General features: G+C 36.5%; 1 protein-coding gene across 5 annotated transcripts; it reads left to right on the forward strand.

Annotated features, from left to right (window-relative positions):
* The first annotated feature begins 19,896 nt into the window (after window positions 1-19,896).
* Window positions 19,897-94,601, forward strand: LOC123566557 (protein C1orf43 homolog). 5 transcript variants are annotated; one of them, XM_045360775.2, is made up of 8 exons: window positions 19,897-20,028; window positions 51,342-51,450; window positions 52,277-52,378; window positions 55,764-55,863; window positions 70,288-70,341; window positions 71,201-71,361; window positions 83,031-83,089; window positions 85,489-94,601. In XM_045360775.2, exons 2-8 carry the CDS (start codon window positions 51,385-51,387, stop codon window positions 85,823-85,825), a joined length of 879 nt encoding a protein of 292 aa, XP_045216710.2. In that variant the 5' UTR covers window positions 19,897-20,028; window positions 51,342-51,384; the 3' UTR covers window positions 85,826-94,601. The 5 variants fall into 5 exon arrangements, with proteins under 5 accessions (XP_045216710.2, XP_053405724.1, XP_053405725.1 ...); XM_053549749.1 differs by lacking the exon at window positions 19,897-20,028 and adding an exon at window positions 20,073-20,517; XM_053549750.1 differs by lacking the exon at window positions 19,897-20,028 and adding an exon at window positions 34,368-34,390.
* Window positions 94,602-120,861: the final 26,260 nt, after the last annotated feature.

Below are 120,861 nucleotides of genomic sequence, written 5' to 3' on the forward strand. Positions count from 1 at the left end.
TTACAAGGGATTTTGGTTCTCCTTCATTATAACCGCTGTTATATTCAAAAAGAAACACTTCACGTCTTACTTTTTCTATTTCTTTTTCCAATTCTTCTTTTATTTTTTTGTCTTTCTTTTTAAGTTTAAGAATTACTTCAGCTAAATCATCAACTAGTTTTGTTGTAGCAACTTCAAAAGCAGGTAGATTGTCAACAGTATTCTTTGTTTTAGCTAATTGTGTTTCTTGTTTTAGAAAAACACTTTTTACTTTTGTAATTTCTTCGGCATTAGTAGAAATTACTTGGGTATTAGCCGTGATTGATTCTCCTTGTTTAGCTGATATTTCAACTACAGAGTCCAGATAATTTATTTATTTTTTTAATTTTATCATTAAATTCGCTGATATCTTTTTCTAACATTTCTGTAAGTGTACTTAATTCCGCGTACTTTAAATTGTGATGTGTGTCAACAGTACTAATCAAGTTCCGAAGTTGTTTCTTAAAATTTTCTAGCTGATCATTAATTATGTTAATTGCTTTAGCATTAGCAGTAATTGATTCTCCTTGTTTAACTGATTTTTCAACTACAAAGTCCAGTTCATTTTTCTTTTTTTCAACTTTAGCATTAAGTTGCGTTGTATCTTTTTGTAACAGATTTGTAAGTTTACTTAAGTCTGCGTACTTTATATTGTGACGTGCATCAACATTACTAATCATGTCTACAAGATGTTTCTTCAAATTTTCTAAGTTAGAACTTAAGTTTTTTTTAAGGTTATCTAATGCTGTGTCATGGTCATCACCTCTTTGTGAAGCTGCCTTTTCCAATTCAGATTTATATTCTGCAAGTTTATTTGAAATTAATTCTAATAAATCTTGATTCTTCTTTTTCAGTTTCAGTATTTAGTTTATTCATTTCTGTTTTGATTTCTAACTGATACATATTTTGTAACTTTTTTCAGCTTCAATAATCTTGTCCTTTAGTTCTTCGTGTTTAATCATACTATCTTTTAATTCTTGAACTCGATTGTATAACTTTTCAAAATTGGTTCTAAATACTTCTTTTATGTTGTCATCTGTCAATTCAGATTTCTCTTCAAGTTCTTTAATAGAATCAACCATAGCTTTCATTTCTTCTTCAATTTTATCTTGTAATTCAACTATTAATAATGAATTCTTTTTAAAATCTTTTGTTAAATCTTCAATATTCTTTACTTGTGCTTCTAGTGTCTGTTTTATACTTTTAATATCTTCAAGATTATAGTCATCTATTACACTTTGAACTTTTTTAAACACAAATCGTCTTGAAACTGCATCGTTGGGTTTATCTGGATCTCCTAGGTTGATTATTTCATTACCTCCCATATCTAATGCTCTGTTCATTGTGTTATCAAGTTCCTTATTTTTGTGAAGATACGATTCCGTTTCCTTTTTAAGCTTTTTAAATTGTTTTTTATTAACATAATCACTTAAATCAATATCAAATTTAACTTTACTTATACTGTCAGGTTGATTAATTTGTTTTACATCATTAAAAACTCCCATCTATATAATTCCTGTAAAGTTTTTTCTTAAAAACTTCCTTGGTTTGTCAATATATAAGAAATCATATTTTTGATTTGTTGCATTAGCAAAAGAGTTAGGGTTAATATTTTGTTCATTACAAATCATATCATTTTCTCGTTTACCTGGACTTTCAAATAAAATATAATGTGAACAGTTAATTCGGATATCTTTTGGTGTTTTATAGTAAGACTGACTTGAATAAATAACACAACAGTTTTTGTGACGTCCTTGAATAAAGTATTTTGTTATTTCATTCTGAACCTTTTTATCTTCACATACAAAATCATCAAATATTACTACTTTTTGTTTTTCTGGTTCAAGGCTATCGCATGGTTCAATTTGGTTGGAATCAGCTGAATATACAGGTATTTCATTTGGATCTACTTTAATTCTTTTTGCAATTTCTTTTAAGTGATTTATTAAATCTTGATATTTAGATTGTTCTAGGTTTTTAGCATACAAGTATAATATATCATAATATATAAGAGGTTTTCGAAGTATATGCATTAATGTATTTGTTTTTCCAGATCCAGAAGATCCACATATTAACATTCTAAAACATGAATCTGGCATAAAAGGATAATGTTGTTTAAAGTTATTAGATTTATCACTTTTTGTATCATAATTTGGAATTTCCATTTATATATAATATTACATTATCTTACAATATCTTACATTATCTTACATTATTATATAAATGCAATCAAAACTTAATGAAATAAGAATAAGAAAAAACTTAGTCGGGCAAAAGATGAGGGCTCTTAGAGAAGAAATAACGAGAGAAAAAATTAAAAAGCTACAAATCGGGATATGTATAATGAAATTTATAAACCAATTACTGAAGGAATAGAAAGTCAAAAAGAACAATTATCAAGTCAGTTAAAAGCAGTACCTGGAATTAAGGAGAAATTAGCGTTATTAGGTGATGAAATGAAAGATATACAAACATATCAAGGTTTACCACAGCTATTTCAAGAACCGCAACCATTATTACCATCAAAACCGGCTCCCTATACACCAATAGATTGGGGAGATGAATTTCGGAAATTAGAAGATTACGGAAGAGAAAAGATGGAAATAACTGAAACAACTGATGATACAACTGAAGAATCAGAAGAAGAAGAATTGGGAGCAAGACCAAAAGAAAAGAAAATACCTACAGTAGATTTAGATGCTTTTCTGGATATTAATGTTTTAAAAGAATATAATTATTACAAACCGTCTAAAATGTTTGACTTTTTTACTGCAAATGAAATTGATCCTGATAAAATAAGTAAAGACAAACTTAAAAGTACAATAGATGACGTTACTGAAAATATTAAAAAGCTAAATGGTTCAATAGCAGGCAAATCAAGATCAAAAGATTTAAATAAGCAAAAAGAAGCAAAAGAATTAAAACGCGATCAAGATGAACTGTTAAAGTATAAAGGTCGGTTAATTCATATTCTTGGTATGGCTTCTACATATGGACAAGGAATAAAACATCATAATCCATATAAAGTTTCACCAAATGGACAATATGGTAATTTAATTGTTAACTTAAATAAACTTTATGGTCAAAACAAATTAATTGCTAAGGATAGAATAACTGGAAAAGAAGTAATTAACACTAAGGTAGGTAATGATTTGATTGATTTGATTAATAAAAGATATAACAATAATAAAAACATTCAATTCATTCTAGAAAAATATTTAAAGAATTAACAGAAAAGTCAGGATTACCTATCAATAAAAGATCTATGAAATATAAAAAAGTAATTAGGGGACAAGGTTATGAAGTTTGTCCGTGTAATCCAGAAGAATTGGTTAATGACTTGGAGTTAATTTGTGGTTCAATTAATGTTTCATGTTTTCATGTTTATTAGCAATCGGCAAAACATTTGCCTTTGGCCATGTACAATAGTGATAACTTATGGCAAAGACAACAAATATATACACAAGACAATTTACAAACAGCAAAAGAACATAAACGCACAAATACAATTAACGATCAGTAGACATATCAAAATCAGTTTTCAAGAGTATTTTTACGTAAGCATAGCGCTTCTTTCACAAATCTTGCAATATTTAGCAACCGTGTTCTACTTTGTGTTGACATTAATGCATTGAATTTTTGTATGCTAGGCCAGGAACATCGACCTAGATACTTTAATCTGACACAATGATACAGAGGGCAGCATAAGATAAAGTGGTATTCAGATTCTATCATATTTTGTGAACATAATTTGCACAATCTGTTTTGTCTGTCAACATTATTGTATCTACCTATATTAATTTCTAAAGAGTGTGAAGATAATCGTATACATGTTAATTGTTTTCTTAATTTATCGTTTGCTATAACATCGAGATATTTTTCGAAACAAAAATCATTCTTATATTTACAATAATAATCTAATTTTGGCATAGAATTAATACAGTCCCTCCAGTCTTGGACAAATTGATCTCTTATCCTTAATTTAAACAAGTTGTCATAGTTCATACTTCTATCAAAATTGAGTCTAACATTTGCAAAACCAAGGTGATCAACAATTGAATTTAATCTACTTGCCCAGCAAACAGTAGTAACATTATTACATAAATCATTATACATTGAATACACAGGTGTGTTATTATTTTTCATCATCTTTATCCAAAATTTAATAGCCCTTTCCTTACAAATAACAGACAAAGGAAATCTACCAAGTTCGCCTAACACAGCATAGTTTGGAGTTTGGTATTTTACACCAAGAATGTATTTACAAAAACGTATATGTAATTTATCAACATCTTTGTAATTATAAATACCCCATACTTCACAGCCATATGTTAAGATAGGAACGATCATTGAATCAAAAAGTGATAGCTTAGTTTTAATATCAAGTTGTAATTTATCAAATACACACACCAGTTTATTGTACGCCCTAAGGGCTTGATCGTGTAATGCTCTAACCGCATTTGCCATATTTCCAGTGTACATAAATTTAACACCAAGATATACAAAATTATCAACAATATCAACTTTTTCATTATTTATGTAAAATTCTGGATAAACATTTTGTTTTCGTTTTTCAAAAACACAAATCTTAGTTTTATTCACATTGATTTTAAGTCCCCATTTTTCAGAATAATGATGCACAGCATCTATCTGAGCTTGTAAACTACCAGGATCAGTGGTAAACAGAACTATATCGTCGGCAAATAAAATCATATACATGGATAACAGATCATAATCTTTGTCAGTTAAGGTATTAAAATCAATATTTTCAACAATGTCATTGATGAACAATATGAAAAGTAAGGGTGACAATGGTTCGCCTTGTTTTAATCCAATTGTTACATCAAAAAAGTTAGACATATTCATAGAACTAGACATTTTAACACATGCTTGTACATTTTTATATATGCATTTTATCATATTGGTCATTTTACAACTAATTCCTGTTTGTATAAGTTTTGTCCACAGTGCATCTCTATTAACGGTATCAAAAGCTCTTTGATAGTCAATAAAGATGCACCACAGTTTAGACTTTTTTGATAACACTTTTCGTATAACAGCATGTAATATGAAAATAGCATCTGCCGTAGACCGACCATCACGAAAGCCATATTGGCTATCATTAAATATATGTTCACTTTCGCACCATTTATTGATACGGTTTCTTAATATCAACGAGAAAAATTTTCCAATAACATTTACTAAGGTAATTCCTCTGTAATTTGAGGGGATATTTTTATCACCCTTTTTATAGATTGGACAGATGACACCCTTAGACCATGCCTCAGGATATATACAATTATCATAAATGTAGTTGAACATTGTACATAAAAATGGCGATATTACACTATTTGCATCTATAAAGAAATCAGAAACATTTTTATCCAAGTCATAGCTTTTATAACGATTCAGAAGACGTATAGTTTTTTCTACTTCTTCGATAGAAATAGTTCTATCAAGACATTCAATATTTACAGGCTCATCACGTACATTGTTTATCACATCATCATTCACATGGCCCTGGTTTTTATTGGATATATTTTCGAAATGATTTTTAAACTCCTCTAGACTAACACTGGAATCAAGACTATTAGTTGATTTATACTTTTAACATACTTCCAGAATTTACGTGGTGCTTTTTTACTCAAATTAGCCATATTTGCTTTTTCTTTATTATAGAATTTATATTTAGCATCTCGTTTAACCTTTGAATATTCATTTCTACACTCAAGCATATATAATCTGTTTTCATCAGATTTTACAGTAGACAGTCGACGTTTAGCGTCATAAAATTTATTCTTAGCAATTTTACAATCATAGTTAAACCATAGCGACTTCCGCTTCTTTGGTTTTGGACTATTACTGAAAGTTTTACCATAGCACGTATAAGAAATATCAAATACAGTATCTGAAAAACATTTCATACATTGATCGATATTATATTCTCCACTCAACAATTTATCGTTGATTTCTTGAAAAGTACCACATTTATTTTGTACGCTATTAATAAACTCATCTGGGACGTGTCCCATATAATTCTATCAAATTCAACGTATTCATTATAAATGACATTCATACAACAACACAAAGAAAACGTCAAAGGACAATGATCAGAAAATTCATTTATATCAAATACACACATATTATTTACATTTTTATAACAATCAGGACTTGAAAGTACATAATCCACTAAGCTAGATACCGGTTTATTCCGGTATATAGTATTGTAAGTACACCTGCCCTCCTCTTTACGACCATTTAATATGATAAGTTTATTCTCTTTACAAAGAGTCAAAAGTTTTGACCCGTAATTATTAAAACCATTATCAAGATTTTCACGGTCGGGTAAATCATACGCAGACACGGTTTCGGGAATATCAACGAATCGGTCTAAATTTAGGTCATCTATATAATCAGGGTCAGTGCGGGTACGACTATTTAGGTCACCAAGAACGTAAAGGTCACCTTTATCAGAATAGAGTCGTATATCCGAATTCAAAAGTTCAAAAAAGTCAACTTCATATAGCACTGAATTAACATTTCTATAGACCGCAGAATCCTCTGGTGGAATGTAGCAAATACAAAAATATTAATCTTTGCTGGATTCTAAAAACCCTTTATCTAATTTGAGCCAAATAATACCCCTATGGTCAATTTTATCAACACTGAAATTACTTTTATAACATGTTTTGTAATAAACAATTACGCCACCACTATAACGTCTAGCATTTTTATTAGATTTGGGGCGTGGACAATTTATACATTCATACCCATCAATATTAACATCTTTAAAAGAAGCGTTCCAAGTTTCAGTAAAAAGCAATACATCATAGTCACAAACAAATTTTAAAAAATCATTATCGTGTAATTTCGCAGAAATACCCTGCACATTCCACAATAAGAAAGTTAAATGTCCCTGATCTACTTCCTAAATTTCACTGAAGCCAGAGGATGACACAGTTTCTACAGTATACATTTTATTCTCTATATAGAGTTTGTCATGTGCCAGATATGCTGATTTTCCGGCCTTTTTGGCTTTTATCATTGCCGGAAGAAGTAATTTTCTGCGATCCTGCACTGATTTTGTGAATTGGTCAGAAACGCTGATCTTCGGTTTCGTAGGTTTGGCTGGCGGTTCATCTCCGCTCACAGTACTGGTCTCCCCGGTAGTCGCGTCGGTCCTGGAAGAGGGTGGTGCCGGCGAAGCACCGGAAGTGAGTGGCGCACCAGACGAGGACTTAGCAGCCTCGTGGTACGCCTTCCATAGTTCCTGCGATCTTTGTTTCACCAAAAGTTTATCAGGGTAGTGGTTAAACATAACCACCACAGGGCGAGTTTTATCCTTGTTATACTTTGGGGAGAGTCTACAATTTTCAGTTTTTCTCAATTCATAAGTTTTTTGTTCAGGAAAACCATGAAACAGGAGATTGCATCGCATCGAAAGTGATCTTAGATCATCGATATCATCAGACACCGATTTCAAAGATTGAAACTCTGCAGAAATAGAATTTATTTTTTCGCGTTCAGTTTGTAATGTTTTATCAAGTACCGATTGTCTAATTTTGATTTCGTCACTAGTTTGTGTGTCAAAAGCCCGGCTTGCCTCGATATCCGTCAATCTCGATTTTATATCAGTATTTGTCGATTCAAGGGAAGTAACTCGAACATCAATATTTGCGATTTTATTTGACAGTGTCAATAATTTGTTTTCAATAGAGTCTAATTTATTCAATCGAGTGTCGAAAGAATTCAGCCTTTCAACAACAAACTGTTGAAATTTCTCTGTTGAATTTTGAATTACAGACTGCTGGGACATCTGGGGGGAATATTGCGGCTGCTGCTGCGATTGATACTGCTGCATTGGTTGCTGCTGGAGTGGGGGTGGGGGAGGGTTGAATGATCCTGGGGGTGGATTGTAGAAAGTGTCAGCTGGGGTCTGGTATGAGTTTAAGTTGCTCACATTTGCCATGTTCATTGGTTGTATATAGCCTTGAGATGACATGTTATTGCTATTTGTAGCAGTATCTACCAATGGCGATACTTTATCATTCGTGCGTTTCACGGGGGTGTCAGCTGAATTGTCAGGAGATGGTAACGCTCTCTTTTTTCTATTTTTATTATTTTTATTTGTAGAAGGCATTGATTATCAATTTAACTACTAGTATTATGTATATGTATACACTGATCACACTGGTATAGTTCGTAAATCCTAAAATTACTCCCATTCATCGAATACAGGGAAAGAAAATCCGCCTCAGGTCCTTAGGACAAAAGATATCTAAATTTATCACAAAAAGCACAGCTAAAAATAAATCCTTTGTTCACGTTTCGATAAATTTTGACAAATTTTCCATCAAATTCCTTCAATATCCTTCTATATCTCCATTAATTTCCAAATTCCAACCACAAATATACACTGTAAATATATTTACGTCCATTTTGGTATAACTTTTATAATAGACAACTCCTTAGAACTCAAGAAAAGTCAAGTTTTTTACGAGCCATTTGAAACACAACTTTCTTGCCATAAGCATACATTACATAGTCATTAATTAATGCTGGAGATGATAATGAAGAACTAAAAAATGAAGGTATTAGTATAATTGATGAATTATTAAAAATGAATGAATTGTTACCAAAAGAACATGAAATGTTATATAAAAAATATTTTTCTTGAATATAAATGGAACAAAAAATAGTATTAAGTTCTGAAACAGTTAAAGATGATAACAAAAACACTCCGAGTGATTTTACAATCAGATTTAGTCGTTCTTTAATTTAAGATAAAAATAAAACTTATGTTGTTGATTTGGATAGTATTAACACTATGACCTATTCTTGGCATAATATTAGTGACGAATATGACAATAAAAGAATTCGTTATAATAATGGTAAGGATTGGAAAGATATTATATTTACAAATGGTTCTTACAGTTATACAGACATCAATAATTATATTAGGGAAACATTAATAAGTAATGGTGATTTTGATGATAAATCAGACATTGCTCCAATAAGTTTGGAATTTGATTTAAGTAGTTTTAAGATTTTGATTTCAATTCATGATAAATTTATGTTGAATTTAAGAATGTCAAATTTTCATACATTGCTTGGATTTGAAAAAAAAGCTTTAAACAAATCTGAATGGGGAACTACAACACCAAATATAACTAACTCTGTGGATACAATTTACATTCATTGTGATCTTATTGATAATTCACTTGTTGATGGTAATTTTAGTGATATTATCTATGCTTTAAGTACTGCAGATTTAACAAGAGCTTATCCATTTACAAAAGAACCACAAGGAGTTGGATATTCTGAAATTAATAAAAATATTATACATTCAATTAGAATATATATTACAGACGTATTTGGTAGAATAATTAATTTTAATGAGGTTGAAACAAGTTTTACACTAATTTTAAAAGAAATGTAAATTTTAGTTTTAAATAAAGTACAAAAAAGTTCATGACAAAAATAAAGGAATATTTATTTATGTTAATGCTCACACAGGAGAAGAAATTATACGCGGCACAGGTATTTTTGACACTTTAACGAAATTGTTTTCAAGTGGAGTTGCATCTTCAATTAGCACAGCTGGAAAAAAAAGCTCTGGAAACTGCAGAAAAGCCGCCCTAGAAAGTGGAACAAAAAAGGTTGAAAAGGAAGATGGAAATTTAGCTGCTAATAAAATTGTTGAAAAACTTAAAAAGAAACCTGCTCCGGCAGTTGGTAATTTAATTGCTAAGGAATTACAAGAAAAGAATAACAGTAAAAATAAAGAGGAGGATATTAATTTGAGAATAAATAGAATATTGTCAAGATCTGGAACTTCAGCTCAGCGTAAACATATTAATATATTACTTTATAAAAAATAAAATAATATATAATATATACATGTTTAGAACAAAACAATATTGTGAAAGATACGAACTAACTCCTATTCAATTAGATACAGCTTTAATATCTGTCTTGGGAAATAATGTTAAGCAACAAAAAAAACGGATATCCCTTTACAATTAATGATAGAAGCTCATATTTTGATTGGTTTAATGGTTGTTTTGAAGAAAGTTTTAAAGTAAATAAGCTTGCTAATGGTAATAATTATGCTGATGGAGATCAAATTGCTCTAATTAATAATGCAGCTTCAATAATTGATCAGTTAGTGGTTAAACAAAATGGAAAAATTGTATATGATTGTAATAATTTATACAAGGTAATAAATGTAAAAAATTTAGTTGAACTAGCTAATGCAAAAACAACTGGAACAAATGAATTTATTTATTTAGATACTACTGATGTTGCTGAAAGTAGAAAAGATAATGCCGATTATAATTCGGGGTTTGCTATTAGAAAGGCATTAATCCAAGGTGGTAATGAGATAAATGCTAAGATTCCGTTAAATAATTATTCATTTTTTCAGGGTTTAGAAACTAATATTATACCTCCAAGTCAAATTCAAATAACACTGCAGCTGACGGATGATGATGAATTAATTTTTAGAGCTAATGCTGCTGATGTTGGTAGAGTAATTGTAACAAAATTAATTCTATGGGTTCCACGTTTGATTTTTAATGAATTTGGACTTAATCTAATTTCTGAAAGATTTACAAAAGCAAGGTGGTCATACCTTCGGGAAATGGTGACACAGTCAACAGATACACAACAAAATAATATAACCTTTAGAATAACAGCTGGTATAACAAAACCACAACATGTATTTGTTTACAACGACCTGATAAAAGTAATTCACCAGAACATAACCCACATTTTAAGATACATTTAAAATTAATGCAGCAAATAAAAATTGCACTTTGAGCTCCTGTCGTCTTGAAGTTGGTAATGGTGTTTTTTATCCAGAAACAGAATACACAAGTATATCAAGAATATATGATGATGTAATTAATTATTATTATAAACAAAATAATAAGACTACTGGAAGTCTGCTAAATAGATCAAACTTTTATGATTTATTTAGATTTGTTCATTTTAACTTGGAATATAAAAAGGGAGTAATAACAGAAGATCCTAAGCATATTACATTAACAGCTAAATTAGATATTCCACCGGCAGCTAATATTGGTGTTTACGCAATTGTATTGTATGAAGAAACAGTTGAAATAAATACTATTGGAAATGAACTTGTTATTGTTTAAATGAAATAAATTTTAAATATATAATGGTATCAAATTATATTGAATATAAAGTTAACCTTACAGATGGACAAAAGAAAAATTTAGCACAAGCTTATAATAATAAAGTTTCACATACTTTTAGATTAAAACATGAACAATTACGTGGAAACTTTCCTTTACTTTTAACAAAAACACAAATTAATCAAATTAAAAAAGCTGTTGCAAATAAGAAGGGATTAGAAATTACAATTTCAAAAAAAAAAAAAAACAAATGTCCAGTCAAGGTCAAACTGGTGGATTTTTAGGAGCTTTGGCTGGTTTGTTAGGAAAAACAATTCTTCCAATGGCAGCAAAAATAGCTCCAAAAATATTAGCTCCTCTAGGCATCGGTGCCCTTTCTGGTCTTGCTAGTACTGGTGTTAGTAAAATACTTGGAAATGGTATGATTTCGGTAGCTAATGATAAGAAAAATATTATATCACCTTATCTTACACCTAATCAAAGAAAGCAACTAGTAGGATCTGGAGTGATTAAATTAACACAAAAACAAAAACAAGACGGCGGGTTCCTGGGTATGCTGGCTGCTAGTCTAGGGATACCTTTGATTACATCTTTGTTAAGTGGGAAAGGACATGGTCAGGGTATACAGATTGATTCTCAACGGAGACCGTACAGACGAATTCCTATAGTAAAAAAAAATAAAATTTATAAACAAACCAATTTCTAACTTTGAAATTGAACAATGGGTAAAACAATTAAAAATTTAAAACTTTAGGGGTGTATTTAGTAGAAATAATTTACCAAGAGTGAAACTCTCGGAGACCACAGGTTTACCAAAATCAAAAGGATTAAAAACCGAATGTGGAGTAATCAATTTAGATGACTCTGTTGGACGTGGAACACATTGGGTTTGTTACTTGAATACTTTGTACTTTGATCCATTTGGACTTCCTCCACCAAAAGAAGTAATGAATTACATCCCAAATGTAAAATACAACAATGTTCAATATCAAGACAAAACACTCTGTGGATATTATTGTTTATTTTTCATTAAAACGTTACAAGACAAAGTACCGTTGTATGATTTACTGTATAAAATACTAAAAGTTAACAATCAAAGAGTAAATGAACAAACAATTATAAATTATTTTAATTAATAAGGACAAAACTATTGTAAATTGTTTTTAGTGTGGAGTTTAAATATAGAATCTCTGATTCTCTTAAAGTTTTCTTCTGGTTTTTTCATTTTTTAAATATATGTTTTCTTCATTTGGTTAAACCGGAGGTTTTCGTTTGGTTTAACCAAAGATTTTGAGGGTACAGGTGTACCGAGTTAGTATTATAAGTTCAGGGTAAGGCTAAGGTGCACTTATAAAAATAGGGTCAAGGGGTCAAGCGAGGTCAAAACGCCAAAACCCTTATAATATATACTACTTTCAACCCGGCCTGATGTAATTCTAAGGTCTGGCAAGTCGGAATAATTCATCTTTGGAAGAGACGGAATGTTACGATCGTGACACTTTGTAAAAACTGAACTGAACTGTTCTAGGAGGATTTCAGCTTTTGCTTTACTATCGTTCAAAAGTTGACCCTTCTTCTTTAGTGGTTCTACTCCTATATTATCTTGACGTTTAGATTTGATGTACCTCCAGAATGGTTTGTTGTTATTTTTCTCCAGACCTTCAAGTATAGTTTTATTTACATAAGAAATTTCAGATTTTTGAACTCTTGTTTACATAGTTTCTGAAATTGTTTGTAATTAGACCAACCGTTCGTCCTCTTTGCATACTTATATATAAGAGCCTTCTTCCGAGACATTCTTTTCAGGCTTCTGTTAAACCAAGTGTTACATTTGTTTATGTTAAATGCGCATGTGTGAATGACCCTACATATTCTGAGAGCGCTTCCCGCGCTAGTCAGTCGTTACAGTAAATAGTATAGAGTAGAATCACGTGTTGTGTTCTGATCCCTCTCCCACGAACTGTGGACATATCCTAATAACGAAACATGGTGTAAGAAACGGGATTTAAAATCAGTTACTTAAAAGTGTAAACGACTCAAAGTGATAAATTGGATATAAAACAAAAATACTATAACTGCAAGGCTTGTAAAGTGAACACTGACAATGGCAACAGGAAGCTATGGTCTACAACACCCATCTATGGACTGGGAGTCAGCCAATCTCCCAGACAGTTGGAGTAAGTTTAAAGACACAGCAAGTTGATGTTCGATGGACCCCTTAAAGGGAAAAATCCAAAAGAACAATGTGCTTACATATTATTATGGGTGGGCGATAGAGGCCGCACGGTACACGAGTCTTGGGACTTAACGGAGGCTCAAAATAAAGACCCGGCGTTTCTTCTTACCAAATTCAAGGAATTTGTTGAGCCCCAAGCAAATCCAGTTTTCGCAAGATATAAATTTTATCATGAAATTCAGAACGAGGACACCATCGACGAATTTATCGCAAGACTATCAATTAAGGCAAAGGATTGTGATTTTGGAGATAAATTAGACGAAATGCTAAGAGACAGAATAGTATTTGGTTGCAAATCAGAACGGGTGCGTGAAAAATTGATAGAAAAAGGAAAGGACTTAACATTACAAACGGCAAAGGAAATTGCACAATCATACGAATATAACAGAAAACAAATAGAGGCTATGAAAGCTCACGACAAAGAGATAGATTCGATCACGTCCCGGAAAGCAGGATCTTGGGTCGCAAAGTCAAATGCCCACAGAGGACGAAATCTAAATAAACAAAGGAAAGAGTCATACCAGAAGCGTGACCAGCCCGAACGGATACCCATGAGAGGCAGCCGACCTGACATGCAGAAGACACACAGGAACATTTGCTCACGATGCGGAAATAAAAAACACAAACAAACAGACTGCCCAGCATTTGGCTTAAAATGCAACAAGTGTTCGAAATTTAATCACTTCGCTAAAATGTGTAGAACAGAAACAGATAAAAATGTGCATTCAGTCTGTGAAAATTTGGATTTTACTGACTCGAGTGAGGATGAATTTTTCGTTCACTCGGTAAGTGATGTTCACATTCTAGACCAGATCAGGCCATTGTCCATATCCAGATTCATAACTCAAGCCTTGATGCAAAAATTGATACAGGAAGCCAGGTCAACATACTCCCACTAGAAAAATTCCGAAAATTAAACATTAATGGCCCTTTGCTACCCTCCGAATCAAAATTAACATCCTATTGTGGAAATCAGCTGACTGTTATCGGTAAAATACACCTCCGCTGTGTTTACAAAGATAGGTCATCTCAGGCAGAGTTTTATGTTGTAAACCCGAAAAACGCCCCTGCATTGATAAATCTACAAACAGCATGCAACCTCGGTTTAATTCAGTTAACATATGCCATTGACCAACAAAATACTACGGTTCATCAACTAATGACCGGGTTTAGAGACGTTTTCGAAGGAATTGGACATTTTGAAGGCACTTGTTCAATTAAGCTTTAAGATAATTCTGTACCTGTCGTGTGCGCCACAAGAAAAGTACCGCATGCCTTACGGGATAAGTTAAAGACAGAGCTCGATTTAATGGAGTCAAAAGGCATTGTTGCTAAAGTAACAGAGCCCACGGAATGGGTCAATGCTATAGCATGTGTCGAAAAACGTCTTAGAGGTCTTAGAGTTTGCATAGATCCAAAAGCCTTGAATGAATGCATTCAGAGACCGTACTATCCTATGCGCACGATCGATGACGTCACTGCAAAACAAGCGGGCGCGAAATATTTTAGCGTTTTGGACGCAACGAAAGGGTACTATTCGTGTGAGCTAACTGACGCGTCGTCACGTCTCACCACATTTGCAACACCCTTCGATCGATACCGTTATCTAAGACTTCCCATGGGTCTAAAGTCGTCTCAAGATATCTATAACCGGAAAATGGACGAAATTCTGGAGCTGCTCGAAGGCGTGGCCTGTATAGTGGACGACTTGATCATATTTGGCAAGTCAAAGTCCGAGCACGATAAAAACCTCAGAAGCGTGTTAATGCGAGCGCGAGAAAAAGGACTCAAATTTAACCCTGACAAGGCAGTCCTTTGTCAAAAGCAGGTTAATTATTTCGGGCACGTGATCACGGATCAAGGCCTGTCTGTAGACAAGGACAAAGTTTCTGCTATCGTAAACATGAACACGTCCACAAACAGACAAGAACTAGAATCTTTGCTTGGCGCCCTTACTTATCTCTCTAAATTCGCGCCAAACCTCTCGGAACTGACAAGTTCTATGCGCGCGGATCTAAAAAAGGACGCGGAGTTAATCTGGAACCCAGAACATGACGCGGCATTCGCAAAGGTCAAAGAGGTTTTCACACAGGCACCAGTCTTAAAATACATTGACCCAGCAAAACCGGTTACGCTGCAAGCTGATGCTTTATCAAAGGGCATTGGCATGGTATGTCTGCAAGACAACAAACCAGTAGCGTACAGCAGTAAATCATTAAACAGTACATATATGGCAAACACATGATAGTGGAGAGCGACTGCGCTCCAGTTGTCGCCATAATGAAAAAACCCCTTTGTGCAGCACCTCCCAGACTGCAAAGAATACTATTACAACTACAACCGTACGATATAGAAGTAGTACAAAAAAAAGGTTTTGAACATACCTCTCGGAGACGCGTTAAGTCGCAACTTTGTACCGGAAACACATCCGGACTTACTTGAAGACCTGGACGCACATGTACTACTGTACTCAAGCAGTTACCAGTCAGTGACCAAAAGCTCGAAAAAAATCGAATTGCATCCCAAAATGAAGATCAGGTTCAGACTCTCATACAGGTTATAAGGAACGGTTGGCCACGTATGCGCCAAAACTGTCCCAAATCTGTAGTTGAGTACTGGAACCACAGAGATGAGCTATCGTTTGAAAATGGCCTTATATTTAAGGGACAAAAGATAATCATTCCAAGGTCAGAACGCTTTGACATGATAAAAGCCGTTCACGATAACAGCCACCAGGGCTGCAACCAAGCAACGCGGCGTGCTAGTGATATCATGTTCTGGCCAGGTATGAGTAATCAAATACTAGAATACGTGCAAGCATGCTCGTTATGCGAGAAATACCGCCCTGCGAACGCAAAAGAACCACTCTTTCTCCATGAGGTGCCCCAGAGGCCGTGGCAAAACGTATCATGTGACATTTTCGCATTCGATAACAAACAGTACCTAATTACTGTATGCGCGTTCAGCAGATTTTTCGAAATAGATTTACTACCAAACACCAAAAGTAACACGGTGATTCGCAAATTAAAGGAACATTTTAGTCGGTTTGGCATACCTGAACAACTTAAATCGGACAACGGACAACAATTCACATCCGAGCCATTTAGCAATTTTGCTAGAGACTGGCATTTTAAGCACGTCACGTCAAGCCCACATCATCAAAGTTCAAACGGACTCAGTGAGATATACGTAAAGCTTGCAACACGCATACTACAAAAGCAAAAGACGCTAACTGTGACCCCTACTTGCCTCTTCTCGAACACAGAAATTCCCCATTACCTGCAACTGGTTATAGCCCTAGCCAACTCCTACAAGGACGTAGGCTAAGATCAATTCTCCCAGCAACTCATGAACAGTTATCTCCAAAGCCTGTCAATGCAAAGAAAGCCCGGGAAAATATGCAGAAACAAGAAACAATGTCAAAATTTTATTGTGACAGATCCACACGATCACTCCCTTCTCTGCAATCAGGGGAAAATATCACATTTCAGAAAACCCCAGGAGAAAAATGGGAACCAGGGAAAGTGCTTGAGCAGCACAATGAAAGGTCATACAAAATCCAGGCATCCGATGGCCCGAGATACAGGCGCAATCGCATGTTCATTAGAAAGTCCCAATCAAATCATGCAAATTCGCGCCAAAACAAAACCAACAACAATTCCCCACTGAGAACCCCTGATACCGCTCTGCCCAGCATCAAGGACAAATCCAAAAATACTTACAGTTATGTAACACGATCTGGTCGGAGTGTGAGAAAATCGCTCTGAGCTTTCCCAAGCAGCGATTGGCTAGTTTAATGTCAAACAAACAGTTAAACAATTAGCTATGGAATTCCATTGATGATAAACTTTTAATTCTCTGTGTCATGAAACTATTTTGGATGATAATAGTTTACTCACAAAAACCAAAGAAGTATAAAATACACAGAATTTATTTTTATAACTCTTTGCAAAAACGGTTCAAAATTTATCTCTCTTACAATTTACTCTAATTACTATGTTAGGAACATTATCATTGCTTTATAACAATTTCTTGATATTACACATGTATTAATTAATACAATGTACTAATTTTTATTTTTCTGTTTAATCTGATTTTCTGTTATATTTGTTATACTTTGTTAATGTTGTTTTTCTTCAAAACAAAGGGGATGTTACATTTATTTATGTTAAATGCGCATGCGTGGATGACCCTACATATTCTGAGAGCGCTTCCCGCACTACGTTTTGGTTCTTTTCCGGGTTTAACCAGGATTCTGTACCACATATTATGTCTGGTTAAATATAGTCTAAAGCAGCTAAAATTTATTGTTTCACACTACTTATTCTCTCACACTACAGCAATTCACTGTTAACAATCTAAGATTACACTTTTTGGAAGTTTAAATTATGGTCACTACTTTGAAGTCTACTTTTTGTAGATGATGATGAAAAACGTCTAGAGGTAGAATTCACATTGTTTCTATTTCTCGGGCTACTTGTGTGTAGTGGACTGAAAACATTTGACGAATGAAAGGAGTCGGTAGAGATACCGGACCCGGATAGCGGGTAGAACATATTCATTGTACTTAATTCAAAACTATCGAATGTAAAACTATCGATATTTATACTGTCGCAGATACAGCAGTTCCAGACGACGTTTGAACCTTCAAGGTAGGACATATCCTTAGTGTCAATATTTTCACAGGATTTATGAAACCATACACCGCATTCATCACAACACACACCTATTTGCGACCAGGTTACTGGATATTCACAGTGTCCGCAGGGGTAAACCGATGCATTTCTTGGGCCTGGATTTGCCTCAATATCACCTGCTATTACTAGCAAAAGTACTTTTAATGAACTTCTATTTACTGTATTCAATGCTTGATTAAATAAAATAGTGTGGCTAGTCAACTTTTGTTTATTCACACTTAAGTTGTATAATAAATTTTTATTTGAACACGTGATGGAAACTGACAAGTTCACACAAGAGGTATTACTCTGGTCAAGTGGTCTTTTGCATGTAAAATTCAACAACATGACAAATAACAGCAAGAATAATGTGGTAATCACAAAGTTGTTGGCATTTGGAGAACTCATGGGCGCGGCCATCTTGGAATCTTGACTTCCGGTGCTAACTCGTGGCTGAGGGAAAGGAAATCCAGCACTACTGTGTCTTACAGGCACATTACTTAACCAAATCACTGAGCAATATTATAGACAAAACACTAATGAATATTTTGAAACTGGTATGGGTTTTAAAAACACTCTAAACAGATAGTTTTCATCGAATTAATCTTCTCTAGCTAAAACGCGACTTCCATCTTCCGCGCATGCCTGCCTTCTCAAACTGTACTCCAGCCTGACCTTGAGGGGTTCAAACGATGTCTTGACCCCTCGGTCCTCTCTTACCGCCCCTGGACTCACAAAGCGGATGTTTTTAACCCCTTTTAACTTGTGAATATTTCATCTTACTTAACACTTTTACACTTTTATCTTCTTTCTCACTATCTTCATTTTTGAAGCCTTCCTTTCACTGCTTTTAAACCAACTTTTATCTGGTTGTGACGCGCAACCCGGCTATTATACCCGTGAGGGGAGTCCAGCCGTATACAAAGATAGATAGATAGATAGATAGATAGATAGACGTTAACATGTCCCTTTGTATGTTCTAAAACAATAATTTATAGTTGATTTAAAAGCTCATAAGAACTTAGCTTTATTTGTTGTGGTCTTGCTGACTCAAAATAAATCTTGCCTTGCCCTGTCTTGCTTTCCTTTCCCTTCTTTTCCTTTCCTTTCCTTGCCTTACTGTGGCTCGTGAGTGGTGTTTCACTAACTATTATCGGTAATGAGCAGACTCAATCAGACCGATTTTGCTATTATTTTGCTTAGTTGCATGCTATACTTCCAAATATTTTAACATTTATGATTCTGTACTGTTTAAGTAGAGTGTAAAATTTCAGTTAAATTCCTATAACTTGGCATCACGTTTCTATCGTACAACTAGCAATTTCAAATTAATTGTTTCATGAATAAATTATTCCACAAATCCACTAGTTAGATCATTTTAGCCTCGCTCTTCTTATTCTCGAAGGACTCGAACCTGCGACGTTCTGCTTGTAAGTCAGATGCTCTACCAACTGAGCTAAGTTGAAAATAACAGCGATTTAGCGGCTATATCCAGCCATAATATTCACGGATTTCAAATTTGAAAAAAAATACACATACGGTAAAAACGGTAGAAGTTTTTATCAGAGTGTTAGATACCATCAACGCCGAGCGTTGTGGAACGAGCCGTTTGCTGATGTTGATATAACTCGTGGCCCAATCCATTTGTATATGTTACTTTTGTGTTCATGCTATTGTACATATGCCTAATAACAAATACAATAAAATATTATTAAACTAAACTAAACTAGCCTGGCAAAGACGCGGCGTCGTCAAGCGTAATCTAATGTTTGACATTCCGGATGTACGGTACGGGTGTGTACGGGGATTAGGAAAAACCGCCGCTTACACCCTGACAAATATTAAATACTTCTCACTGTCGCACTTGGATTTCGTATGTTAGGATACACTGGAGCAGTGTTCACGAAAGACCCTGAAAATTCACAGGACAGTCGGTCTGGTAAACATGATTTTTTTACAGGACCGGATATCGACATGTTGGTGTATTGTTTTTGTGTATTGCTAAATATCGGATTATCCGTTACTACGTCCATGAGAAAGATCAGATGAGATCAATAATTACCTTGTTGGCGCCAGTGAAATTCGCCAATTGAAGATTTTTAGCACAAGAATTTACATTTTGTCGCATTTTGCGCCATTGGCGACCGACAGTGGGAACCCTGTTAAAATGGCTCTTCTATATTATAGCTTACCAGACCAAGTTCTTTTTAATAAATTTGATATCTGATCTTTAAGGACTATGCTATATCGACAATGCAAAATTCGTATGTAAAACTGAGATTGTCGTAACAAGTGAGAAATGCACGGGGATCAAAAAGAAACTAATAATTATAAGAAAATATATCTCCGAATAAATTATAAAGTATCAATGACACTCAAAAACATGTCCCAACAGTGCACTAGAAGAAAATGCATAGAAATTTTCGGGGTAAGTATTTGGTACCGTAAGTCTCTCATATATATACAATATATATTCTTCAATGAAGGATATGTCAGTGTAAATGAGCTGAGCGTTAGCTTTCTAAGAAAACTCTGTTAAACTATGTTACACGAATCACACGTGCACCGCTCTTTTACAAAAATGTGCCCGCCATGTTTTCTTCAGTGAACGAAATAAAAGGATTATTTTACCTTATATTTCCTTATTGTAGAGTACGATTGACTTTCTAATCTAAATAAATCATCACTTTTTTATAACATCCCACTGTCCGATCTTTCTGATCACTTAACGATCACTCACAATTACAAAATAAAACCAACGTGTCATCAAAATTATCACTTTACACAGCTTCATGGACATCACGGCCTACTAACATTAAATTTGTAATCATGCGCCAACTAAACAAATGATGAAAGATCGGTACTTTTTCAAAGACATGTTTTATTTCCTGTAATTTTCTGATATTCTAACCTTCAAACAACCGAATTGTATGCACAGAAATAACGAAACATTTATGCAATATAGCTTTTAGTATAAATTTTGGATCTATCTTTTTCCAGCCCAACAACAGACATGTATATGTCACAAACCCTGTCTGTCCTCGAAATCAGTGTCAAAGGTTACTAGAACATAAATACAATAAATAAACAACCGCTTACTATGTTCTTGTAAGTCTTGTAAGATGAAACGGCTCGTGTTTATACATTCATATATCTTCCGTATCGGGAACATTGACAATCACAAGTCGATCCTTACCATGAACATGAAAACAGTTACTTTTATGCCTTTGTTTACATTTCAAAAGTAACTATTCACATATACGTTCAAGAACGTAAATTTCGTGCTTTCCGACCCACATGGTGTGTAAACTTCAGTATTTAAAAGTATGGTGTATTCGGCAAACCATTTGTAACTTCCGACGTGGTAAATGTCTTTGTCAGTTATGTTTACGAAATTTAATTGAATATTTATGTTTTATACTTGCAAAAGAAAAACTTGATGATCATGGCCGCTGGCTTCGAATTCCTCGCCCATCACCGACGTGGGATCAAAAACCCACTTGAGGTGTGAAACTTTTCACGTAAGGAAGCCATCCAACTGAGGTTAGTGTCTCGATCTAGGTACTAGTCTGAGCCTCAAAAAATGTCTGGAGGGACCCCTGGAGCCTTTCACCACCAACAAAACCTGGGAAAAGTTCATTGTGTGGTTTCGGTGTTACTCACAATCAAACAAAATAAACATTGTTCCTGTTTTTGTTTGTTTGTTTTATATAAATGAATATGCAAAAAGGGTTTGTTTGTTTCAGTGTAACGTCAAAATATAATATTACAATTATATATCAACAGGGAACGCCACATGCATTATTTGTTCACGGGGGGTTATGCTTTAATCTTACAGGTAAAACAAATATATTCCTTTATTGTATAAACGGTAAAGGTAAATATATATGTATATGTGTGTGTACTCGTGGAATTAAATGTTAAGTGTAAAAAGTATATATTCACAGTTCAAATCATCCATGCTAAATAATACGTACGATATGTTTGCTTTCTCACTGTCTAACATGTTCGAAATGATTTATTCGATTTTTATCATAGAGTTCTAGTTTATTTTTCACCTTAAAGCAAACGTGTTCAATATAATTTTAAACAAACTCTGAAGTTTAGTAGGTTGTAGTATTCTCTAGGTCAATGGTATTTTTATTACCTTCTGTAGTCAGTCATTATCTATTGTAAAAAAAACTCTTTTTAACCAAAGTGGAAAAATTCAGGTACTTGAAAATGCAGCTTTCTAAAGTTAGAATTCTCGATGTCTTTTGTCAGACATACCTTGTAAATAAATAATATTATTACAAAATTAATACTGCTATTTCTTTTGTTGCACTTTGCGGACTTATGATAAAGTTATTTATGTGCATCTGTTCACAACGAAGCACTGACCCTGAGGACTATGTATGGGAACATATAAGAGTGAACTAAGTGTAGACTGAAAAAGGGCAATATTTATTTTGCCGAACAATACCTTAACAAATATATATTTTCACATATCTGGGCGAAAAATACCGCTTAACAAATATATATTTTCACATATCTGGGCGAAAAATACCGCCATTGCAAAACAATACATTAAAAAAATATATTTTTTTTCACTTGTCTGGGCAGAAAATACCGCTGAAAAATACCTTAACAAATTTATATTTTCACATATCTGGGTGAAACATACCGTCCTTAACAAATAGGTATGTTCTCATATCTGAATGGAGTTACAGTCCAATACCATAACAAATATATATATTCACATATTAGGGCGGATATAACCGCCGAAAGCATATCAAGAAATGTAGATGAATTTGCATATTAAGAGAAATCTTTCAAAATTAGAAAATTGTCACTTGAAAGAGGAGGCGGAATGGCATGTGGTGGTAAGATAAAACCAGAAATTAGCCAACATAAAATTAAAGAAAGAAGCGTGCTATTCACTCTTGAATGGTGACGAAGAAGGAAGATGCTGTTTCACGATTGGTTCAACGGTATAAAAGGAATTCATTGATTGGCTTTTACCGTAGTATATAAATTAACATATTTCAGAATAGGACCGATTTGCTCCAAATGTACAACAATGACATAAATAATTTTATCTACCTATAAAATTCATATATATATGAGCAGTACAATTCCTGTAAATGCGCACTACGTAAGCGCTCAGGCCCCTCTCGCACACCATACCTATAGTTTGGACTTCTTTAATGTGTAAAGGCATGTGCACAAAAATGACAAATTTTGCAAACACCTGGTAAATTGTAATGTGTTTTTTAGAAAAGTAATAAACGGAAATAGAAAAATAGCTCTCAGCTCATTTACACGGATAGTTTAGCTTCATTATGTATGTTATAGTTTTTCGCAGTTATGCACGATAACATAGAATACTTACCCCGAAAATTGTGACACGAACATACTGATAACTTTTCCCACTTTACTTTATAAATTAAAGTAAGAGTTCACCACTTCATGGTTTTGATGTATTGTCACATTGGAATAACGTTTGTTTTACAGTAACTTCGAAATTAATCAGAAATAATATCATGTACCCCACCCACCTAATTCATAATTTCAAAATAGCATAGGCCTTAAAACTGGTATTTATATACATAGTCTATATGGACAGGGAATCATTACACAAATTACATCCCTTAAGTTTATTTCCACATATTATAATTGAAACAGATTTCAGACATTAAGTTTTCATGCTGTAAAATGTCTCCCTGTACTTGGATTCAGTGTTGTTGTATTTTCTGGTCCTTTGGGACCATGGAGTCCATTCAACATATGTGTAATAGAGTCCCGCTTAAGCCGTTGCTAGGTGGCGTGAGAACTGTTTCACATTTCATTACCTCTCGTGAACAGACTCAGTCAAAACGAGTCTGCTGTTATTCTTTTTGGTTGCATTCTTTGCTTCCAAAGGATCTTTTTACCGATTTTATTCATATTCGTTAGCTATATCATCGCTGTCTTTTCTCCCACAAGTCTATTGTTTGCACCGAGTCACGTTGATGTTGACATATAAAGAGAAAGATGACCTCGGAATTTCTGGAATTTCCCGTCTGGTTCCCGCGTACATAAATCGAGTACCATCCACGATTTGTACGCATCCAATGATAGCGCGCGTTCTTAGAATTGTCGTGACATCGTGAGGGGTTTCCACTGTTTCTATTTTAAGTACCAATGAAACAAGCGCTTACTAAAATATAGTTTGACATCAATTTCTCGGGATTCCATGACAATTTAATGATGATATTCAAACTTTCACGGAAACGTGGAGGACTTTCTTCTTATTTTATCATATTGACCTGCAATTTTTATCGGACACTCGGTCCTGTGAACTTGATATATCACGGCGGACCGGATCAAAATTTACCGGATATGTCCGACAGTCCGACGGCTTTCGCGACCTCTGCTGGAGCATAGTCACATATGAAAACTATGTACAAGGTCGTTCTCATGAGCAAACAGTGAAAGATAAAAGCGATAAAAGATGATGAAAACCCTGTATGGCTCTATTTGCGATGGGCGACAAGCCCGACCTTGAAGGCGTCCAAGGTTTGGGCTGTGACGACTTGCTCTGGCAGCTGGTTCCACAGGCGAATGCTAGCTGGGAAGAAGGAGTGTTGATATCCTGCTGTCCGGCAGAATGGTAGCATATATTTCATTGTTCGGCCACGGATTGTATTTTTTGTAAGTGCCGATTGGTGAAGGTACTGTCCACCAGGGATGTCTATGAGGCCATGGATGATCCTGTACATCATCACCAGTCTGTTACTGGTTCTTCTCTGCTGTAGAGAGTCCCAGCCTTGACTACCTATCATCTGGCTGATGCTGCTGGTGGTTTTGTAGTCACCCATCACGAATCTGTCTGCTCTTTGCTGGACTGCCTCCAGTTGCTGGATGTTCCTGCTTGTGTGGGGGTCCCATGCGGTTGAGGTGTATTCAATGATGGGTCTGACCAGACTGGTGTAGCATTGGGCCTTTGTTTCCCTTTGGCATCTGGATACGTTCCGTTGGAGAAAACCGAGTGTGTTGTTGGCCTTCTAGGTGATTATGACTCCAAGGTATTTGCCGGATGTCACTTCAGCTAGGTCGTGGCCATGGATGGAGTATTTGGCTCTGATTGGGTTATGTTTCCTAGTAATCCTGACAACTTCACACTTGGAGGGGTTAAATGACATTTGCCAGTCCTTCTCCCACTGTTGCAGACGTTCAAGGTCATCCTGTAGTGCAGAAGCATCCTGCTCTGTGATTATCTTGTATAGGAGACTGTTGTCTGCAAAAAGGCGGGACGTTGACGACACTTTCTGTGGTAGGTCGTTGATGTATAGAAGGGATAGCAAAGGACCAAGGACAGTACCTTGTGGGACACCGGAAGTCACAGGTGCGGAAGATGATGAATGTCCCTTGACAATGACCTTTTGGCTGTGGTTTGAGAGAAAACTCAAAATCCACTTGTAGGTGTTCCTGTTGATACCGTAGTGGTCGAGTTTCAATAGGAGTCACTTGTGGGGTACCTTGTCGAAGGCCTTGGAGAAGTCCAGGAGGATCGCATCTAATTTTTTTGGCAGTGGCTAGGATTACGGTATGGTAATTCTAGCCTCCGATTCTAGGATTATGGAAGTTCCATATTCCTAGACAACCCTATGAAGATAGGCTAGGGTTACGGAAGTATTTATAAGGCATCACAGGCCTCGACCTTAACTTTTTTCAGCAGTTGCCAGCAGGTCCACCAACTGCTAAGATCTAGTAGACCTGCTCAGACTTTAGTGGACCTCGAATTCTGTCACATAAATTGTGACGTTGTAGACGTCATAACTTCATATGACTCAAAGAAACAGGACTTATTTCTTAAATAATTAAAAATGGAAAAACTGTAGCAATCTGATATCCCGAAAAATAATTATTTTGAAAAGTGTCCCAAAATATGGACACAATAATCATCATCCATCCGACCCGTGTTGAAAGCGGAAAAAAACAACATTATTAACAATTATCGGTTGATAAACTAAGTAATTGGCCTTGTTTTCATCATCAATTAACACCCCCTCAAAGAGCTTAAAGAAGTGTGTCGGTTATTATGGCATCTGAAGTGGAGATCAAAGCGGTATAGTTGCACGAGATTGTCATGGTTTCGCGCCATATGACACATCACTATCTGATTGTACTTTCTCGGTTCCTTAAATTGTGGAGAAGAAATCAATAAAAAAGTTTTTCTTTAAGTTTTCAAAAGCAAATGTGCAATATCCCGAATAAACTGACATGTAAATGTGTCAAACCGTAAACGAATCGATGATAGTGGATATCCTTACTCTGTGACCTATTTGCCCTCAAGGAATTTATTATTGTTTGAGAAGAATATCTAACAAAGTGTTGTGTCAAAAAATACATGTACAAAGATTCATTTAAAACTTATTAAAAACCGCAATGACATCATACTGCTTTATTTTAAAACCACATTTCTATTTACGTTCACGAGGTCACGTAACCTATTGTGCCGCACTAACAGAAATCTGTTTGCCAAAAATCGTTTTACTCCATGTATTTAAATGGCTGCCGCTTTTTCATTATTTAAGATTTTTATGTCTCCCACCACACAGTGGTGTGGGAGACATATTGATTTACTCCAGTCTGTGTGTAGTGTCTGACCAAAGCTGTCCGCACTCTAGCGAACATTTCTCATCCGATTTTCACAAACTTGAACAAAATGTGTTTGACCATAAGACCTCGGCCAAGTTCGATAACTACCAAATCGGTCCAGGCGTCTTGGAGTTATGGCCCTTGAATTACCAAAAATCGGTCTTTTTACTCTTGTCCACACTCTAATTAGAATATTTCTCATCCAATCTTCACCAAACTTAAACAAAAGGTGTTTGACCATGAGACCTCGGCCAAGTTTGATAACTAGCCAAATCGGTCCAGGCATTTTGGAGTTGCGGCCCTTGAATTATCGAAAAATTTGCCTTTTTACTCATGTCCGCACTCTTAATCAAACATTTCTCATCCGATCTTCACCAAACTTGAACAAAATGTGTTTGACCATGAGGCCTCGGCCAAGTTCGATAACTAGCCAAATCAGTCCAGGCATTTTTGAGTTACGGCCCTTGAATTATCGAAAAATCGACCCTTTTACTCTTGTCCGCACTCTAAGTCGAACATTTCTCATCCGATCTTCACCAAACTTGAACAAAATGTGTTTGGCCATAAGACCTTACCCAAGTTCGATAACTAGCCAAATCCGTCCAGGCACTTTTGATTTATGGCCTTTGAATTACTGATTGGATCCACTCATCCAGACCAACTAATTGGATCCACTCGTCTAAAACATCTAGAGAAACTAACATCTTTCATAGGGGCAGTTGTGGGAGACATGCGCTTTTCTCAAAAGCATCTCTAGTTTAATTGTGTTTTTAGCTCATCTGATTTTTTGAAAAAAAAATGATGAGTTATTGTCATCACTTGATTGGCATCAGCGTCGGCGTTGCCTGGTTAAGTTTTATGTTTAGGTCAGCTTTTCTCCTAAACTATCAAAGCTATTGCTTTGAAACTTGCAACACTTGTTCACCATCATAAGCTGACCCTGTACAGCAAGAAACATAACTCAGTCCTACTTTTTGCAAGATTTATGGCCCCTTTTGTACTTAGAATATATCAGATTTCTTGGTTAAGTTTTATGTTTAGGTCAACTTTTCTCCAAAACTATCAAAGCTATTGCTTTGAAACTTGCAACACGTGTTCACCATCATAAGCTGACCCTGTACATCAAGAAATATAACACCATCCTGCTTTTTGCAAGAATTATTGCCCTTTTTGAACTTAGAAAATCAGTTTTCTTGGTTAAGTTTCATGTTTAGGTCAGCTTTTCTCCTAAACCATCAAAGCTATTGCTTTAAAACTTGCAACACTTGTTCACCATCATAAGCTGACCATGTAAAGCAAGAAACATAACTCCATCCTGCTTTTTGCAAGATTTATGGCCCCTTTTGGACTTAGAAAATATCAGATTTTTTGGTTAAGTTTTATGTTTAGGTCAACGTTTTCTCTTAAACTATCAAAGCTATTGCTTTGAAACTTACAACACTTGTTCACCATCATAAGCTGACCCTGTACATAAAGAAACATAACTCCATCCTGCTTTTTGCAATAATTATTGCCCCTTTTGGACTTAGAAAATCAGTTTTCTTGGTTGAGTATTATGTTTAAGTCAGCTTTTCTCATAAACTATCAAAGCTATTGCTTTAAAACTTGCAACAATTTTTCACCATTATAAGCGGACGCTGTACATCAAGAAACATATCTCTATCCTGCTTTTTGCAAGAATGATGGACCTTTTTAGACTTAGAAAATCATAGGTAGGACAATATTTCTATTATACCAAAAAATCAGATGAGCGTTGGCACCAGCAAGGGGGTGCTCTTGTTTGTACTTTCTGGTCAAAAGTCTGAATTTTATTACAATAGTATGTATCGTTTATTTACTTTAAGAAAGAAATAAATAATCAAGATCACGCTGTTCGAAATTTTACAAATCATTATATGAAAATTTGATCGTTTTTAAAGAATTTTGCCTACATTTCTGTCGATATCTTATTAAAATTGTTATAGAATTCAAACTGTATTAGTTCTCAAGCGGTGTTGAATATTTAAAGCGATTATATTAAAAAATGAATGCACTTCGCGTTTTTAGCTCGACTATTCATAGAATAGTGAGCTATTGCACTCGCCCATGCGTCGGCGTCCGCGTCCCGATTTTGGTTAAGGTTTTGTATGTAAGCTGGTATCTCAGTAACCACTTGTGGGAATGGATTGAAACTTCACACACTTATTCACTGTGACAAACTGACTTACATTGCACAGGTTCCATAACTCTATTTTGCTTTTTTACAAAATTATGCCCCTTTTTCGACTTAGAAATTTTTGGTTAAGGTTTTGTATGCAAGCTGGTATCTCAGTACTTACTAATGGGAATGGATTGAAACTTCACATACTTGTTCACTATCATGATCTGACATGCACTAAGCAAGTCCCATAACTCTACTCTCTTTTTTTTTCAAAATTATGCCCCTTTTTCGACTTAGCAGTTTGTGGTTAAATTTTTGTATGTAATCTGATATCTCAGTATCCACTAATTGGAATGAATTGAAACTTCACACACTTGTTCACTGTCATGATCTAACATGCACTGTGAAGGTCCCATAACTCTACTTGGCATTTTTACAAAATTATGCCCCTTTGACTTAGCAGTTTTTTGTTAAGTTTTTGTATGTAAGCTGGTATCTCAGTATCCACAAATTGGAAAGGATTGAAACTTCACACACTTGTTCACTGTCATGATATGACATGCAGTACAGAGGTTCAATACCTCTACTTTGCATTTTACAAAATTATGCCCCTTTTTCAACTTTTGTATTCATTCAATTGACAAGGCTGTTGAATAGTCGAGCGTTGCTGTCCTCCGACAGCTCTTGTTAGCTCACCTGTCACATAGTGACAAGGTGAGCTTTTGTGATCACCCTTCGTTCGTCGTCAGTCCATCCATCAGTCCGTCCGTCAACAATTTCTTGTCTGCACGATAGTGGTTTCATTTATGATTTTATTTTAACCAAACTTGCACACAACTTGTATCACCATAAGATCTCGATTCCTTTCTTGAACTGGCCAGATCCCATTATGGGTTCCAGAGTTATGGCCCCTGAAAGGGCCAAAATTAGCTATTTTGACCTTGTCTGCACAGTAGCAGCTTTATTTATGATTTGATTTTTACCAAACTTACACACAACTTGTATCACTGTAAGATCTTGGTTTTTTAGCTCACCTGTCACATAGTGACAAGGTGAGTTTTTGTGATCATGCAGCGTCCGTCGTCCATCTGTCCGTCCATCCGTAAACTTTTGCTTGTGACCACTCTAGAGGTCACATTTTTTGTGGGATCTTTATGAAAGTTGGTCAGAATGTTCATCTTGATGATATCTAGGTCAAGTTCGAAACTGGGTCACGTGCCTTCGAAAACTCGGTCAGTAGGTCTAAAAATAGAAAAACCTTGTGACCTCTCTAGAGGCCATATATTTCACAAGATCTTCATGAAAATTGGTCAGAATGTTCACCTTGATGATATCTAGGTCAAGTTCAAAACTGGGTCACGTGCCTTCAAAAACTAGGTCAGTAGGTCTAAAAATAGAAAAACCTTGTGACCTCTCTAGAGGCCATATATTTCACAAGATCTTCATGAAAATTGGTCAGGACCTTCACCTTGATGATATCTAGGTCAAGTTTGAAACTGGATCAGGTGCCTTCAAAAACTAAGTCAGTAGGTCAAATAATAGAAAAACCTTGTGACCTCTCTAAAGGCCATATTTTTCATGGGATCTGTATGGAAATTGGTCAGAATGTTCACCTTGATGATATCTAGGTCAAGTTGAAAGTGGGTCATGTGCCGTCAAAAACTAGGTCAGTAGGTCAGATAATAGAAAAACTTTGCGACCTCTTTAAAGGCCATATTTTTCATGGGATCTGTAGGAAAGTTGGTCTGAATGTTCATCTTGATGATATCTAGGTCAAGTTCGAAACACGGTCATGTGCGGTCAAAAACTAGGTCAGTAGATCTAAAAATAGAAAAACCTTGTGACCTCTCTAGAGGCCATACTTGTGAATGGATCTCCATAAAAATTGGTCAGAATGTTCATCTTGATGATGTCTAGGTCAAGTTCGAAAGTGGGTTACGTGCCATCAAAAAGTAGGTCAGTAGGTCAAATAATGAAAAAACGTTGTGACCTTTCTAGAGGCCATATTTTTCATGGGATCTGTATGAAAGTTGGTCTGAATGTTTATCTTGATGATATATAGGTCAAGTTTGAAACTGGGTCAAATGCGATCAAAACCTAGGTCAGTAGGTCTTGAAATAGAAAAACCTTGTGACCTCTCTAGAGGCCATACCCTTGAATGGATCTTCATGAAAATTGGTCAGAATGTTCACCTTGATGATATCTAGGTCAAGTTTGAAACTGGGTCACATGCCTTAAAAAACTAGGTCAGTAGGTCAAATAATAAAAAAACCTTGTGACCTCTCTAGAGGCCATACTTTTCACGGGATCTGTATGAAAGTTGGTCTGAATGTTCATCTTGATGATATCTAGATCAAGTTTGAAACTGGGTCAACTGCGGTCAAAAACTAGGTCAGTATGTCTAAAATTATTAAAATCTTTTGACCTCTCTAGAGGCCATATTTTTCCATGGATCTTTATGAAAATTGATCTGATTGTTCACCTTGATGATATCTAGGTCAGTTTTGAAACTGGGTCACGTGCGGTCAAAAACTAGGCCAGTAGGTATAAAAATAGAAAAACCTTGTGATCTCTCTAGAGGCCATATTTTTCATGAGATCTTCATGAAAATTAGTGAGAATGTTCACCTTGATGATATCTAGATAAAATTCAAAACAGGGTCACGTACCTTCGAAAACTAGGTCAATAGGTCAAATAATAGAAAAACCTTGTGACCTCTCTAGAGACCATATTTTTCAATGGATCTTCATATAAATTGGTCAGAATTTTTATCTTGATAATATCTAGGTCAGGTTCAAAACTGGGTCACATGAGCTCAAAAACTAGGTCACTATGTCAAATGATAGAAAAAAACGACGTCATACTCAAAACTGGGTCATGTGGGAAGAGGTGAGCGATTCAGGACCATCATGGTCCTCTTGTTTCTTGAACTAGCCAGATCCCATTATGGGTTCCAGAGTTATGGCCCCTGAAAGGCCCAAAATTAGCTATTTTGACCTTCTCTGCACAATAGCAGCTTTATTTATGATTTGATTTTTACCAAACTTGCACACAACTTGTATCACCATAAGATCTTGGTTCCTTTCTTGAACTGGCCAGATTCCATTATGGGTTCCAGAGTTATGGCCCCTGAAAGGGCCAAAATTAGCTATTTTGACCTTGTCTGCACAATAGCAGCTTCATTTATGATTTGAATTTAATCAAACTTGCACAAAACTTGTGTCACCATAAGATCTCGGTTCCTTTCTTTAACCTACCAGATCCCTAAATTTGTTCCTGAGTTATGGCCCCTGAAATGGCCAAAATTAGCTATTTTGACCTTGTCTGCACAATAGCAGCTTCATTTATGATTTGATTTTAACCAGACTTGCACCCAACTTGTATCACCATAAGATCTCGATTCCTTTTTATACGCTTGAAGGGACGTATTATGTGTTGCCTCGGTGTCCGTCTCTGTCTGTCTGTTGGTTAGCAAAATCCCTTCTGCTCTGTAACTCTTGAAACCCTTGAAGGATTTCAAAGAAACCTGACACAAATGTTCACCTCATCGAAACGACATGCAGAGCGCATGTTTCGGATGGCTCACTTCAAGGTCAATGTCACACTTAGGGGTCAAAGGTCATATGACTTTGTTTTGTGTGAACGCACCAGTCAGCATGTGCAGTTGTGTACCTGGGATTTCGCGTCCAGATTCATTCAGTCTTGTAGGAGTTATGGCCCCAGACTTAGTTAAAAATTGGTCATTTGAATGTTGTGTCATGCGTAGCTCCAAAAGTATTTGTCCTAGAGTCACCAAAGTTTAAAGGAATGTTGGTCAGCATGTGCAGTTGTGCACCTGGGGTTTTGCCTTCGGATTCATTCAGTATTGTAGGAGTTATGTTCCCTGACCTAGGAAAAAATTTGTGTCCTTTGTCATGTAGTGGGGGCATCTGTGTCCCATGGACACATTTCTAGTTTCTTTTTGTTTTTAGCTCGACTATTCGAAGAATAGTCTAGCTATTCTACTCACCCTTGCGTCGGCGGCGGCATCACGCCTTGGTTAAGTTTTTGCATGCAAGTACTTACAGCTATCATTTAAAGGCATATAGCTTTGAAACTTATTTTTTCTTTTTCTAGGTCAATTACCAACCTCTCTGGGTCAAGTCCCATAACTCTGACATGTATTTTGAGCAAATTATGCCCACTGTTGGACTTAGAAAATTCTGGTTAAAGTTTTACATGCAAGTTACTATCTCCAAAACTAATGCAGATATTGAATAGAAACTTCACATGTGTCTTCGGGGTTATAAAACTAGTTGATAGCAGCAAGTCCCATAACTCTGACCTTCATTTTGGCCAAATTATGCCCCCTTTTGGACTTAGAAAATTCTGGTTAAAGTTTTACATGCAAGTTACTATCTCCAAAACTAATGCAGATATTGAATTGAAACTTCACATGTGCCTTCGGGATTATAAAACTAGTTGATAGCTGCAAGTCCCATAACTCTGATATGCATTTTGGTCAAATTATGTCTCCTTTTGAACTTAAAACTCTTTTGATATTTAACCTTTTTGGGTAATACTTTCCTGCTTCTGGGACAATATTTCGAATAGTCGAGCTTGGCTGTCTTACGGACAGCTCTTGTTGGTTAAAGCAATGGTACTCAGGTGAGCGATATAGGGCCATCATGGCACTCTTGTTTGTATAGTGCCGATAAACAAAAGTAACGGCGATGTAAATTAGGTATTACGATAGGGCGCACATGCTTGTGGAATGGAAAATTACCAGCATGACGTTTTGATATCTTTACGATTTGCGGGTAAATTCCAGTCAATTCAGGTAATTTTGCCTGATGTAATTTCTGAATTTGGTAAAGTTACGGCGTAAAAACCACTTGCCCGATCGGTCGAGTAGTCCATTCGTCCTATCCTGACTTTAACTTGGCAGTGCTAATAACTTTAGAATGCCATACTTAAGGCAAAATCAACTTTCATTTTGTGAATTCGCCGATTTGGGTATGAGTTTTTCCCTTGAGTTTTATTTTATTTGCAGACCGTGAAAATTAGTTGACCGTCGGACTACCCAACTTTTGATAGTTAGTGGACCTGCCGATATTTTGGTTGTGTCGGTCCAACGGTCCACCGCTAAGGTCGAAGCCTGCATCAAACACTTACGAAATGGTCAAAAAGCTGCGAACATGCCGCGAACATACCTATTCGCAGGAAGTATTCGCGGGATAATCACTGCTACCGCGATCATGCCGCGATTGGTCAGATACTAGTTTGCGGGATATTCGCAGGAAGACCAATGATCGCGGCATGTTCGCGAGAAGAACTTAGAAGATTATAATCTTTTGGTAAACTGTTAATGAAGAGCTTTTATAAGAGCAGGTAATTGTAGATCAATTAATTTGTAACATTATCTGTAAGGTCACAGTATGAGTCTGATAAGTTAATTACAACCAGATATTCTGGACATGTTTAGAAGGAAATCTGTGTGCATTACAGACAGTTTTCATGAGTGATTCTTAGAGGCTGATAGGAATATATACTTTTTGTGGTAAGTCAGAAAATTTATGTTTAATATCTATACTCATATATCTCAGTAAACATAGGAATTTTGAAAATGAAATAGATATGCTTAATCTTTTGCAGAGCTGTAACAGATTGTCTAAAAGTCAAATATAAAACTAGCTTATTTTGACAATTTCTAAGCTTCATAAGTCTGATAATTAACAATCGTCATGTAAAACTATGACAGATGTTGTAGGATACATGTAACTTTAAGCAGTGGGAAGAAAACTTGGATGAATGAATACATGCACTCAGACTGTTATTGAATGACAAGTAACAGTTAAAATTCAAACTATTTTATCATTAAAACTTTGTTTAAAATGCTCCAAAATGATATCAAAAAGTTCAGACATTGACAATTGGAATTTGTTACAACCTCAGTGTTCAAGTTTATTCAATAAATATTTATATCCCTGATTCTACTAATTTATTTGTTTTTGCACTTTTTCTGTACATGCTTTTTTGTACACAATTTCTGTAGAGATGGTTTTCAGTTAGTTCGCGGCATGTTCGCAGCAACTAGTTCGCGGGATGATTGCAGCAACTTGTTCATGGGAAGTTCACAGCTACTTGTTCACAGGAAGTTCGCGGCAAAACTAATTTGCATGTGAGAAGTGAACAACAAACTAACATCCCGCGAACAACTGACCAAACGCCGGCTGTCAATCAAACCAATAAATCGATAGGCGATCAACCAGTCAATGTGCTTGATTCGACGCACACCTCTAGACGGTGTTAATGTAAATATTACCCTCGACATTGCGATCTCGACACCGTTAAAAATGACTGATAAATTCCTTTTGAAAATGATTATATATACAGTAAAATTTATTAAAAATGGTAAAAAGGTGTCAGTGGGGACTTTGCAAGTCCGATAAGCGCTTCCCAGAACGCCTAGATTATGCCTTTTCCAAAACCTAAGTAAAGTTTTGAGAAGTGTCTTTGCTGGATTAAGACTTTGGACGTCCTCACAGACAATTGAAAGTGATAAAATCGACGGAAACTACCACATATTTATAAATACAATGGTATTAATATATTTAGCTTTCACTTAATTCACATTTGACCAGGGCGCCGTGCGATAAATTTAGTCTAAATTTGGCATCGTAGGTGGCTACGGGGTATGTGTTCACATTAAATACGAGCATCGTGCCATATTTTTTTTTTTTTTTTTTTTTTTGTACATGCCGGGAGAAATTCTTACACATACTGCGCGGAGATTATACGAAAATCGTGCAATTTCAGTGCAGTTGCCTTGCAGTCACCGCAAGCTTCCAACGGAAATCTTATGTGCTGAAGATGACCAATATATATAACCATCTGAAAAATGTTATGCCATATAAAGGCCGCTGCACGGAAATTATGTGGCCGCTGTAGAGTTCCCGCGTGATGATTGCTCAATATCCATGCGATTTCATTCGGTACTGCAGCAAGCAGGAACTTTGTGGCCCAGTGAGTGCCGTGCGAAGGTCTCGTGTCTACAATCTCCGTACGATTTCTTTTAGGCACTTTGTCCCCGTGCGGAGATTGTGCAATGTGACTTACGACATGTCTACGGTCTACAGCCTACCGGCTTTCGATTAGTTCAAATATGTATAACTTTTCACTAAACAAAGTCGTAGAGGCTGCGGAGCCCGTACGAAATCGCACGGAGAAGGGCTATTTATACCTAAAATGTAAATGTATCATTATCCTTCAATACACTTTTTCCAGCTTTACACACAGGGCATAAGTACTGATAGAGTACAAGTCAAAACAAGAGCTGTCGGAGGACAGCAACGCTTGACTATTTAACAGCCTTGTCGCTTGAATGAATAAGAAAGTCGAAAAAGGGGCATAATTTAGTAAAAAAGTAAAATAGGGTTATGGAACCTGCAAAGTGCTTATCAGCTCATGACAGTGGACAAGTGTATGAAGTTTCAATCCATTCCCATTAGTGGGTACTGAGATACCAGCTTACATATAAGAATTTAACCCAAAAACTCCTAAGTTGAAAAAGGGGCATAATTTTGTAAAATGCAAAGTTGAGTTATTGATCCTTTGCACTGCATGTCATATCATGACAGTGAACTAGTGTGTGAAGTTTCAATCCTTTCCCATTAGTGGATACTGAGATACCAGCTTACATACAAAAACTTAACCAAAAATTTCTATGTTGAAAAAGGGGCATAATTTTGTAAAAAAGCAAAATAAAGTTATGGGACCTGCTTTGTGCATGTCAGATCATGACAGTGAACAAGTGTGTGAAGTTTCAATCCATTCCCATTAGTGAGTACTGAGATACCAGCTTACATACAAAACCTTAACCAAAAAATTCTAAGTCGAAAAAGGGGCATAATTTTGTAAAAAAGCAAAATAGAGTTATGGAACCTGTGCATTGTAAGTCAGTTTATCACAGTAAATAAGTGTGTGAAGTTTCAATCCATTCCCACAAGTGGTTACTGAGATACCAGCTTACATACAAAACCTTAACCAAAAATTTCTAAATCAAAAAAGGGGCATAATTTTGTAAAAAAGCAAAACAGAGTTATGGAACCTGTGCAATGTAAGTCAGTTTATCACAGTGAATAAGTGTGTGAAGTTTCAATCCATTCCCACAAGTGGTTGCTGAGATACCTGAGCTTACATACAAAAACTTAACCAAATCGGGACGCGGACACCGACGCGGACGCCGACGCATGGGCGAGTCCAGTAGCTCTACTATTCTATGAATAGTCGAGCTAAAAAATACTAAGAAAATATCAAACTGAATGATAAACAAATATTTTTATAATAATAAAAACACGCATAAACTCAGTGATTTATTTAAGAAGCAACACATAATTTTCAACAATAAATATCATCAGTAATTGTCGTCGTGTAGCCTTCTTCTGTCCTCTTTTGTCTTCTGAATATACATGCTTTCTCAACTGATTCCGTCCCCGAATGTCGGAAAATCCCAAAACTATCAATGTAAGACTCCTAACAGTACTTTCTCAAAATTCATCTAAATGTTTTAAGACACATAATAAGACAGAAATTTCTTGCCAATCTCTCAGAAATATTGCGTAAAGTAGCAGCAGCAGCCATTATCGATCTAAATGTCGGAGGTCTAGTATTTTGTGGTACCACATGACCTGTAGGCGGAGCCTGGTGTCTGGTCAATAAAACCAATTGTATCAAAAGTGTTCGCCGGATATTCGCGGCATGATCGCAGCAAGTGTTCGCGGCAAACTATAATATTTCCGTAAGGGTAACATATGTTGATACATGCATAAATAATGTTGTAAACTTACGTATTTTACTTAAAATAGTGATTTTACAGGGCTTTTGCAGATTTCGTAGTATTAGCAACCACCATGCCACCGCAAATCAGGGGAGATAATTTCTCACTTTTTTCCGGAAATCTGACCTCACTGTAGGGCCAATAGAAACGCGCTTATTCTGGAAAATTACGGCATTTCCCAAACTGAACAGGTGCCCGATTCTTTAGTCTAAAGATAGAACATTATGTATATAATGTGTTTTGCATAGAATGTTTGGGAAATCCTAGAAAAAAAGCTGAAGAAAAAATTAATTCCCAGATTTTTAGATCAAAAATGCCATATACGCTGATCAAACTGGTATTTTTATGTAGGAAAATGATCCTTTTACTAATGAGTGCGCTTAATACTGTTATAATTAAGCGTACATATACGTATTTTATCATTTTTCAGACCGAGTAATTTTTGCTACGGGAGGTAATCCACCATTCCGCGATGATAACTTGTAAGGTGCCCGTTATATTTTGGCCTAATTTTTTTGGTAATTATCCCTGCAGATGTACATTTATGTTACCAGTTTAATGCATTCTATCTGTCTGAGTGTGCAAATGGATTCTGTTGGTGATATTCGAGAACAGAACCACCAGAAATCTTGTTCATTTTTCACGGGCGTTTTGCACCCTAATTTACTCGAACCTAACTGTATACGCCAGTTCGGTAGGTTCATTGATATGACGAATTACAGTTTTCATAGTGTTTGATGTATTTCTAATATTATGATATTGATAGTTTGAAATACAGGTGTATATTAAATATCTTAAAATTGAAATAGACAATGTTCTTTAAATTAACAAAGATAACAAACAATATGAATACAAATGTAATATGTTTTTAAGAAAACAGTCACTGAATTTTAGCGATAGTCTGAATTGAAAATAGTAGATCTATAAAAAAAAAATTTTAAAGTGTGTGTGTGTTAACTTTGTGACCACTTCTTATTAAAATGATGCTTATTTTTATGCCCCCGAAGGGAAGCATATAGTTTTTGAACCGTCTGTCTGTCTGTCGGTCTGTCCGCAATTTTCGTGTCCGGTCCATATCTTTGTCATCGATGGATGGATTTTCGAATAACTTGGCATGAATGTGTACCACAGTAAGACGACCTGCAGTTCGCAAGACCCAGGTCCGTAGCTCAAAGGTCAAGGTCACACTTAGACGTTAAAGGATAGTGCATTGATGGGCGTGTCCGGTCCATATCTTTGTCATCGATGGATGGATTTTCAAAAAACTTGGCATGAATGTGTACCACAGTAAGACGACGTGCAGTGCGCAAGACCCAGGTCCGTAGCTCAAAGGTCAAGTTCACACTTAGACGTTAAAGGATAGTGCATTGATGGGCGTGTCCGGTCCATATCTTTGTCATCGATGGATGGATTTTCAAATAACTTGGCATGAATGTGTACCACAGTAAGATGACGTGCAATGCACAAGACCCAGGTCCGTAGCTCAAAGGTCAAGTTCACACTTAGACGTTAAAGATCATTTTTCATGATAGTGCATTGATGGGCATGTCCGGTCCATATCTTTGTCATTCATGCATGGATTTTAAAATAACTATGCATGAATGTGTGACACAGTAAGACGATGTGTCGCGCGCAAGACCCAGGTCCGTAGGTCAAAGGTCCTAAACTCTAACATCGGCCATAACTATTCATTCAAAGTGCCATCGGGGGCATGTGTCATCCTACGGAGACAGCTCTTGTTAACAAAAACATTCCTAACTATTTCAATTGATAAGTTTTGTAGTAATTTGTACACATTAGAAAACATAGCCTAGTTTTTTTCAATGTCAGTTCAAAGAAATCCTGTTCCAGAAAAAATTAATTCCCAGATTTTTAGATCAAAAATGCCATATACGCTGATCAAACTGGTATTTTTATGTAGGAAAATGATCCTTTTACTAATGAGTGTGCTTAATACTGTTATAATTGAGCGTACATATACGTATTTTATCATTTTTCAGACCGAGTAATTTTTGCTACGGGAGGTAATCCACCATTCCGCGATGATAACTTGTCAGGTGCCCGTTATATTTTGGCCTAATTTTTTTGGTAATTATCCCTGCAGATGTACATTTATGTTACCAGTTTAATGCATTCCATCTGTCTGAGTGTGCAAATGGTTTCTGTTGGTGATATTCGAGGGCAGAACCACCAGAAATCTTGTTCATTTTTCACGGGCGTTTTGCACCCTAATTTACTCGAACCTAACTGTATACGCCAGTTCGGTAGGTTCATTGATATGACGAAATACAGTTTTCATAGTGTTTGATGTATTTCTAATATTATGATATTGATAGTTTGAAATACAAGTGTATATTAAATATCTTAAAATTGAAATAGACAATGTTATTTAAATCAACAAAGATAACAAACAATATGAATAATAATATGTTTTTAAGAAAACAGTCACTGAATTTTAGCGATAGTCTGAATTGAAAATAGTAGATCTATAAAAAAAATTTTTTAAGGTGTGTGTGTGTTAACTTTGTGACCACTTCTTATTAAAATGATGCTTATTTTTAACAAAAACATTCCTAACTATTTCAATTGATAAGTTTTGTAGTAATTTGTACACATTAGAAAACATAGGCTAGTTTTTTTCAATGTCAGTTCAAAGAAATCCTGTTCCTTTAAACTTTCACTTACTGGAATGATTTTAACTTTCTTTCCAAAATGTCATAAAGTGTTATAAGTTTTGGCTGTTGAATTTATTGTTATATATAAATGTGAAATACCAAAATGGCATGCAATAGAATGGACTTTACAGAATGCTTTGAATTTAAGTTGGAAAGGGTAAAGATATAGATCTGTATGGCACACTGGATACAAATATGGTTTTGTTCATTTGCCAGTTTTGTGATACTAGACTTAGAAAATTCCTAACATCACAGATAATACAGGATAATCCAATGAATAATGTGCTAATGTACCCTACCTCTGCAGTAAGTGGGTGGGGTAATTATATACCTTCCAAAATAAGTTTTTGGCAATATTCTGGGTAACTATCACCAATATTATGATCAAATAACATATCTTCAAGTACACCTATACATAACTGATATATATATAGTATCATATGAGCAAACTTAAAGCAGTGAAACAAGCTTAATTAAGTTTTTCTTGCCTATTTTGGGTATTTTTGTTTTGAGTCGGCTTGTTAAGAGTCTCTATTATGAGGAAACAACCAACTGGAAGTTCAACATCTAGGTACAGAATAGGTCAGTGGTGTTTGTAGTACCAGTCTAAAGTGACTTATGGGCTGAAAACATTTACATTATGGAAAAATAAAATGAGGTCAACTTTTCTTGATAATGAAAAATCAAAACTAATTTATGGCTTTATTTTTTGACGTTTGTATGCTGTTCAACTGTTAATGTTTTGACATAACATATTAAAAGTATACATTTTTGTACCCCCCCCCCCCCCCCCCCCCCCCGACAACAAAGTTGTAAGGGGGGCTATACTGGTTTCAGGTTGTCTGTCTGTCTGTCTGTCTGTAGACGCAATCTTGTGTGCACCATCTCTCTTTATCCCCTTGACACAATTTAATGAAACTTCACCCAAGTGATCAGTAACAACAGTAGTTGTGCATGGGGGCATGTTAGGTTCTTTCAGAAAAAAATTTGCAGAGTTATGGGACTTTGTTTTTTTGTTACTATACTATATACATAGACACAATCTTGTGCGCACCATCTCTTCTCATCCCCTTGACACAATTTAATGAAACTTCACACAAGTGATCAGTAACAACAGTAGTTGTGCATGGGGCATATTAGGTTCTTTCAGCGACAAAAATTGCAGAGTTATGGGACTTTGTTTCTTGTTAACATACTATGTACATACAGTCTGCATATGCAATCTTGTGCGTGCCTAATCTACCAAACCCTTGCACACAATTTAATGAAACTTCACACAAGTGATCAGTACCAACCCTAGTTGTGCATGGTGCATGTTACATTCTTTTAGATAAATATTCTGCATAATTATGGGACTTCGTTTTTTGTTACTATACTGTATACATACAGTCTATATACATGCAGTCCACATAATTTTGCAGTCTTGTTTGCGTCAAATTGCAATGTACTGTGTCAGTGCATGCGGGGGGTACATTCATCACCTTTAGTGATAACTCTAGTTGTGAATGTCTTGATCATATCTACCAGGCAGAAAATGTAAGGTTTTAGGTAGATCATAGCATCTTTAAAAATGAGTGGTTGTTGCTAGTAGTATCGATCGACCGTTCTGGGTTAGACTAATCTTACGGGGAAATATCATTGTCGTCCTGCTTGATAAAACAGTTGTACGTGAGCGTCATTCTATTCACAGATGTTTCAACAATTAATTGACCACAGTTTGGAACACTGACTTCAGGTGTATAAACAGAGTAATAACTAATAATAAAAGAAAGCAAAGAAAGATTATCAAAGAAAGAAAAAGAAGGAAGAGAAAAGAAAGAAAAAAATAGAGAAGAGAACATTGAAATAAAAGAAAAGAAAAAGATACATTCAAAAATTACAACAGACTCTCTCAAAAAAAAAACAACAACAAATATATATTTCAAAAACGATTCTTTTTATGTTGAAACATTTGTACATAGAATAAATGACGCTAACGTATAATACCAAGTATGATGACATTTATAATTCCCCGTATTAGTCTAAACCAAAATGGCGGATTGATACTACGAAATCTGCAACAGGCCTGTAAAATCGCTATTTTAAGTAAAATACGCAAGTTTGCAACACCATTTAAGCATGCATCAACATATATTTGATGCCTTATAAATACTTCCATAACTTTAGCCTATCCTCATAGGGTTGTCTAGGAATAAGGAACTTCCGTAATCCTAGAATCGGAGACTAGGATTATGGTACCGTAATCCTAGCCACTGTCTTTTTTTTTTTTGATGACAAAAATGAAAATAAAGCATGTCAGTTACCATTAGTAATACATATGTGACAGATATCAACTGTTTATTTTAATTATGTCTCCCACCACACAGTGGTGTGGGAGACATATTGATTTACTCCAGTCTGTGTGTGTGTGTCTGTCACAAAGCTTGTCCGCACTCTAAGTCTAACATTTCTCATCCGATTTTCACCAAACTTGAGCAAAATGTGTTTGACCATGAGACCTAAGCAAAGTCCAATAACTAGCCAAATCGGTCCAGGCGTCTTGGAGTTATGGCCCTTGAATTAGCAAAAATCGGCCTTTTTACTATTGTCCGCACTCTAATTCAAACATTTCTCATCCAATCCTCACCAAACTTGAACAAAATGTGTTTGACCATGAGACCTCAGCCAAGTTCGATAACTAGCCAAATCGGTCCAGGCATTTTGGAGTTACAGCCCTTGAATTATTGAAAAATCTGCCTTTTTACTCTTCTCCGCACTCTTAAGTCGAACATTTCTCATCCGATCTTCACCAGACTTAAACAAAATGTGTTTGACCATGAGACCTCGGCCAAGTTCAATGACTAGCCAAATTGGTCCAGGCATTTTGGAGTTACGGCCCTTGAATTACTGAATAATCTGCATTTTTACTCTTGTCCGCTCTCTAAGTCGAACATTTCTCATCCAAACTTGAACAAAATGTGTTTGGCCATAAGACCTTAGCCAAGTTCGATAACTAGCCAAATCCGCCCAGGCTTTTTTAGCTCACCTGTCACATAGTGACAAGGTGAGCTTTTGTGATTTCCCTTCGTCCGTCGTCCGTCGTGTGTGCGTCCGTGCGTCAACAATTTCTTGTCTGCACAATAGTGGTTTCACTTATGATTTTATTTTAACCAAACTTACACACAACTTGTATCACCATAAGATCACGGTTCCTTTCTTGAACTGGCCAGATCCCATTATGGGTTCCAGAGTTATGGCCCCTGAAAGGGCCAAAATCAGCTATTTTGACCTTGTCTGCACAATAGATGCTTTATTTATGATTTGATTTTTACCAAACTGGCACACAACTTGTATCACCATAAGATCTTGGTTCCTTTCTTTAACTGGCCAGATTCCTTTATGGGTTCCAGAGTTATGGCCCCTGAAAGGACCAGAATTAGCTATTTTGCCCTTGTCTGCACAATAGCATTTTCATTTATGATTTGAATTTAATCAAACTTGCAAAAAACTTGTGTTGCCATAAGATCTCAGTTCCTTTGTTGAACCGGCCAGATCCCCTAATGGGTTCCAGAGTTATGAACCCTGAAAGGGCCAGAATTAGCTATTTTGACCTTGTCTGCACAATAGCAACTTCATTTATGATTTGATTTTAACCAAACTTGCACACAACTTGTATCACCACAAGATCTTGGTTCCTTTTTTAAACTAGACAGATTCCATCATGGGTTCCAGAGTTATGGCCCCTTAAATGTCCAAAATTGGCTATTTTGGCTTTTGCAGCCATATAGAGACTTCATTTATGGTTTTATTTGATACAAACTTCCAAAATATCTTCAACAACAATAAATCTTTGATTCCATGACAAATTAGATCCATTCGTAGTTTCTAGAGTTATTTTATATCTGATTACCTCCCCTGATTGTAGTCAAAATGGATTTATATCAGTAAGTACTTACAGGACTTATTTGAAATTTCATTATTGTCATTAGTTGGACTGAGCCAATCAGGGTAGATAACTATGGACTGATTTTATGTCAGATTACCTCCCTTTATTTTTGAAATTAAAATGGGTATATCTCCGTAACTAATGAAGATACTGATCTGAAATTTCATTTATAAATGTTAACAGATTTATTTGGCAGATCCTTCTTTTGTTAACTTACAATAATTTTCTTTTGAATTACTTCCCTTTTACGTTACTATAAATAGCCTATTTTTAGTAACTTTTTCATTATTGGCCGTAGGGAAAAACCGAGACTACTTTTCTGTGGTACAACATGGATGGTACCTCCAATTTTTAGGTGTATTTTGACATATCTGTACCTTGTAAGAATTTTGTTTTTTCTTTTTGGTTAAATTTCTTTCCTTTGTTGTTCCTGTCCTTTGGACTTAGATATTTTTTCTTAGGACCTTCTTGTCCTCAAGTGCAATGATAACAGGTGAGCGATATAGGGCCATCATGGCCCTCTTGTTAATTTATGGCCCTTGAATTACTGATTGGATCCACTCGTCCAGACCATCTAATTGGATCCACTCATCTAAGCCAACTAGAGACACTAGACATTTTTCATAGGGGCAGTTGTGGGAGACATGTGCTTTTCTCAAAAGCATCTCTAGTTTTTAGCTCATCTGATTTTTTGAAAAAAAAATGATGAGTTATTGTCATCACTTGAGCGGTTGTCGGTGTCGGCGTTGGTGTCGGCGTTGCCTGGTTAAGTTTTATGTTTAGGTCAGCTTTTCTCCTAAACTATCAAAGCTATTGCTTTGAAACTTTGAATACTTGTTCACCATCATAAGCTGACCCTGTATAGCAAGAAACATAACTCCATCTTGCTTTTTGCAAGATTTATGGCCCCTTTTGTACTTAGAAAACATCAGATTTCTTGGTTAAGTTTTATGTTTAGGTCAGCTTTTATCCTAAACTATCAAAGCTATTGCTTTAAAACTTGCAACACTTGTTCACCATCATAAGTTGACCCTGTACAGCAAGAACCATAACTTCGTCCTGCTTTTTGCAAGATTTATGGCCCCTTTTGGACTTAGAAAATATCAGATTTCTTGGTTAAGTTTTATGTTTAGGTCAACTTTTTCTGTTAAACTGTCAAAGCTATTGCTTTGAAACTTGCAACACTTGTTCACCATCATAAGCTGACCCTGTAAAGCAAGCAACATAACTCTATCCTGCTTTTTGCAATAATTATTGCCCCTTTTGGACTTAGAAAATCATTTTCTTGGTTGAGTATTATGTTTAAGTCAACTTTTCTCATAAACTATCAAAGCTATTGCTTTAAAACTTGCAACAGTTTTTCACCATCATAAGTGGACACTGTACATCAAGAAACATAACTCTATCCTGCTTTTTGCAAGAATGATGGCCCTTTTTAGACTTAGAAAATCATGGGTAGGACAATATTTCTATTACACAAAAAAAATCAGATGAGCGTCAGCACCCGCAAGGCGGTGCTCTTGTTTTAGCTCACCTGTCACGTAGTGACAGGGTGAGCTTTTGTGATCGCCCTTCGTCCGTCCACAATTTCTTGTCTGCACAATAGTGGTTTCATTTATGATTTTATTTTAACCAGACTTGCACACAACTTGTATCACCATAAGATCTTGGTTCCTTTCTTGAACTGGCCAGATCCCATCATGGGTTCAAGAGTTATGGCCCCTGAAAAGGCCAGAATTAGCTATTTTGACCTTGTCTGCACAATAGCAACTTTATTATGTCTCCCCCAGGAGACATATTGTTTTTGCCCTGTCCGTACGTCACACTTCATTTCCGAGCAATAACTGGAGAACCATTTGACCTAGAACCTTCAAACTTCATAGGGTTGTAGGGCTGCTGGAGTAGACGACCCCTATTGTTTTTGGGGTCACTCCGTCAAAGGTCAAGGTCACAGGGGCTTGAACATTGAAAACCATTTCCGATCAATAACTAGAGAACCACTTGACCCAGAATGTTGAAACTTCATAGGATGATTGGCCATGAAGAGTAGATGACCCCTATTATTTTTGGGGTCACTCCGTCAAAGGTCAAGGTCACAGGGGCCTGAACATTGAAAACCATTTCCGTTCAATAACTAGAGAACCACTTGACCCAGAATGTTGAAACTTCATAGGATGATTGGTCATGAAGAGTAGATGACCCCTATTGATTTTGGGGTCACTCTGTCAAAGGTCAAGGTCACGGGCCTGAACATTGAAAACCATTTCCGATCAATAACTAGAGAACCACTTGACCCAGAATGTTGAAACTTCATAGGATGATTGATCATGAAGAGTAGATGACCCCTATTGATTTTGGTGTCACTCCATCAAAGGTCAAGGTCACAGGGGCCTGAACATTGAAAACCATTTCCGATCAATAACTAGAGAACCACTTGACCCAGAATGTTGAAACTTCATAGGATGATTGGCCATGAAGAGTAGATGACCCCTATTATTTTTGGGGTCACTCCGTTAAAGGTCAAGGTCACAGGGGCCTGGACATTGATAACCAGTTCCGATCAATAACTTGAGAACCACTTGACCCAGAATGTTGAAACTTCATAGGATGATTGAACATGCAGAGTTCATGACCCCTATTGATTTTGGGGTCAGTCTATTAAAGGTCAAGGTCACAGTGGCCTGTTCATGTAAAATCATTTTTTGGAAATAACTTGAGAACCACTTGACCTACAATGTTGAAACTTAATAGGATGATTGGACATGCAGAGTAGATGACCCCTATTTATTTTGAGGTCACTTGATCGAAGGTCAAGGTCACAGGAGCCTGAACAGTGACTTGAGAACCACTAGGCCACTAGTGTTGAAATTTAGCGGGATGACTGGACATGCCAAGTAGATGATCCCTATTGCAGCCAACCATCAGTGTCTCTTTGACTTTCGCTCCTGACCCCTATTGACTTCTTGCCTATAAGACTGTGCATTGGGGGAGACATGCGCTTTTTTACAAAAGCATTTTCTAGTTTATGATTTGATTTTTACCAAACTTGCACAAAACTTGTATCACTATAAGATCTTGGTTCCTTTCTTGAACTGGCCAGATTCCCATATGGGTTCCAGAGTTATGGCCCCTGAAAGGGCCAAAATTAGCTATTTTGACCACGGCAATAAAGACATTTTCCCATCGTAACCAATAGCGCTATAGCTGAAGTAGTGAATAATGACTTCAAAATACAGATATTTATAATGGAGACAGTTTACCTGGAGTAAAAGCGTAACAAACGCTTCTTGATTTTCATCGCAAAAAGTAGTAAAAACAGCAAATTCTCATGTGTTTCCATAACATAAAGTTTGTCAGTAATAAAGTTTTAAAGCCTTCTTAAGAAATATAGCATTTATTTCAAGATATCTAAAAATAAATTGTTTTTTGTTGTCGAACAATCTGGAGGCATGCTGCTTTAAGTTATGGTAGCCAGAACTTAAAAAAGAACCAATATATTTCTTTCTCTCTATCTTACTCCCATACAAAAACATGAAACGAACAAAATGGTTAGACATGTACAATACAATAGACTGTCAAGTATTCACGAACTATACTGCTTCAGTCAACTGCAAATCGGCTGGATATTAAAGAAACTTGTAAATTTATCTTATCGATGGAGCTTTCATAGAAGTAGGCAAGGCTAAATTTGGTGAATCAGATTGATCGATAATCGTTCTTGCGTGGAGGAACACTCTGTGACTCGGCAAAGTTTTGAATTATGCCCCGAGGTGTAATTCGATATCGACACGTTGGTGTATCACACCCGTTAACCGGTTCCGAGCAAAACAGTTCGTGGCAGACAAAACAGTTCACCGATATTTTTGCCGGTATCTGCATTGGGGTAAGTATTCTGTATCCAAGAATCGGTTGGTGCAAAATATGTTAAAGATTTTTATTTCTGTAAAAAGTAGCATAAACGAAAAACATGTCATGTGCTTCCCGTTTAAAAATAACCTATATTTAATAAGTTATGACGAGTTAAAAGTGTGATTTTGTTGAAAAAATGTGAAAACGAAAGTTTATCACAGTATATTTAATTCACTTTTCAACTTCGGTCTATAATATTAATGTCAACCTTTATAATAATGTTTGCCCTGAATATTGTCCAATTTTTAAGCGACAAAACGCAATATTCAACGAGTTATAGACATTCAAACATGATATGGTCGAAAAAAAAGTGTGGCAGCATTGCACAGCTTAAGGTTATTTGTGTTGCGAGCAAGAGCAGTCCTGAGTCTTTTTTATTTTACTTTAATAAATGGTCTAAACAGTGATATCCAGCAAAAAAAACGTCTGTAATCAGACAACAGCAATTTACACTAATTTTTATTAACAAACAGATGTAAATCAAAGTATATATTAGTCATACAACCGTCTAACAATGTAATATATCATCAACACTTCTTCATACATTTTTAAATTATGTTTACAGTGGTACGGTAGTTTGGTGTGATGCCTTCCCATTTAGGAACGTTCCAATTACTGTATTATATCATTTGTAATATTTCTTTCAGGATCACAATGCATATGTACCTGTGCTACTACTGCAATACAACAGCTGACGTTTATAGGCACTTCATTCAGCACCTCTGTAATAGCCATAGGTTTGACACGTTAAAGTACAAACAACTTGAGCTTGACTGTCGTGCAGGAAAAACTAGATATCGAACAAAAATATTTGAATGTATTAAACCTGTGTCACATATATTATCCGTTGATGAAAACAATCAGTTACACATATCTCTTCTTGAAGAAAACAACACTGAAAATTCTTTTTTATCTGAAGTAGCAGAAGACAATCTTTCACTAGACGTTAACGAAAACAAGGAATTAGGAAACACTTCAACATTCAAATCAGAATCCTCTCCGTTTTTTTTTTCAGAAGAAACGGACCCACCTGAAATAAATTTAACTGATATTTATGACAATATACCTGAGGTAATAGAAACATGACATGAACATGGTCAGTTAGAATTATATAAAAAAAAATGGCTATCCCTAGTCGCTAGTAAACAGTTCCCAATGGAAATCATATGTTATTTGTTGTTCCTCGATTTTGTAGAATGGTCTTCGAAATCCTCTTCATCCCGGATGAGATATATGCACGATTTGTTTTTAAAAAAAAAAATGGAAAGTTGGTTACAAACTGTTCCATGGGAAATTGTTGCGTTTCAGGGCTGGTCCCCGAAATACAGGTCGAGTTGTAAGTTGGCAGCAAGTATTTGGTGATTGTTCTACACAAAACTCAAGTATAAACTTTGCAGTGCCTTCTAAACCAATCATAGCCCAGGACACATTGGAACCAATACTACTAGGTGTTTTTGTAGACACTATGAAGATGTTTGCAAACTATGTAGGGGAAAATCCTATCAAAACTGGCATAGACGGAAAAGGGGAAAAGGCAAAACAATGGGAGATATAGACTGCTGGTGGTTCGAGCCTGATCCAACACTGACTGACAGAAAAGTCCGATTAAAATATGTTCTTTTGACAAAATACATGTGCTGGTTTAATAGTGCCAACAATGGACTGGTGATGTGTATAATCATCACTATATGCATACGAATTGCATCATGTCATCCCCGCTGTATTTTCTGAACATTGCTGAACTAGTACCACTTGTTTTTGTCAGATTATAATGAGTAACACGCTTGATATCATCATTCAGACCATTTATTAAAGTAAAATAAAAAAAAGACACAGGACAGCTCTTGCTCGCCACACAAATAATTTTGAGCTGTGCAATGCCGCCACACTTTTTTTTGACCATATCATGTTTGAATGTCTATAACTCGATGAATATTGCGTTTTGTCGCTTAAAAATTGGACAATATTCAAGGCAAACATTATTATAAAGGTTGATGTAAATACCATAGGCCGAAGTTGAAAAGTGAATTAAATATACCGCGATAAACTTTCGTTTTCACATTTTTTCAACAAAATCACACTTTTAACTCGTCATAATTTATTAAATATAGGTTAGTTTTGAACAGGAAGCACATGGCATGTTCTTCGTTCATGCTACTTTTTACAGAAATAAAAATCTTTAACATATTTTGCACCAGCCGATTCTTGGATGGAGAATACTTACCCCAATGCAGATACCGGCAAAAATATAGGTGAACTGTTTTGTCCGCCACGAACTGTTTTGCTCGGAACCGGTTAACGGGTGTGTGTATTGTTTTCGTGTATTGCTAAATATCGGATTATCCGTTACTACGTCCATGAGAAAGATCAGAAGATGAGATCAATAATTACCTTGTTGGCGCCAGTGAAATTCGCCAATTGAAGATTTTTAGCACAAGAATTTACATTTTGTCGCATTTTGCGCCATTGGCGACCGACAGTGGGAACCCTGTTAAAATGGCTCTTCTATATTATAGCTTACAACTCATAAATTAAAACAATAAAATATATTGTTACCTTACTGTCGTTTTGTCTATCAAAATCACGTAAGAATTCCTATTGTTTCAGTCATTTGTCACTAATTAGAGCAACTCACAGTGTTGCAGTCACACACAACACATCCCTTCTTTTCACATACGGTAGATATTGAGGATTTATCTAATGAGCACATGTATTGGAAACACAGTTTTAATACCAATTGTGTATTGCAATAATGCTAAAATACCTCACCTGTGACATGTCCTTAAAAAGTGCTTTAAAAAGTTTGCCACTCAAAGTCTGTATGAACCCTGATTTAGCTCAGGTAACAGATTATTGTAGTATATTTATTATGCATGTAGAATTGTGTGTGGAAAGAATGTTTATTCCATGTGACATGGATAATTTTACACATGGTGAAGTGTTATTCCATGTCCCAATCCATATACCACTTATCAGGATGAAAGATTGCAAGACTGTTGGTTAAAAGGGGAGCATTTTAGTATTATAGTCTATAATATTCTTCAGTGAGGCATGTTCTTGAGGAAAAATGGGTAAAAATACATATATTCACCATGACATAATTGTCAGAGTCGGTGACAAAATCAAGGTAATTCATGTAGTTATCCAAGTTTTTTTCTTTCAGGTATTATATAGAATTGAGTAGAAGGCTAGCCAAAGACTGAGACATGGATAGCATATTAAACACACTGTCAGTGATCAGTGTTATATGGATTATAGCTGCAGGCTTCCTGGTAAGCTTTCAAACTATAAAATCTGAAAGTTGATTACTCAAACTTTTGCTGGGAATGTTGAGTCTCTAACGGTACCTTTTAAATTGAATACCGCCTCGGTAGCTTATTGGTAGTACGTCCGCTTCGAGTGCAGGAGGTCGTGGGTCCGATCCCCGGCCGCTTCATACCAGAGACGTAAAAAATGGTACTAGCAGCTTCCTCGCTTGGCGCTCAGCATTAAGAGGGTAGTGCTAGGACTGGTCAGCCCGGTGTCCGTATAATGTGACTGGGTGGGGTATCATGTCACGTGTCTATGGTATGATATTCCAGTGAGGCAGCACTATAAAGTTGGGCATTGTGCTCACTGCTACAAGTAGACACCGTCGTTTATATGACTGAAAAATTGTTGAAAAAGACATTAAACCCGAACACACACACACGCACCTTTTAAATTGGCATGTCTCTAGATTATAATTTAACATTTAATGAAATTGAGAAATCTATATAGTGAAACAGTAACAATTGAAACAGTGGCTCAAGCACAAGGGCTGGCTTAGAAATCCATGTGAACTTTGGCAGCCTGGATACTTTGAACATTTTGCTCATCTTGCAACTTTGCACAAGCAGTGTTTTACTACATTTTAATTTGTGTATCTAAATGTTTTTTCCAATTCTTGTGAATGGGAACAATAGTGATCAGTAAAAAAGTAGGATTTTTGTTGTACTTTGGTTTTAGCACTGACAACTAAACAAAAAAAAGATTAATCTAGGTAAGTTACAAGTAAAATTGAGGATGCTGTAGAGACAGACTGAATGTTGTGTAGTTTCAAACAGTTTTTCTCTTCAGATTTTTGCACTGCTTTTCCTGTTTGCAAAGAGACAAATCATGCGCTTTACACTGAAATCACGAAGGGGACCATATGTTTCTATTGGTTCAAATGCACCAAAGGTAGGTGGGAGTGTTTCACACTAAAATCAAAATGAGGACCCAATATATCTATTTGGTTCCAATGTAGCATGATTGCCATGGGAGTTTGTGCCAAGTACCCTATGTTTCTATTGGTTCAAATGCACCAAAGGTATTGTTTATATGAACAGGGCAATGATATTTCAGTGAAGAATGTTGAACAGTATATCAGTACTATGAGAATAAAAGAAATTACAAATTTAAATAGAGGTGATAATTTTGAGAAGGGAATGGAGATAACTTGAACATTAAACTGGTCTATATTATTATAGGCCCATGACTTACTATGGAATGCTGTTGTCCGCTCATCCACCAACATTTTTTTTTCTAGACTAATTCACAAAGTATAACAGCAACGGTTTTCAAAACTTTACAGGATGACTAAGCATCACTAGAGGAAGCCTGTAGTTGTCATACTTCATTAGGTACTACCTGTTATATGCTAAAGTTACTGCCCTTACTGGCAACTCCAGCCAAACAGTTCCCTATCAAGCTGGTCTTAGGATCAGTAACATAAGGTCTATAAGTGTGACTTACTGCTCAAGCATTATCATGGAGGTCTCATTGCTTTACAAAGTCTGTCTTGTAGGACATCTGTAAAGATGTACCACTACATGTTTTGTCTGATTTGTGTTAATCCCAGTATCAGTAGTATTTCAGTCCTAGATTCTATATATTTGTTGACTTGTTCTCTGTAGGAACACATGAATCAGAGGTAGAGGACAAACAACTTTGGTGACACTGAGCTCTGTCAGATCAAGTAGAAATCAAGTAGAATATTTGCTTCACCAGTGGGATCAAACTCGCAACCTCTTGGTTCATAGTCTTCAACTTTACCTATCTTCATAACCATGTCGATCATAGATCATGCAGTCAAAATATAGATAACTGTAACCAAGGCCTTTTACATCAGATACCCTGTTTTCTTGCATACCAGACGGGGATTTCTGGAGATTTCACCGGTGCTGGAAAACTCCATCTTACACCCCGGGGTGTAAGATGACTCTCGTGCAGTAAATGACGTATAACGAACTACATATGTACAGAATATGTGTGTAGTAATAATAATGTTTTTCGTAAAACGGGATAAAAATTAAATACCTTGATAGTTCCTCTTTGTTCCTTATAACATATTTCTCGATTCAAAAAACGTTATTTTAAGGAAATAACATAACGTTTCATTGCAGATGATAAAACAAAACCGGAACTCTTACGTTGTTTTCGTCTCTGTAACGTCATGACGTACTTCCTGTATACGGACGTAAAGTTCCCGCACTTTGTTAATACGCTACTATAAGAAAAAAGTGCTATAAGAAAATCATTTGTTTGAATTTATTTTTATGCCCCCGAAGGGAGGCATATAGTTTTTAGCTCATCTGATTTTTTGAAAAAAAATGATGAGTTATTGTCATCACTTGAGCGGTTGTCGGCGTCGGCGTTGCCTGGTTAAGTTTTATGTTTAGGTCAGCTTTTCTCTTAAACTATCAAAGCTATTGCTTTGAAACTTGGAATACTTGTTCACCATCATAAGCTGACCCTGTATACCAAGAAACATAACTCCATCTTGCTTTTTGCAAGATTTATGGCCCCTTTTGTACTTAGAAAATATCAGATTTCTTGGTTAAGTTTTATGTTTAGGTCAACTTTTCTCCTAAACTATCAAAGCTATTGCTTTGAAACTTGGAATACTTGTTCACCATCATAAGCAGACCCTGTACATCAAGAAACGTAACTCCATCTTGCTTTTTGCAAGAATTATTGCCCCTTTTTGACTTAGAAAATCATTTTTCTTGGTTAAGTTTTATGTTTAGGTCAGCTTTTACCCTAAACTATCAAAGCTATTCCTTTAAAACTTGCAACACTTGTTCACCATCATAAGCTGACCCTGTACAGCAAGAAACATAACTCCATCCTGCTTTTTGCAAGATTTATGGCCCCTTTTGGACTTAGAAAATATCAGATTTCTTGGTTAAGTTTTATGTTTAGGTCAACTTTTTCTCTTAAACTATCAAAGCTATTGCTTTAAAACTTGCAGCTCTTGTTCACCATCATAAGCTGACCCTGTACAGCAAGCAACATAACTCCATCCCGCTTTTTGCAATAATTATTGCCCCTTTTGGACTTAGAAAAATCATTTTCTGGGTTTAATATTATGTTTAAGTCAACTTTTCTCATAAACTATCAAAGCTATTGCTTTAAAACTTGCAACAGTTTTTCACCATCATAAGTGGACACTGTACATCAAGAAACATAACTCTATCCTGCTTTTTGCAAGAGTGATGGCCCTTTTTAGACTTAGAAAATCATGGGTAGGACAATATTTCTATTATACAAAAAAAATCAGATGAGCGTCAGCACCCGCAAGGCGGTGCTCTTGTTGAACCGTCTGTCAGTCTGTCGGTCTGTCAGTCTGTCCCCAATTTTCGTGTCCGGTCCATATCTTTGTCATCGATGGATGGATTTTCAAATAACTTGGCATGAATGTGTACCACAGTAAGATGACGTGTCGTGTGCAAGACCCAGGTCCGTAGCTCAAAGGTCAAGGTCACACTTAGACATTATAGGATAGTGCATTGATGGGCGTGTCCTGTCCATATCTTTGTCATCGATGGATGGATTTTCAAATAACTTGGCTTGAATGTGTACCACAGTAAGACGACGTGTCGCGCGCAAGACCCAGGTCCGTAGCTCAAAGGTCAAGGTCACACTTAGACTTTAAAGGATAGTGCATTGATGGGCGTGTCCGGTCCATATCTTTGTCATCCATGGATGGATTTTCAAATAACTTGGCATGAATGTGTACCACAGTAAGACGACGTGTCATGCGCAAGACCCAGGTCCGTAGCTCAAAGGTCAAGGTCACACTGAGACGTTAAAGGTCATTTTTCATGATAGTGCATTGATGGGCATGTCCGGTCCATATCTTTGTCATTCATGCATGGATTTTAAAATAACTACGCATGAATGTATGACACAGTAAGACGACGTGGCGTGCGCAAGACCCAGCTCCGTAGGTCAAAGGTCCTAAACTCTAACATCGGCCATAACTATTCATTCAAAGTGCCATCGGGGCATGTGTCATCCTATGGAGACAGCTCTTGTTTTACTCTTCTTTGTTGAATATGGTATGCAAGAAAAAGATTCTATCACTTGCTGTAGGTGCAGATGGGAATATCCGGCTCTCGGGTAACAGTTTACGCGGTCACTCGGCTGGAGCCTCGTAACTGCCTAAACAGTTATCCTCGAGACCGGAAATTCCCATCTGCACCTACATCCAGTGAAAGAATCTTATAATCTGCCTCTACATAACAATTTATAGTTTTAATCAACTCTTGCTGTAGAATCATGCCATGTTTTCTTGTTTAAGGTATTGAGACAGGAGATATTTAGACGTCTAGATCGAGTACCAGAAATCAAACATGAACCAAAGTTGTTGAACCCTACTATGGAACAGGATGCCAAATCAGGTACTTTGCATTGTTCATAATTTTGTAATGCAATGGATTTATATACATATTATGTAATTAATTTATCCCTTTATAATTTGATAGATCAGATGGAATTTTATTCCAGCAGTAAGACACAGGTCTAGGAACCTATGGTCACAAGTTCGAGTGTCTACTGCTCAAACTTGTTTTGATGAGGCTTTAAGTTAAGGTCTAATGAGGATACACATTGCACTTAAGACTAGAATTGTGTTCATAGGACATGGATACCCCCACATACTGTGACATCTTCTATATAGCAAAAACTATTAAAAGGCCATCACTGCTGTAAAAATATTCACAGAAAAAAATCCTTCTTTTATGATCATCTTCACATCAAGCTTGTTCATCTGTGAAAGTTTAAGGTATGACCCCTCTGATGGTGAATATTTCAAATGTTCAGAATAATGTTACAGCAATATACTGTATCCAGTGAGAGACTCAGGGCTAGCACTGGGTTGAAAAAAGTTTGAGCCAAATTTTTACGCCGCGGATCGAAGAGGCTCGCACGCCCATTCGTGTGTCCACGACAGGGCTTTGGCGGGGAACTTTTAGGCTTTAAGGTATTTCAGATGCTTAGATTGCAGCACAAAACACCATTTTCCACAAATGTTAAATCATACTAAATGCTTCTTAAGGTGAAGAAGGTGTAATGAGCGGGATTTTCAAAAACAAGTTACATCCTAGATAACATATGTAGATAACAGCAAAAGGTGATCTTTATCTGATGTACAATTATTGAAAAGATCAGATGCACACTTTTTACGCAAATGACGTCGAAATTTCACCTTTAAGCCTAATCGGAAATAGTTGTGACGTTGCCGTTTTCATGGCGATTAATTTAGTCTCGGGGCATTCATTTTATTTAAAAAGTTTTTTTTGATGTAATTTTCAAATACATACTCCCGCTATTCGCTGAAGGAATGCTTATTTTATGCAAAAATCATGCCAAAATCTTTCTATGAAATTATTGTTTTTCATGCGGAATGACTAAGTAGTGTACAAAAACTGGTCCATAGAATTTTTTAAAAAACTAATATTATCTTATAAATTTATTTTACTGTAAAATGAGCAAATAAAAATCATGGGTCACCGACTTCGTTTTCGCAGTATTGTCATAAATTCTACCCTACCCCCATTTTCTGGTGAATGTTTCAAACATAAAAAATCATAAGAAAATCATTTGATAAATCAATGAAATACACTTCTACCAGATAAATGTTAGCCCACAGCTACACTGACTGCACGCGAGTTTGTTAAGTGGTAAGTTTGAGGCTGACTCTTTCTGATTAATTAAGTTGTAGCCATAAATCTTAGCATGTGTTGTTCCAAAATCTGACCTCTCCGGAAATGACGTTTCTTGTATAAATTGGGAGCATGCATTTACTGGTCCATAGAATTTTTTTGAAAATTTACACAATTATTTTTAAGGCATTTCTCAGCAAAATAACGAAAAAAAAGTCCTTGACTACCGACTTCGTTTTCGAGCTTAGTCATTCTGTTTTAAAAAATCTAATATTTCTAAAACATACTTTCATTCTTGTATTTCCAAATCATTATATTTCATAGTTGTCTTTATCACGTGAATATATGTGGTAATTTTCAAGTTACCTTCTTAGATCGTATAATTGCGAGACAAAACACAATTAAGCAAGTGCATATACATGTACATATACAAATATTCGGTCGAAAATAATCTGAATTTTCAATGTATTCCGTGGTGAAAAGAAAGCCGTACATTTTTTCTTTCGCATGAATTGTTAGGACATATTTCAAGAGGATATGTTTTTAAGTATAATATACGGTGCAACTGGTGGTAAATGATTTCTTTGCATAGAGAATGTAACAATATGAAATATATCTTTTTATGTGCCCTATCCAAGTTATGTTTGGTCGGGGCAATTAGTGTTTCCCTCGCCCGTCCGTCCGTCGGTCCGAAATAGTGTCCGACATATCTAAGAAAGTATTGACCCAGAGTAATCAAACCTCACAGGATCAGTATTTCCATTTGAGTATATAATGATTTAATTTGATCTCACACAGTCAAATGGCCCTTGACGTAGTCGAAAATATACATAAAATTGTGTCGCATGTGTCTCATTAAGTGCTTCAAGATTTTTGTTACATTTATCTTAAAAAATGATAGAGACATGAAACCATGTAGGAATAATATGCAGCATGTAAAGTATTAACATATTCGGGACTGAGCAACCGCCAAATACTTGCTTTTGCTATAATTTATCTTTTGGAACTGCTGCATCTAAACAAACCTGCTACAGAGATGTTGTCAGTAATAAATGTTGAGCAAGTTTATACCGTTAGGGAGTTCGGAAACAATAACAGTTAAATTGCCGGTAAATCATTACTACCTACAATACAAAACAAAACACAAACCTCAAAAGTTTTTCATAATTTTTCATTTTTATTATGACAATACGTTTGATAACTGCTATGGTTGTATGTTATACAGCAATGATATTAAATGTCTGATTGATTAATAAAATTTATACACATCAGCAGTCTTCAAAATATATATAAATTTTGACATGCCTTTCATAATTCTCAAGTGTACCCATTATCACATAGAACATGAAGTTTTTGTGAGTTACAAAAATGTTGAATTCCCTATGTTTGTAAACATTATCGTTGGTGTTTGCATCTATTCATAAATTATAGCCTCGTTTCAGAGCATTCTTCTGAGGAAAAAAACGAAGATGCGCGACGGATTCGCAAGCAGTCATTCTTATAATACAGGTAATAAACAGCTATACTACAAGTTTTCTGGGGGGACAATTTAGGCCCTTCCAAAATAAATGTGTTTTCAAAACTTCATACGCAAAGGTATTCAGTCTATCTTTTTTCAGCATAGTTCTAAGAATATAGACTTTATATATGACACTGTCAATTTGAAACTAAAAATCTTGTATATCTCATATTTTTCATGCAAATCGGGTATAATTACCATCAAGGAAATACAAAAAATACAGTTATTTTGTGCAAGTGGTGCATCTTTAAACGGGATATTCGTTTGGATGAATTTTAAAAACACGTGATCCCCGATTAAAAGCGATAAACACGAAAGTAGAACAAAATAACCACCCATGTCAGCCAAAGAAAATACCAAAAAAAAACAACAAAAACATCATTCGTTTTTCTGCACATGTTTTGACTTCAAACGAATTTTGCACGGCTATTGTAATGTTTAGTAGTATGTTTCAAAATATGTAGTCTTTTTTAAAGATTTATTCTTTTTTATTCGTCTTTATTTGGCACCTATAACCACCAAGATTATCCAGCCGAGAATAATGAAAAAAAAAAAAAAAAAATAACGTCCGGTGTATCGCCCGCCCGCATCGTTCGGCACCATTTTGTTTCTTAAAAGAACGTAATGACGCGACGTTGCGAAGCGTAGCGTTTGGCGTTCCGCCAGACGTCGCTGAATTACACCTTCTTCACCTTAACTGAATGGTCTGTCCTTGTGTAATAATAAGCAAAACATTGCATCAAGGATAAATATATTTTTAACCATAATTTATATCATTTCTCAATAAATTAACAATATATTATATACATGTAACTACTGAGACAACTCTTAAGCAATGTTTTTATTTATTAGTTTTGAAATAAATCACACAAACTTACAAGTAATGGCTATAATGTGTCACAAAAATAAACAGTCCTGCATTCAAATACAACAAAATGTTTTTTGCAAAATGATACATGTTGACTAGTTCCACGATACAGAAGCACAACACAAATATTTAACTATTTCATGTACAGTACAATAATGTTCCTTTACTGTCTCTATGTTTAGTATCACATCATATCCTAGTATTTATTACTGTAGCACATGCTAGTTAAGCTATTTTTTCCCAGTGCAGAGACATATCTGCTAAAAAAGATCCACAAGCGCCGAGACAAACTACACCAAATCGCAATGCCCAATAGGAAATTCAGACCCAAAACTAAGCATGAAAGAAACAAACTCCTGCGAAATTTTAATAAATGGGTTATAAATTTGTCAAATACCAACCTAAACCTAGATGAACAAGAGCACCGCCTTGCGGGTGCTGACGCTCATCTGATTTCTTTTTGTGTAATAGAAATATGTCCTAGCCCATGATTTCTTAATCTAAAAAGGGCCATCATTCTTGCAAAAAGCAGGATAGAGTTATGTTTCTTGATGTACAGTGTCCACTTATGATGGTGAAAAACTGTTGCAAGTTTTAAAGCAATAGCTTTGATAGTTTATAAGAAAAGTTGACTTAAACATAATACTCAACCAAGAAAATGATTTCTAAGTCCAAAAGGGGCAATAATTTATTGCAAAAGCAGGATGAGTTATGTTGCTTGCTGTACAGGGTCAGCTTATGATGGTGAACAAGTGTTGCAAGTTTCAAAGCAATAGCTTTGATAGTTTAAGAGAAAAAGTTGACCTAAACATAAACTTAACCAAGAAATCTGATATTTTTCTAAGTCCAAAAGGGGGCCCTAAATCTTTCAAAAAGCGGACGGAGTTTATGTTTCTTGCTATACAGGGTCAACTTATGATGGTGAACAAGTGTTGCAAGTTTTAAAGCAATGCTTTGATAGTTTAGGATAAAAGCTGACCTAAACATAAACTTTTAAACCCAAAAAAACTGATTTTCCCAAGTCCAAAGGGCAATGAATCTTGCAAAAAGCAAGATGGAGTTATGTTTCTTGATGTACAGGGTCTGCTTATGAGGTGAACAAGTATTCCAAGTTTCAAAGCAATAGCTTTTATAGTTTAGGAGAAAAGTTGACCCAAACATAAAACTTAACCAAGAAATCTGATATTTTCTAAGTACAAAAGGGGCCATAAATCTTGCAAAAAGCAAGATGGAGTTATGTTTCTTGCTATACGGGGCAGCTTATGATGGGGAACAAGTATTCCAAGTTTCAAAACAATAGCTTTGATAGTTTAGGAGAAAAGCTGACCTAAACATAAAACTTAACCAGGCAACGCCGACGCAGACGCCGACGCCGACGCCGACAACCGCTCAAGTGATGACAATAACTCATCATTTTTTTTCAAAAAATCAGATGAGCTAAAAAGCAATTTTATGTAGAGGTCTGTCATTTTGCCCAACTCCAGTAAAGTCGGACAGTATTGAATTTCATAAGAGATACACTGCTATTTAATAGACGTATAAGACTAGCACAGTTTTTAGCTCATCTGATTTTTTGAAAAAAAATGATGAGTTATTGTCATCACTTGAGCGGTTGTCGGCGTCGGCGTCGGCGTCTGCGTCGGCGTTGCCTGGTTAAGTTTTATGTTTAGGTCAGCTTTTCTCCTAAACTATCAAAGCTATTGCTTTGAAACTTGGAATACTTGTTCACCATCATAAGCTGACCCTGTATAGCAAGAAACATAACTCCATCTTGCTTTTTGCAAGATTTATGGCCCCTTTTGTACTTAGAAAATATCAGATTTCTTGGTTAAGTTTTATGTTTAGGTCAACTTTTCTCCTAAACTATCAAAGCTATTGCTTTGAAACTTGGAATACTTGTTCACCATCATAAGCAGACCCTGTATATCAAAACATAACTCCATCTTGCTTTTTGCAAGATTTATTGCCCCTTTTGGACTTAGAAAATCAGTTTTCTTGGTTAAGTTTTATGTTTAGGTCAGCTTTTATCCTAAACTATCAAAGCTATTGCTTTAAAACTTGCAACACTTGTTCACCATCATAAGTTGACCCTGTATAGCAAGAAACATAACTCCGTCCTGCTTTTTGCAAGATTTATGGCCCCTTTTGGACTTAGAAAATATCAGATTTCTTGGTTAAGTTTTATGTTTAGGTCAACTTTTTCTCTTAAACTATCAAAGCTATTGCTTTGAAACTTGCAACACTTGTTCACCATCATAAGCTGACCCTGTACAGCAAGCAACATAACTCCATCCTGCTTTTTGCAATAATTATTGCCCCTTTTGGACTTAGAAAATCATTTTCTTGGTTGAGTATTATGTTTAAGTCAACTTTTCTCATAAACTGTCAAAGCTATTGCTTTAAAACTTGCAACAGTTTTTCACCATCATAAGTGGACACTGTACATCAAGAAACATAACTCTATCCTGCTTTTTGCAAGAATGATGGCCCTTTTTAGACTTAGAAAATCATGGGTAGGACAATATTTCTATTAAACAAAAAAATCAGATGAGCGTCAGCACCCGCAAGGCGGTGCTCTTGTTTCAAGATTCCATAACTGATCAACATGGGGATAAGTTCAAAATTAGCTCTGAATGGACACCTAAAGCAGGAAAGTGCACAGATCTAGAAGCGTACGTTCTACATATAAACAACATTTTACTAAATTGGCATAAGAAAAATATCAATTCTAACATATCTGAAAATGAAAGAATAGTGATCACATCTCTAGCTAATAATCTAGACATCGTCATCAAACCTGCAGACAAGGGAGGAGCAGTTGTAATTTTTAACAAAGAGGACTATATACGTGAAGGTCTAGGACAACTGAATGACCCTATGTCAACTAATTTCTTAAACTATCTTAAGAAATATGATCTTTTCCCGCTTAAACACATACATAACCTGCAACCTGAATATTGCCGTACACCTATTTTCTACATGCTCCCAAAAATACACAAGAAAAACAATCCTGGTTGACCCATCGTCTCCGCCTGTAATGGACCTACAGCAAAACTTTCTAAGTTTGTGGACTTCAATATAAAACCGTTAGCACAAAATGTACCCTCTTACATCAAATATACCAATGATTTCTTACTGAAGCTGAAGAAGTTAGGTCGCATACCACCACATTCCTTATTAGTTACAATTGACTTAAGCGCACTATACACATCAATACCACACACAGAAGGCATCAAAGCACTAAAACATGCTTTAGACACAAGAACCACCGACAACCCCAAATCTTGGATCATACTCTGTTCATGATTTTTATCTTAAAGAAAACATGCTTCCAATTCAACAAGAAATATTACAAACATTGGGAACCACAATGGGAATGAAATGCGCCTCTAGTTATGCAGTACCCTTCATAGCACACCTAGAATCAAGATTCATGGAAACACAGAAGCTAAAACCCATGACATGGTGGAGATATATCGATGACATATTCATGGTCTGGCCACACTCCCGCAAGGATTTGATCCTTCATGATGGCCCTAAACACTTTCCACGAAACAATCAAGCAACGAGAATCAAGCAAATTCCTTTGACGTCATGGTCCTAAAAGACGAATATGGTAACCTGAACACAAAATTGTACACAAAACCTACCAATGCACATATGTATCTACATTATACTTCGTTCCATCCACAACAGAAGAGCAGCATACCATATAACCAGGCAATCCAGCTTAGAAGAATATGTAGTACGGATCAATTTTGTAACGAATGCACGCTCCAGCTACAGAGAAATCTATCTGAAAGAGGATATCCAACAAGAATAATAAAAAAAGCCATTAAGAAGGCAGTGCAAATTGACAGACAGGCTCTCCTGGAAGAGATTAAGGAAACAACACAAGATAAGAAAACAGTACCATTCATATACATGTACAATCCAAATAACCCGCCCGTCTGCAAAAGTTTCAGTACCTCCTGCATGAAAATGAAACAAAAAAATTCATAAGGAACACTTTGATCATAGCTTTGATATATCGGTAAATCAGAGACAGAGGAAAGGTACGCCCTACTTTAAATTATGTGAAATTTGTGGACTTGCATTCAACAATTCAAGTACATTCTATAGACATTCAAAAATACATAGGGACCAGCCCAAAGAAGAAGCAAATATAAGGTATGAATGCTCGTGATGTCACAAAACTTACAAAAAGCTTGAATACCTGAGGAAACACTCATGCAAAACTTTTCACATCAAGATAGCAAACATCAAAACTATACAAGAACTGCCCAAAATCAAACCAGGAAAAACACCAACTGACACTGCAACAGAGACGATCCCGCTGAAGAACCTGAAATTCAGAGTAGTTCCAGGGAAGAAAAAATGACTTACTGATGTACCAATCGGTACACCCGTGGAGAAATGTACATTTGACACTCTGCCACCAATTTCACCTCTACCACTATCTCCGATCCCGGACACCAACATCACAGAACCTATGGACCTGGATTTAAGAGCACAACACCCTGACACTGACCCAAGAAACTGTATAAACATAGACTTACCTCACAAATCATATAGCACAGAAACAGTTTGTTTGGACGAAACTGGGACATTCTTGGAACTTAATGAACAGATCATTAGTGTCCACTACATAAATGGAATATTGAAGAACACAGACTGACTTTCATTATCTTTTATTATTATTTACATTTTGGCAATATTCCAAATTTAGTCTATAAATAGTAACAAATGTTTCTAATTTTAGTAACAAATGTCATGAATATGATGGTATAAAATTGTACTTTAGTTAACATTTTTCTAATATGTACATCCTGATGAAGGTTCATAGAGAACCGAAACTAGTTATCTATAAATAAGTATGGTTAAAACCTTTCTGGTGTTCAGGGGTGTTGTACCTCAATTTTATTAATTCTTAGTTGTTATTTGAAGAATAAGTAGAGCTATCCTATTCACACCTTGGTTAAGTTTTTCGTACCAATCCACATTTTGACAAAACCTTTAGATAAAGCTTTGAAACTTCCAACACTTGTGTACCATCACCATGTCCAGTTCTAGGCAGGTATACATAACTCCATCAAGGATTTTGTCTGAATTATGGCCCCTTTTTATTTAGAAATCTTGGTTAAGTTTTTCGTACCAGTTCATATTTTGTGTAAACTGTTTGTCATATGGCTTTGAAACTTTGACCACTTGTTTACAGTCATAGTCTACATATGTAGGCAAGACTACATAACTAGAATATGGATTTTAGTTCAGTTATGGCCCTTTTTAGCTCCACTATTCGGAGAATAGGGTGCTATTCTACTCGCCCCAGCGTCGGCGTGTCACTTTCTTGGTTAAAGTTTTTCGGCAACCTTTGTTTTTCTGTCATGTCTTTGTTACTATTGCTTATAAATATCTTACTGTAATTTCACATAAAGATTGCCCAGCATTCAAACAAACAATATGCAATGGCTGGGCCCAAAATACCCAAGGTCAAGGTCACCAAGTTGTTAATCCCCCGCCACAAGTGGTGGGGGGTTATAGGAATGGTCTCCCTCCGTCCTTCTGTCTGTCCTTCCGTCTGTCCGTAACACTCGTGTCCGCTCCATATCTCCTAAACCCCATGAAGGATTTTCATGAAACTTGGGTCAAATGATCACCTAATCAAGACGATGTGCAGAACCCATGAGTCAGCCATGCCAGCTCAAGGTCAAGGTCACAACTCAAGGTCAAAGGTTTGAGCCTTCCATTTTGTGTCCTCTCTATTTCTCCTAAACCCCATGAAGGAATTTTATAAAACTTGGGTCAAATGATCACCTCATCATGACAATATGCAGAACCCATGAGTCAGCCATGCCCACTCAAGGTCAAGGTCACAACTGAAGGTCAAAGGTTTGAGCCTTCCTAAACCCCTTGAAGGATTTTCATCAAACTTTGGTCAAATGATCACCTCATCAAGGATATATGCAGAACCCATGAGTCAGCCATGCCGGCCCAAGGTCAAGGTCACAACTGAGGGTCAAAGGTTTGAGCCTACCATTTTGTGTCCGCTCTATATCTCCTAAACCCCTTGAAGGATTTTCATCAAACTTGGGTCAAATGATCACCTCATGAAGGCGATGTGCAAAACTCATGAGCCAGTCATACCAGCTCAAGGTCAAGGTCACAACTCAAGGTCAAAGGTTTTAGCCTTCCATTTCATGTCCGCTCTATATCTCCTAAACCCCTTCAAGAAATTTTATAAAACTTTGGTCAAATGATCACCTTATCAAAATGATGCGCAGAACTTATGAGTCAGCCATGCTGGCTCAAGGTCAAGGTCACAGCTTTGGGTCAAAGGTTTGAGCCTTCCATTTTATGTCCACTCTGTATCTCCTAAACCCCTTCAAGGATTTTCATCAAACTTGGGTCAAATGATCACCTCATCAAGAGCTCATGAGTCAGCCATGTCAACTCAAGGTCAAAGGTTTTAGCTCTGTATCTCCTAAACCCCTTTAAGGATTTTCATGAAACTTGGGTCAAATGATCACCTCATCAAGACGTTGTGCAGAATTCATGAGTCGGCCATATCAGTTCAAGGTCAAGGTCACAGCTAAAGGTCAAAGGTTTACCCTTTCACTATCCATAACAGACTGCCTTGTTATACTTGGTTTGTGTCCGGGCCATAACTTTGATATGCATGGTCTGATTTCAGAATAATTTCACACAAATGATAAGCATGGATAGATGATGTGTCACGCGCAAAAACCAGGTCCCTAGGTCTAAGATCAAGGTCACAGTCCTTGGTTGAACTTAGCCAATTTTCACTACATATATACTGATAATGTGGTCCTTGTGTCCGGTCCATAACTTTGACATGCATGGTCCGATTTCAAAATAATTTGACACAAATAATAAGCATGGATAGAAGATGTGTCGTGCGCAAAACCAGGTCCCTAGGTATAAGGTCAAGGTCACACTTAGAGGCCAAAAGTCACATACAAGATTGACTTTGTCCTGAGCATTTTCTTCTTCATGCATGGAGGGATTTTGATGTAAGTTCGCTCAGTTGTACACCAATCTGAGACAGAATGTCATGCGCAAGAACCAGGTCCCTAGTTTAGAATTACTTCCCTTAGTTGTTACTATAAATAGCTTACTGTGAAATCATTTTTATTCGCGTAGAACGAATTTTCACGTATTTCGCGCTAGGACCGATGCGCGAATTTAAGACCGCGCTATTATTATTTATTATTATTTTTTTCATTTCTAAAATTGAAAATGCGCGAATTAAAGCCCACGCGAAACAGTCCTTTTTCGCGTTTGCACGAAATTTCATGCCAGCGAATTTAAATGATTTCACAGTATATTGTAACTTTTTTATTACTTGTCGTAGGGAAAAATCAAGACCACTTTCTGTAGTACAACATGCATGTTACATCCAATTTTAGGATGTATTTTGACCTATCGCCACCTGGTAAGGATTTTTGTGTTGACTTAGAATTATTGTTATGCCCCTGAAGGGAGGCATATAATTTTTGAACCGTCTGTCAGTCTGTCGGTCTGTCCGCAGTTTTCGTGTCAGGTCCATATCTTTGTCATCCATGGATGGATTTTCAAATAACTTGGCATGAATGTGTACCACAGTAAGACGACATGTTGCGCGCAAGACCCAGGTCCGTAGCTCAAAGGTCAAGGTCACACTTAGACGTTAAAGGTCATTTTTCATGATAGTGCATGCGTGTCCGGTCCATATCTTTGTCATCCATGGATGGATTTTCAAATAACTTGGCATGAATGTGTACCACAGTAAGACAACTTGTCGCGCGCAAGACCCAGGTCTGTAGCTCAAAGGTCAAGGTCACACTTGGACGTTAAAGGTCATTTTTCATGATAGTGCATTCGTGTCCGGTCCATATCTTTGTCATCCATGAATGGATTTTCAAATAACTTGGCATGAATGTGTACCACAGTAAGACGACGTGTCCCGCGCAAGACCCACCTTGACGATATCTAGATCAAGTTCGAAACTGGGTTACGTGGGGTCAAAAACTAGGTCAGTATATCTAAAAATAGAAAAACGTTGTGACCTCTCTAGAGGCCATATTTCTCAATGGACCTTCATGAAAATTGGTCAGAATGTTCACCTTGATGATATCTAAGTCAAGTTTGAAACTGGGTCACGTGCAGTCAAAAACTAGGTCAGTAGGTCTAAAAATAGAAAAACTTTGTGACCTCTCTAGAGGCCATATTTTTCAAGAGATCTTCATGAATATTGGTCAGAATGTTCACCTTGATGATATCTAGGTCAGGTTCGAAACTGGGTCACGTGGGGTCAAAAACTAGGTCAGTAGATTTAAAAATAGAAAAACCTTGTGACCACTCTAGAGGCCATATTTTTCATGAGATCTTCATGAATATTGGTCAGAATGTTCACCTTGATGATATCTAGGTCAAGTTCGAAACTGGGTGACGTGGGGTCAAAAACTAGGTCAGTAGGTCTAAAAATAGAAAAACCTTGTGACCTCTCTAGAGGCCATATTTCTCAATGGATCTTCATGAAAATTGGTCAGAATGTTCACCTTGATGATATCTAGGTCAAGTTCGAAACAGGGTCACGTGCGGTCAATAACTAGGTCAGTAGATCTAAAAATAGAAAAACTTTGTGACCTCTTTAGAGGCCATATTTTTCAAGAGATCTTCATGAATATTGGTCAGAATGTTCACCTTGATGATATCTAGGTCAGGTTCGAAACTGGGTCATGTGGCGTCAAAAACTAGGTCAGTAGATCTAAAAATAGAAAAACCTTGTGACCACTCTAGAGGCCATATTTTTCATGAGATCTTCATGAATATTGGTCAGAATGTTCACCTTGATGATATCTAGGTCAAGTTCGAAACTGGGTGACGTGGGGTCAAAAACTAGGTCAGTAGGTCTAAAAATAGAAAAACCTTGTGACCTCTCTAGAGGCCATATTTCTCAATGGATCTTCATGAAAATTGGTCAGAATGTTCACCTTGATGATATCTAGGTCAAGTTTGAAACTGGGTCACGTGTGGTCAAAAACTAGGTCAGTAGGTCTGAAAATAGAAAAACTTTATGACCTCTCTAGAGGCCATATTTTTCATGGGATCTTTATGAAAATTGGTCAGAATTTTTTATCTTGATGATATCTAGGTCACATATGCTCAAAAACTAGGTCACTATGTCAAATAATAGAAATAACGACGTCATACTCAGTTCAACACTGGGTCATGTGGGGATAGGTGAGCGATTCAGGACCATCATGGTCCTCTTGTTATGATCAACTTCCCTTGGCCAAGGGTCCTTCTTTTTGTTTGTTAGCAGTACCATGCCTGTGACCTTTCTCATGTTGCGGGGGCATCCGTGTCTGTCACACATTTCTAGTCTGTTTTGGCCCTTTCAGCCATATAGAGGTTTCATATATGATTTGATTTGATACAAACTTGCTTGATGATCTCTAGGCCAGGTTCGAAACTGGGTCATGTGGAGTCAAAAACTAGCTCACCAGGTCAGATCAAAGGAAAAGCTTGTTAACACCCAAGTGGCCACATTTATGACTCTATTTTTTATGAAACTTGTTCATAGTGTTTATTTTGGTGGTTCCTATGCCAAGTTCGAAACAGGATCATGTGGATCAAAAATTAGGTCACCCGTTCAAATCAAAGGAAAAGCTTGTTTACACTTTAGAGGCCACATTTAGTTTGGAAACCAGTTTAGGAAATACAACCTTGCCATTTGTCAGTTTCAAAAGTGAGCTCAGAACCAGCCAGTCAGATGCAGGAGATTTGAGACTGGTCTTCAAACTCAGTTTTATAAACTTGAGTCTGTGTCTTAAACACACAGATAACCTTGAGCTCAGGTCTTAAACACACAGATAACCTTAAGCTCAGGTCTTATTCACACAGATAACCTTGAGCTCTAGTCTTATACATGCAGATAGCATTGGGCTTTGGTCTTACACACACAGATAAACTTGAGCTCTTGTCTTATACACACAGATGACCTTGAGCTCTGGCCTTATAGGGAAAGGCAATGTTTTTCTAAAGTTTCATCAGCTGGGATTTCTTAAATCATTTAAAGAAGTGAAAGAATTTTCAGAATTGGAGTAAAAATGAGAATGTTATGAGCATTTAAATATTTGGTCAAATTGGTGGCCATTTTGTTTCCATGACAACAGAAAACAAAATGGTGGATTTATTAAATTTTTATATACACATTTGAACTGTATTTACTTATTTCTGTAAAATAATTTCTCAACTTTTTCCAGCTATAATGAAAGAAGTTATCAGTTTTACACCTTACACTCAAGAAACATACGAAAATAATCCATTTAAAAGGTTTTTTGCTAAATAAAGAATTCAGCAGTGTGCAAATGACGAACTGCCATATCTTTTTCAATAATGGTCCGATTTAAAAAAAATTTCAGCATTATGAAAGTCTTTATGATGGCTTTCATGTAGAATTACTTATTTTCAGGCTTTCCTTACCCTTTTAACACACAGATGATCTTGAGGTCAGGTTTTAAACACACAGATGATCTTGAGATCAGATTATAAACACACAGATAATCTTGCGCTCCGGTCTTAAACACACAGATGATCTTGAGATCAGGTTTTAAACACACACGTAATATTGAGCTCAGGTCTTTTACACACAGATAATATTGAGCTCAGGTCTTTTACACACAGATAATATTGAGCTCAGGTCTTTTACACACAGATAATCTTACATCTCCTCTAGTTTTATAGGACAACCATTTATTTATTTCAGGGCCAAATCATTTCTACTATAGAATGAAAGCAGTGGATGCATTTTCCAGGTTTGGTAAGTCTCTATTATGTTGTGTAAATGGAAGGATGGAGGAATTATTAATATGTAAAAATGCTTTTGTCTTCTAAGTATCCATGTTATGTATGGAAAGATTAAGAAGTCTTGTTTTTACCCAAAAATATAAATGAGTGGCTTTAACAAATTAGTTGTATTCCCTGTGAGTTCTCCTGACACATTCAATATAATCAGGACATTTATGAATTGACAATATGTTTGTCAGTTTGTATTGATAAAGAAAAAATGTAAAATGAGGCAAAAAAAGCAAAGATAAATAAAAAATGTTTACATTAAATATTCCAAAGAAACAAATATGACTTGACTTTAATATTAATATAACTTTACTATTCTTAGATTACAACAGAAAAAAAGTGTTATCTAATCTTGAATTTAACTGGTGTGGAACTGTTTCTTTCTGCCTTTAGTTTCTTTGTAGTTTATCAATATTTGTCAGTAGATACATTGATATATCGATGTGTTATCAGTATTTGTCAATAGATATATTGATATGTCTATGTATTTTCAGTATTTGTCAGTAGATATATTGATATATCGATGTATTATCAGTATTTGTCAGTAGATATATTGATAGATATATTGATATATCTATGCATTATCAGTATTTGTCAGTAGATATATTGATATATCGATGCATTATCAGTATTTGTCAGTAGATATATTGATATATCGATGCATTATCAGTATTTGTCAGTAGATATATTGATATATCGATGCATTATCAGTATTTGTCAGTAGATATATTGATATATCTATGCATTATCAGTATGTCAGTAGATATATATTATATTGATAGAAAATGTTTCAGTGAATGACAGCCATGATATTTTTACTATAGATGATGCATTAAGACGAGAGGTACCGGCAGCATGTAGGCATCCTAACCAGACTATGAGAGATTACCTGACTACAATATACCCTGAGTATTTATCTATAGCACCTACAGAACTTGTCACACAATTCATAGATTTATATGAACATGCAAGACATAAACCTGAGGTAAAGTACATCCTTCGGTACTGTAGAATAAATAATGGTATGTCATTCATCGGTATATAACGTTAAAGAATTTCCAGAGAATATTGAATTTATAGTCAACATAATTATTGTCTTAGAAGGAGATCAACAAGAGGGCCATGATGGCCCTATATCGCTCACTAGAGTTGATCTGGCCTATTGACCAAGTTTTTTAACCCAAATGACCCACTTTCGAATTTGACCTAGAGATCATCAAAACAAACATTCTGACAAAGTTTCATAAAGATTGAGTAACAACTGTGGCCTCTAGAGTGTTCACAAGCTTTTCCTTTGATTTGACCAGGTGATCTAGTTTTTGATCCCACATGACCCAGATTCGAACTTGAACTATAGATCATCAAGACAAACATTCTAATTCTCATGAGTTTCAAACTTAAATTGCGGTCTCTAGAGTGTTAACAAGGTTTCCTTTGATCTGGCCTAGTGACGTAGTTTTTAACCCTACATGACCCAGTTTCAAATTAGACCTAGAAATCATCTAGACAAACATTCTGACTCAGTTTCATAAAGATTGATTCAAAACTATTGCCTCTGGAGTGTTCACAAGCTTCTCCTTTGATTTGACCATGTGACCTAGTTTTAGACCCCATCTGACCCAGATTCGAACTTGACCTAGAGATCATCAGGAAAAACATTCAGTTTCATAAAGATTGAGTCACAACTGTGGCCTCTAAAGTGTTCACAAGCTTTTCCTTTGATCTGGCCTACTGACCTAGTTTTTGATCCAACATGACTCAGTTTCAAAGTTGGCCTAGACATCATCAAGACAAACATTCTGACCAAGTTTCATAAAGACTGGGTCACAACTGCGGCCTCTAGAGTGTTCACCAGCTTTTCCTATGATCTGGCCTATTGACCTAGTTTTTGACCCCACATGACCCAGTTTAGAACTTGACCTAGAGATCATCAAGGCAAGCATTCTGACCAAGTTTCATAAAGACTGAGTCACAACTGTGGCCTCTAGAGTGTTCACAAGCTTTTCCTTTGATTTGACCAGGTGACCTAGTTTTTGACCCCACCTGACCCAGTTTCGAACTTGACCTAGAAATCATCAAGATAAACATTCTGACCAAGTTTCATAAAGATTGGGTCATAACTGTGGCCTCTAGTGTTCACAAGCTTTTCCTTTGATCTGGCCTGCTGACCTAGTTTTTTTTAACCCACATGACCCAGTTTCGAACTTGACCTAGAGATCATCAAGACTAACATTCTGACCAAGTTTCATAAAGATTGGATCACAACTGTGGCCTCTAGAATGTTCACAAGGCAAATGTTGACTGACGACGGATGACACACCCCGAACAATGACCAGTCACAATAGCTCACCTTGAGTTCTTTGTGCTCTGGTGAGCTAAAAATTGGTTCCAGTTTTTCTGCTACTGCTTGATCCACCCTTTAAAAAACTGAATTTCCTCAATTTTGTCCTGTGATAACTTTAGAAGTACAAGATATTTTTTCATGAAACCTGGTACATGGATAATGAGAATATGCACATTCTTTTAATTTTTTGCTGTAGCAAATGTGGTTTCTATGGCAAAAAATAGTCCAAAGGTATTACTAAAAGGTGCATTCTTTGATAACTTTAAAAGTGCAAATTAAAGATTTTTTATGAACTTTGGTTAACAAGTAGAAGGCAGTGTGAAGAACATGCACATTATTTTCTCCAATTGCCCGTCATTCTGTTCATCTGTCTGTCACTTACTGTGCATTCTGTCATAACTTAAGAAAGCACAAGATATTTTTTATGAAACATGATAGATGGATTGATGGCAAAAATGTGGTCCTTTACCAAAATCTGTTTTCTTCAATATATTCGATACTAAAGTGGCACCAGAGCTTTTATGTGGTGCAGAACTATGGGGTACAAAAGAACGCAATTCTTTAGAACTTGTTCACAACTATGCATGTGAGAGATATATGTGCGTTAAACAAAACACTTCAAATGCAGCAGTATTAGGAGACTGTGGCCGTTATCCACTGTTTATAGCAGTAGCCAAACGCTGTATTAAATATTGGTTGAAAATACTGAAAATGCAGAATTATAGACTTGTAAAAATATGGTATAATATGTTGTTAGTATTTGACGAGATGGGTAAAACAGCATGGGCTACTGGTATTAAGGATCTATTAAATGTTAATGGATTTGGATATCTTTGGAACCAACAGTCAGTTACCAATGAAACAATGTTTATCAAGTCATTTGTTAATCGGTTGTGTGGCCAGTACAGACAAAATTGGAATAGTCATATAAATAACAGCCCTAAGTTATCAACCTATTGTTTGTTTAAGTATGACTTTAAACATGAAGAGTACTTATCTGTAATTACAATACGTAAATTAGCAAAAATACGTACATCCTCGCATGGCTTAGAAATAAAACGAGGGAGGTATAATAATACAGCAAGGGAGGATCGTATATGTAAGATATGCCAGATGGCATTTGAGACAGAATACCATGATATAAGACGACAGTATTTGCCGGCAAAATATTACATAAATCCAAATATACATAAATTCAATATTCTTATGAGCACAAGGTCCGAGATATTGTTAAATAATTTGGCAATATTCATATACCATGCTTTCACAAAGCGAAAAGCAAATTTGTAATAGATAAAAAAAAATTTTGCTGATGCTATTTTTAGCTCACCTGTCACAAAGTGACAAGGTGAGCTTTTGTGATCGTGCGGTGTCCGTCCGTGCGTCAGTGCGTGCGTCCGTCCGTAAACTTTTGCTTGTGACCACTCTAGGGGTCACATTTTTCATGGGATCTTTATGAAAGTTGGTCAGAATGTTCATCTTGATGATATCTAGGTCAAAATCGAAACTGGGTCACGTGCCTTTAAAAACTAGGTCAGTAGGTCTAAAAATAGAAAAACCTTGTGACCTCTCTAGAGGCCATATATTTCACAAGATCTTCATGAAAATTGGTCAGATTGTTCACCTTGATGATATCTAGGTCAAGTTTGAAACTGGGTCACGTGCCTTCAAAAACTAGGTCAGTAGGTCAAATAATAGAAAAACCTTGTGACCTCTCTAAAGGCCATATTTTTCATTGGATCTGTATGAAAATTGGTCTGAATGTTCATCTTGATGATATCTAGGTCAAGTTTGAAACAAGGTCATGTGCGGTCAAAAACTAGGTCAGTAGGTCTAAAAATAGAAAAACCTTGTGACCTCTCTAGAGACCATACTTGTGAATGGATCTCCATAAAAATTGGTCAGAATGTTCACCTTGATGATATCTAGGTCGAATTTGAAACTGGGTCACGTGCCTTCAAAAACTAGGTCAGTAGGTCAAATAATAAAAAAACCTTGTGACCTCTCTAGAGGCCATACTTTTCATGGGATCTGTATGAAAGTTGGTCTGAATGTTCATCTTGATGATATCTAGGTCAAGTTTGAAACTGGGTCAACTGCGGTCAAATACTAGGTCAGTAGGTCTAAAATTATTAAAATCTTTTGACTTCTCTAGAGGCCATATTTTTCAATGGATCTTCATGAAAATTGATCTAAATGTTCACCTTGATGATATCTAGGTCAGTTTCGAAACTGGGTCATGTGCGGTCAAAAACTAGGCCAGTAGGTATAAAAACAGAAAAACCTTGTGACCTCTCTAGAGGCCATATTTTTCATGAGATCTTCATGGAAATTAGTGAGAATGTTCACCTTGATGATATCTAGGTTAAATTCAGAACAGGGTCACGTATCTTCGAAAACTAGGTCAGTAGGTCAAATAATAGAAAAACCTTGTGACCTCTCTAGAGACCATATTTTTCGATGGATCTTCATGAAAATTGGTCAGAATTTTTATCTTAATAATATCTAGGTCAAGTTCAAAACTGGGTCACATGAGCTCAAAAACTAGGTCACTATGTCAAATAATAGAAAAAACGACGTCATACTCAAAACTGGGTCATGTGGGAAGAGGTGAGCGATTCAGGACCATCATGGTCCTCTTGTTGTTAATAGTGCTTAAGGGGACGCATAATTTGAAATTAGAAAAAAGTGGGTGGGGTATGATAAAATTTACCTGCAAAAAAGTACAAGGTTTTGGTACATATAGTTAATACATTATTATTCCTTGTGTATAAGTATAACGACGTCACGTCCGTTGTTTTTATTGTTATTCTTCCCTGAGGAAGGCTTAACGCCGAAATGTTGGAAGTTAATAATTATCTATGAACAAACGCTACACGTGTTGTTGTTGATTTTTCTTATTTGTGTATAAGTAAAAATATTCAAATACTACTTCTTACATTTAAACACATAACAAAGAAATAGGCTTATATTTGAATGCCATACGTTTATACCTAATGTTTTGGAAAGATACATTCTTGTTAGTTTTTGTAGATATTACACATGTGTATAAGTAATAATTATGTCTCCCCCAGGAGACATATTGTTTTTGCCCTGTCCGTCCGTCCGTCCGTCTGTCCGTCCATCCTTCCATCCGTCCGTACGTCACACTTCATTTCTGAGCAATAACTGGAGAACCATTTGACCTAGAACCTTCAAACTTCATAGGGTTGTAGGGCTGCTGGAGTAGACGACCCCTATTGTTTTTGGGGTCACTCCGTCAAAGGTCAAGGTCACAGGGGCCTGAACATTGAAAACCATTTCCGATCAATAACTAGAGAACCACTTGACCCAGAATGTTGAAACTTCATAGGATGATTGTTCATGCAGAGTAGATGACACCTATTGTTTTTGGGGTCACTCCGTCAAAGGTCAAGGTCACAGGGGCCTGAACATTGAAAACCATTTCCGATCAATAACTAGAGAACCACTTGACCCAGAATGTTGAAACTTCATAGGATGATTGGTCAGGAAGAGTAGATGACCCCTATTGATTTTGGGGTCACTCCGTCAAAGGTCAAGGTCACAGTGGCCTGTTCATGTAAAATCATTTTTTGGAAATAACTTGAGAACCACTTGACCTACAATGTTGAAACTTAATAGGATGATTGGACATGCAGAGTAGATGACCCCTATTTATTTTGAGGTCACTTGATCAAAGGTCAAGGTCACAGGAGCCTGAACAGTGACTTGAGAACCACTAGGCCAAGAGTGTTGAAATTTAGCGGGATGACTGGACATGCCAAGTAGATGATCCCTATTGCAGCCAACCATCAGTGTCTCTTCGACTTTCGCTCCTGACCCCTATTGACTTCTTGCCTCTAGGACTTTGCATTGGGGGAGACATGGGCTTTTTTACAAAAGCATTTTCTAGTTTTAACCAAACTTGCACACAACTTGTATCACCATAAGATCTTGGTTCCTTTTTTGAACTGGCCAGATTCCTGTATGGATTCCAGAGTTATGGCCCCTGAAAGGGCCAAAATTAGCTATTTTGACATTGTCTGCACAATAGCAGCATTATTTATGATTTGATTTTTACCAAACTTGCACACAACTTGTATCACCATAAGATCTTGGTTCCTTCCTTGAACTGGCCAGATCCCATTATGTGTTCCAGAGTTATGGCCCTTGAAAGGGCCAGAATTAGCTATTTTGACCTTGTCTGCACAATAGCAGCTTCATTTATGATTTTATTTTAACCAAACTTGCACACAACTTGTATCACCATAAGATCTCGGTTCTTTTCTTGAACTGGCCAGATTCCATTATGGGTGCCAGAGTTATGGCCCCTGAAAGGGCCAGAATTAGCTATTTTGACCTTGTCATCACAATAGCAGCTTCATTTATGATTTGAATTTAATCAAACTTGCAAAAAACTTGTGTCACCATAAGATCTCCATTCCTTTCGTGAACTGGCCAGATCCCGTAATGGGTTCCAGAGTTATGACCTCTGAAAGGGCCAAAATTAGCTATTTTGACCTTGTCTGCACAATAGCAGCTTCATTTAAGATTTGATTTTAACCAAACTTGCACACAACTTGTATCACTACAAGATCTTGATTCCTTTCTTGAACTGGCCAGCTTCCATCATGGGTTCCAAAGTTATGGCCCCTTAAAGGTCCAAAATTTGCTATTCTGGCTTTCGCAGCCATATAGAGACTTCATTTATGGTTTGATTTGATACAAACTTCCAAAATATCTTCAACAACAATAAATCTTGGGTTCAATGACGAATCTGTCAGATCCAGTCATAGGTTCCAGAGTTATTTTATATCTGATTACCTCCCCTGATTGTAATCAAAATTAAATCATATCAGTGAGTATTTATAGGACTTATTTGAAATTTCATTATTGTCATTAGTTGGACTGAGACAATCAGGGTAGATAACTGTGGACTGATTTTATGACAGATTACCTCCTTAAATAGTTATTTACTATCGAAGTCTCAAAGGAGACACAATTCTCATAATTCTGATTAGAATTATGTCTCCCATCACACAGTGGTGTGGGAGACATATTGATTTACTCCAGTCTGTGTGTGTGTCTGTGTGTCTGTCACAAAGCTTGTCCGCAGTCCAAGTCGAACATTTCTCATCCGATCTTCACCAAGCTTCAACAAAATGTGTCTACCAATGAGTACTCGGCCAAGTTCGATAACTAGCTAAATCGGCCTAGGCACTTTGGAATTATGGCCCTTGAATTACCAAAAACACTCAGATTTCTTGCGCAGTTTTACTCCCAAACCGACGCCTATACTACTAGTAGTATAGGCGTCCTTTTGGTGTCAAGAAAGCGCATGCACATGTGGATTAAGTAAACAGTATATAAAGACTGACTTACTATTTAGATGATTAGGCAGTTGTGGGAGACATGCGCTTTTCTCAAAAGCATCTCTAGTTTTGACAGAGTTATGTCCCTTTTTAACTTGGAATTTTTTTACTGGCAAAGCTCTAATTCAGAGTCAAGCACTGAGAAAATTTGAGCGCGCTGTCTTGCTCTTGTTATCTAAATGAATACACCTTAGCAGCTTCTAATGAGATTGGTTTGAAATGATCATATCATTTTGAGCAATGGTACTAAGGTGAGCGATACAGGGCAATCATGGCCCTCTTGTATGAAATACACATGGATATAACAAAATTGGATATAGTGAAAACTCAGCTGTAAGGAACACATTCCTATGTTCCATTATGGCATTACACCCCTTTATAACAAACTGGGTTAGTATTTTCAAGATTTAATACTGCAATTGGTAACACACTAAAATATGCAAATTGAAAAATTCACAGTTAAGTGCATGATTACATTATTTTATTATCACTTCATTTATATTTAGAATAATCACAATCTTTTATTAAAACACCTTTATCTCTAACATCCTAAAATAGGTCCATAACTCTGGTACCAATATTTCATGAATTATGTTCCCTTTTACTTAGAATTTCAGGTTAAAGTTTTCATGCACTTTCACTCTTACCTCATCTATTATACGCCGGTTTGAAAAACAGGACGTATTATAGGAACGCCCCTGGCGGATGGGAGGGCGGGCGGCGTCCACAGACTTTGTCCGGAGCATATCTTCTCCATGCATGGAGGGATTTTAATGAAACTTGGCACAATTGTTCACCATCATGAGACGGAGTGTCATGCGCAAGAACCAGGTCCCTAGGTCTAAGGTCATGGTCACACTTAGAGGTCAAAAGATACAAGAATGAAAACTTTGTCCGGAGCATTTCTTCTTCATGCATGGAGGGATTTTGATAACTTGGCACAAATGTTCACCACCACGAGGCGCAGTGTCATGCGCAAGAACCAGGTCCCTAGGTCTAAGGTCAAGGTCACACTTAGAGGCCAAAGGTCAGATACAAGAATGACTTTGTCCGGAGCATTTCTTGTTCATGCATGGAGGGATTTTGATGTAACTTGGGACAATTGTACACCATCATGAGACGGAATGTCATGCGCAGGTCACTTCTTTAGAATTACTTCCCTTTGTTGTTACTATAAATAGCTTATATTGTAACTTTTTCATTACTAGTCGTAGGGAAAAATCGAGACTACTTTTCTGTAGTACAACATGCATGTTACATCCAATTTTAAAGTGTATTTTGACCTATCTCTACCTGGTAAGGATTTTTGTGTGGACTTTATTTTTTTTTTTTTTTTTTAAGATTAACTTCCCTTAGTTGTTACTATAAATAACTTTATATTGTAACTTTTTATAATTGACCGTAGGGAAAAACCAAGACCACTTATCTGTGGTACAACATAGATGTTACTTTCAAATTTTAGGTGTATTTTAAGGTATCTCTACCTGGTAAGAGTTTTTTTTGGACTTAAAAAAACAGAAGAATTACAATAATTACTAAACAAATACAGGTGCTAGTGTAAAGAAATTTGCTGTGACGGGCGTATATTGTGACATTCTGGCACTCCTGTTACTAAATGGATTTGATTCTAACTTAAAACAGTTATTCAACATCATCACTCACATCATATGACTCAAGGTGCATAACTCTTGCACCAATATTTCATAAATTATCTCCCTTTTTTACTTAGAATTTCAGGTTAAAGTTTTGATGCACTTTCACTCTATCTCAGTTATTACTAAATGGATTTGATTCAAACTTAAAATAGTTGTTCCACCTTATCACCCACAAAAGGTCCACAACTCTGGTACCAATATTTCACGAATTATGCCCCCCTTTTACTTAGACTTTCAGGTTAATTTTGATGCATTTTCACTATATCTCACTTATTACAAAATGGATTTGATTCAAACTTAAAGTTGTTATTCCACATCTACACCCACATCATGACATAAGATGCAAAAATCACTCTTGCACCAATATTTCATGAATTATCCCTCTTTTTGCTTAGAATTATACTTATTTTATGTTCTTTATCTCTCTTATTAATACTTTTGACACAGACTCAAGCTATTGTCCAGTATCTTCATTCTTATTGGAGTCATTAAACACTCTAGTGACAGCTCCAGCTTCCTCAGGTGTGCCCAGTTTCACTATCCAGCATCGAAATAGTCGAGCGTGCTGTCTCCTGTGACAGCTCTTGTTTAGCTAGAGTTGGGGGTCCCAAAACTCGAGGGTTTTTTATCGACATCAATTAAGCACTCAAAGGTACAATTTAGAGACAAAATAAAATTTTGGCTCAACTATTTGAAGGATAAGTAGAGCTATCCTACTCCCCACAGTGTCAGTGTCACACATTGGTAAAGTTTTTCGTACCATTCCACATTTTACAAAACTTTTCGAGATAAGCTTTGAAACTTTCAACACTTTTGTACCATCACTATGTCCAGTTTTAGGCAAGAGTACATAACTCAAGGATTTTGGCTGAATTATGGCCCCTAACTTACAAATATTGGTTCAGTTTTTTGTATCAGTTCATTTTTTGTGTAAACTGTTTGACATATGGCTTTGAAACTTTTATCATTTTGTTTATTATAACAATTTCTATCTGTAGGCAAGAGTACATAACTCTGTCAACTATTTTGGCTGTGTAATGCCCTTTTTGGACTTGGAAATTGGTACAATTTTTGTACAAGTCCACGTTTTGTCAAAACTATTTGACATGTGGCTTTGAAACTTTGAGCACTTGTTTATCATCATGATTTCCATCTGTAAGCAAGAGTAAATAACTCTGCAAACTATTTTGGCTGCATTATGGCCCTTTTTGGACTTGGAAATTGGTTCAGTTTTCGTACAAGTCAAAGTTTTGTCAAAACTATTTGACATGTGGCTTTGAAACTGTGAACACTTGTTTATCTTCATGATCTCCATCTGTAGGCAAGAGTACATAGCTCTGTCAACCATTTCGGCTGAATTATGGCCCTTTTTGGACTTGGAAATAAAAATTTTCATACCAGTCCATATTTTGCCAAACCTGTTTGTCATATGGCTTTGAAACTTTGAACACTTGTTTACCATCATAGTCTACATATGTAGACAAGACTGCAACTAGGACAAGGACGTTAACTCAATTATGGCCCTTTTTCAATATTCACACATCAGTATCAATATTCACACATCAGTATCAATATTCACACATCAATATTCACATATCATATTCACACATCAATATTCACATATCAATATTCACACATCAATATTCACATATCAATATTCACACATCAGTATTCACATATCATATTCAATTCACATCAATATTCACATATCAATATTCACATATCAATATTCACACATCAATATTCACATATCAATATTCACACACATCAATATTTACACACATCAGTATTCACAACATTAATATTCACTCATCAGTATCACTTTTCTTGTTTCATGTAAGTTAATAACTGATGTCTCTTTTCCACATAACACAATATCCATATTCATTACCCTTGCAACTGACATCTAACCACTTAAGATCCCTTTTCCATTCGTTGTTGAACTTTCTCATATACTTAGGTGTCTTGGGTTTAGGATCCGATGGAGAGCATGGACGCTTGGGCATTTTGAAAGCAATGATTTTCAAGATATTTTTTCTCTATCTTTATCCAAAAGTTGAAAATAATTGCTACGAGTTGCTGTTCCATCTTTTTCAGAACTTGGCAAATCTGGAAAAAGACCCGACGTTACTGGATTGATTTAAACAGTCAATTACCCGATAATATCACAACCTTCCTTTTCTGTCATTAATCCTTGGTCTAATCCCTTATCAAAACAAACAATCATGCTATCAAAAGTCACCTGTGAAAAACACTATTTCCTCAAGCTACACACATGTCACACATGTATGATACACAATATTCAGTTAAGCTTTGATTTACAGTGTAAACATGTTTGGTAGTCCGCAGTAATTATTGCCCAAGTCATTGTCGAAAAAAAACAAAATCTGAAAATCGAAAATGTTTCAAAAGCAGAATTACGGTTTTGGTCAGGAGACAGTTGGCAAGTCAAAAATCATGATTTTAACCCTTCCGCCCTGGAGATCACATGTATGATAAGTCAATAACAGATCAATATGAAATCATTTGTGAATGAATATAGATATATAAATACAATTTTATTTTGATAAGATAGCAATTAAACACATCAATAATGGCTAAAATCACAGTTTTGTCAGTCCTGATTGCTGTACATCACATGTTTGTTTGACAGTTCAGGCCAGTCCTGATTGCTGTACATCACATGTTTGTTTGACAGTTCAGGCCAGTCCTGATTGCTGTACATCACATGTTTGTTTGACAGTTCAGGCCAGTCCTGATTGCTGTACATCACATGTTTGTGTTACAGTTCAGGCCAGTCCTGATTGCTGTACATCACATGTTTGTTTGACAGTTCAGGCCAGTCCTGATAGCTGTACATCACATGTTTGTTTTACAGTTCAGGCCAGTCCTGATTGCTGTACATCACATGTTTGTTTGACAGTTCAGTTACGGAGAACTATGTTTGCTGTATGGATATAACATACTTCTGATATAGCGGACACTCGATTGTGACCCTGACAAATTCCTTTTAACCAAGTTTTTAACTGCATTAAATTGTTTTACAGATTAAAGCAGTCTTTGCATAACATCATTAATTACATTTAATTTAAGGCTTGTTTGTTTACTCAGGTTATTTAGATTCAGCAAATCTTGATACTTGATACGTATAAATCTTACTTCTTAGCCATTTTTTATACACAAAATTATGACTATTGATAACTCAGACATTTTGCATTAATGATTATATATATGAGGTCATTATAATGTAGGGGTAAATTACAGTACACTTGTCTTGTTTCAGGTATTTGAAGAATCTCACTTTATAAAGTATTCAGAGATGTTGGAGGAGCTTGTCAACTGGTATGTACTTTCGGGAAGCTACACACAAAAAATGTGCCTAAGATTTATTATCATACTTCATAGAGCTACTTTGACCTGTCACCTGTCCAACACAATGAAACACTTCCTTTTGTAAATTCACATGTGATGTTGAAGAAAATTAATGGTTACCATTGCGCAAACTCTGTACAAAATGTTCTTGATAGCTAGTGCTTGTTGATCCCCCGCCACAAGTTGTGGGGGGTTATAGGAATGGTCTCTGTCCATCCTTCCGTCTGTCTGTAACACTTTCGTGTCCGCTCCATATCTCCTAAACCCCTTGAAGGATTTTCATGAAACTTGGGTCAAATGATCACCTCATCAAGATGATGTGCAGAACTCATAAGTCGGCTCAAGGTAGAGGTCACACCTCAAGGGCAAAGGTTTGAGCCTTCCATTTTGTGTCCGCTCTATATCTCCTAAACCCCTTGAAGGAATTTTATAAGACTTGGGTCAAATGATCACTTCATCAAGATGATGTGCAGAACCCATGAGTCAGCCATGCCGGCTGAAGGTCAAGGTCACAACTTAGGGTCAAAGGTTTGAGCCTTCCATTTTGTGTCTGCTCTGTATCTCCTAAACCCCATGAAGAATTTTCTTCAAACTTGGGTCAAATGATCACCTCATCAAGGTGATGTGCAGAATTCATGAGTCAGCCATGTTGGCTTAAGGTCAAGGTCACAACTCAGGGTAAAAGTTTTGAGCCTTCCATTTTGTGTCCACTCTTTATCTCCTAATCCTCTTGAAGGATTCATATGAAACCTGAGTCAAATGATCACCTATCCAAGATGATGTGCAGATCTCATGAGTCAGCCATGCTGGCTCAAGGTCAAGGTCACAACTCAAGGTCAAAGGTTATAGCCTTCCATTTCGTGTCTGCTCTATATCTCCTAAACCCCTTGAAGGAATTTTATAAAACTTTGGTCAAATGATCATCTCATGAAGACGATGTGCAGAACTTATGAGTCAGCCATACCGGTTCAAGGTCAAGGTCACAACTTGGGGTCAAGGTTTGAGCCTTCCATTTTGTGTCTACTCTGTATCTCCTAAACCCCTTGAAGGATTTTCGTCAAACTTGGGTCAAATGATCACCTCATCAAGAACTCATGAGTCAGCCATGTCAACTCAAGGTCAAGGTCACAACTCAAGGTCAAAAGTTTGAGCTCTGTATCTTCTAAACCCCTTGAAGGATTTTCATGAAAATTGGGTCAAATGATCACCTCATCAAGATGATGTGCAGAATTCATGAATCAGTCATGTCAGTTCAAGGTCAGGGTCACAGGTCAAAGGTTTACCCTTTCACTGTCCATAACAGTTGTGGGGGATTTAGCTGTCTTTCAGACTGCTTTGTTTCTCTATAGAGGTTTCATTTAGTAAAAGTTTGGTCTTGTCTGAGACAAAATACCTGCCTTTTTGGAACAGTAATTGGTTGTGATTATTCAGTACAAGATTTCTTACAAGTAAAAATAATTTCTTTAAACAAAATCAATTGAGTTGGGACCATAAATGTGAGGGATGTTAAGATCAGGTGTCCCCTACCTTATTTTCATGGAAAGTTCAGAAACACTAAGGGATTGGCAACTAACATACATCACTGAAGGACAAAAGTATAGTGTCAACCCTGACACAACAAACTCACAGGTAACTTGTTTGAATCCCCATTGGTTCATACTCATATATTTTAGGGCACCAGAACAGCAAACAGGTACCATTGATAACCTAAAAGTGAAACCTGGATCACTAGCTCTCCAAATAATGTCTTCAAATAGGTTCTTTTGACAGCCCAGTTTTAATTACGATCCAGAAGTGAAACCTGGATCTCTAGCTCTCTTCGTAATGTGTCCAGAGCAACAGTCCTTGTCCAGTAATTAGTATTCAATCTTCTCAGTTGTGTTGCTCGACAAAATTTGAGCTGGAGTATTGTTAAGATTTAATATAATTGATAACCATTAGTTATAATTTCATCATTACATCAACCCCACTCTATAGCTTCTTGTAGTAGAGCGTTGTCTACAAGGATGCGCGGGACGTGAGTTCGTATCCTGGGCGGGGCGTATGTTCTCCGTGACTATTTGATAAACGACATTGTGTCTGAAATCATTAGTCCTCCACCTCTGATTCATGTGGGGAAGTTGGCAGTTACTTGCGGAGGACAGGTTTGTACTGGTACAGAATCCAGGAACACTGGTTAGGTTAACTGCCCGCCGTTACATGACTGAAATACTGTTGAAAAACGGCGTTAAACCCAAAACAAACAAAAAAAATCATCATTACATCAATAGTTATAATTTCATCATTACATCAATAGTTATATAATTTCATCATTACATCAATAGTTATAATTTCATCATTACATCAATAATTATGATTTTTGATTCCAGTTTAGAGCATGGCATCAAACTAAAGAGGGAAGCCAACAGAGAACAGATGAAGAAATTGCCACCAGTTGATACTGAAGTGAAGTTAAAATCTCATCATAGAGGTATAGGAAAAACTAAAACATCTATACCTTATAATCACATGACATCAGATAAACATTGTAACCGCACACAGACACGGTATAGGACTAGAGCTAGTAGTAGTGAGCAAGCTGGACTGTTAGAAAGTGCACCGTCAAGTCAGCGGAGCAGTGTGGAGGGACTTGTAACAGCAAGAGATAGTTCTGAGGAGAGTATCAGACTCGTACAAGTTAATATGAATACAATGCCTGATATCTGAACACATCTGGGATTTCTGAAAGGATATGATATAAGTGCAATATTCTTCCAATAGTTATGACAATTGCAGAATCACGTTTAAAGGAAGAGCCGCTATATGAACAAGTGTATGAGAGGAAAGTTAAACCTAGATCATCGGATGAAAAAAAGATCAAACAGAGTGTTACATATATGTTTATATTGTAAATATGTAAGAAGTTCTGTTTATAATTTTATTCCAAGTTAACAGATCCATTTTTACACCCTGCCAACAGTTTCACCCTGTTTCTTCATCCACATGTAGACAAGCACATGTAGAGAAGCACATGTACACTATATGGACAGATGATAGATACTTGTCCATGGGGTCATTTGAAAAGCTAATGATAACTAAAAGTTTTTCACGCTACACACATTTGTTAAATATGGCCGTGTGTCATTAACACAGTTCTAGTTATTATATTCCCCACAAGCGAAGTTTTGGGAGTATAATAGGAGTGAGCTTATCGGTTGGTTGGTAGGTCCGTCTGTTGGTTTTCATGGTTTCCGGACAATAAGTCATGAAAAGCTTGACAGATTTAAACAATTTTTGGTACGCAGGTGTAACATAATAAAATACAGGTAAAGTTCAACTTTGAGGTCAGTAATTCAAAGGTCAAGGTTACAAGGACCCTGGACAGTTAAATGGTTTCAGGATGAGGCGTAGAAAAATTTGTTTATTTCAGGTATCCTGACCTACCCTAAAGTTTTGGTCTGACCCAAAATGTTTTTGTGGCCTTGGAGAATTCTTTTTTCAACTTTTTAACAAAAAGTTGCAAAACTGCACTTTTTATGCTTTAAACATGGTCAGTGATGTTAGAAATCAACTAACTGATGCTCTAAAGGCATAACCCCCTTATTTGTATTCATTTTTAGCTCAACTATTCAAAGAATAGTAGAGCTATTGGACTCTACCCATGCGTCAGTGTCTGCGTCACGATTTGGTTAAGTTTTTGTATGTAAGCTGATATTTCAGTAACCACTTGTGGGAATGGATTGAAACTTTACTCACTTATTCACTGTGATAAACTGACTTACATTGCACAAGTTCCATAACTCTATTTTGCTTTTTAGCTCACCTGTCACATAGTGACAAGGTGAGCTTTTGTGATCACCCTTTGTCCGTCGTCTGTGCGTGCGTGCGTCCGTGAACAATTTCTTGTCTGCACGATAGTGGTTTCATTATTGATTTTATTTTAACCAAACTTACACACAACTTGTATCACCATAAGATGTCGGTTCCTTTCTTGAACTGGCCAGATCCCATTATGGGTCCCAGAGTTATGGCCCCTGAAAGGGCCAAAAATAGCTATTTTGACCTTGTCTGCACAATAACAGCTTCATTTATGATTTGATTTTAACCAAACTTGTATAAAACTTGTGTCACCATAAGATCTTGATTCCCTTCTTGAACTAGCCAGATCCCATTATGGGTTCCAGAGTTATGGCCCCTGAAAGGGCCAGAATTAGCTATTTTGACCTTGTCTGCAAAATAGCAGCTTCATTTATGATTTTATTTTAACCAAACTTGCACACAACTTGTATCACCATAAGATCTTGGTTCCTTTCTTGAACTAGCGAGATTCCATTATGGGTTCCAGAGTTGTGGCCCCTGAAAGGGCCAGAATTAGCTATTTTGACCTTGTCTGCACAATAGCAGCTTCATTTATGATTTTAATTTAATCAAACTTGCACAAAACTTGTGTCATCATAAGATCTCGGTTCCTTTCTTGAACTGGCCAGATCCCATATTGGGGTCCAGAGTTATGGCCCTTGAATGGGCCAGAATTAGCTATTTTGACCTTGTCTGTACAATAGCAGCTTCATTTATGATTTGCACAGAACTTGTATCACCACAAGATCTTGCTTCCTTTCTTGAACTGGCCAGATTCCATCTTGGGTTCAAGAGTTATGGCCCCTTAAAGGTCCAAAATCGGCTGTTTTGGCTTTTGCAGCCATATAGAGACTTCATTTATGGTTTTATTTGATACAAACTTCCAAAATATCTTCAACAACAATAAATCTTGGATTCCATGACAAATCAGATCCAGTCGTAGGTTCCAGAGTTATTTAATACTTATAGGACTTATTTGAAATTTCATTATTGTTATTAGTTGGACTGAGACAATCAGGGTAGATAACTATGGACTGATTTTATGTCAAATTACCTCCCTTTATTTCAAATTAAAATGGGTATATCACCGTAACTAATGAAGATACTGATCAGAAATTTCATTTATGCCAACATATTTATTTGGCAGATCCTTCTTTTGTTCACTTACAATATTTTTTTTTAATTACTTCCCTTTTACGTTACTATAAATAGCTTATTTTTAGTGGTACAACATGGATGGTACCTCCAATTTTTGGTATTTTTTGACATATCTATACCTTGTAAGAATTTTTTTCTTCTTTTTGGTTAAATTTCTTCCCTTTGTTGTTCCTGTCCTTTGGATTTAGATATTTTTTCTGAGGACCTTCTTGTCCTCAAGTGCAATGATAACAGGTGAGCGATATAGGGCCATCATGGCCCTCTTGTTTACAAAATTATGCCCCTTTTTCGACTCAGAATAAATGTTAAAGTTTGCGTACCACCCCAAATATTTTCAAAGTCCATTGAGATATTGCTTTCATATTTTGCATACTTGTTTACCATTATGACCCCAGTTGGTTAAGGTTTTGTATGTAATCTAGTATCTCAGTACCTACTGATAGGAATGGATTGAAACTTCATACACTTGTTCCCTGACATGCACTGTGCAGGTCGCTTAACTCTACTTTACATTTTTATGCCCCACTTTCGGGGGCGGGGGGCATATGGATTTGCCCTTGTCCGTCTGTCTGTCTGTCTGTCCTTCCGAGAATGTTATGTCACGCCTAGCTCCAAAAGTATTTGACATAGAGTCAAAAAACTTTACAGGAATGTTGGTCAGCATGTGTAGTTGTGCATCTGGGGTTTCACGTCCGGATTCATTCAGTCGTGTAGGAGTTATGGCCCCTGACTTTGTAAAAATTGGTCATTTTAGTGTTATGTCGCATCTAGCTCAAAAGTATTTGACGTAGAGTCACAAAACTTTACAGAAATGTTGGTCAGCATGTGTAGTTGTGCACCTGTGGTTTCGCATCCGGATTCATTCAGTCATGTAGGAGTTATGGCCCCTGACTTAGTAAAAAATTGGTCATTTTAATGTTGTGTTGTGCGTAACTCCAAAAGTATTTGACCTACAGTCACCAAAGTTTACAGGAATGTTGGTCAGCATGTGCAGTTGTGCACCTGGGGTTTCGCGTCCGGATTCATTCAGTCGTATAGGAGTTATGGCCCCTCACTTAAATAAAAATTGGTCATTTTAATCTTGTGTAGAGTCACCAAAGTTTACAGGAATGTTGGTCAGCATGTGCAGTTGTGCACCTGGGGTTTCGCGTCCCAGGAAAGCATATATGTTTATATGTACATTATATATGGTTATTTTTTGCATTTTTTTAGCTCACCCGTCACATAGTGACAAGGTGAGCTTTTGTGATCACCCATCGTCCGTCGTCAGTCCGTACGTGTGTCAACAATTTCTTGTCTGCACGATAGTGGTCTCATTTACGATTTTATTTTAGCTAAACTTGCACACTACTTGTATCACCATAAGATCTCCGTTCCTTTCTTGAACTGGCCAGATCCCATTATGGGTTCCAGAGTTATGGCCCCTGAAAGGGCCAAAATTAGCTATTTTGACCTTGTCTGCACAATAGCAGCTTCATTTATGATTTGATTTTAACCAAACTTGCACACAACTTGTATCACCATAAGATCTTGGTTCCTTTCTTGAACTGGCAAGATTCCTTTATGGGTTCAAGAGTGATGGCCCCTGAAAGGGCCAGAATTAGCTATTTTGACCTTGTCTGCACAATAGCAGCTTTATTTATGATTTGAATTTAATCAAACTTGCACAAAACTTGTGTCACCAGAAGATCTTGGTTCCTTTCTTGAACCGACCAGATCCCTTAATGGGTTCCAGAGTTATTGCCCCTGAAAGGGTCAAAATTAACTATTTTGACCTTTTCTGCACAATAGCAGCTTCATTTATGATTTGATTTTAACCAAACTTGCACACAACTTGTATCACCACAAGATCTTGGTTATTTTCTTGAATTGGCCAGATTCCATCATGGGTTCCAGAGTTATGGCCCCTTAAAGGTCCAAAATTGGCTATTTTGGCTTTTGCAGCCATATAGAGATTTCATTTATGGCTTTATTTGATACAAACTTCAAAAATATCTTCAGCAACAATAAATCTTGGATTCCATGACAAATCAGATCAAAGCGTAGGTTCCAGAGTTATTTTATATCTGATTACCTCCCCTGATTGTAATCAAAATGGATTTATATCAGTAAGTACTTATAAGACTTTTTTGAAATTTCATTATTGTCATCAGTTGGACTGAGACAATCAGGGTAGATAACTATGGACTGATTTGATGTCAAATTACCTCCATTTATTTAAGATTACTCGAAATAAAGATAAACACGTGCAACATTCTCAATAATTATTATTGATCTAATAATGATAACATATTTATTTCATATAATATAGAAGATGATTGGATATAGAAGATGATTTGTATTTCACATAATATAAAGAAAAGGTTGGCATATATAATGGCCGCTCGAGAATGTCAGTCGATAGTGGTTTAAGCTCCTACCGACGGATAGGTTCCATCGACCGAAAGGAGACCGGGCACCTCTGGCAAATCAACACCATTAAGAAAAAATCTTTACTTTAAAATGTAATGCAATGCAAGGGCTTGAAGCAACTCAAGCCAACTGATACCATTGTGGTTAATGGCAACCAAGACACACCAGCGCCTTACCAGAAGTGTCCAACCAATTGTGTAATTGCAGGCCTCTCCTCTCTACGGGATGTAATGGAGACCACTACCAACATAAAGAAGAAAGGAACAACAATCACACAACCGGATCAGTGGTGCCAGTATGGTAATATGCACTATACCGATGCCTTATGCAAAACAGCAAAGCTAGCTAGGTCTTACCAAGTACTATAAGGGCCAGACCTAGTGACCCGAAGCAACACGAGTCAGTTACGATTAAAGTGATAAACGGCATCATATACAATTAATGGTCAGCGAAGCAAGTAACTGATACTGAACGCAAAACAGCAACGCAAAGCAGTCAACCACCGCCAGAGTGAACCACTGTAACATGCAAACCAAATGCATTGCAATTGACGTAATTCTCCGACCATAGACACCCATCTCCCGCCGGGAACGTAACTGAATACCAACGGCGAAAGAAAGAAAGTCCACAACCGGATAATTAACAAATGTCGCCAAACAGAAATGATGTAAAACGATATAAAAAGTTAACTTGTAATAACCAACGCCCGATCACCTTCCGGCCGATAGAATTGTTTCGCCACAATAAATTTAACTTCAAATTTATCCCCCAAAAATTCTATAATACTTTACATATTACGAATAATGGCATCTTTTAAGTAGTCCAAATAAAATTCGCACCCAACTTCATTTAAGTGAATGCCGTCATTCCGGAAGAAATTTGTTTCAGCATCTATGTCGGGCGAAATGACGTCACTCCTGCCCGACTTTTGAACTATCTGGCGGCCAACTCTATTTACGCGTTTGCGTTTATTGTCGATTGCTTTCAACCCAGATGCCCCTCTCCAGACTTTCCTGGGTAAGATGTCTATCCAAATGATCAGGGCATCCGGGAAAGCGTCACGAAGATAAGCAATTTCTGCCTCAATTTCCGTCTTTATATTCAAGAGTGATAGCAAAACTAAATCGTTGCCTCCCAAGTTTATCGCAATTATTCTAGGTGGATTGCATAACAATACCTGGGTCTCAATTGAATGGCGGAAGGTTGACCAGCCCAACCCCCTGACTGCCCACCATGCTATTGTCGTATTCAGTAAAGACAGATGCTCCTTCCCTGTCTGTTTCGCTCTTTTACCGGCCCAATAAGGTATCGAGTCCCCTAACACCCAGATGTCTAGAAAAACATAAATGCAACAATGTTTAGAAATGCTAGAAGATGTCAAGTAAATCGCACGGTCACCATCTAAATTTCTTAAGACGGGGTGGGGATAATCATAATTAACGGGTTCATTAATACTTCCTTCTTTGTTAATCAATATTCAAATCTTCAACGGATACTTAATAGAGGAAAATAATTATCAGAAATAGGTTTAACTAAAATGTATTTTATTATTAGTCATAACGGGACGACCAGAAAAAGAGGTGACAGCTACATGATCAAGCCTTAAAGGCCTTTACAGCATATCTCATTTCTTGAAACAAAAGTTTACACAGATTTTAGTCCTACAATTTTCCCTATCCTGGATATTTCAACATGTAAATAGATCTTATATAAAAAGAAATCCATAACTGGCATTTCCCAAACCTCTTTGGAGCCGTTTATTAAAAATGTAGGCATTATTGGCCATTATCTGACCATACGTTTATAACAAACGTTCTAGGAAAGTTTACAGATTTTTACGATGATGGTCACGATACCAACATGACACTTAAGTACGAATATATAATTTATAACAATTGGAGTTCCATCTACCAAGTTTCATAACAACCTGTGATGAATGACCCTGAGACGCTAAATCAGTGGCCCTACCAATTCTAAAACTGTGAGACTTAAAGACACCCGGTAATCGACATTCGTTAATACTTTAAGCTAAAATGGCGACAAATTGAGCTCTAGTTACTGGTACGCCATCCTTGTGGCAGAATAAAACACTTCCATTTTTAGGACGTATTGCTACAAAATCTAATAATGAACGCACCGGGCAAATAGGACCTATTTCCTTTGGTATTTTCAATACAATAGGCTTTCCTCTCTGGTTCGTTTTGAAATGCCGGAGTTTGATAAAAACATATTTGTTGCCACTAAATGATATAACTGACTGTTGTATTGGGCCCTCTGTCTGCCCCCTACAGGAAACAACTAGTTCACTGACCCTGAATAGGCCAAAATATGCTAATGTGAAGAGAGCTAGGAATAATTTTGTCTCATAATTATTAAAACAAATTTTCGCAAGTTTTTCGCAGACGGCAACCAAAATGGGCTTTGTCAGTGGCGCATGATTGTCATAAGTAATCCGGTTTCTGTGGCAACCCTCCAACAATTTCTTGGTAAGAAAAACCTGAGAGATATCATAAAACCCCAACAGTTTGTGATAGTAGTAATAGTTTTAGGCGAAAGCTCCTTCTCGAAGCAAAAACTCATGAACAAAATTATGTGTCGACTTGGAATAGGCCAGCATTTTGAAAGTGCATACAACTGTCTAAAGTTTTCAAAAGACCGAATGGCGGTCTTATATGTCAAGACAGAATTGGTTGCGATTCCTGTTTGGAGCAGTTGTCTAGCTCTAGATCGAATATGTTCCAGAGGAATTCTGGGACTGGGTAAGGTTCGAGATCTGCAGTCGGTGCTAACTCCCTGAATCTGGTCAACTGAAAGCGAGACAAAGCATTGCATATACCATTAAAACGACCTGGGACATGATTAGCCTTTATCAATATGTTAAGATGAAGACATCTCAAAGTCAAAAATCTAACCAGGCACATCACTTTTCTGATTTCGAGGACAATTTGTTTAAGATATGGACCACTGCCATGTTATCGCAGTTAAATTTGATTTTTTTATTCACCAAATCTGATCCCCAAATAAACATTGCCACTAAAATTGGAAATAATTCCAAGGCTGTAATATCAGACGTAAGACCGCGTGAATGCCATGAATCTGGCCACTTAGCATGGCACCAATGACCCTTAAAATATATACCAAAACCCAGACCTGTACCCCCGGCGCTGTCCGAAAATAACAGCACATCTTCATTAGTAACCCAGTATCTGTCATGAAAGACAGATATACCATTAAAATTTTGCAAGAACACCAGCCACATGTTTAAATCTAAGCATATCTCCTTATTTACTCTAATATGATGATACGGCTTCGTTAACCCACAAATTGAATTTATCAACCGACGAGAGAAGGGTCTCCCCGCGGAGATAGCTCTGCAACAAAAATTCAAAGAGCCTATCAAAGACTGCATTTTTTTAGCTCACCTGTCACAAAGTGACAAGGTGAGCTTTTGTGATCGCGTGGCGTCCGTCGTCCGTCCGTGCGTTAGTCCGTCCGTGCGTGCGTAAACTTTTGCTTGTGACCACTCTAGAGGTCACATTTTTCATGGGATCTTTATGAAAGTTGGTCAGAATGTTCATCTTGATGATATCTAGGTCAAGTTCGAAACTGAGTCATATGCGGTCAAAAACTAGGTCAGTAGGTCTAAAAATAGAAAAACCTTGTGACCTCTCTAGAGGCCATATTTTTCATGAGATCTTAATGAAAATTGGTCAGAGTGTTTACCTTGATGATATCTAGGTCAAGTTCGAAACTGGGTCACGTGGGGTCAAAAACTAGGTCAGTAGATCTAAAAATAGAAAAACCTTGTGACCTCTCTAGAGGCCATATTTCTCAATGGATCTTCATGAAAATTGGTGAGAATGTTCACCTTGATGATATCTAGGTCAAGTTCGAAAATGGGTCACATGGGATCAAAAACTAGGTCAGTAGGTCTAAAAATAGAAAAACCTTGTGACCTCTCTAGAGGCCATATTTCTCAATGGATCTTCATGAAAATTGGTCAGAATGTTCACCTTGATGATATCTAGGTTAAGTTTGAAACTGGGTCACGTGCATTCAAAAACTAGGTCAGTAGGTCTGAAAATAGAAAAACTTTGTGACCTCTCTAGAGGCAATATTTTTCATGGGATCTTTATGAAAATTGCTGAGAATGTTCACCTTGATGATATTTAGGTCTAGATCGAAACTGGGTCACGTGCGGTCAATAACTAGGTCAGTAGATCTAAAAAAAAGAAAAACCCTGTGACCTCTCTAGAGGCCATATTTTTCAAGAGATCTTCATGAAAATTGATCAGAATGTTCATCTTGATGATATCTAGGTCAGGTTCGAAACTGGGTCAGGTGCCTTCAAAAACTAGGTCAGTAGGTCTAAAAATAGAAAAACCTTGTGACGTCTCTAGAGGCCATATTTCTCAATGGATCTTCATGAAAATTGGTGAGTGTTCAGCTTGATGATATCTAGGTCAAGTTCATAACTGGGTCATGTGCGGTCAAAAACTAGGTCAGTATGTCGAAAAATAGAAAAACCTTGTGACCTCTCTAGAGGCCATATTTTTCATGAGATATTTCATGAAAATTGGTGAGAATGTTCATCTTGATGATATCTAGGTCAAGTTCAAAAGTAGGTCACTTGCCTTCAAAAACTAGGTCATTAGGTCAGATAATAGAAAAACCTTGTCATATTTTTCAATGGATCTTCATGAAAATTGGTCAGAATTTTTCATCTTGATGATATCTAGGTCACATGTGCTCAAAAACTAGGTCACTAGGTCAAATAATAGAAATAACGATGTCATACTCAGTTCAACACTGGGTCATGTGGGGATAGGTGAGCGATTCAGGACCATCATGGTCCTCTTGTTTAACGTTGTTTTGTGGTGTGATAGGATCTCTTTTATTTTTTGTACTACCTCCTAAATTTTTGACACAGGGATTCTGACAGTCATTTTGGGTGAATCAAGTTCAAGGCCAAGAAATGCAAGTATCTCCGTCGGGCCTTCCGTTTTCTCCTAGGCTAACGGTACGCCTAATTCTGAAAACGTATTCTTAAAAATGGTTAGTTCCTCAGTGCACAACGCTGATGTTTTGTCGCCTCCTAAGAAATCATCTAGATAATGAATCAACTTAACCGATCTTAATTTCGACTTTACGCAAAAATCTAGAAATCTGGCAAACCTTTCAAATGTAATGCAACTAATAGATGCACCGAAAGGAAGTGCTTTGTCAAAATAGAAACGATCATTGAAACAAAAACCCAATAATTCGAAATCTGACGGTTGTATAGGTATCAAGCGGTATGCGCTTTTGATGTCTGCTTTAAATAACTTGCAGTCACGCCCCAGTTCCTGTATTAACTTGACAGCCTCGTCAAAACTAGTGTATTGGACTGAGCATACAGCTGGGTCGATATAATCGTTAATTGACTCACCAGAGGGGTATGACAAATGGTGAATCATTAGGAATTCCCCAGGTGTTTTTTTCGGAACAAGACCAATTGGCGATACAATTAAATTTGGAAGTGGGCGTTGAACAAATGGACCTGCGACTCGCCCTGCCTTCAACTCTTTTGTTATTTGAGTTTGTATAATTTCAGGATTTAACAATGTAGATCGCAAGTTTTTTGAGTCTCGCAGGGATCTCGGTCCCGTGTATTGAATGGGAAAACCTTTGCTAAAACCTTCTATCAAAAATGTTGCTTCATTTTTATCATAGCTAAGTGAAAAACGTCTCAAGACTTCTAGTTTAACGGGGGATTTTGCTATATTTGAGATGTCAAAATCATTGACCTGTTCTGTACCCAACCTTTTGTTTCTACTTTCTGTTGGATTGTCCCCTTCCACGACCCCTGAATGGTCTACGAAACCCATTGGAGCGAAATGTATTTTGAGGCCGTGGAGTTTGTGACCTGCTTGTTGACCGAAACTGGCTGCAGTTAATCTCAGGGTGTGGAGCAAAACACTGAGCGCAGGAGTGAGAAAATTTACAATTTGACCATGCGCAGTAGCCATTGAAATCGTTGCACGTGTATCTACGTGTATTTGTCTGTATGGGCACTTGGGTATCTTTTACCTGCATGCACCGCCACCAGAGTTCATTATTTATATGTGACCAGGACGTTGATGTTATTGCCTGACGCAGACGAAATTGTTCGTCATATGTTCTCCAAGCAAAGCCACCTTGGCGCATGGCACATTCCCTAATGTTATACATATAATGTAGCATTTCATGTACCTTATCTGGGTGGCTCAACAGATAAATTGACGTGTATATGATAAACGCGTCTGTCCATTTCTCGACAGAGGTTAATTTATCTTTACATTCTTTCTGCACCGTTTCAATATGTCTGTCTGCAGTTAATTGAAAAACGCTACCTCTGCAGAATTCTGAAAGCTCAACGGCTCCTTTTAGCAACAGGCATAAATTAACGTACTCGCCCTTACATATTTGTTGCTTCAAGGACAACGGAACATGAGCGGCTAAATCATCACTTGCTAATCAAACAAGAGGATTGGTTTGTAAAGCACTCGAATTTGTAGGTATAATGTTCGATGCATCTGTGAGAAAAGTTTGTCGGTCACTTGCGCCGCCACACCCCATATTAGCACTATTTCTAAAGATAGAACCAATCGGACTACTACCTAAATTTTTTAAGTTTTGGTCATTTGCACCGTCGCACCCTGTGAGGGAACCAATTCTATGAAAAGAATCGTTCCGACTGGGTGGAATAATACCAGAATCTACAATAAGTCTCTCAAAATCAATAATATTAGACCCACCGGCGTCTTCCTGAAGTAAGACGTTGCCACCACCGTCAATGTCAGCCTGTGGACCCTCAGCATGTAATTCCGGCACCTCCGGCTCTAATTCGTCGGCGTTCCTCTTTTGTCCCCTGGTGTTTGGACGGTTTTCCTGTTCTGGCTGCCTAACAGCTTGTCTACCGTTCACACGCCCTCTACCACGGCCTGCAGCACGGCCAGCACCACGAACTACACCTCGTCTGCCACGTGGCATTACTTTATTAAAGGTGATGCCGAAACTAAGAATAGCAACTTGAAAAGATTTTCAACTTGTACTGTCGTAAGTAACAACTTTTTGACCGTTAAATAGTGGTGTGGTAGATTACTGTTTCCCAGTTCAATAAACGCAAGCATGCAGAGTGACCATACAGCGTGGAAACTACATTCATTCAAGTATTACGGATTACCTAGCAACAACCACACGCTTATTTCTCAAAATAGATAAACAAAATTATTTCCATTTAAATAATTTCTATTATTTCAAATTAAAATGGGTATATCTCCATAACTAATGAAGATACTGATCTGAAATTTCATTTATGTCAACAGATTTATTTGGCAGATCCTTCTTTTGTTCACTTGCAATAATTTTTTTTAAATTTCTTCCCTTTTACGTTACTATAAATAGCTTATTTTTAGTAACTTTTTTATTATTGGCCATAGGGAAAAACTGAGACCACTTTTCTGTGGTACAACATGGATGGTACCTCCATTTTTTAGGTGTATTTTGACATATCTGTACCTTGTAAGAATTTTTTTTTCTTTTTGGTTAAATTTCTTCCCCTTGTTGTTCCTGTCCTTTGGACTTAGATATTTTTTCTGAGGACCTTCTTGTCCTCAAGTGCAATGATATCTGGTGAGCGATATAGGGCCATCATGGCCCTCTTGTTTTAAATAGCAACATATTGTTTTCCCAGAGTTGATCTGTGTCCTTTGTCATGTAGTGGGAGCATCTGTGTCCCATGGACACATTTCTAGTTTCAAAATTATGCCCCTTTTTCGACTTAGCAGTTTTTGATTAAGTTTTTGTATGTAAGCTGGTATCTCAGTATCCACTAATGGGAATAGATTGAAACTTCACACACTTGTTCACTGTCATGATGTGACATGCAGTACATAAGTTCAATAACTGAACTTTGCATTTTTTACAAAATTATGCCCCTTTTTCAACTTAGCTCTTTTTGGTTAAGTTTTTAGCTCACTTTTGAGCTGTTGTGATCATGCTGTGTCTGTCGTGCATACGTCAAGTCGTCCGTCCGTCGTCAACAATTGTGTTTAAATGACATCTCCAAAACCACTGAATGGATTTTGCAGACAAATCTTAAGAACTGAATTTCATTGACCATGAATTTGACCTACTGACCTTCTGTCTTGTATTTTAAGATACAGCCTTTAAATTTGGATGACATGTACAGTTTAGCACACCAAGCTTAAAACTGACTTTCAGTGACCATGAATGTTACTTACTGACCTACTTTCTTGTTTTTTAAGATACAGCCTTGAAATTCTGATGATATGTACAGTTTTGCAGACTAATCTTAAAACTGAATTTCAGCGACCATGAATAATATTATTTCTAGAGCTCGAAAAGGGCAGGATGCTGTCTAAAAGGGGCAGGGTGCTGCCAAAAAGGGGCAGAGTGCCGTTTTAAACTGGAAAGTTACTGCAGCAGTAGTTACATTTCTAGATGTTTATAGTTATGTATTCATTACATTAAAATTTTATGATTATTGTGCACATACTTCTAAATCACAGAATAAAGTGGTAAAAGATCTGTTCCCAAAACCAGTAACAGAGTTTACAAAGGGTTTTACATTACTTTATATTTTTTGTCAAACCATTCATTGAAGCCTTTTTCTTAAAAAATGTCACCAAGGATGTCAACTTATTCATATGAATATGATATAGTGGAGGGCTTTTATATGTTATATGTATATAATAAGCTTGAAGCCAAGATCATGTTACAACATAATAAAAAGGTCAGTTTCAGGTCACATTGTAAACTAATATGTATCAAAATTCATGTCATATTATTTAGGCCTTTCATCAATATTTCATTAACAGAAAAATGCTATAAAAGTTGGTAAAAAAATGTATCCAAAATGTACTGGATACTGGTACACTTTCAGAATGTCATGTGAAAGTGGTTTTTGCTCAGTTTACTCGACTCACTAAGGTAAACCAGAGATAATTCTTCAAATTATGATGATACTTATCATAAAAAATAATACTGATAGTCAGCTTTTTTGATGGGAATTATGGAAAATTTGCATACAACATCTGGTGTAATCAGAATCATGAACGAATATTCTAAACTTATTTTTGCTTTCGAAATTCATTAAAATTTGTGGATTTTCTAGTTGAAATTCAGGTAGGATCCGACTGCAAAGATATATACTTATTATACTAAACAATAGTCTAATTTAAAGCTTGCATGAAGAAATTTTACAGGGCACTTTTTGCGTGCTCGGTAATCAGCTGGCCGCTTACGGATAATTTATTAATTGGCGCTTTTTTGACAGTACACATAATCAGTACTCTATCAATTAACCGTAACATCTCATTGATTCTCGTTACCGGTGCAGGAAGGCACATTATAAGGGCAGCGTGGCGGCATTTAAAAAGGGCAGGGTGGGGCACCCCGCTGCGTCGCTCTAGAAATAACACTAATGAATGTGACCTACTGACCGACTTTCTTGTTTTTAGCTGAGCTTTTGTGATCGCCCTGTGTCCGTCGTCAACAATTTGACTGTTAACACTCTAGAGGTCATAATTTTGGCCCAATCTTAATGAAACTTGGTCAGAATGTTACCCTTAATACAGTCTTGGATGAGTTCGATATTGGGTCATCTGGGGTCAAAAACTAGGTCATCAGGTCAAATCAAAGGAAAAGCTTCTTAACACTCTAGAGGTCAAAATTTTGGCCCAATCTTAATGAAACTTGGTCAGAATGTTACCCTCAATAAAATCTTGGACAAGTTCGATATTGGGTTATCTGGGGTCAAAAACTAGGTCACCAGGTCAAATCAAAGGAAAAGCTTGTTAACACTCTAGAGGTCACATTTTTGGCCCAATCTTAATGAAACTTAGTCAGAATGCTACCCTCAATAAGATCTTGGACGAGTTTAATATTGGGTCATCTGGGGTCAAAAACTAGGTCACCAGGTCAAATCAAAGGAAAAGCTTGTTAACATGGTAGAGGCCACATTTATGACTGTATCTTCATGAAACTTAGTCAGAATGTTAACCTTGATGATCTTTAGGTCAAATTCGAATCTGGGTCATGTGGGGTCAAAAACTAGGTCAATGGGTCAAATCAAAGGAAAAGCTACTTTACACTGTAGAGGCCACATTTATGATCATATCTTAATGAAACTTGGTCAGAATGTTAATCTTGATGGTCTATAGGCCAGGTTCAAATCTGGGTCAGGGGGGATCAAAAACTAGGTCTCTAGGTTGTATCAAAGGAAAAGCTTGTTAACACTCTAGAGGCCACATTTATGACTGTATCTTCATGAAACTTAGTCAGAATCTAAAAATCCTGATGATCTTTAGGTCAGGTTCGAATCTGGGTCATGTGGTAACAAAAACTAGGTCACCGGGTCAAATCAAAGGAAAAGCTAGTTTACACTGTAGAGGCGACATTTATGACCATATCTTAATGAAACTTGGTCAGAATGTTAATCTTGATGATCTGTAGGTCAGGTTCAAATCTGGGTCAGGTGGGTTCAAAAACTAGGTCACCGGGTCAAATCAAAGGAAAAGCTAGTTTACACTGTAGAGGCCACATTTATGACCATATCTTAATGAAACTTAGTCAGAATGTTAATCTTTAGGTCAGTAGGTCAGGTGAGCGATACAGGGCCTTCATGGCCCTCTTGTTTAAGATACAGCCTTGAAATTTGGACTATATGTACAGTTTTGCAGACTGATCTTAAAACTGAACTTCAGTCACCATGAATTTGACCTACTGATTCCTTTCTTGTTTTTTAGCTGGACTATTCAAAGAATAGGGGAGCTATCCTACTCGCATCGGCATGAACGTGAGTGTCACACACATGTTAAAGTTTTTGTACCACCCCAAATATTTTCAAAGTCCATTGAGATATTGCTTTCGTATTTTGCATACTTGTTTACCATCATGAACCCAGTCTGTAAAAAGGAGGAGGCAACTCTATCAAGCATTTTGACTGAATTATGGCCCCTTTTTGACTTAGAATAAATGTTAAAGTTTGCGTACCACCCCAAATATTTTCAAAGTCCATTGAGATATTGCTTTCATATTTTGAATACTTGTTTACTGTCATGACCCCAGTCTGTAAAAAGGAGGAGGCAACTCTATTAAGCATTTTGACTGAATTATGGCCCCTTTTCGACTTAGAATAACTGTTAAAGTTTGCGTACCACCCCAAATATTTTCAAAGTCCATTGAGATATTGCTTTCATATTTTGCATACTTGTTTACAATCATGACCCCAGTCTGTAAAAAGGAGGAGGCAACTCTATCAAGCATTTTGACTGAATTATGGCCCCTTTTCGACTTAGAATAAATGTTAAAGTGCGTACCACCCCAAATATTTTCAAAGTCCATTGAGATATTGCTTTCATATTTTGCACACTTGTTTACCATCATGAACCCAGTCTGTAAAAAGGAGGAGGCAACTCTATCAAGCATTTTGACTGAATTATGGCCCCTTTTCGACTAAGAATAAGTGTTAAAGTTTGCGTACCACCCCAAATATTTTCAAAGTCCATTGAGATATTGCTTTCATATTTTGCATACTTGCTTACCATCATGAACCCAGTCTGTAAAAAGGAGGAGGCAACTCTATCAAGCATTTTGACTGAATTATGGCCCCTTTTCGACTAAGAATAAGTGTTAAGTTTGCGTACCACCCCAAATATTTTCAAAGTCCATTGAGATATTGCTTTCATATTTTGCATACTTGTTTACCATCATGAACCCAGTCTGTAAAAAGGAGGAGGCAACTCTATCAAGCATTTTGACTGAATTATGGCCCCTTTTTGTCTTAGAATAAATGTTAAAGTTTGCGTACCACCCCAATATTTTCAAAGTCCATTGAGATATTGCTTTCATATTTTGCATACTTGTTTACCGTCATGACCCCAGTCTGTAACAAGAGCACCGCCTTGCGGGTGCTGACGCTCATCTGATTTTTTTTGTGTAATAGAAATATTGTCCTACCCATGATTTTCTAAGTCTAAAAAGGGCCATCATTCTTGCAAAAAGCAGGATAGAGTTATGTTTCTTGATGTACAGTGTCCACTTATGATGGTGAAAAACTGTTGCAAGTTTTAAAGCAATAGCTTTGATAGTTTATGAGAAAAGTTGACTTAAACATAATACTCAACCAAGAAAATGATTTTCTAAGTCCAAAAGGGGCAATAATTATTGCAAAAAGCAGGATGGAGTTATGTTGCTTGCTGTACAGGGTCAGCTTATGATGGTGAACAAGTGTTGCAAGTTTCAAAGCAATAGCTTTGATAGTTTAAGAGAAAAAGTTGACCTAAACATAAAACTTAACCAAGAAATCTGATATTTTCTAAGTCAAAAAGGGGCCATAAATCTTGCAAAAAGCAGGACGGAGTTATGTTTCTTGCTATACAGGGTCAACTTATGATGGTGAACAAGTGTTGCAAGTTTTAAAGCAATAGCTTTGATAGTTTAGGATAAAAGCTGACCTAAACATAAAACTTAACCAAGAAAACTGATTTTCTAAGTCCAAAAGGGGCAATAAATCTTGCAAAAAGCAAGATGGAGTTATGTTTCTTGATTTACAGGGTCTGCTTATGATGGTGAACAAGTATTCCAAGTTTCAAAGCAATAGCTTTGATAGTTTAGGAGAAAAGTTGACCTAAACATAAAACTTAACCAGGACAACGACCGTACGACAACGCCAGTAACTGCACATGGAGTTTTTTCTTGCAACAGGGTCAAGTGATGAGGAACACTATCAGTTTTCAAACTAATGAGCTTTGACAGTTTGAGGAGAATTAAAGCTTGACCTAACATAATACTTTTCAACCAGAATGCTACAAGTTGCGTACACCCCACGAAATCTCAAGTCATGAATACTCATATTTTTTTTAACATCATGAGCTAAAAGGAGGAGGCAACCCTATCAAGCATTTTGACTGAATTATGGCCCCTTTTCGACTTTGAATAAATGTTAAAGTTTGCGTACCACCCCAAATATTTTCAAAGTCCATTGAGATATTGCTTTCATATTTTGCATACTTGTTTACAATTCATGACCCCAGTCTTTAAAAAGGAGGAGGCAACCCTATCAAGCATTTTGACTGATTTATGGCCACTTTTCGACTTTTCCAATATGCTTATTGTAATGTTAAAGTTTTACTCATAGCTTATATTATACTATCAAGCACTGAGAATAGTCGAGCGCGCTGTCAACTGACAGCTCTTGTTAAGATACAGTCTTGAAATTTGGATTACATGAACAGTTTTGCATAAAAACATGGGGTATGGAATCAAAATTTAAAATTTAAAAGAGTTACAGCAAAACCAAGTGTTAAGACCCTATTAGTCGCCTCTTATGATCATGCAAGGGTAAGGCAGTGGTTCCAATTCTTTTCATACATAGATCCTCCCAGAACAACATGGGGCAATAAATGTGACCTACTGACCTATTTTCTTAATATTTTAGCATCAGTTTGACATTTTAAACATGTAGCTCATATTACTCAGGACCCAAAGTCATCATGACCCTCTTGTTTATCCCCCCGCCAAAGGCGAAGGGAATATTAGAAATGCTCTCCGTCCGTCCGTGCGTCCGCAACGATCTTTGTCCGGAGCATAACTCCAAAAGTACTGGAGGGATTTCCTTCAAACTTCATACACTGATAGAACACATTGGGAGAAAGTGCAGTGTCAAGGTCACACTTAGCGGTCAAAGGATACAAAAATGAAAACCTTGTCCGGAGCATTTCTTCTTCATGCATAGAGGGATTTTGATATAACTTGGCACAAATGTTCACCACCACGAGACAGAGTGTCATGCGCAAGATCCAGGTCCCTAGGTCAAAGGTCAAGGTCACACTTAGAGGCCAAAGGTCAGATACAAGAATGACTTTGTCCGAAGCATTTCTTCTTCATGCATGGAGGGATTTTGATGTAACTTGGCACAATTATACACCACATGAGACGAAGTGTCATGCGCAGTTCCCTTCTTTAGAATTACTTCCCTTTGTTGTTACTTTAAATAGCTTTTATTGTAACTTTTTCATTACTAGTCGTAGGGAAAAATCGAGACCACTTTTCTGTAGTACAACATGCATGCTACATCCAATTATGAGGTGTATTTTGACCAATCTCTAACCTGGTAAAGATTTTTGTGTGGACATACAAATTTTTTTTTTTTTTTTTAAGATTAACTTCCCTTAGTTGTTACTATAAATAACTTATATTGTAACATTTTTATAATTGACCATAGGGAAAAAACAAGACTACTTTTCTGTGGTACAACATAGATGTTACTTTCCAATTTTAGGTGTATTTTAAGATATCTCTACCTGGTAAGGAGGTTTCTTGTGGACTTAGAAAAACAAAAGACTTACAATGATTACTAAACAACCACAAAATTAAAATTCCATTTGCAAATACAGCTGCTAGAGTAAAGAAATTTGCTGTGACGGGCATATATTGTGACATTCTGGCACTCTTGTTCCCTGTTAGCTTTCCATTCCTTCTTTTTACAGTAGCCATATAAAAAAACATCATAGCTATACTGTTCATGAAAATTAATAAAATTTAGCAGTAAACCACCTCACTACTGACTTATTCTTTCTTCCACATCTTTAAAACCCCTGATGCGGACCACATCTAAACGGTTCTTCAAAGCTTTCCCCAAAATTAATACTTTCAGACACTAACTTGCCAGGAACTTTAGCCTTCAATTATAGTATACCCGGCGGGGGGATTGGCCATGTCTAACATGGCTCTTGTTTAACATAATAAGACACTGTTTCAACAAGTTAACGCCACACTTTGGCAAGAGAACATTGCTAGTTAACATAATAACAAGTTAAGGTTCTCGTATATTCAGTAGTTCCAGTCCTTGTTGTATACATCACATTTTAAGATTAAATGAAAATTGCAGATTTACGATCATTTTAACTGTTTGTTTCTATAAAACACATCAGCGAATTTCAATCAAACGTGGTAAAATGTCCGTATCAATTTTGGTTGTATGAACAGCGCCATAGCAAGAGTCTGAAAGATTAGACTTCCAACTTTTTGTAGTACGGATAGATGTTATTTTAATACAAAAGAATCTTGAGCTGTCCATAAAACACGATTTATACGTCCCCTTGAAGGCCTGTCGAAGGTAACTGGACATACTAAGTTTTCTGCAACAAGGGCTTTTGATTTAAATGGCCCAAATATTGTATGTGCCATCCACTGATAATAGCCAATTATAATATCATATTTGAAGGTCATAGGTTATAACCTTCTCCAGCTAATGGTCATTTTGACGTCCCGACGATCCAAGCAATAAGGGTCATCCACTAACCATAGGCAGTTATTCATTGGAATATGATTGCTATAGGGCCAAGTAGCATTCTCCTGTTATTATTATGAAATATTTAAAAAGTTTCAAAACTACTGTGACCTTCACCTTTGACCTCTACTGACTACAGGCAATCACCCTGTGAAGTTTAACTACTGTAAGATATTCTATGACAAAACAAGAGGGCCACGAAGGGCCCTGTATCGCTCACCTGACCTATTGACCTAAAGATCATCAAGATTAACATTCTGACCAAGTTTCATTAAGATATGGTCATAAATGTAGCCTCTAAAGTGTTAACTAGCTTTTCCTTTGATTTGACCTGGTGACCTAGTTTTTGACCCGACATGACCCAGATTCAAACTTGACCTGAAGATTATCAAGTTTAACATTCTAAGTTTCATGAAGATACAGTCATAAATGTGGCCTCTAGAGTGTTAACAAGCTTTTCCTTTGATTTGACCTAGTGACCTAGTTTTTGACCCCACCTGACCCAGATTTGAACTTGACCAATAGATCATCAAGATTAACATTTTGACCAAGTTTCATTAAGATATGGTCATAAATGTGGCCTCTACAGTGTAAACTAGCTTTTCCTTTGATTTGACCGGTGACCTAGTTTTTATCCCCCGACGGAAGTCTGAGGGATATAGTTTTGGCGTTGTCCATCCGTCCGTCTTTCTGTCCGTCCTTCCTTCCGTCTTTCCGTCCGTAGCCATATCTAAGAAATGGTTGGGAATATTTATTATCCCCCGACGAAAGTCGGAGGGATATAGTTTTGGCGTTGTCCGTCCGTCCGTCCGGAGCCATATCTAGGAAATGGTTGGGAATATTTATTTAAAACTTCATATACATGTTCGCCACAATGAGTTCTTGCGGCTCGTCAAGTTTCAGTCAGATTGCCCAAGTAACACCAGAGTTATGGCCCTTAGAAGTTTCTAGTGTTAACTATATAGGGTACTATAAATATGGCAATTTCTGCATCATAACTTTTGATATATTTGACCTAGAACTATGAAACTTAAACAGAATTTAGATCACCATAATGTGGTTGTGTACACACAATTTCATTTGGATTTATTTGTAAATTAAGAGTTATTGCCCTTTAATTGTATAAAAATCCACATATTTGTACATAACAAACTTACCATTTGGTAGAATTTCATTAAATTCTTTCATTCTTTTCCATGAACATTTATTGTAAACATGTGAATTGTTTTACCCACACTGGTCACCCCCTTACCTTGATCACACACCTCCCCCCTATCCCCGACACCCCCCCCCTCCCCCCACCCAAAAAAAAAAAAAAATCATTCCTTATTTTAGATTTTTTTCAAACAAACTTCATATACATGTTCACCACTATGAGGTAATGGGGCCCATCAAGTTTCAGACAGATTGCCCAAGTAACACCAGAGTTATGGCCCTTAGAAGTTTCTAGTGTTAACTATATAGGGTACTATAGATCTATAGATATGCCAATTTCTGCATCATAACTTTTGATATATTTGATCTAGAACTATGAAACTTTAACAGAATTTAGAGCACTATAATGTGGTTGTGCACAGACAATTTTTACGGATTTCTTTTTGTAACTTCAGAGTTATTGCCCTTTAATTGTCTAAAAATCCACATATTTGTACATAACAAACTTAACATTTGGCAGAATTTCATTAAATTTCTTTCATTCTTTTCTGTGAACATTTATTATAAACATGTGAAGTTGCGCACCCACACCTGGTCTCCCACTTGCCTTGGTCACACCCCCTCCCCATCCACCCCCCTCTCAAATTTTTTTTTTCATTTCTTATTTTAGATTTTTTTCGAACCTTCCAAGTTGTACCATTCCCCCACCTCACTTCTCCACCCAGTCATGCCTACCACTGATCATGCATCCTCTGGCCCCCCCCCCCCCCCCCCCCCCGTCCAACTTCACCCTTTTACCTTTTTTTTTTTTTTCATTTTTATAATCTTATAATCAACATGTGAAATTTTGTTTCCTCTCCCACTCCCCTGCACCCCCACCCCCTAAAAAAATAAATATATATCTATATATAGATATATATATTTCCATTCCTTTTTTTTTTTTTAAATGTTCAAACCTTCAACATGTTAAGTTGTGACTGCACAAACCTTGCCCTCAGCCATGTTCAAGATATCTTACCTGTGTTCTCTTAAGGACATCTGATCTTTTAAGTTCAAATGTACATGTAAAACAGCAACACCTGGTGCCAAACCACTCAAAGACAATATTTCATTCCAGTTAAACTTCAAGCTCACATTTCAATTAACTGCATTTAATTTTAAAAGCTAAGCTTATTACAGTAAGCATATCCCATTCAAAATAAATTCTTTAGTCAGGAGCAAAGTACCATACATTTATTTTATTACTCAAAATAAAAACCAATTATCTCATACAACACTCTTTATTCATCAAGAATATGCATTGATACTTACAACGATAGTTAAACATACGCATGATACATTTTGTAATAATTTAATTAAATTCAGTAAAAGTATGTTGACAATATTGGGAGTTGATCGGCCGCTCATGACTCAACAAGGGTCTCACCGTGTAGAGTCGTTAAAAGCACAGCAAAATCCGTCGACCGAGAGGAGAACAGACGCACCAACCCAAGGCTTGCAAAAACAACGCAACTGCGCAATCCATCGAACTTCGAATTGTGAATCCAACCCAGCCCGGGTGTCACCGGGATGCGGTCAAAATGCACAACCCTACCCAAATGTAAAGCGAGGCAATATAACACAACGGACACAAGGCAAAGCAATGCAAGACACTTTGTACTTTGTAACAGGTATCACTCAAACAACGCAAAGTAACGCAAGACACTTTGTACTTTGTAACAGGTGTCACTCAAAGGCAAAGCAACACAAGACACTTTGCACTTTATAACAGGTATCACTCAAATGCAAACACACAACAATTTCAATTGAACGTCGAGCTACCATTCCACCCATTTCGGGTTTCACCGAGAATGAGCGAAACCGCAACACAAGTCAATGAAAGGCAAGGCAAGGCAAGGCAAAGTGACACCACTGAGAGCAACGCAACATACGCAACACACGCAACACTAGGAATCGCCAAGTACTAGGGCAAAACCTTTTACTATCCAGTTAACACAAACTGGTAAACATATGATACCCCAAAGTACGCAACTTGAATGCAAACATACAGACACCGTATCCGCTCACCTCACGCCGACAGAATTTTACCGCCACAATAAATTTATAATTTATCCGCCAAAATTCTACGGCCTTTCAAACTCTTCTTTAACAAATCGCATCTTTTATGTAATCACCAAAAAACTGTAGTCCTACTTTCTTATACTGTATTCCACCTGACCGAAGCAAAATGTGGCATAGCATCAATATCGAGCCTAATTATAATGAATTTGCCACCTGAATAAACTACTTGCGTAGGCCATATATTACTAAATCTAATCTTACAACTTCCAAAGCTATGATTTTTTTTATACTTGCATCAACAATTAGACAGTACAAGCTCCCCTTTTAAAGATTTGGCTGAAACGGCAGAAAAAAGAAAAAACTGACATTTTACTCCAGATTAACGAGTAGAAGTCCTCCATTTACGATCATTTCTCTATTAATTGAGATAATTAATGCACATACAGAAGACATTTTGTCTGCGCCTATAGAAAAATTTATGTGACCCGATTTCTACTCCTTAATTCTGAAATAACGGGGGATAGATACATATTTCATTGTTTTGAAATTTTATATACGCATATTTGTTCTCAACTACGGACAAGTCTGAAACTTGAACAATTTGTATGTTAATCGTTTGCTCACATAAACAAACCAAAGTATGATACAATAAACAAAGACTAACATATTTTCAACTCGTAATTCCTCGTATATCGTGCACGTGAAGCAGTCGCATTTGACCTTTATTAAAAACTTTGTCGATAGAGCCCGCTTGTCTCGGGTAGCACAATTATTTCGACAGCCGTCTAACAGTTTATTTATGACGAAACCCGTATGTAAATGAAAAACCCGTGCAGTTTGTGAAATTAATTTAAAGCCCTGCTCCCGTCCTACATTTTAACCTTGATCGTAACTGAAAAAGCAAGAAAATCCCGACTATGAACAGTGACACCTGTCAAAATAGAGTCTATTTTATATATAATTCTATATGAAATACCATTAGTTTTGCGTGCAACAGTGTGGTACGTGCCTATTATAATCATGGTTGCATACACACAACAGAATTAATTGAATAGCAGCGGGGTAGGATTTTAAGCCTGTAATGTAAGTTAAATTCGTCTTTCACAAAACAACATACACTATAAGAAAATAATGTGATGGGTTGATATTGGTCATTGTTAAGGTAAACGGTGAGTGATTTTTTTTTTTTTTTTTTTTTTTTTTTTTTTTTTTTTTTTTTTTTTTTTTTTTTTGATTTTTTTTTTTTTTTTTTTTAATGATTCAATAGCTGTATTGTATGTAACCGAGGTATAAGTGCTACTTTTATTTAAGATTGTAACAATGTTCGAACTCTATGGATCTACATCAGGAGCTGCTTATCTGAATCTGAATAACTTAAACCAAAAATGTCATATTGACGACCTGGTACATGTTCAGCGTATATAGGAAAGCAATAAAATCTGACAACTACATGATAGTTTGTACAAATACTTATAACTGCCCTATTGAGGCAAAAGAGCTTTTAGATTTATTACTTATTATTCAGCAGTTGTTTAATAATCTGATCCCCAAACCACAACCGCCGCTAAGATTGGAAACAATTCCGTCAATGTTATGTTTGCTGTAAATCCAAGTCTGTATCAAAAAATCAAGTCATCAGTGACGGTGAAAATAAATACCAAAATCGGAATATTCACCCGGGTACTACAAAAGACAAAATTATAAATCTTAGTTTGTAACAGAAAAAACTGAAATCCAACTGATTTATTTTTGTAAAAATCATAACATTGTTAAATATCCTAATTCTTGTATGATGATATAGTTTTGTCAGACCAAAAACGGCGAGTAAAGATTGACCGGTAAAAATTGTCATCGTGACGAACCGGTACAATCTTAAAAATGTGACAATTTATTAGTGTTCAACTTTGATTTATGCAGATTCTAAAATCTAGCAAACTATTCAAATGTTATGTACCTGGTTAAGTTACAAATGAAAGCGACTTTAATTGATATGTCACGTCCTCGTGTATCTACGAATAAGTTTAAATTTGTGTTTCGCCTGTGAATTTAATGTTTTGACATACTTCTATGCTACATAACGTAAACTATTTATAAATGGTTAAATTGAACCTGCTGCGCATGAATGACGTAAACGGAGATCCGAAGTGACCTAATTATTGAACCCATTTATTTTAACCGTTAATAAGATCGTTCATTGTATGATAAATGGTGAGTTCCTCTATATTCACCTGAAATATTTTTGTGAAATGAAACATTTTACTGAAATCTTGAATTTAGCAGTGGGACCGGCTACTCGGTCAGTTTCAATATTATTTTAAATTTGCGTATTGATTATTCTGAATTCAGTGAAACGTATTTAATTATTACTCTTAAAGCGAACATAGCAGTTCAATGAAATTAGAAGACATTTTGTGTAAGAGATAAGATGTTCCAACTGTTATGTTTCCTAAACTGACAGAATCTGAGAAGTGATCCTTTAGAAAGGAAGCTCGAACAAAGAGACGAAAACTTTTGATTACTTAAAGACTTTATATGCGCGTTAAAATTTGTACACTTTACATCGTAAGCAAATTTGTGAATAAAACCACGTATGATTACAGAAATTACAGTCATAATACATATGCATAAAAACTGATGTTAACTGGTTTAACCAGCATGTAATGGCCCATAAATTATTGTTTGACTTAGACCATGGAGCTGAAGTGCTTTGACGTAAAAGAAATTGGATCGTCATAACTCGTGAATGAATAAGTTCTTCTAACGCAGTGCGCGATCTCTGAAGTTATACATGTAATGCAATATCTCATCAATTTTGTAAGAATACCTGGTATACTGAAACGTAAGTGATGAATTCATTAGTAGATTTCTCAAAACTTAATATTTTTCTGTACATTTAATGCGCTAGTAACTATTCAGATTAACTACCAAACCCTTGCAAAATACGGACTTTTGACTGTGCATTTCGGTTGCAATACCTAATTTATCTACTCGCCTTAACATTTAATTAAAGCTGACACTGAATCGCTACGTAAACATCTGTCGAGCGTAAAGTTTGTAAAGAAATGTCAAATACAGTTCAATTACTAGGTCATTCGTACCACAAGTTTTCAAAGAGAATATTTCTCTACATGCAAAATAACCTAATTTTTGTTTATATTTTGTTTTAGCTTGAACTCATGTTTTTCTTATAATATCAAAATATAAAAATCGTAGCTAGGATACAAAAACTAAATCTAATTTTTACAAACATGATGTTTACAAAAACGAACTGTTGTTAGACACCTGCTCCAGTTCTACCTTATAACCTTAAATTGACACTGAAAAAACATGGAAATCATGACTATGAACAGAGACGCCTGTCAAAATAGCGACTATTAAATCAAATTATACATTTGTGTATACAAAACACCTTTGATTTTGCAAGCTAAGTGTAGTACATGTTGCCTTATGTCATCAAAAGTTATATACACAGTAAAATTTGAATAACCGTGGAACCGAGTTTACTGATATTGTATGCCAAAATAGAGTCAAAAGGATAGCCTGTAGCTGCGTGCGTAGATATATATTTGCGTCGCCACACCCTATTCGTGAATATTATGAAAAAAAACGTAAGGATCTTTGTTTGAACAACAAACAATCTACTAAATCTGTGATATTATTTTTCGACATACCGGCAGAAGATTAGTAACACCGTCAACAACATTCTCTTCTAGGGCATCTGCACCTAGCATCCCTCTTGCCATTGTCCTGAGGAGCATACTGCAGAATATTTCTGTTGCAAGGATTCCTCCAAAATATCAGTTCCCGCCTTTGACCCCGAGGCATTGCGATGATAAATCAAAACATGTAAATAGTTTTGACGTTACCGACGGTGTAGCTAGCAAAATGTGAGAGAACTGCACAAGATTATTGGTATTTATATTATATCGACTGGGTACCAGTGTCAATAGGAACCAGTTCAGATCAGCCAAGTGTAACAATATCAATGACACGTTTATCTACGAAAACAGACGACAATTTAATAAACTAGCAGACGAGCAACAATTTGAGAAAAAATAAATTAAATTATTTTAATTCTAAAATAATTTCCATTATTATGTACTCTTTAATTAAACATTTGTTTTCTGTTAAATTGATTTTGACTAATGAAATTATATGCTTCTTATTAACATCCTTAACTTTTTGCCGGATATATCTTTTTGCCATTCCTCACCACAAACCCTTTCGGCGGGGGATACCAATTCATCGAATTTGCTGTTTAAAACTTCATATACATGTTCACCACTATGAGATCTTGCGGCCCGTCAAGTTTCAGTCAGATTGCCCAAGTAACACCAGAGTTATGGCCCTTAGAAGTTTCTAGTGTTAACTATATAGGGTACTATAAATATGGCAATTTTGCATCATAACTTTTGATATATTTGACCTAGAACTATGAAACTTTAACAGAATTTAGATCACCATAATGTGATTGTGTACACACAATTTCATTCGGATTTATTTGTAAATTAAGAGTTATTGCCCTTTAATTGTATAAAAATCCACATATTTGTACATAACAAACTTACCGTTTGGTAGAATTTCATTAAATTTCTTTCATTCTTTTCCATGAACATTTATTGTAAACATGTGAAGTTGTGTACCCACACCTGGTCACCCCCTTACCTTGATCACATCCCTCCCCCTCCCGATCCCCCGAACCCACCCCCCCCCCCACACACACCCTTGAACTATGAAACTTTAACAGAATTTAGAGCACTATAATGTGGTTGTGCACAGACAGTTTTGTACGGATTCCTTTTGTAGCTTCAGAGTTATTGCCCTTTAATTGTCTAAAAATCCACATATTTGTACATAACAAACTTACCATTTGGCAGAATTTCATTAAATTCTTTCATTCTTTCTGTGAACATTTATTATAAACATGTGAAGTTGCGCACCCACACCTGGTCACCCACTTGCCTTGGTCACACCCCTCCCCCCCCCCCCCCCCCAAAAAAAAAAAAAAAAAAATAATTTTTTTTTCATTTCTTTAGATTTTTTTTAAACCTTCCAAGTTGTACCATTCCCCCACCTTACTTCTCCACCCAGTCATGCCCATCACTGATCATGCATCTTCTGCCCCCCACCCCCAACTTCACCCTTTTACCCTTTTTAGCTCACCTGTCACATAGTGACAAGGTGAGCTTTTGTGATCACCCTTTATCCGTCGTCCGTCTTGTGCATCCATCAACAATTTCTTGTCTGCATGATAGAGGTTTCATTTATGATTTTATTTTAACCAAACTTGCACACAACTTGTATCACTATAAGATCTATGTTCCTTTCTTGAACTGGCCAGATCTTGTCATGGGTTCCAGAGTTATGGCCCCTGAAAGGGCCAAAATTAGCTATTTTGACCTTGTCTGCACAATAGCAGCTTTATTTATGATTTGATTTTTACCAAACTTGCACACAACTTTTATCACTATAAGATCTTGGTTCCTTTCTTGAACTGGCCAGATTCTTTAACAGGTTCCAGAGTTATGGCCCCTGAAAGGGCCAGAATTAGCTATTTTGACCTTGTCTGCACAATAGCAGCTTCATTTATGATTTGATTTTAACCAAACATGCACACAACTTGTATCACCATAAGGTCTTGGTTCCTTTCTTGAATTGGCCAGATCCCTTATGGGTTCCAGAGTTATTAGCTATTATTAGCTAGAATTAGCTATTTTGACCTTGTCTGCACAATAGCAGCTTTATTTATGATTTGATTTTTACCAAACTTGCACGCAACTTGTATCACTATAAGATCTTGATTCCTTTCTTGAACTGGCCAGATTCCTTTACGGGTTCCAGAGTTATAGCCCCTGAAAGGGCCAGAATCAGCTGTTTTGACCTTGTCTGCACAATAGCAGCTTCATTTATGATTTGATTTTAACCAAACTTGCACACAACTTGTATCACCATAAGATCTTGGTTCTTTCTTCAACTGGCCGGATTCCATTATGGGTTCCAGAGTTATTATTTTATTATTATTATTTACCAGATTTTTATAGCGCTCTTTTCATCTATAAAATAAACGTTCAAAATTTGCTATTTTGGCTTTTGCAGCCATACAGAGACTTCATTTATGGTTTGATTTGATACAAACTTCAAAAATATCTTCAACAACAATAAATCTTGGATTCCATGACGAATCTGTCAGATCCAATTGTAGGTTCCAGAGTTATTTTATATCTGATTATCTCCCCTGATTGTAATCAAAATGGATTTATATCAGTTAGTACTTATAGGACTTATTTGAAATTTCATTTTTGTCATTAGTTGGACTGAGACAATCAGGGTAGATAACTATGGACTGATTTGATGTCAAATTACCTCCCTTTATTTCAAATTAAAATGGGTATACCTCTGTAACTAATAAAGATACTGATCTGAAATTACATTTATGTCAACAGATGGACTTGGACAATCAATGAAGATACATATTGACTGAATTTATGACAAATTAAACCCCCTTTTATTTTTTATCTAAATGAAACACCTTAGCAGCTTCTAATGAGATTGGATTGAAACGTTATTGTTCCCCCGAACAACAAGTTGTAAGGGGGGGTATACTGGTTTCAGGTTGTCTGTCTGTCCGTAGACACAATCTTGTGCGCACCATCTCTCCTCATCCCCTTCACACAATTTAATGAAACTTCACACAAGTGATCAGCAACAACAGTATTTGTGCATGGGGCATGTTAGGTTCTTTCAGAAAAAAAAATTGTAGAGTTACGGGACTTTGTTTTTTAGCTCACCTGAGCAATGCTCAGGTGAGATTTTCTGATCACTCGATGTCCGCGTCTGTCTGTCGTCTGTCCGTCAACATTTCGCTTGTGTATGCGATAGAGGCTGTATTTTTCAACTGATCTTCATGAAGTTTGGTCAGAATGATAACCTTGATGAACTCTAGGCCGAGTTCGAAAATGGGTCATCTGGGGTCAAAAACTAGGTCACTAGGTCAAATCAAAGAAAAACCTTGTGTATGCGATAGAGGCTGTATTTTTCAATTAATCTTCATGAATTTTGGTCAGAATGATTACCCTGATGAAATCTAGGCAGAGTTCGAAAATAGGACATCTTGGGTCAAAAACTAGGTCACTAGGTCAAATCAAAGAAAAACCTTGTGTATGCAATAGAGGCTGTATTTTTCAATTGATCTTTATGAAATTTGGTCAGAATTACTGCCTTGATAAAATCTAGGTAGAGTTTGGTTATTGGTCATCTGTGGTCAAAAACTAGGTCACTAGGTCAAATCAAAGAAAAACCTTGTGTATGCAATAGAGGCTGTATTTTTCAATTGATCTTTAAAAAATTTGGTCAGAGTGATTTCCTTGATGAAATCTAGGTCGAGTTTGAATATGGGTCATCTGGGGTCAAAAACTAGGTCACTAGGTCAAATAAAAGAAATACTTGTGTTTTCCTCCAATTTTAATGATACTTGGTCAGAATATTTTTTTCCATGCAATCACTAGGTCTAAGTTTACACTGATATGGTGTATTATGTGTGTTTCTCTCAGGTGAGCGACCTAGGGCCATCTTGGCCCTCTTGTTGTTATTATACTATATACATAGACACAATCTTGTGCGCACCATCTCTCCTCATCCCCTTGACACAGTTTAATGAAACTTTACACAAGTGATCAGTAACAACAGTAGTTGTGCATGGGGCATGTTAGGTTCTTTCAGAAAAATGTTTTGCAGAGTTACGGGACTTTGTTTTTTGTTACTATACTATATACATAGACACAATCTTGTGCGCACCATCTCTTCACACAAGTGATCAGTAATAACAGTAGTTGTGCATGGGGCATGTTAGGTTCTTTCAAAAGAAATCAAAGGCCGAATGGCCTGAGTCGGCTAATGATTGATGTACTGACAGTAAAGTCTACCAGTTTCAGTTTGTTTTTTAGTTTTTTTCTTAAAATTTCATAACACAGCTCGATATTTACCCAAAATATTATATCCGGATACGATTACCACTTTTCTCCAGTTTGAACAATATATTTTACAAATTGTGATGATACGAAGACATTTAGCGGCAATTGGCAGTATCTGACATTGAAGTTTACGGTTAAATTACCTCTTATTTAAATCTTTTCATAAAAAAGTTATTTCGTTTCCTGAAAGCAGTATGGTGGCAGAGAGGTGACATCCGCAACACTTTATATTGTGGCCACAATTTAGTAACTTGTGGCCACAATTTACTAAGTTGAGGCCACAACTTAGTAAATCGTGGCCACAATTTAGTAACTTGTGGCCACAACTTAGTAAATTGTGGCCACAACTTAGTAAATCGTGGCCTCAGTTTAGTAAATTGTGGCCACAATTTGATAAGTTGTGGCCACAATATAAAAACCCGTGACCACGACTTATATCAGCCAAACGAAACTATAAATAATGGATAGACGGACGGACAGATAATAGATTGGATGATACTTACGTACCTACCTACTTATTTATTTGTCAGCACTTCCGGCCGTCTATCTATCTTCCATTCCTGTCTTACCCTTTGCAGTGACGTAGATATTTTATACTTCCATTTCGTATGGTTGGTGATTTCTGCCATTTTGCGTTATCTCCCTGCGACCCTTTTTGAGTAAAAACACGAGATTTAACGATTTAAATGCGGGGACGCAGGCTGAAAACTCTCTATTGAGTGGGGAAGCGGAGCGAAAGCATGATAATTACCCAGGTCACGGGGTGAGAATTAGTAGCTGTTATGTCAGGGTGGGAGTGTAAACACGATAATTAGCGCTGCTTAAACATAGTATTTCCGAACCGCGCCCCGACATCCATTACCAAATTTCTCGAAAAAATAAGAATTAAAATCATTTTAGCTCATCTGATTTTTGAAAAAAAATGATGAGTTATTGTCATCACTTGAGCGTTGTCGGCGTCGGCGTTGCCTGGTTAAGTTTTTTTGTTTAGGTCAGCTTTTCTCCTAAACTATCAAAGCTATTGCTTTGAAACTTGGAATACTTGTTCACCATCATAAGCTGACCCTGTATAGCAAGAAGCATAACTCCATCCTGCTTTTTGCAAGATTTATGGCCCCTTTTGTACTTAGAAAATATCAGATTTCTTGGGTTAAGTTTTATGTTTAGGTCAACTTTTTCTCTTAAACTATCAAAGCTATTGCTTTGAAACTTGCAACACTTGTTCACCATCATAAGCTGACCCTGTACAGCAAGCAACATAACTCCATCCTGCTTTTTGCAATAATTATTGCCCCTTTTGGACTTAGAAAATCATTTTCTTGGGTTGAGTATTATGTTAAGTCAACTTTTCTCATAAACTATCAAAGCTATTGCTTTAAAACTTGCAGTTTTTCACCATCATAAGTGGACACTGTACATCAAGAAACATAACTCTATCCTGCTTTTTGCAAGAATGATGGCCCTTTTTAGACTTAGAAAATCATGGGTAGGACAAAATTTCTATTATACAAAACAAATCAGATGAGCGTCAGCACCCGCAAGGCGGTGCTCTTGTTAATATCAGTAGTAACTAAACAAACCAGTAAGAGCTTCTTCTTCCGATAATTTATCCGTTTACTGACCGGCAAAATTCATCCCACGCAAAGTTTATAGAAATCATACGATGCGTGTTTACGTTCAATGTGGGAGAATTAAGGCTGATCGGCTATGTTACCTAACGCATCCAGACGATTCAGATTTTGTTTTTAAAAAAGCATTGTGTGCGTTTCTGTAATTTTATATACGTTTTTATACGCTTAGAAATTATTAGACATGCGTATTTGCATTATTTCTATACATAATTTACGCTAATACGCATCTTATCTGGAGCCCTGTGGAACTATTTTTTGTCTTTCGCTGGATGTTACCCAAGCTTTGTAAGCCTGCGCAATTCTTAAAATGCACATTTATGCTTAATGAGTTACATTCGAGAATTGCACAATTACAAGTCATAAATATTACAGATTACATCGTATATTGGTCATAGCAAAGGGAATTGACACAACTTAACTTCATTCAGGCAGTGAACTGTTTGAAGTTTGAGAAATCTAATGGAACTACATCCCTTCACTGTGTTATTGGGTCCATTTAGAGAATCGTTGGATAGCAAGGACTGGTCAAAAGGCTTTCAGCTTTTAGCCGACTCAAAAATTGCAGAGTTATGGGACTTTGTTTTTCGTTAACATGCTATTTACATACAGTCTACATAGGCAATCTTGTGCGCGCCTGATCTTCCAAACCCTTGCACACAATTAAATGAAACTTCACACAAGTGATCAGTACCAACCCTAGTTGTGCATGGTGCATGTAACAGTCTTTTAGATAAATATTCTGCAGAGTTATGGGACATTGTTTCTTGTTAACATACTATGTACATACAGTCTGCATATGCAATCTTGTGCGCGCCTAATCTTCTGAACCCTTGCACACAATTTAATGAAACTTCACACAAGTGATCAGTACCAACCCTAGTTGTGCATGGTGCATGTTACGTTCTTTTAGATAAATATTCTGCATAGTTATGGGACTTTGTTTTTTGTTACTATACTGTATACATACAGTCCACATAATTTTGCAATCTTGTGTGCGTCAGATTGCAATGTACTGTGTCAGTGCATGCGGGGGGTACATTCATCACCTTTAGTGATAGCTCTAGTTTATGTCTTCCATGGTAAGAAATAGTCATATTAGATAACTCTTGATTGAACATTTATCGATATGAATACTTTACTAATGTATTGTTGTAATATTAGGCTTGTACTCTGTATCTTCGACATGCATATCCCAATGCATGAGTACCTCCCCTGATTTTAATAAAAATGGATTTATCTCGGTAAATATTTATAGAACTCATTTGAAATTTCATTATTTTCTTTAGTTGGATTGAGGCAATCAGGGTAGATAGTTATGGACTGATTTTATGTTAAATTACCTCCCTTTGTTTCAAATTAAAATGGGTGTATCTCAGTAACCAATGAAGATACTGATTTGAGTTGTCATTTGTGCCATCAAATGGACTCGGACAATCAGGGTAGATAACTTTTGACTGAATTTTTGACAGATTACCTCCCTTTATTCTATGTAAACGAATATATATCAGCAGCATCATCTAAAAATTGGTTTTAAATGTTATTTAAGTCTTCCAGGGTAAGGAACAGTCATGTTACAAAAATGCAGCATTTGAGCATAGGACCCTCAAACTTGGAATGGAAATTGGTCCCAACTAGGTCAAAAGGGACTGTTGCAAGAAAATGTTTATCCTGATGATATTTAATGTGTATGCCTATGCGCTCTTTGTCAAAACTTGATCATATCATTTTGAGCAATGGTACTCAGGTGAGCGATACAGGGCCATCATGGCCCTCTTGTTGTTTTTTTTTTTTTCATTTTGTAATTTTCAGTCAATATTTATAATCAACATGTGAAATTTTGTTTCCTCTCCCACTCCCCTGCACCCCCACCCCCTAAAAAAAAAAATATATATCTATATATAGATATATATATTTCCATTCCTTTTTTTTTTTTAAATGTTCAAACCTTCAACATGTTAAGTTGTGACTGCACAAACCTTGCCCTCAGCCATGTTCAAGATATCTTACCCGTGTTCTCTTAAGGACATGTTCTTTTAAGTTCAAATGTACATGTTAAACAGCAACACCTGGTGCCAAACCACTCAGACAATATTTCTTTCCAGTTAAACTTCAAGCTCACATTTCAATTAATTGCATTTAATTTTAAAAGCTAAGCTTATTACAGTAAGCATATCCCATTCA

Source organism: Mercenaria mercenaria, chromosome 8 (genome assembly GCF_021730395.1).
Source record: "Mercenaria mercenaria strain notata chromosome 8, MADL_Memer_1, whole genome shotgun sequence".
Lineage (NCBI taxonomy): Eukaryota > Metazoa > Mollusca > Bivalvia > Venerida > Veneridae > Mercenaria > Mercenaria mercenaria.

Excerpts from the sequence above, each read along its gene's own strand:
- LOC123566557 (XM_045360775.2), top strand. The coding sequence starts at position 51,385 with ATGGATAGCATATTAAACACACTGTCAGTGATCAGTGTTATATGGATT. Across the intron at positions 70,342-71,200 it reads GGATGCATTTTCCAGGTTTG|ATGATGCATTAAGACGAGAG; the intron begins GTAAGTCTCTAT and ends TTTTTACTATAG. Across the intron at positions 71,362-83,030 it reads ATGCAAGACATAAACCTGAG|GTATTTGAAGAATCTCACTT; the intron begins GTAAAGTACATC and ends GTCTTGTTTCAG.